Below are 144,179 nucleotides of genomic sequence, written 5' to 3' on the forward strand. Positions count from 1 at the left end.
CACGACAAATTAATTAAAAGTCTTCAATGCCAGCCTTATCCCGGGCCCACCGCCACGGGTCCCCCGTTTCCCGGTGCCCGGCGCGCCTTGGCCCATTACAGCGGGCCCCCCGCCCGCCACAGCGGCCGCCCCCGGGGGAGGGGGGACCCTGAAACTTCAAAAACTGTAAATAATAGTGATATTATTTCAAGTCCATTGTCCCAATAAATGTTGTGTTTTTCTATAAATAAAAAAAAAGAAAAAAAGTGTATTTATTCAAGTGTTTTTTCTCTATGCCTAGGTAAATGTTGTATTTTTTATTATAAATAAATTTAAAAAAAAGTGTATTTATTTGAGTGTTTTTTTTTTCTATGTGCCTATGTAAATGTTGTATTTTTTATCATAAATAAATTAAAAAGTGTATTTTATCATGTTTAATGTGCTTTCAATGTAATATTTTTTAAAAGTATTGTTAGCTGTTTATGCATACAATAAAAGAAAATATTATTCTTTATTCGTCTTCTTCTTATTATTATTATTCTTGAACGGTGTAGTAATAGGGAAATTATTTAGTCATTAGACAGCCATAGTCTACAGTTAGTTGTCTAGGTGAACTGTTGAAGGGAATATGTATCAATTTAAAACACCATTCAGATCGTTTCTGTGTGGACCGTCAATGTCAGGCAAAACAACACTCTTTAATAGAATAATTAAAAATTGTAATAAAATGGTTGCGGAAAAACCAAAAAAAATCTACTATTGCCATAGTATTTTGTAGCACTCATATGATAAAATACAATCAATTGCTGCCACCACCACCATGGGATTGGTGCAGTCACAATTCATACAGGGACTTGATGTTTTCACCATTTTTGAACCAATCTTTTGGTTGATTATTGACAATCTGTCTGATTCTATATTGAATAATGGTCCCAGGAAATGCTACTACTGTTCACTGTTTACTCTTATCAGTAAGAGATTTCTGTTACTCTAGTTCTAAACAATCTCTTTCATCAGAGCAAGTGTCTGTGAAAACTTGAATTTAACTGTACCGACTTTATCATCTACAGAGTTGTTCGTGATTCTAGCTCACTAGTATCTCTCAATAAACAAATGTACGCAGGGGCACCTAAATTTATGCTCTCAGCATACAATCAGGAAACTAATAAACCCTACGGCTATATCCTATTGGATCTTAATCAAAATACACACGAAGATTTACGTGTGGTCAAAGATATTTTTGAACAAGAAAATAAAGTATATCTCTCCGTGAATAACAGAAAGACATATTAGTTGCTATCCTGAGACTGAAGAAACTATATAAAAACACACATTTGTTTTCGGGTCTATGCACTTCAAAACCGCTGCTTAGAAAATTCATGCTCAAACACGGTATTGACAATGATTTCAATAATCTAATATCTGAAGTTTGTTTAAATTTGACTGAGGGTAATATTCAACTGCCAGAAGTATTTAAGCTAGAGGCACAGCAACATCGTTCCATTTTACATAAATGGGCCTCTAAAAAGATAGGAAATGATTTTAAAAAGACACGTCTTCTTCAGGTGGGTGGTAGCTTTTTCACATTTTTACTGCCAATAATGGCAGGACTTGTAAACTGTTTTCTCTAAAAAGAAAGATTGGCAAAACCCTATGAATTAACTCCAATAGAACTCGCTCTCTCACCCGTGGAACACTTTGAGAACAATCTGAGTAAATTCCTTGACAGTGAGAATATTGAGGATGATAAAAAGATGCTTTTACTTCAAGATGCACTTCGCCGAGTGGACAAACATAAGCCCTATCGTGTGAAGGCCACTGCTGCTATTGATCACAAAAAAGAATCATCTCCTCAGGATTCTGCTGGAACACAATTAAAGAAGGAAGAATTGGATTCAATTGTATTGAAAATTGGAAATCTAATGCCCCACTCATATCGTGAACAAAGTAAACGACTCCTAACCTATCTCATGGAAAGTGGTCAAGATCATATTCAACTTGAGAGCAATGGGAAAGGGATTATAATTCAGGGCAAGAGCTATAATCTACTTGATTTAATCTATGATATGGTTACAAATTGTAAAAGACTATTATCATTTGACGCTCATCTATACAACTTTCTAAATACATTAAACTTCCCCAAAAGTCTTATTAGCAATAGACAAATTCTAAAAGAATTAAATGAACATGCATCATTGTCAACACCACCACCACCATTAAAATATGAAGAAGAAGAAGATTTTAAATCAATTTTGGAATATAAAATCACACAGATAACAGCTAGAATAAATTAAAGTCGTAAAAAATAATTATCACCACCACCACCACCAACAATTCTCCTTAGAAGTGTCATCGAATGCTACGTCATGGGACATTACTCAAGATTGTTGTAGCAAGAAGTGTTACTCCGAAAAATATTTGTGTGGCTGGGAAAGGAAGTCCCCCCGCCAGCGTTTTTTCAACGGCCCGTGTTATAGAAATATGTTAACAAGACTATCGGAAAAATAAACAAACATACACTCTGAATAAAAGACAAAGGGTTCGAGCTAATCAATATCAAAAAACTAAAGCCTTTTACCCACTGTATATAATGCAAGCAGATCTCCTGACTCTAGATGAAGTTCAACGACGTCACAATACACCGTACAAGTACATTCTACTTGCAATCAGTGTTTTTAGTCACTATGCATATGCAATTCCATTGCAATCAAAGAGAGGTGCTGAAATTGATCAGGCCATTGAAAGTCTTTTAGAATTGGATTCATATAAAAAAATTCAAGCGGATCGCGGTGTTGAATTTGTCCATCTTCATGTTGTAAAAGTACTAGTGAATTATAATTCGTGGTTTTATCATCGCGATAGCCGTATGAAGGTTGTATTGACTTAACAATTGATAATAACTCTTTTACTTTTAATTTCAAGATATTGCACATTGAAAAATACGCTGACTTTTAGTCAAAAGATTGAAGAATTCATATTCATCTAATATTAGAAACATTGTCGATTAGTGTCCGATCCTACGCCAACCGAAGTTTATCATTTTGATCCTGATACAATTGACACCATTCTTAAACAGCATTGCAATGAAACGATTGTCAAGAATAAAAATAAATTCAATGTTAGTGATACGGTCCGAATTAATAGGACAACTAATGTTCTTTAAACGGAGGAATACTTGTGGTCCACAGAATTGTTTAAAGTGGCAAACAATATTAGACACTAAGCCAAGAATTTATCGTTTGTAAAATACCAAACATAAAGATATTTATGGTGGATCTTAATACTATGAATTGCAAACAATTAAAAGTAATATTTAAATCTATCAAATTGAAAAGATATTAAAGACACATAATCGCAGGGGTCGGAAACATTTACTTGTTCGGTGTCTAGGATATAACTCTGATTTTGATTTTTGGATCGGTGTTGTAGATATTGACAGTGCCCAATGATCTTTATGTAACTTTTATGTGCAACGTTTCTTATCCTCTCTACAAGGACTTGAATGCGACAAGTGATTTTTGGACAAAACTCTTCCCCGCCATCAAATTTGACGGTGTGTATGAAGTGGCTCTTGTCGAATGTATTCCCAAAAATACCTAAGATATACTGAGAAAGATTTGTAAATATAAAATAAAAATTAAACGCAATGATTAGTCAATCATTAGTGATTAACATGATGATTGGCTATTCGTTAACAATCAAGAAAAAATTTAAAAGATTAATTCATTTGAATATCTATATGTTCTATTGCCCTACGAAGAGATCACCAGTATGAATGATTTATGTTATTCTATTAATCAAAGAATTTCCACTCGTAAAAAAAGAGCTTTTCATTTCAACTATTCAAAGGAGGAGGGCAAGATCTACATTAGTTCACCAATTGCCAATGAAACGATTATTCTCAATGATAATTTAATCGATGTTCTTGGCTTTAATCTCAATATAATCAATGGTATAAATGGCGGAAACACTAATTTCATTTTCGCTGACTACCCGCCCGCCTTCTCTGCGAACCCTTTTACGTTTATCTATAATTCATTTGTGAAAATGTCTAGAGTCGTTGTTTTCAATTTCCTCCAACGCAGTACCATTTAATAACAGAAAAAGAATTAACCTGAACGCCATTACACTAAGTCCTCTGTCGGACGGCCCGTCATGAACTAAGTATCTTGATCTAAGTAATTTAAACAAAAGTGGCGCCCAGGTTAATTACATATAAATATAAAAGGTCTTAAAAGTGATTATCTGACAATTTCAATCTATTGTCGGCGACAGCACAATCACCTAAAATGAACAATAGAAGAATTCCATTTCTCTGCCCCGATATCGATTGCTATGCTGGTGCTTTGAGTCCAGGTCAAATAGGCAATGGATTGGACTACTTCAAGGGTCGTACTACAATGTCTGGCTACGGTCTTGGTAGCTGGTTTGCTAGGCTATTTCGTTCTGCATTACCCCTTGCCAGAAAATATCTTGTACCTGCTGCATCAAATTTTGCCGCCTCCACACTACAGGACTGGGGGTCGGGCAAGAATTTCAAGGAGAGTGTTAAGGAAAATATTAGATCTTCAGCAAGAGCCGTTGGTGAGCAACTAAAATCTTGACAAAATGGGGAGGGATTGAAAAGGATGCGTGCACGTCATTCACTCACCAGTCTCCACCCAGGCGGGAAGCAAAAGATATCAACAAGGATTTTGATGGAGAAAACAAGGAAGACCAATAAGCAGAAGAAGAAAGAGAATAATATTGGTAGATCAACGAAGGATATCTTCTCTTAAGATGACTTATCTCCCCGATAAGGAAGGATATCCATCAATCAGTTCCTCATTGAATCTATTCAATATTGAAAATGTTGATGTCAGTGTCAAGTATGGCTACTACGAACAATTTCACCCCCAACAACCCCTCTCGGAAAATATACACTTTCAAATATTTGCCAATGAAGACTATTTCATTGATTTGTCATCAACATTTATTGATTTAAATGTTGCGGTGAAGAAAAAGTCAGATAATACAACTCCAAATGGTGGTGATGGTCTCTCCTACGAAAGCTGTATTCTACACAACCTATTCAAACAAATTAATGTATTCATTAATGGGACATTTGTGAGCACTAGCAATAATTTATCAAACTATGCAAGCTACATACAATTTATGATGATGACACCAAAGGCGTACAAGGAGATGAGAGGACAATCATTTGGCTATGAATATTGAACAGATGTTGATACTGACGGTGAATTGACTACTGCAGTGACCCAAGAGTATCATCTAGTCGGAAAATTAAATCATGAGATATTCAATATTTCCCACTGGCTACCCCCCAATGTCAAGATTGACATAAAGTTACAGATGGCCCCATTGAATTTCATTTTGATAAAAACACTTCCTGCTGTACTCGATGCAGATTTCATTATTACATTGACAAGCCTTCATGTCCAAAAACAAGAGGTTATGAGCTCCGTTGCACTGGCAGTGGAAAAGCTAAGAGCCAATGTTAACAATATTTAACTTCTTGTCATCCATATGATCATCAATCAACATCAAATTTCAACTGACTCTCGTAGCTATACCAATTGATTATTTATCAATGGAAAAATTACATCAAAAGTAGTTTTGGCCTCTGTAAAGAGTGATATCGTGATTAAATCCTGGTCTAAATCCCCCAATGATTTAAATTTTTTCGATCTATATAGCCTTGTGTGCATAGTGAATAGTATCATAGTATACTCTATCTTTTGACAAAAAATCCTATAGAACTCTGTACGAGTTGACCATGCAATCCCTAGATCATGACTCTCAACTATTTGAAAATGGAATAACCAATTCAATGTTTTCAAAAAATCAACAAAATAAAAAACCAGTGGACTTACAATTATAACTCCATTTGTCTTCGCGATGGTGATGTAAGAACCATATTCTTTCGTTTTACCAGCATTTATGTCGCCTATGCTGTTCCTCCTCCCACAGAATTATAAACCTACGACGCTATCACTTTTGTAGCAAGAAAATAACATCACCGCCAGAATTCTATCTATTCATTCCCGGGTATATATTCTCCCACTGATTATATTTATAGTAATGACAATTGGAGTAAAGGTGGCATCTAGGTTGAGAGTCACGCACCTCTTCAAGACAGGAATTACAACCTTTAATCTGTACAGTCTATTTCCTATGTAATTAAAATGGGGTGATTAGTCTCAACTTTTAAGCTGAATCATCGCCATGCGTGCTAGTCCGACTTAAAAACTAACTGCCCACTTAGCACATATATAGCGAATAAGTATGGAACATTTTTTCATGTGTAGATGCCTTCACTGTTGTATCGAGACGGTGACCGCAACAACAAAAATTGTCTGGGGGAGAGAGAGGAGTAAATCATTTTTGAAAGCCGTCTGTCTTATGAAAAAAAAGTACCAAACTTCAAAACTGATGATGATAGTCGTTTCCACACGATCCCTTAGTCGTGTCGCTGTTAATATATCCGTGCATTGTGTACATACATGCTGGCCGCAACTCAGTCGTTCTTTGCAACACCTTACTGAGAGGGAATCGCTTTTAAATACATCGACAAGCATCCCCCGAAGCCCTATCTTCCTTTGTATAGACAGCTCTAGAAAATCGTCATCTAGAATAAAATGTTTTTCCATAAACAGTAGATTCCCCCATATTCGCTCTTTCTCAAGTCTATCCATTTTTTAGAGTCCTAACACTCTGACAAACAAATTCAGACTGACCATAATTTCTTGTACTCTAGAAAATATACGCTAGTCTACTACAGAAAGAAAAATACCTTTGATTTAGAAACAATTTTACTGAACATAATTACAATAATAATATTCACTGATGCATTTTTTTCTCATCATTATATTTCGATAGGACATCTAATGATGACCGAAGTTTATTTATATGGAGAATATTAACTTTTCCAGCAAAACATAGTTGCTCCTCCTGCTTAAACTTGCTTAATGATATCACGTATCCAGCATGCTTACTGTCCAATTCAAGGCATAGTCTACAGCCAGCGGTTATCTCCACGTCTACATTGGGTGCTCGTATATCGCACCTGCTGCTGCTGTCGTCTCCAACATTAATATCTAATAGTTTAAATGTACTACTCATTTTTTTCTCTACTATTATCCTCTCAAATAAACTCTTTGTATTCAATTCTCTTATTAATATGAACTTTAGTGAAAACCATTCCTTTTATGCAAACCCCAACCACAAATCAAGTTACCGTATATTGAATAACCACCGCTGCCTCTGGTTGGCTCATAAAAAATGCCCACGTCAAACAATAAATTCACTGTGCAATTCGTATCAAAAACAAAAACCTTTCCAACTTTTAGAATATTCACGTGTAAATACAGTGTCCCACGCAGGGGTTTTCCTTGCCCAATTCATGTGTAATTGCATGTAAGTTTCGTGGTGCCTATTGCCTCAGGTGTAAGTTTACATGTAAGTTTTCAATCAATAGTATGGATACTACTCAGGGTGTTGCTTTGAGGGGTCATGACGAATCAGAAACATCTGCAAACCGGGGTAATTTGGTTGAATTGATGGAGGAAATGTCTAAAGGCGACGAAAAGCTGAAGGCCAAGTTACAGCTTCGATATGGTCACTATTGCAGTCATCAGTACCAAAATGACGCAGTTACACTGATAGGAAATGCCAATTTTTTGCCAATCAAATTGAAATAGTTCCAATTTTCTCGAACTTTCGAAAGTGGAAAGAGTTATGTGTCATTATCAAGAGATTCTCGGTGTCGATGACCATGCCACAGAATCCCAGCTTTCTCTTGCAAAGCTGCAGCTGTCAAAAGGTGATATTTCAAAAATGGATCTTCTTCGAGCTATCGATATCTTATCCGACCTCCCAGTTGCCTATTCTGCAGTGCTAAAACTGATGAAGCTAGTTGCTACTTTCCCTGTGACCATTGCCAGTAATGAACGATTCTTCTCGGCATTAGGGCGTGTGAAAGACTATCTGCGATCGACGATGGGAAACGACAGACTCAGTGATCTCATGATAATGGCCGTTGAAAAAGAGGAGGTAAAGAAACTGGATTTGGATAGATTCGTCGACGATTTTGCCAAGTAGCGACCTCACCGCTACCCCCTGTTTTAGGTATGTTTGCTAAATGTTGTTCTTTTTTTTGCATCTTATTAAAAAAAATCGAAAAAAAATCCTTGCCCCCCCCCTAAATTTTCGTGAATTGGCGCCACTGGTCCTTACTGCAAGGTTACGTTTGCGCTCCGAAGTCTTGTTTCTGTTTTTTTATTCTCTAATATTTAAAACACGTGGAATGTTAGAAAAGACGCATTACTTCGCAAGGGGTAATTCTACTTATCTTAAGGAGCTCCTCGAGGATCTTAAACACATCAGTTTCAATAGAAGAAAGCTTACTGCAAAAGTTCTTTCTGCCGAATAACCTCCCTACCCATTTTAGCCTGAAGTATCCACTCCCACGTAAATTTAAGGACCTCAAAATGTGGCCTCTGTTTTTTTTTTCGTAAACTTAATCAACGCCAACGATTGCTTCTTAATCTTATAGAATCAAATAAATGAAATAAAAACTTTAAAATATACCCTAAAGGGGGTATGATGCAACCTGTATCATATTATGTTACAAGTAAGAGCACCAAATTATGTTAATACCTCGTGTGTGAACTGGGAACTCGTAGATATATTTTAGCTGAAAGGTAGGTCAAAGAATATGGGAAGCTTACAAGGGTGTAAATTGCACTAGTGTCGCAAAAAAATTAACTGCGCCATCTAAACCTTAGTAAACTTGTTTGACCTGAAACTGCATACTTGTTTTTTCACGTATTTTATAATACATAGAAGGGTAAAGAGAGGAGAATTTTGTCTCCATTAGGCCCGCAAGTTTAAAGTCTACTGGCCAAATATACTTGTAAAGATTTTTCCAAGCAAACCTAAGCTTAGTTTGTGCAGATTGAATTTTGAATTCAAATAATTCTTGAAAATAAAAAAAAAATCTCATTTTATTTATACAATATTTTTTAACATATCATAATTCTATTTTCCATTAAAATTTTCTACTTTTCAATGAGGTTGCCAGACTCTACACTGAAAGTGACGCTAGTAGTTTTACGTCCTTGACTTCCCGTGTTTAATCGCCAAATATGCAACGTAAACATTACAGTGTCACCTTTTGAAATCATGATTATTCAAGAATTGAATACAATCTTTGCCATAGACCACCTTCACGCTAGGTCCTGAGGCTTAAGCTAGAGATCTTTCTTGTTTATCACTTTTCAGGAATTCCCATAAATTTCCTATTGTCAGTATTTGTCTCTACTAGAAGGGTGAACTACAAGGTGCCCACTCCTTCAAACAAACTTATACTTAATGTAAAAAAAATCTAGCGTAGAAATTAAGCGCAGAAATGGAAACCTCTAAAATAAGAGGCTGAAGGTTTGGTTTTAGGGTCATAGCCCTCAAATAGAACTCGAAGTCCAATTTACAGATGTAGAAATATTCTCAAACTGTTAATTTTGCCTTGAGACTCTAGCTTGGTTATGCAGAACTCGTTCATTCCCAAGCAATTCATTAGCTACATATTATTAATCAGTTTTCTATCTTATATATTAAATCAAGTTATTTGTACTTCGCATAGAATGTAAGCAGATATCGTTTGCTGTGTTTGGCAGAAGTGTTTGGCAGATATCGTTTGCTTAAGAAGGGTGTTCGTATTTCCGGCCCCGAGATGGATTGCATGAACTGGATAGTTAATTTTTGGGCTAGGTTAAAATATGAAATCCTGTGTTAGCCCAGTGGATTGATCCCTGCAAGGCAGTGCGGGAGTTCGATCTCAGCAGCCGCAAGCCTAGGTAATAGACTTGCTATCCATTCCTGCAAAAAAGACCTGGCAACTGAAATGCTCACAATTGTCGACGTCCTACGCACCATCAACAGCTTTAGTGGATGAGACAACATTATTTGCTACATCATGTCACTGTATTTAATTTACTTTCTTAGGTATCCATTTAGCGCAGCATTTAATTTCACCGGCTTATTATCTACCTCTCTTCCTATTAATTTCCTCGGCAATTTTAAATAATTCACACGTTAGGTCAAAAGTAAATTAAATAAACACACTCTCTTTTCTATTAGCATTCTTTTTTGTTTTGCTTTTGTTTTTTTACTTTGGGACTTAAACTTTAGATTATAATTAAGTAAACTAAATTATGTCTACATTTTTTTTATATTTTCTAGTCCTACTGGTCATTGCTGTACTGCCAGTAGCGCTGATAATTTTTATTTACCATCGCGCAATAATAAAGCGCCCAAGATGCCTTTTAATTTATTTTCCTATTTTCTTGAATCAAGCCTCTCTCTATTGAAATGAAGGGCTAAATTTTCTCATAAGCTGAGTTTCTGCTATTTAAATTTGAATCAATGTATTATTGGACATATATATGTATTATTGGATAAAAAATATGTGGAATGTCAATCAGGCACGTAACTTAAATTTACTCCAGGAAGGAGGGGCACTAAATTTATAAAATCGCATTTTGTTTTATAAAGAACACTGCCTGTAAAATAAAATTTAAGACGTGAACTTTCAAATAAGCTGAGTTTCCTGGGTAGGCATTGATGAAGTTTTGAGTGACAATGAAACACCACAGCAGTAGGCTTATAAAGATTAATGTTAATAGATCAAGTTGCTTAAATTAGGAACTAATTGAGATGAAAAGGTAATGCTATGTGCCGAGAAAATCGACCAATTGACTTTCTTCACATACCTTGGAAGTACGATCTACAAGGTGTTTTCCACTTTGTATATTGTTTCAGACATAGATAGTATAGTTCAAATCAAAATGGCATAAAAGTATAATTATAATGGATTTTTTTTTGTTTATTATTATTTTTTGTTAGATTTCAATTAAATTTTAATTTAATTAAACACTAATATTTTCAATTCAGAGTTTCTTTTTTATGGACAAACAAAATATTTAGGTTATTGGAGAACTCCAATAGGATGACAAACCGAAACGATTGAAATATCAGGGAGAATGGACAATGACTGTTGTTTCCTGAATCATATATCCTTGGGACTTTCAAACCTTACGTTATTTGATTTTGAGATCATCGGGAAATTAAGCTTCAGCATCTAGATTATTATGATAAGAATCTTCATTTCACACGAGGTTCAGAAAAAGAGGTTTTATAGAGGTTTAGATTTTTTGTATTACTGATACACTTGATTTTACAGTTTACAGAACATCTAGACAAAACAAGAGATATTTAACTTCATTTCCAATCATTCTACACATTTTAAAAGAGGTTTTTTCATTTCCTTGGGGGGTCGTGTTCTAAATATCTGTTCAGAACCGTCCGCTTAAAAAGAGACATTCTACTTGGGAACAGCTAGTTATTCTGCGAAGTTTTTAATTCAAGAAGCTTTGAAATAAGAGGAAGACTAAGTTTTGGACACTACTATGAATACTACTACCCTGGCGGCCAAGAAAGCAAATAGCGCGAAAAATGTACTTCACATGATCTCTATTTTCCTGAACCTCTTGAGATCTGGATTGAATTAAGGCATTCGCTATAGATTTCGACGTATCAGTACTCATTATCTTAAATTCCGTCCATGCTGACATACAATGCCTATGTCTTTCAGAACCATCATGTTGTTCTAATAGAGCAGAACTCTCTTTCCGCTTGGAAAATCCTCACTCAATGAAAGCCTCTTTTCTAGCAGTTTCTCCAGCTCTTAGAGTCCCCATAGGAAAATGGCGGCAAGTAAAACAAAACACGGAATTCAAGTTTTTTGAGCATTCAATCCATTCATAAGTCTTATAGTAATATGCACTGAATTTCCTTCCGTTAGAAGTGGAAGCCGGATAACTCTCAAGAATAGGTTAAGCTGGTTTATCGTGACGCATCCTAGAGATATCTGAGAGAGTTTCTTGACTGCTACTGGAACTCGCATGGGGTTCAGCAATGCAAGCTGAACATTCATGGTAATCTCAGTATTGTATTGTTCCGTTATTTTACAAAATTCGGTCAAAGGTGGTGAAATTTGTCTAAATTAACCCGAGACTTTGGAAACTGACAGTATTGTCAGTCGCTTGCACTGAAGTTTCTTCAATTTACTTCCGAATATTCACCGAAAAAAAATGCAAAGTTTGTTGTCGCTCTTTACTCATAGTTAAACGAGTAGTAGACAAGGACTTCACTCAGACACGGCAAGAGAAGAATTGAAGAAACACGTAGAAACTCCCTTAGAAAATCGCTCCCATACTCCACGATGAAACTTTCCCGCTTAGAAACCCCATAAACCAATCACTTACATTTCCCGTTCACGACAGTCCCATACACTCCACTGGGACTAGTCATCCCATAAACTATTCAACAACGTCAAGAATCTGCTGACCAAAACCCCCTTGAAACCCTAGAACACATTTCCTTTCCCAGCTACTAAAAAAGGCAATATACAAAACTCATAGTTTACAACAAATTCTTCACAAGAACAATAACGAAACGGGTACTGACCAAATGAAGCTTAGTTTTGAATGAACCCTCCTCGGAAATAAAATAGTGTAGACGCGCTCGCTCTTAGACATTTCAAAACAAGATTATATAATTAGGGCACCAGTTTGTTGGTCGTATTTATTGGACCAGTTGCTGGTTTAATATAGCACATAGCTAAAATAGAAAATCGCTGTGAAATATAAATAAGACGGTAATTTTCAACGTGTAGGGGGGGGGGGCATGGCCCCCCCTGCCCCCCCTAATTGGCGCCCTTGGTAAGGACCAAGTTTGATGCATTGAGATAAAATTCAAATCAAGCCGCCGCAGTCTTCTAAAAATTTCAAATAATCTTTAAGAAGTTAAGTTATAGTAGGGATTTGACTTGTATAACACATAACTGCGGTAAAAGATTCATTTTCTTTTCAAACATACGAATGGTTGAGCCCTAATTCTTGTAAAGCGTTATTGTGGTTAGTAGTGTATATGGTTAGTAAAGTTATAATGGTAGTACTAAACTAATGTCCTAACTTATTACCTAAAATCATTTTATTTTTTCATCTTTCTCTTATGTAATATAATTAAAAAATAGAGAACTGAAATAAATCTATGTCTTTACACTTTTGCATCGAGAACAAGACAAATGAATTCTTCATAGTGAAGGGTAACCACGCCGTCAAGATCAGTGTCCTTTTTTCTAAATGCTGAAGTCAGGTTCTGGAGTATTATGTAGCACTGAATAAAATCATCAAAATAGATTGTCCCTTTGCCGTGGCGATCAAACTTTTTGTGCATTAGGCAAACTAGACTTTCCTGAAAAAAGTATTAAATGTTGATATAATAAGATTGTTTCTCTCAAATTATCATTTCTGAAATAATGAAAGTCCAATTCAAATTCATGCTCAGTTAGACAAAAGATCCCGGCGTAATTATCATCTACCAATCACTGCACTTTCGTTTACAAGATCTCGTCATTGGTATAAAGTCGTTATGGCTGGAAATTCATATCCAGCTAAACTCACGCGTGAACGGGACTTAACCTAAAGGCAAGAACTTTTAAAAGTAATTCTTTTTACTATTCCACATATAAACTAATTTAGTTGGGAGAGATGGGGAGAATTTAGAATTTACGTGAAAGAATAAGATAGAATGAAAGGAAAAAATCCATAAAAATCAATTAATTTTGTTCCTCTTTATATTTAATAGTCCAAATTCGTAAAAAAAAGAGTCTGAGCTTAATGAAGTCCATTGAAGACATATAGAAAGGCTTGATTACTTTTAAAACCATGGAAAATGATGGACTTCTAAATTACGTTGTTATTGCTATAAATATACCAATAATTGGGATAGTCGTCTTGTTTAATTTGAGAATGAACTGTTAATTTTATTGGTTTTTCTTCTTACATTTCAAGGTTGCTTTGAATAACGCACTTCGTCGTCTACCAAATGAAATAAAAACCTTGGAAGAACGCAATTCACTTTTCTCTGAAAATCATGAAGATGCAGCCTAACTTTGTCTTAGTAGGCAAATTCAAATGTCATAGGGGTTCAAATGGGCTTCAGATTAACGTTAACAAGACCTAAATGACGTGCTTCAATCTTCGGAAAAGAGACGTTGCTTACCATGACCCCTGGTACCAAGGGCGTCACTAGGGGGGGGGGGGGGTTTATGGGGGGGACACCCCCCAAAAGGTCCTCAGAAAGGACTTTTGTTGGGCAAAGCCCGAGAAAAGTCGCTATCTTTCGGCGAAAAGTGAAGCTTCAGGAAAGGATTTTGTCGGGCGAAGCCCGACGAAACTTAAACTTCATGTGCATGAAGTCGACAGAAACCTATTAGCCCCCCTATGAAATGACTAGTGAAGCGGAGCCCAACAAATCTTGGTATTTTGTCGGTCCAATGTAATGTCATAAAAGACTTTCATCGGGCGAAGTACGAAAAAATTTACTGCTTCATCTGTGCAAAGTCAACAGAAACCAATTGCCCCCTAGAAAACAACTTGTTGAGCAAAGCCCTACAAAACATGATATATAGTCGGTCCAATCTAATTTCATTAGACTTCCGTCGGGCGAAGGACTACGAAATTTACTACTTCATCGGCGTGAAGTCAACAAACACTTAATATTTTGTTGGTCTATTACTGTGTCATAAAAGCCTTCCGTCGGGCAAAGACGACGAAATTGACTGCGCCATCTTTGCGAAGTTGACAGAGACCAATTGGCCACCTAGAAAACGACTTGTCGGGTGGAGTTTTCCAAAACTTTATATTTTTTAACGCATCAGTTAGTCGAGGTAGTTTAGTGGTTCGAATGAGAAAAAACTTTATGGAAAATATTGTTTTTTTTTTTCAAAATATCGGAAACAGCCGACATATTTTGCTAATACATGAACTCATAGAATTGCAGGTACTCATAGTATGCTAAGCTTATTTACAACTAGACTTCTTTGGCTTGTTCTCAAAAGCCCTATGACCAATCATATAACCGAGGGTATGAAGAACTAAAACTGCAAGGGAAAGAAACAATTTCTTCTTCTATATTCGAAAACTTTGCTGCTTTGCAACATTATACTTATTTTAATATTTATTTAACAGAACAAAATAAAAAAAAAAAAGAAGGCAGAAACCTCAGTAACCTGGGTTGTACTGCTGCTTCAAAAGAAAATTCTTTAATACACACACACCTCGAAACAAATTCAAACCAAACCAGTTTGTCAAGAGTGAGGAAATTTTACAGGGAATCAAGTTTCTCAGTGATCTAGCAATTTTAATTTGAATTAGTGCGATTACGCTTAGAGCACTATTTTATTTGTTTAGATCATCAGTACATGAAAACGTTTGCAAAAAAAAAGGAAAAGATGCAGAATTAGAACAAAGTTTGTGTGTGAAGTTTGTTTCAAAGAAAGAAAGATGAAAGGTATGACGAATTTGACTGTGATTATCGAGCTATTCACATTTTAAAGCATCATAGTGAGAACTGAAAAACAAAACCGAAGCGAAGATTAGGCCAAAGATTGTGCAAAAAATCCCTATTTGATATTCAAAAGTGGTTACGGCCAGGAAATTCAAAGAAAAGTTTAGAAGGCCCTGTCACGAGCGAACTTCATGTCGAACAGCAAGATAGCTTTGTGCAATTATGTCAACAGAAAGCTTATTCTGTCTTCAGTGGTGATTTGTTTTAGTGCTTCCCAAAGTCTATGCAGAATCTTACTTCTAATGGGAAAATATGATCAACAAGCGTCTTTGTTAAAGGGTAGCAAATTTTAAAAAATTTGATTGAAACACTCAATAATTTGTAATTGATAAACGAGGAAATGATAATAAGATAAGAAATAATTAAAAAATTTATCCTTAATTTTTAATTATATATGATAAAAAGATGAGTTATCCTGAAGGGCGATGAACATGTCCTTTTAATATGCAAGCTTTTTTGTTTTTTTACCTAACTTAATTTTGTTTTCGTGCGTTAGAGGACAGTCCTGGCACGTGGTCTTTCGTACAGCATTGGAGTATTAGAGACGCGTGAGTTATAGATATATTGAATTATACTTATATATATATATATATATATATATATATATATATATATATATATATATATATATATATATATATATATATATATATATATATATATATATATATATATATATATATATATATATATATATATATATATATATATATATATATATATGTATATGTATATGTATATATACAAAATAGCGGTATTTCTATGCAGTGAATCTCTACACGTTTGTGCTTGCTCTCTTCTTTTGGGGTTCTTACCCTCTTTTCTTTCGAGGTATGCTTTAAAATGGAACTTAACTGAACTGAGCTAAGCTGTAGCAAATTGGCTGCAAGAAGCAAAGAAGAATATAGTTTTGAAATTGCCTTTTAACTTTAATAGGTTATGCTTAGGTTTCTTTATAAAAGTTTCTGAATTTGTTTCGAGCTTTTCAATTTTTTCGAATTTGTCAAATAAATACAGACAAAGAACTGTGGTGAAATCGAAGTAAAATTTCAGACATCACTTGAGGAAGTTCGTCCTGGTCTGTCCTTGACAAATATCGGAATCTGAATAGAAGACGATGCCGCTGAAAAAATTGAAGCTACTTATCCTCTCAGGTCTGACGCTGTGGAATTTGGTGAAAGAAAAAAAAACATTGAATGAAGTTCGCAGTTCAGAAATTGATCACGAAGAAGCGTTGGAATCAGCAATACCATCAATCTTGCATTATTGACTGTACCGAGGTAGCAAAAAAACTTAGACTTCAAGTTAAATTGGATTCCGTCACTAACGAATCAGACGCTGCAATACGAGCACTAGACACAGGGTGATAAATCAGCAAATATGGAACTAGGCTTATTAATCAGTCAGAGAAATTCATTTCTAAGAAAGTGTCAAGAATGGAAGGAGTTGATTCTGAAGCCAAAAATTTACAGCAAGCTGGAATCATAAGAGTCGAGCACAATCCCAGGCTCCAGAAAAAATTCAAACTCAGAAAAGCTGAAGCTTATCAAACTAGAACCATTTCAGCCAAAAATCAATTTTCCAAACGACGAGTCCATCCAATCCCAGAGTTCCAAACACCAGTTGCGGTTTGTTAAAAACTGGTACAATGAGTACCCGTACCTAGAGTATAGTGTCGAGAAAGATTTAGCCTACTGCTTTGCCTATTCGTTGTTTCCAACTAGACGCGGCCGTGAATACAGAAACAAAGAGGTGTCAAGGCTTAAATGTTCGTCACTCACTTCCAATCGAATGGTCACAAAGCTTCTGTAAGTTAATAAGGAGAAACTAATGAAATATATAGAGTCAGAAAAAGAAAGGGAAAGAGGCGTCTGTATGTATATATATATATATATATATATATATATATATATATATATATATATATATATATATATATATATATATATATATATATATATATATATATATATATATATATATATATATATATATATATATATATATATATATATATATATATATATATATATATATATATATATATATATATATATATATATATATATATATATATATATATATATATATATATATATATATATATATATATATATATATATATATATATATATATATATATATATATATATATATATATATATATATATATATATATATATATATATATATATATATATATATATATATATATATATATATATAAAAATATATATATATATATATATATATATGCTGCTAAATGTTACCACCACTCTAGGTAAACAAGTGCTGGCATTTCGTGGTGTAAGATTGCCCCTACTTATCAGGGCTAAAATTTGGTAGCGTTTTATAACTGAGGCGTTGGTAAGATCGGTACTCAGAATCCAGTGACAACTGATATTTATTATAAAATAGAACAAAAAAAAAGGAAAAACTTTGTAATTCTATAAGCCCTTCGAAATAGCTCTCTTCAGGGTTGGCTAATCTTGTTATGTGGATGTTTGTTCTTCTGGTCCATAGATGATCCACCGAAAAAGGGGATTACTCTTAATTGAATATATCTAGACATAAAGGACTTGAAATTCTTAGTTTGACAATATTATTCGCTTTTTTCCTAACCTATCTGTATAAAAATTGAGGCCACCTTTGTGTAAACAGTCGGTACGGGGTTAACGAAATGAAAGAATGACTAAAAAGGGAATAGGGTTCTCATCCGTATACACGTCAGAAGAATCCACAGGGGGGTAAGTAATGAGTAGAAAGCTATCTTATAGTCCCACGAGTACACCATATATGGGCATAGAGTCCCTAGGGAGAACACCTGTGCTGTCAGTCCGACGGGGCACCATATATGGGCATGGAATCCCCAGGGAGAACACGTTTCCGAGAAATTGGTGTTCGTCCAGGAGAATTGTTTCCGGGCGAAGTTTATTAATGTCTTTGGAGTTCGTCCAGGAGAATTGTTTCCGGGTGAAGTTTATTAATGTCTTTGGTGCTCGTCCAGGAGAGTTGTTTCCGGGTGAAGTTTATTATTGTCTGACGGATGATGTCAAGGTTCATTGATTTGTCACGAAAGGGGAATTAATTTGTTGTTTCTAAGGGGAATTATTGATCTACGAAAGGGGAATTAATTTGTTGTTTCTAAGGGGAATTATTGATTCACAAAAAGTGAATTAAATTGTTGTTTTTATGAGGAATGATTCAATAAAAAAAATGTAATTAATTTTTTGTTTCCAAGGGGAAGGTGAGGAAGAGATATGTTGATCTATAACTCTGGAGGGACAATGGATTTCTAAGAAATTTGTTTCGTAAACTAACCTAATCTCATGAACCGATGAAAGGACTCCATATATTGGCATAGAGTCCCTCGGGAGAAGATGATTTCTGATAAATTGACTGCGTAATTGAAGGGAGAAAGTCCTCTAGAAATTGATTACATAAACGCTAGAAACCTATAAGGGGCTTGTGACGGGAATCCATTAATGGGCATAGAATGACGTAATCGATTAGGACAAATGGATTTCTGAGAAATTGATTACATAATCGGTAGAACCCTATCAGGAGGTTGTGACTGGGGTCCATATATGGACATAGAAGGACGTAATCGACTAGGACAAATGGATTTCTGAGAAATTGATTACATAATCGGTAGAACCCTATCAGGAGGTCATGACGGGACTCCATATATGGTCATAGAATGACGTAATCGACTAGGAGAGTTGGAATATTTCAGTACTGGTTTGTCGTGGTATACCATGTCACAGTTACATTGTCTTGATTTTTCAAAGTTCATTTTCAATTTATTTCGTTGAAATGCAAGAGTTGGAACATTTCAGTAGTGTTTTGTCGTGGATTACCTTGTCACAGTTACATTCTCTTGATTTTTCAAAGTTCATTTTGAATTTCTTTTATTGAAATGCAAGAGTTGGAATATTTCAGTAGTGTTTCGTTATGGTTTACTTTGTCAGAATTACATTCTATTAGTTTTTCACAGTTAATATTTAAGTTTTTTTATTGAAATACAAGAGTCTGAATATTCTAGTAGTGTGTTGCTGAGGCTTACCATGTAGTAGGTACATTCTCTCGATTTTTCTCAGTTCATTTCGAAAATGTTTAGTTAAAATGCACGAGCGTGATTATTTCACTAGTGCCTTTTCGTTGTTTTACCATTTCACAGTTACATTCTATTGATTTTTAAAAGTTCGTTTTCGATTTCTTTCATTGAAATGCAAGAGTTGGAATATTTCAGTAGTCTTTTGTTGTGGTTTTCCTTGTCACAGTTAATTTATTTTTATTTTTAAAAGTTTATTCTGAATTTCTTTCAATGAAATGCTAGAGTTGGAAGATTTCTGTAGCGTTTTGTAGTGGATTACCATCTAAGAGTGATATTCTATTTATATTTTAAAGTTCATTTTGTATTTCGTTTATTGAATTGCATAACTTGGAATATTTTAGTAGTGTTTTGTCGTGTTTTACCTTGTCAAAGTTACATTCTCTTGATTTTTCAAAGTTTATTTAGAATTTCTTTCGTTGAAATGCAAGAGTTGGAATATATCACTAGTGTTTCGTCGTGGTTTACCTTGTCTCAGTTACATTCTCTTGATTTTTCAAATATTCATTTGAATTTCTTTCGTTGAAATGCAGGAGTTGGATTATTTCAGTAGTGTTTTGCTGTGCTTTACCATTTCAAAGTTACCTCCTCTTCATTCTTCGAATTCATTTTGTATTTCTTTCATTAAAATTTGAGAGTTGGAATATTTCAGTAGTGTTTTGTCGTTGTTTACCTTGTCAGAGTGACATTCTCATTACTTTTCAAAGTTCATTTCGAATTTCTTTCATTGAAATGCAAGAGTTGGAATATGTCAGTAGTGTTTTGTCGTGGTTTACCTTGTCACAGTTACATTCTCTGGATTTTTCAGTTCATTTGAATTTCGTTCATTGAAATGCAAGAGTTGGATTATTTCAGTAGTGTTTTGTCAGGGTTTACCTTGTCACAGTTACATTCTCTTAATTTTTCAAAGTTCATTTTGGATTTCTTTCGTTGAAATGCGAGAGTTGGAATATTTCAGTAGTGTTTTGTCGTGGTTTACCTTGTCACAGTTACATTCCCTTGATTTTTCAAAGTTCATTTTGAATTTCTTTCATGAAATGCAAGAGTTAGAATATTTCAGTAGTGTTTTCTCGTGGTTTACCTTGTCACATTTACATTCTCTTAATTTTCCAAAGTTCATTTTGGATTTCTTTCGTTGAAATGCAAGAGTTCGAATATTTCAGTAGTGTTTTGATGTGGTTTACCTTAGCACAGTTACATTCTCTTAATTTTTCAAAGTTCATTTTGGATTTCTTTCGTTGAAATGCAAGAGTTGGAATATTTCAGTAGTGTTTTGTTGTGGTTTACCTTTTCACAGTTACATTTTCTTGATTTTTCAAAGTTCATTTTGAATTTCTTTCACTGAAATGCAAGAGTTGGAATATGTCAGTAGTGTTTTGTCATGGTTTTCCATGTCTCAGTTACATTCTCTTGATTTTTCAAAGTTCATTTTGAATTTCTATCTGTGAAATGCAAGAGTTGGAATATTTCAGTAGTGTTTTGTTGTGGTTTACCTTTTCACAGTTACATTCTTTTAATTTTTCAAAGTTCATTTTGAATTTCTATCATTGAAATGCAAGAGCTGGAATATTTCAGTAGTGTTTTGTGATGGTTTTCCATGTCACAGTTACATTTTCTTGATTTTTCAAAGTTCATTTTGAATTTCTTTTGTTGAAATGCAAGAGTTGGAATATTTCAGTAGGTTTTTTGTCGCGGTTTACCTTATCAGAGTTACATTCTCTTAATTTTTCAAAATTCATTTTGAATTTTTTTCATTAAAATGCAAGAGTTGGAATATTTCAGTAGTGTCTTGTAGTGGTTTACCTTGTCAGAGTTACATTCTCTTGATTTTTAAAAGATCATTTTGGATTTCTTTCGTTGAAATGCGAGAGTTGGAATATTTCAGTAGTGTTTTGTTGTGGTTTACCTTGTCAGAGTTACATTCTCATGATTCTTTAAAGTTCATTTGGAATTTCTCTCGTTAAAATGCAAGAGTTGGGATATTTTAGTAGTGCGTTTTTAGGGTTTACCTTGACAGAGTTACATTCTCTTAATTTTTCAAAGTTCATTCTGAATTTCATTCTTTGAAAAGAAAGGGTTGGAATATTTCCGTAGTGGTTTGTTGTGGTTTACCTTGTCAAAGTTACATTTTCTCGATTTTTCAAAGTTCATTTTAAATTTCTTTCATTGAAATACAAGAGTTGAATTATTTCAGTAGTGTTTTGTCGTGGTTTACCATTTCACAGTTACATTCTATTGATTTTTAAAAGTTCGTTTTCGATTTCTTTCATTGAAATGCAAGAGTTGGAATATTTCAGTAGTGTTTTGTTATGGTTTACTTTGTCACAGTTACATTCTCTTGATTTTTTCAAAGTTCATTTTGAATTTCTTTCACTGAAATGCAACAGCTGGATTATTTCAGTAGTGCTTTGTTGGGGTTTACCTTGTCACAGTTACATTCTCTTGATTTTTTAAAGTTCATTTTGAATTTCTTTCGTTGAAATGCACATGTTGGATTATTTCAGTAGTGTTTTGTCGTCGTTTAACTTGTCACAGTTACATTCTCTTAATTTTTCAAAGTTTATTTAGAATTTCTTTCGTTGAAATGCAAGAGTTGGAATATGTCAGTAGTGTTTTGTCGTGGTTTACCTTGTCTCAGTTACATTCTCTTGATTTTTCAAATATTCATTTGAATTTCTTTCATTGAAATGCAAGAGTTGGATTATTTCAGTAGTGTTTTGTTGTGCTTTACCTTGTCACAGTTACATTCTCTTAATTATTCAAAGTTCATTTTGAATCTCTTTCGTTGAAATGCGAGAGCTGGAATATTTAACTTTGGTTTTGTCTTTGTTTAACTTCTTACAGTTACATTATATTGATTTTTAAAAGTTCATTTCGAATTTCTTTCATTGAAATGCAAGAGTTGGAATATGTTAATAGTGTTGTGTCGTGGTTTACCTTATCACAGTTACATTCTCTTGATTTTTCAAAGTTCATTTTAATTTCGTTAATTTAAATGCAAGAGTTGGATTATTTCCGTAGTGTTTTGTAAGGGTTTACCTTTTCACAGTTAAATTCTCTTAATTTTTCAAACTTCATTTTGTTTTTATTTCGTTGAAATGCTAGAGTTGGAGTATTTCAGTAGTGTTTTGTCGTGGTTTATCTTGTCACAGTTACATTCCCTTGATTTTTCAAAGTTCATTTTGAATTTCTTTCATTGAAATGCAAGAGTTGGAATATTTCAGTAGTGTTTTGTTGTGGTTTACCTTGTCACATTTACATTCTCTTAATTTTCCAAAGTTCATTTTGGATTTCTTTCGTTGAAATGCAAGAGTTCGAATATTTCAGTAGTGTTTTGATGTGGTTTACATTAGCACAGTTACATTCTCTTAATTTTTAATATTTCATTTTGAATTTCTATCGTTGAAATGCAAGAGTTGGAATATTTCAGTAGTGTTTTGTTGTGGTTTACCTTTTCACAGTTACATTTTCTTGATTTTTCAAAGTTCATTTTGAATTTCTTTCACTGAAATGCAAGAGTTGGAATATGTCAGTAGTGTTTTGTCATGGTTTTCCGTGTCTCAGTTACATTCTCTTGATTTTTCAAAGTTCATTTTGAATTTCTATCGTTGAAATGCAAGAGTTGGAATATTTCAGTAGTGTTTTGTTGTGGTTTACCTTTTCACAGTTACATTCTTTTAATTTTTCAAAGTTCATTTTGAATTTCTATCATTGAAATGCAAGAGCTGGAATATTTCAGTAGTGTTTTGTGATGGTTTTCCATGTCACAGTTACATTATCTTGATTTTTCAAAGTTCATTTTGAATTTCTTTCGTTGAAATGCGAGAGTTGGGATATTTCAGTAGTGTTTTGTTGTGGTTTACCTTATCAGAGTTACATTCTCTTAATTTTTCAAAGTTCATTTTGAATTTCTATCATTGAAATGCAAGAGTTGGAATATTTCAGTAGTGTCTTGTTGTGGTTTACCTTGTCACAGTTACCTTCTCTTAATTTTTCAAAAGTTCATTTTGGATTTCTTTCCTTGAAATGCGAGAGTTGGAATATTTCTATGGCGCTTTGTTGTGCTTGACCTTGCCAGAGTTACATTCTCTTGATTTTTCAAAGTTCATTTGGGATTTCTATCATTGAAATGCGAAAGTTGGATTATTTCAGTATTGCATGTCATCGTTTACCTTTTCACTGTTACATTTTATTAATTTTTAAAAGTTCATTTAGAATTTCTTTCATTAAAATGCAAGAGTTTGAATATTTCAGTACTGTTTTGTTGTGTTTTACCTTGTCAACGTTACATTCTCGTGATTATTCAACGTTCGTTTTGGTTTTTTTTCGTTGTAGTGCGAGAGTTGAAAAATTTCAGTAATTGTTTGTTGCGGATTTAATAGTTACAGTTACATTCCCTGGATGTTTCTATCTTAAGGTCGTTTTTCTATCTTTGAAATGTTATATTTGTTACATTTAAGTAGTGTATTGTTGTGGTTTAAATTGTCATATTTACATTCTCTTAATTTTTCAAAGTTCATTTTGGATTTCTTTCGATGAAATGCAAGAGTTGGAATATTTCAATAGTGTTTTGTCGTGGTTTACCTTGTCACAGTTGCATTTTCTTGATTTTTCAAAGTTCATTTTGAATTTCTTTCGTTGAAATGCGAGAGTTGGAATATTTCAGTAGTGTTTTGTTGTGGTTTACCTTGACACAGTTACATTCTCTTGATTTTTCAAAGTTCATTTTGAATTTCTTTCGTTGAAATGCAAGAGTTGGAATATTTCAGTAGCGTTTTGTTGTGGTTTACCTTGTCACAGTTACATTATCTTAATTTTTTAAATTGAATTTTGGATTTCTTTCATTGAAATGCAAGAGTTGGAAAGTTTCAGTAGTGTTTTGTTGTGGTTTACCTTGTCACCGTCTGCATTCTCTTAATTTTTTAAAGTTCATTTTTAATTTCTTTCGTTGAAATGCGAGAGTTGGAATATTTAAGTAGTGTTTTGATGTGGTTTACCTTGTCACAGTTACGTTCTCTTGATTTTTCAAAGTTCATTTTGGTTTTCTTTCGTTGAAATGCAAGAGTTGGAATATTTCAGTAGTGTTTTGTTGTGGTTTACCTTGTCACATTTACATTCTCTTAATTTTTCAAAGTTCATTTTGAATTTCTATAATTGAATTGGAATATTTCAGTAGTGTTTTGTCATGGTTTACCTAGTCACAGTTATATTCTCTTAATTTTTTAAAGTTCATTTTAGATTTCTTTCGATGAAATCCAAGAGTTGGAATATTTCAGTAGTGTTTTGTTAAGGTTGACCATGTCACAGTTACATTCTCGTGATTTTTATAAGTTCATTTTTGAATTTCTTTCGTTGAAATGCAGGAGTTGGAAAATTTCAGTAGTGTTTTGTTATGGTTTAGCTTGTCACAGTTACATTCTCTTGATTTTTAAAAGTTCATTTTGGATTTCGTTCGTTGAAATGCAAGAGTTGGAAGATTTCAGTAGTGGTTTGTCGTGATTTACCTTTTCACATTTACATTTTATTGATTATTCAAAGTTAATTTTGAATTTCTTTCATTGAAATGTAGGAGTTGGAATATTTCACTAGTGTTTTGTCATGGTTTACCCTGTCACAGTTACTTTCTCTTTATTTTTCAAAGTTTATTTTGAATTTCTTTCGTTGAAATGCAAGAGTTGGAATATTTCAGTAGTGTTTTGTTGTGGTTTAACTTGTCACATTTACATTCTCTTAATTTTTCAAAGTTCATTTTGAATTTCTATCATTGAAATTGGAATATTTCAGTAGTGTTTTGTCGTGGTTTACCTTGTCACAGTTACATTCACTTGATTTTTCAAATTTCATTTTGAATTTCTTTCGTTGAAATGCAAGAGTTGGAATATTTCAGTAGTGTTTTGTTGCAGTTTACCTTGTCACAGTTACATTCTCTTAATTTTTCAAATTCCATTTCTAATTTCTTTCATTGATATGCAAGAGTTGGGATATTTCAGTAGTGTTTTGGAGTGGTTTTCCTTGTCACACTTACATTCTCGTAATTTTTTAAAGTTCATTTTGGATTTCTCTCGATGAAATGCAAGAGTTGGAATATTTCAGTAGTATTTTGTTGTGGTTTACCTTGTCACAGTTATATTCTCATGATTTTTCAAAGTTCTTTTTAAATTTCTTTCTTATAAATTCATGAGTTAGAATATTTCACTATTGTTTTATCGTGGTTTACCAAATCAACGTCTACAATCTTTGGATTTTTAAAGTTCATTTTTAATTTCCCTTGGTAGAACTCATGAGTTGCTTTATTTCAATAGTGTGGCTTCTTGCTTTACCTTGTCAACCTTACATTCTCACTATTTTTCAACTTTTGTATCGGATTTCTTTCGGTAAATTGCATGAGTTGGAATATTTCATTAATTTTTTGTATTGGTTTACCTTGTCACAGTTACATTCTCTTAATTTTTCAAAGTTCATTTTGAATTTCTTTCGCTGAAATGCGAGAGTTGGAATATTTCAGTAGTGTTTTGTCATGGTTTACCTTGCCACAGTTACATTCTCTTGAGTTTTCAAAGTTTATTTTGAATTTCTTTCCTTGAAATGCAAGAATTGGATTATTTCAGAAGTGTTTTGTCGTGGTTTAGCTTGTCACAGTTACATTCTCTTGATTTTTCAAAGTTCATTTGAATTTCTTTCATTGAAATGCAAGAGTTGGATTATTTCAGTAGTGTTTTAATGTGGTATACATTGTCACAGTTACATTCTCTTAATTTTTTCAAAGTTCATTTTGGTTTTCTTTCATTGAAATGCGAGAGTTGGAATATTTCAGTATTGTTTTGTCGTGGTTTACCTTCTCACAGTCACATTCTCTTGATTTTTCAAAGTTCATTTTGAATTTCTTTCATTGACAAAAAAGAGGGGGCTTATTTCAGTTGTGTTTTGTCATGGTTTCCCATGTGAGAGATACATTCTATTGATTGTTCAAAGTTCTTTTTGAGTTTATTTCGTTGAAATGCGAGAGTTAGAATATTTCAGCAGTGTTTTGTTGTTGTTTACCTTAACACAGTTACATTCTCTTAACTTTTCAAAGTTCATTTTGAATTTCTTTCGTTGAAATGCAAGAGTTGGAACATTTCAGTAGTGTTTTGTTTTGGTTTACCTTTTCACAGTTACATTTTTTTGATTTTTCAAAGTTCATTTTGAATTTCTTTCGGTGAAATGCAAGAGTTGGAATATTTCAGTAGTGTTTTGTTGTGGTTTACCTTGTCACAGTTACATTCTCTTGATTTTTCAAAGTTCATTTTGAATTTCTTTCATTGAAATGCAAGAATTGGAATATTTCACTAGTGTTTTGTCATGGTTTACCATGTCACAGTTACATTCTCTTGATTTATCAAAGTTCAATTTGAATTTCTTTCGTTGAAATTCAAGAGTTGGAATATTTCAGTAGTGTTTTGTGGTGGTTTACCTTGTCACAGTTATATTCTCTTAATCTTTCAAAGATCATTTTGGATTTCTTTCGTTGAAATGCAAGAGCTGGAATATTTCACTAGTGTTTTGTCGTTGTTTACGTAGTCACAGTTACATTCTCTTGATTTTTCAAAGTTCATTTTGGTTTTTCTTTCGTTGAAATGCAAGAGTTGGAATATTTTAGTAGTGTTTTTTTGCGCTTTACATTGTCACTCTTACATTCTCTTTGAATGTCTCTTTTCAAAATTCATTTTGGATTTCTTTCATTTAAATGCAAGAGTCGGAATATTTCAGTAGTGTTTTGTTGTGGTTTAACTTGTCACAGTTAAATTCTCGTGATTTTTCAAAGTTCATTTTGAATTTCTTTATTAAGAGTGTTTTGAAATGTTTTACCTTGTCACAGTTATATTCTCTTAATTTTTCAAAGTTCATTTTGAATTTCTTTCGTTGAAATGCAAGAGTTGGAATATTTCAGTAGTGTTATATTGTGGTTTACCTTATCACAGTTACATTTTCTTGATTTTTAAAGTTCATTTTGAATTTATTTCGTTAAAATGCATGAGTTGGAATATTTCAGTAGTGTTTTGTTGTAGTTTACCTTGTCACAGTTACATTCTCTTGATTTTTCAAAGTTCATTTTGGTTTTTCTTTCGTTGAAATGCAAGAGTTGGAATATTTCAGTAGTGTTTTGTTGTGGTTTACCTTGTCACAGTTACATTCTCGTAATTTTTTAAAGTTCATAAATTATTTAAAGTACGTACGCGCGCGTACGTAGGCTGACCTAACCTAACTTAACATAACCTAACCTAACTTTATCTAGCCTAACCTAACCTAACCTAACAAAAATCAAGAAAATGTAACTGTGTCAAGGTAAAGCACTACAAAACACATTTCAACGAAAGAGATCTAAAATGAACTTTTGAAAATCATGAGAATGTATCCGTGACAAGGTAAACCATGACAAAACATTACTGAAATATTCCAACTCTTGCATTTCAACGAAAAGAAATTCAAAATGAAACTTTGAAAAATCAAGACATTGTAACTTTTATACTGTAAATCACGACAGAAAAATACATACATGAAGAAAACATTTCACTACCTCGATAGAAAATCAAAATATAATATGAAAAGTCTATGAATTGTATATTCTGCTACTTTAATCACGACAAATAGCTAGAGAAATATTCCAACTCTTGCCTTCCACCAATAGATAATCCAATCGAATATAGAAATATCAATAGAATGTAACTGTGAAAAGGTAAACCAAAACAAAACACTAATTAAGATTAATTTACATTAAGAGAATGTAACTGTGACAAGGTAAACCACAACAAAACACTACTGAAATATTCCAACTCTTGCATTTCACCTAAAGAAAAACAAAGTGAACTTTGAAAAATCAAGAGAATGTAACTGTTACAATGTCAACCACTAAAAAACACTACTGAAATTTTCCAATTCTTGCATTTCAATGAAAGAAATTCTATATTAACTTTGAAAAATCAAGAGAATTTAACTGTGACAAGGTAAACCACAACAAAACACTACTGAAATATTTCAACTCTTTCATTTCAATGAAAGAAAATCAAATAGAACTTTGAAAAATCAAGAAATTTGTAACTGTGACATGGTAAACCACGACAAAACACTATTGAAATATTCCAACTCTTGCATTTAATCGAAAGAAATTCAAAATGAACTTTGAAAAATCAAGAGAATGTAACTGTTAAATGTAATACCACGACAAAACACTACTGAAATATACTAACTCTTGCATTTCAATGATAGAAATTCAAAATGAACTTTGAAAAATTAAGAGAATGTAACTGTGACAAGGTAAACCGCAACAAAACACTACTGAAATATTCCAACTCTCGCATTTCAACGAAAGAAATTCCAAATGAACTTTGAAAAATCCAGAGAATGTAACTGTGACAAGCTAAACTACGACAAAACACTACTGAAATAATCCAAGTCTTGCATTTCAATGAAAGAAATTCGAAATGAACTTTGAAAAATCAAGAGAAAGTAACTGTGACAAGGTAAACCACGAGACACTACTGAAATATTCCAACTCTCGCATTTCAGCGAAAGAAATTCAAAATGAACTTTGAAAAATTAAGATAATGTAACTGTGACAAGGTAAAGCACAACAAAACACTACTGAAATAATCCAACTCTTGCATTTCAATTAAATAAATTCAAATGAACTTTGAAAAATCGAAAGAATGTAACTGAGACAAGGTAAACCACGACAAAACACTACTGACATCTTCTAACTCTTGCATTTCAATGAAAGAAATTCGAAATGAACTTTGAAAAATCAAGATAATGTAACTGTGACAAGGTAAACCACGACAAAACACTACTGAAATATTCCAACTCTTGCATTTCAAGGAAAGAAATTCAAAATGAACTTTGAAAAATCAAGAAAATTTAAATGCGACAATGTAAACCACGTCAAAACACTACTGAAATATTCCAACTCTTTCATTTCAACTAAATAAATTCAAAATGAACTTTTAAAAATCAAGAAAATGAAAGTGTGAAAGGGTAAACCACGAGAAAACACTCCTGAAATATTCCAACTCTTGCATTTCAACGAAAGAAATCGAAAATGAACTTTGCAAAATCAAGAGAATGTAACTGTGAAATGGTAAACCACGACAAACCCCTACTGATATATTCCAACTGTCCTAGTCGATTACGTCATTCTATGCCCATATAAGGACTCCCGTCATGACCTCCTGATAGTGTTCTACCGATTATGTAATCAATTTATCAGAAATCCAACTGTCCTAGTCGATTACGTCATTCTATGCCCATATATGGAGTCCCGTCATGACCTTCTGATAGGGTTCTACCGATTATGTAATCAATTTCTCAGAAATCCATTTGTCCTAGTTGATTACTTCATTCCATGTCCATATATGGACCCCCGTCACGACCTCCTGATAGGGTTCTACCGATTATGTAATCAATTTCTCAGAAATCCATTTGTCCTAATCGATTACGTCATTCTATGCCCATAAATGGATTCCCGTCACGAGCTCCTGATAGGGTTCTACCGATTATGTAATCAATTTCTCGGGAATTCTCTCCCTTCGATTACGCAATCAATTTTTCGGAAATCCTCTCCCCTCGAGGGATTCTATGCCCATATAGGGATTCATTTCTCGGAAATCTATTTTCCCTCTCGAGTCCTAGATCAATATATCTCTTCCCCACCTTCCCCTTAGAAACAACAAATTAATTGCCCTTTCTTGAATCAATAATTCACCTTAGAAACAACAAATTAATTCCCCCTTCGTGAATCAATAATTCCCCTTAGAAACAACAAATTAATTCCCCTTTCGTAGATCAATAATTCCCCTTAGAAACAACAAATTAATTCCCCTTTCGTGATAAATCAATCAACCTTTACATCATCCGTCAGACAATAATAAACTTCACCCGGAAACAATTCTCCTGGACGAGCACCAAAGACATTAATAAACTTCACCCGGAAACAATTCTCCTGGACGAACTCCAAAGACATTAATAAACTTCGCCCGGAAACAATTCTCCTGGACGAACACCAATTTCTCGGAAACGTGTTCTCCCTGGGGATTCCATGCCCATATATGGTGCCCCGTCGGACTGACAGCACAGGTGTTCTCCCTAGGGGCTCTATGCCCATATATGGTGTACTCGTGGGACTATAAGATAGCTTTCTACTGTAATGTTGTTGTCCGATAATTCCAATTTTCTGGGTGTATGATCTTTATAAACGCCAGGCTAAGTTACACGGAACACTAGGCTGAAAAAGTGAAGCACAAAAGACTCTCCTAAAGTCGACTTCTTGGTTACAGTTTCCACCCTCTTTAAACCTTCGGTTATTCGAAGCTTCTTCTACAAGTTTAAATTTCTGGGAATAAATTAATCTTAGCTTATTTTAACCTTTAAAATTCTGTATTTTGTCTAAATGGCTCAAGCCTTGGCTAAGTGAAATATACTAACTGAACTATAAACCCAAATCACCAAAATATAATAAATTTCTTGAGTCCTAAGGTATTTGCGCGCGTGTTTTTCTGTTGCTAATCTGTTTTAGTTAGATGTTCCATCCCATAATTAATAAACCCTTTATAAGTCTATTTACAACCCTCAAATGGGAATTTCTGCTCTGAATTCCATTTCAGTTTAAATATCTCAAATGTAAGTATTAAATCTATTAACTCAACTCAGCATAAGACCTGAGTTTAGCCCAGGCGACAGAAATCTCTTTGAAGCTTATTATCTTATTTCAGTGGTTCTCAAAGAAAATTTATGGAGGCGAGTAGTAGCTTTTTATCCTAGTTAAAAATAACTTCACTCTCTCATATTCCTTGGTTCCGAGGCAAAACTCCCTCGATTTGTCTCTCAACCGTACTTTTTATTCATTTTGCTGCTTGATCCGTTTAGCCACCTTCCCCTGCTCTTTTAGCCAATCAACAAATTTTTGTAAAAAATAGTTTTTTTTCAGTATTTCAAGGCCTTGCGTTCCTATTTGTTTTATACCAAACTGGTCTAAATTAGGTCTTCAAATATTTATCACGAATTCAAAAGTCGTTCGATACTTGGAACAAAGAAACGTCACTACAAGATTTATGACTAGTTACGCAAGGCGAATTTATTTTCAAATTCAAGCTAATTTGAAATTGTCGCTTTGTTTCAGTAGGGAGCCAGATACTACTCGTGACAGTACATAATTTATTCATGGATTATTGATCCACGAAGGGGGACTAGATTTCTGAGAAATTGATTTGCACAATCGGAGGGGAATTCTATCATGAGGGGATTTCATTTTTAAATATGGCTTCTCAGGTCTTTAGGTCTGAGAGATAAATTAATATTCTATTTTTAAATATGGCTTCTCAGGTCTTTAGGTCTGAGAGATAAATTAATATTCTTTCGAAGCAATAATAGTGTAAGTAGGAACACCTTAGATACTTTTTCAGAAATTCAAGACAGATTATATATATTTTACGCGGGAAATGGTTTCCTGGGAATTTCAAATGTGACAGCGCAGGAATGCCAAAACAAAGGAACGCGCAGAAATTACTTTTAAGGTATTATTTGGGCGAAACAAATTAATCGGCATTTTAGGAATTTTTTGGGCGAAACAGTTTGAGACATTTTAGAAGATGATTTGGGGTGAAACTCTGTGGTCGTTATAATACAAAAGTGCCATTTGAAAAGTGTTGTGAGGTCCCCTACCCCAACCCCAAAGGGCCCCCTACCCCCGAGCCCCCAAAGGGTCCCCTCCCCCAGGGACCCCTCCCCTGGGCCCCCAAAGAGCCCCCTCCCCCAGGCCCCCAAAGGGCCCCCCAGGATCTCAAAGAGCCGCCTCCCCGGGCCCCCCTCCCCCAGGCCCCCAAAGAGCCCCCTCCCCGGGCCTCTCCACCCCATCTTTTTAATACTATTTTTTGCACACTTGAGACACAGAAGGGCCCCCCTCCACCCAACTTTTTGGCTCCCCCCGATTATATCTTTTCAGAGCAAGCTCTTTACGAAATGTCGCTCCTAAACCAGTTTTACAAATTGAAGTACTCATCCTTATAACCAACAACTTTACAATATGGCTTTTTGAATACCCCAACACCAAGCAATACTTTTCAAAGGCTTTATTATATTTTTCAGAACAAGTTCCTTTCTTAATATCCCTCTTAAACCTATTTTACAACTTGAAGTACTCATCCTTTTCATCCCACATACAAACAGAGAAAGACAGCCACTTTAGAAATACTAACCAACAATGAAAGACAGATAAGACATTCAAACCAAAAAAGACATACACTTCAGACAAACAAACAGACAAAGACAGACGCTTTAGACAAACAAACAAACAAAGGCAGACACTTCAGAAATACAAACCAACAAAGACAAACACTTCAGACATACAAACAGAGAAAGACAGGCACTTTAGACATACAAACCAACAAAAGACAGACACTTCACACATACAAACCAACAAAGACAAACACTGAAGACATATTGAATATATTTTACGCGGGAAATGGTTTCCTTGGAATTTCAAATGTGACAGCGCAGGGAGGCCAAAACAAAGGAGCACGCAAAAATTACTTTTAGGGGATTATTTGGGCGAAACAAATTAATCGGCATTTTAGGAATTTTTTGGGCGAAACAGTTTGAGACATTTTAGAAGATGATTTGGGGTGAAACTCTGTGGTCGTTATAATACACAAGTTTCATTTGAACAGTGTTGTAAGGTCCCCTACCCCAACCCCAAAGGGCCCCCTATCCCCAGGCCCCCAAAGAGCCCCCTCCCCCTGGGCCCCCAAAGAGCCCCCGGGCCCCCAAAGGGCGCCCTCCCCCCGGGCTCCCAAAGAGCCCCCCTCCCCCGGGCCCCCCCCATCTTTTTAATACTTTTTTTGTGCACTTGAGACACAGAAGGGCCCCCCTTCCCCCCCCCCCCCCAACTTTTTGGCTCCCCTCGAATATTTATTTTCAGAACAAGTTCTTTACGTAATGTCCCTTCTAAACCAATTTTACAACTTGAAGTACTCACTTGAAGTTACACTATTATGGCTTCGAAAGAATATTAATATTTATCTCTCAGACCTAAAGACCTGAGAAGCCATATTTAAAAATAGAATATCAATTTATCTCTCAGACCTAAAGACCTGAGAAGCCATACTTAAAAATGAAATCCCCTCATGATAGGATTCCCCTCCGATTATGCAAATCAATTTCTCAGAAATCCTATCCCCTCTTGTCCCATTCGATTATGCAAATCAATTTCTCAGAAATCTAGTCCCCCTTTGTGGATCAATAACCCATGAATAAATTATATACTGTCAAGAGTAGTACCTGGCTCCCTACTTATTTCTGATCTATCAGAGAAAGGGTATATCAAGTTTTACTAAAATTGAGTTACCAAATTACACAAAATTAAGGCCTCCTTACAATGAGAAGAATCATGACGGGAAATTCACGTTGAGGTAGCTAGTCTTCATTCGAGACACAACATCGAAATGGACCATTGAATGAAAAACCAGATGAATTGGAATGTTACCAGTTATCTGTCGGGTAATAGGCAAAATGAATTGACTGCGACTGTTCTAACAGAGCTAGTTCAAAAATCATAGCAGAAGTTAATGAAGCTGACTTCTTTGGCATCTTCGAAGACGTAACACCCCCTGCCAGCCATGAAGTGTTGAGCTGTAGGTTTACGGTACACTGATGGAGAGGGAGCCGCTAAAGAGCGTTTACTCGTCATTGTAGATTCTGAGTCAAAGAAAGGAGCCGATATAGCAGAAGAAATTCTACGAGTTTTGTGAAAGGCTCGTATCAATGTAGAAAAACTGACATTTCAATGCTACGATTTTGCAAGTAACATGTGTGGGCCCGTCGAAGGAACACAAGCTCTCATTTCCAAGAAGTTAGGAAGAAATATTCAATACCTCAGGTGCCTAGCCCACAGAGGGAGCATTGCCGTTGTTTTTGCAGGGATTTGCAATAGCGCTGGAAGTATCATTGAGCTTGCCGAGTTGTTCGCTCTAGCGAATTAGAACAGACGAGGGTTGCCTTTAGTTTACACAGCATTCACTTTTGCATAAACTATTTCAGTGACATTAGCTGACGGTGAACGAATATTTGGCAAGATGAAAATCGTCAAGAACAGATTGAGGTTACGTATGGGAAACGATCGACTTGACCATGCTTATGATGTCAGAAAAAGACCTGCTGGAAAAATTTGGCCTCAACCTACTTATAAAAAAGTGAAAAGTTGTAAAACCACGCAGCCTTAAAGTTTAGCTTATTTTCTTTGTGTTGATTTTGCTTTTATACCTGAGTTTTTCTCTACATTATTATATGACAATATTCCGTTACTAATAAACATTATTTAACACCTCAAAAACGAAATAACAAATATCGGTTGCCGTCGGCACCTGCCCAAATTCGTTGGCACAATTGGGACCCCCCCCCCCCAAAGTTAAAAGGCTAGTGACGCCCCTTCCTTGTACCCTACCACTTCGACTGCAGTTATCCTTGGTGTGATACTCAGCGACGGTTATTTATTTAGCCCACATGTTACGATCCTTGTAAGAAAGGGCAAGCGTGTACTGTGATCCTTGATCACACTGTGTCTATTGGGTTTTTCTGCAAAGCAATTACTGCTCGAGTACACGTGAAATGTACGCCCTTTGCTTGAATACGCATGCCCAGTTTGGGGCCCACAAGTGCATAACATCCAATACCTCAACGACGACATTGAAACAGTGCAAAAAAGAGCTTTAAAAATCATCCTAGGAACCAAGTATGTCATTTACGAATCCGTTCTCATAACTGTTGAAATCCCAACCTTTAAAGATTGCAGGCACCATCCAATGTGTAAGTTTAGACACTTAGTGTGATTGAGTGATAAACACCGTTCCCCACTGCCCCCTGCTTAAAAGCTTAAAAGGTGCTTAAAAGCACCTTGAATCTTTTAATGCGACACAAACTTTTCGAAGTTGAATCCTATACAGTGGTGGTTCTGGCTTCTCTTGCGCCTAGGTGAAAATCATAATTAGTGCCCCCCCCCTCCTATCTCCCAAAGATTTTCAGGCTAAATTTTAACAAAATTTTAATTTATTAAAACAATTTATCGTTTATTTAAATCTGACTTTTCTTACTTTATATAGGAAAAGATATGGGGACAATGAAAATTTCAAATTCAATTTGCTTATGCTTAGCGCTAACTGTATCCTCTACTTTATTGTAATAAAAATACAAATCAAAAAGCATTATAAATGTGAGATTTTTTACTTGAAATTTTGCGTCCCTAAAATTTCTGCGAACCGGGCAATTGCACCCTCTGTCCCCCACTAAAACCACATCTGATCCTACGTTACTGCATAAAAGCAGGAGCTTTACTAGCCAAAACGTTTTGTCTTTTTTTTTGGGGGGGGGGGGGGTAAATTTTATCGACTTATCGCTCATTTTTACTGACTTATTTTATTTCATCAATAATTAAATGATATCGGTTTATTTCATACGGTATAAACAGGATAAAAATTGTTTCCTATATTGGGGGTAGAGCTATATGGTAGTATATGGTGGTAACAGAGCTGCTTCTCTACTACTAATTAATCACCTATTACGCCACTTTGAACAAGGTCGAATATTAAGCGTTGGCTTATTCATATAAAGCGTTGGGGCTAAGCTTCTCGTGATTTTTTCTGATACTTTTTTCTTTTTTTTTTTTTTTCTATTTTTTTTTGTTTTTTTTTGCAGTGACCAGATTCAGCTTTATCATTTAATACAATGTCATCAACATGTTCTATTAGCTACCTACAAAAATAAAAAAAATGGCATCAAAGCGTATCCACAATGTATTCATGCTCTTGGACCTTGATACCAATCTTGTAATTGAGAGATTTCTTTGCTTTAGGATCGATTCAACTCTCTCAAGTGCTCAATTATAAGCAGGAGTGAATCTACAGCATTTGCATTGGGGGGGCGGGGGGGCAAGAGGGGTCAGGATCCGGATATTCAAGTAGCATGGTCTATATAATGGATTTTTCTCCACATTATTGGAGGAGCAATTGCCCCCCCCCCTTGCCCCTCCCAAACGACGCCCCTGCTTATAAGCTATAGTTTGCTTCATACCTCCAGTAAATAAGTCATCCAATACCTGCTGTTTATCAAATATTTTTCGAACTATGTCACTGTTGATGAAAGCATCTTCAACAGCAAGGTCTTAATCAATTTTCCATCTACTAAGTATAGCTTATTTGCCTTTCCAGTTTGGCTAGTATGTGTGCCTAAACAGATTATTGAACAGTAGAAATACTGCTGACATTATCACAAATTTAGGCCATCATTTTCATATATTTTTAGAGTATATCGGCAGTTTCTTTCTCTTTTTTTTTATTCAACAAGCTCTTAGTTAAAAGCCTCACTTATATTATGACATTACAGCCAACAAACATGAGAGTATCACAAATATTTCTTCGTGCGCACAGTCCGGAATACTTTCTGTGGCAATCGAAAATGCATCCCAGCTGATTAGAGAGGTGATAATCACTCCCTTGGCCTTGTGAAACGTTTAAGCTCAAAGAATTTAATATTTTTTTATTTTCCCGTGTTTTTTTTTCATTGTTCTTTGTTGTAATCAGTAAATCAAACGTAGAATATGACAGGCAAAAAGTGTTAAATTTGGTGAAAGTTTCCTTCACTGTCATCGGTCGCACCACGAAGGTGTATTTTTTGTTTATCCCGTGTTTTTAAAATGTTCACTAGGACCTTACCCCTTGTTAGTTCTGAATTGCTTCCCTTTCTAGGTCCCTTTTCAAGGGTTTGGTATATTTTTAAATATTTTCGTAGAATCATGCTCAAGTTTGCTGTTATCCGCTATGTCCGTAACAATGGCACTTTAAAAATGTCCATTCAACTTGCAATGCTTCTCAGCCCCCCGACTCACCAACTTGTTCTTATGATACAATTGACTTCTGTATCTTTTACCTTCTCGTGTTTTACAACAGAAGGGATGAACATGCTTGCAAATTAGCAGAGTAATTCCTTGCTTTCTAAGGGGGGCGAGGGGGGAGGTTTCCTTTTTGTATGCGTGCCTAATTAATACTTAGATCAAATCTATAAAAATTTGGCATTACCCGGCTTTTTCCCGTTCGGTGTTGACGTTTTTAAGATGTATCATGTTAGTGCCAGCAAGAGCAACTCACTACACACGCATGAATTTATTTCAGGGCAGTGATGTTTTCAGGTATGGGGAGATTCGCAAAAAAAAAAACACAAAAAATAGATATTTTAAGCCCAATTTGAGAAATTATAGGAACAATTTTGACATTCGCAATCATTTTGCTAGTCCGAGTGGAATTGTATAGACAGCCTTAACACTTGTTAATGAGGACTAAACGACATGAAACGTATATCTTATCTTTCTTTTGGCTGGAATGGACCCTAATTTAACGTTACAAGGAATTGATGCAGCAAACAGATTAACACAACCTACTTGATCGCTAAAATCCATTTCAGCTTGGGTTTATTTTGATGGAAAGTGGCATTGTGACACTAACGGTAGTGCTTATCGCGAATGCCAGCCCCTTTATTTTCACTAAAAGGGTCCTCAATTTTGAGGCTTCTAAGGAGTAAGTTTGTTCTTTTGTATTTCAAATCCATCATCAAACTGCCTTCATATTACACTTGTCGGCAGTCTCGCAGACAGTACCGACTAGTAGTTGCTACCGAATACTACGGAATCCCCAGTCATGTCTGACAAACAAAACCGATGTAATTATTGAACAGCACAAAGGTAACGATGGATTTTCTATAATTATTATCATCTATTTCCACTGATCCTATCGCTATTTATTATATTAGTCTTTTACCTAATTTAAAAATTGAGTCGGTAAAATCGCTGCATTTAAAGACTAAGGACAATGTTTTGGCAAGTTGAGATCATTTTTCTTTCACCGTGTTATCTATTTCATTTTTATTCTGCTTATTTATATAATTGAAATAGTGGGAAGATGTACTGGCCGCAGCAGGATACCGTGAAGACTGGAGACTCTTTGTCGATGCCCTAAGTGCCTCCGGAAGCAGTTGCCCCCCCTCCAATAATGTGGAGAAAAAATATTATACATCCCATGCCCTTTGACTATCCAGATATGGACCCTTCTTGCCCCACCCCCAATTAAAAATGCTGGATATTCGCTCCTGTCTGGAAGCGCAGGAGGATTTAAAATCTAAGGTAAGGTGTTCGTTACACATAAAAATTCACAGAATATAAAACCAGAAGTGGTATCTAAGCTGGCCATTTTCCATTTTTGTAAAAGAAAAAAAACTTTTTTTCGAACTTCGTAAAGAATGTTAGCAATTTATTTTTCTAAGCACGTTAGTTACCTGAAGACGGTATCCAGACATTGTCAGAGCTTGTCTGAACTCATTGACGTCTATCGTACCAGAATTGTCCCTGTCAAAGTTTTTAAAACAGTTCTGCCAGTCTGTTATGAACTTCCACAAGCTACAAAATTCTTCAAAATTGATGGTTCCTGGAAATAAATGAATAAATATAAGAGTTTCCCTATTAGTGTAATTATTTATCCTTGGAATATGCTTAGTTCCATTCTTTTGATTTTAAAAATTAACATTAGCCAATAATTTTGAACTTCATGAAAATAAAACAAAATGACTCTCGAGATTTCGCTTCAAAAAAGAAAAAGAAAACGCTTAGACAACATTTATTGCAATAAATATCTATCTATCTGTCTATCATGGGGAGATTTATATTATTTTGTATGCTCCGTCATACCATGCCAGCTTTGTCTAACGGTTAAATTGCAGGCTTCGAATACACATATAAGGCACCCAATCCAAATCTGCCATGTTCAAAATACTTCAAGTCATACAATTTTATCTGGAAGATTTTTAAAGCAGTGAGGTAGGAAGCAAGAATTTCCGTACCGTACTGCTTCCGATTCACGGCAGTTAACGTGACCTTAAAATCGAGCCCAAAATATAAGATGGCAAAATTCTGAAATAAAATTCTATCTTAAATAAAATTCTAAAACATTTATTTGAATAGAAAGTGATACACGAAGACGGAAGCAAAACATAAATTTTCGACTAGTAATTACAGAAATTCCTATGTTGATGTGATTTCTCAGAGCACAACAGAAAAAACGTCACAAAAAGTTCGGACCTAAGAAAGCATACACAGACAGCAAATAAGAAGGAAAAAGCTGTTCTTTGGTATTTAAATATTTTGCACAATAACCATTAAAATGACACAAATTTTAACAAATAACAAAATAGTGGTCATTCCTTACTAGTCAGGGACCAATCAATCAATCGGGGTTTATTTTAAAAAGAAAATGAAATAAAATAACATAAAAGACACTGCTCTGTCACACATTGGACGTTGAGACCCATAAATATAAATATTCATCACTATCATGCAGAACGACTCTCAAGAAATTCTAAACCTAACAGGCTTTAACGAGCTAAAGAAGGTTTGAGGAATTTATCAGGGGCAGAATTGATTGCTGAAAACGAAAATAGGCGGGCGCAACGAAAATTCTGTGTGCCACCTAATTTGGAGATATCACCTAATTTGCATAATCGACGACGTCATCAGCTATATTTTCTGTTTTTCGACCTAGATGAGAAGTTTGAACTTAGAATGTGAAACAGAACGAGGTACCGAGAGAGAGAGAGAGGAAAAAAAAACGATGAACACAATCAGATCTAGCTTCCTAACTGCACATTAGTAAACATACCTAAGTGGTGACACCAGAAACCAACTTTCCTGTACTTGCATTAGATTTATTTTCAAAGGGGGAGGAACAGAGCAATTAGGGCTGCACAGGAAGGTGACAACACCTTTCCAACTCCATTCCGTTAGTGGCGTCAAAACAGAAGCCACTTGGAATAAATTAAAGTGCACAGATATTAAATTCTAGCCTTGACAGAAGTACGTCCAAAATAAAAAAATTAGCTGCAGAAAAAGGGCTTTTGATGAAAAAAAAAGAATCTAAAGAAAATGACTACAAATTATGTATATGTTATACTTCTTCGGGCGAATTATCACGCTTTCCGGCACAAGCACACAAAACATCAAAAAATCGAGGAAGGCATTAACAGTTCTTGGTACACATTTTGTACACTCACAAAAGAATTGGGAATATCCAGACGGAAGCGCTAGAAACAACAGGAAAAACATCTTGTCCAGAAACTTGGACAGAAACTCAAGGGGCTTTTCAGACATGATCTTGCAATGAATGGGGCATTCCAGATTGCAAGCTGATAGTAAAAACGCTTACAATATTTGACAAACGCCCCCTCTGTAGGAGGCGACGCTTTCAGCTCCTTCTTACGAGGGTACAACTGTACTCGTAAATCAGTAAGGGAAAACTTATTAGGATCCCTTCCATAAGGGCTGATTATCAGCTTTCTTGACACATCTTGAAAGCAGAAAATACTGGCTTCCGTGAAAGTTTCATATCTCAACTTCTGCATTACACACTGAAACTCTATGTACAGACCGCTCTTCTTGGCGGACGCAAAGAATGTTCGTTTTCTTTTGGAAAAACAGTAACTCGTTGTGTCACACCCCGAAATGCAGTTAATGAACGCCAGGTAGTTCAACATTTGCTTCTCCGTTCTCTGGAACAAAAGACCAATGGGGACATAATAATTTGGAATTTTCACGAGGAGTTGAGGCACAACATTCTCCCCAGGAAAAAATATTAAGAAGACGAGGGAATTGGTCCTCTAGTATCACAACTACATCAGTATCATTAACACAAACAGTCACTCTTTCAAAGCCGTTTCGGAAGCAAAAGGCAACGTGCAGAACCATTCTGGTGTTTATATTATGTGTGCTACACAGAAATTCCTCGAAACTGATCGAATCAACATCATGACTTAAACATACAGCTCTCATCCTGTCTTCAAATCCTCCAAACAGCCGTACACGCAAGGTGTCGGTAGTACTTAAGCTGCTTATATGGTCAAATCCATTTGATTCCCATGTTTCATAAATTGTTTTCACCAAATTTGCTTTGCTCTTCGTATTTGCAACAATCTTTGTCCAGTTTCCGATTTTTGCGCTCATCGAGAAGGAGTAGACTGTCGAGCATCGGTCACGTAACTGGTGACACCCACTGCAGTCCTTCAGAGAGATATACTACCACCATTTGGATCAGTGTGACCAAACAGTCTTTCATACCTGTAACCCATGATATGAATTTCACTTGCTGTTTCAGGTATCCCTTTCAACACGGCTTTAAGCAACCGCATGGCATGGGTTTCGACTGGTTCATGTTCAGCTGGTGGCTTTTGGCAAGCCAGTGGTATGAAGTCGATAACAAAGGCTTCATACCCATATAAGCAACGTTCCTCTTCGAATTCCTCTTCGTCGACCAAATTTTCACTCCTAGATTAATAATTAGGAGGTACCCGAGTCATCAAACCATGGGCGTATGGATCATCTTCTCTAGGGGGAGGCAGCCGATTCTGTGATGAAGGGCGGGGGGCTGAAGTTATATTGGCAATTCACAAAAGCTTACATTGCCAGCAAGCTCTATCATACCTATGAAATCTTTATTAATAAGTAGTGACCAAAAATCATCAATCATCAATAAGCTTCAGCATCAATCAATCTTCATGGATTACAGCTAAATCTTTCAAAGACATTATGGATAATTGCTTCTTGTTTGACTATTATTCTGTCATTCCAGCTGAATATTTCCAGCTTTTTCAACCATCTACCTTTTATCAGTTGCTTTTTTTAGCCATCTACCTTTTTTCAACTGCTTTTTCAGCCATATTTAGTGTAAATTTGAATTTCTAGGGGGACATCTACCCCCTCTGTTCCCCCTTCCGTACGCCCATGCATAAAACCCCTTTAGTTCTCAGTTCTATAGATTATGACCAAACATTTGATTCAGCCAATAGAAGAGCTTTAACGAAGGTCCTTGCATGGCATACCAGATAAATACACTAAAGTGATTAGTACTATGCAAGTAACACTACTGTGGTCAAGGTAAGAAATAAGGTTAGTAGCTGATTTGACATTGAATTAGGAGTTAAGCAGGGTTGTTTTCTTTCCCTGTTTTATATGGATTTTAATAGACTTTATCCAAAAGAGTACAGCAAAGGCTATGGGAGAGCACGGAATAAAATGAGGAAATAAAACTATCCTAGATTTAGATTATGCTGAGAAATTTACCGTCTTAGACGAAAATGATGGCAAAATAAATGAAGGTTTTAAGGTTTTGAGAGTTCAGGGTACAAGAAGAGGTTTGAAAGTTAAAGTTAAGAAGACTAAGTCGCTAAGACTGGGAATAAGTGAAGGCAACGAGGTTATGTTAGTAAGCGAGAAAATCGATCAAATGACCAGCTTCAGTTAACTAAATAGTATTATTAGTAAAGACAGTGGGTGCAGTGAAAATGTTAAAAGTTGAATAGCCAAGGCCCAGGATTTTTGGTGCCACAGTGAGTTGTTAGAAGTAGTAGTAAAAATAATCTCCAAAATTACTAAAGACTTTTTTTTAAATTTTAAATGGGTTGAACAGTCACTACTTGTGTGGCAAATGCCAGTTAGACACCCCAAATCTTTAAAGTTTGAACTACAAACAAGACACCCAAAATCGTAAACCTAATAAAATCCAAATATTTTGAGCCCTCTCAAGTATTTCAAACAAAAACAGCACAGTAGCTTCTACCATAACTTGGTGATTGTACTGTGGCTTCTACCTTAAAGCAGTCTCTTGAGCTAATTTCCTTCAAACTTATGGCACAAGTACCATGTTTCATGATTTCATCTGTATATACCCCCCCCCCCAAAAAAAAACAACAACCTATATTCAGTCATGAGAAAGTAAACAAAAATAAATACTAAGCAAAGAGCTAGTTTAGACCGAAATAAACAGTATATAGTAATCATCAGAGCTGTATTGGTTGGCGACGTCTGCGAAATCATTTGATATTTTTCTTTTTTTTTTTAATTATCCATAGTCATTATCCAGAGGTTACTTTTTGAAGAAAACGTAAAAACCAGTAAAAAAAAGTTATATATATATATATATATATATATATATATATATATATATATATATATATATATATATATATATATATATATATATATATATATATATATATATATATACATATATACGACTTGGAAGGCTGGAATAGCAGAGAAATTTTTTTAATTTTTTATCGGAAGAATAAGCATTTTTCCAACGTGTCTACAAAACGACATGATAATATTCATGGCTGAAACATGAAGATTATCATTTATACTCCCTCCTGGTTAATGTTTTTAACATTTCTATCTTACCATTATTGTCTCTATCAAACATTCCTATCATAAGTCTAATAGTTTCCGGGTTAAATGGGGACATAGAGCCATTTAAAAGAGCAGCTCCAAGCTCATTAGCTGTGATGCTCCCACTTCTGTCCTTATCCACATTTTGGAAGAGGCCAGCCAGATATTCCCGCGATGGTAGGTTTGCTTGCATTATTCCAGCTATGAAATAAGTAACACTTCTGACGGTTAGACTTTTGACAATTAGAAATTAAACTGGCTATTTAAGATCAACAACAGACAGTATGACATAGCACACTCATGTTCAACTGATAAGATTATTGCTTATCTTAACTCCAACGCGTCATCCAAATAATAGTTACTCATTCTATCTGGTTTTGTTTGTTTTCTGGGTTTCTTCCTTTTTATTCTATGAATTGCTTCGCATGAGTAATCTCATTAAGGCTATTCTACTTGCGTTTTATTTTGGTATTTAGAAAGGTCTTTTTTTAGTATTTCTTATTAATAAAATGCTCAACAGTTTTAGAAAAAATTAAACAAAACAGCTTTAGAAAAAATGTTTTTTTTTACTTAATCGTCAAGTTTCCATCTAAGTTTTTTTTTCAGCAGAGTTTCTACCGCGGTTGTCGCTTGCAGATCTTGTATGTTAATAATGAAAACTCTCCTCCCTCCAAAAAAGGACCAATTTTAGGATTTTTCTTCTTGTCTTGAGTGTGAACCAAAATATGGATAGTTTTCATGAGTGCGTCAATTTAAATATTTAATGATGAATTATCAATTCATAATGAACACGACGCAATTCGGACGTAACTGTGTAAAAAAAAAAAAGGTTTTTTTTAGGATAACTTTCCAAAAACAAGTTTGGTATGGATGGAAGGAGTTTCCATTGGAAATCCTCATAAAACCTATTACCCCTGAAAAAAAGAGAAACAAACGAAAAAAAAAAATAAACGCTCGAGTTTTCCCAAATCAATTTTTTATTAAGTATGATGAATTATATATATTTGGGAAATATTTTTTTAACATTAATTTTTGAAGATATTAGGAATTACTTAGTCGTAGGCTACAATCAGTTTCTAGTCGAATTTACGGAGTACAAAATATTAGAAATGCAGCTGCACAAACAGGAGCAAAAATCCTGAGTAGTCACTATTGCCGCAATAGCACACTATTATACGTAACCATACAAACAAATGATAATATGCTATTAAAAAAGATTCTAATTCTAGCCTTTATCGTAGATCACAGGTTGGGCGCACAGCTCAGTTCCCGAGGCCTTGGCATAGAGGCATAAAAGTTTTTAAAACGAGGTAAATAATATACGCTGCATGAAACAGAATCACGCTTAAAGAAAAAACTATCACCACTCGATTCATCTTATTATCTTTAATACGCTAATATGAACGAGTTCGAAACATGAAAGATGTGTTGATGTTCATAATTTCGAAACTGATAAGATGTACTGAGTCAGTCTCACAGCAATCTATCTACCAGCACAAGCAGGGATTTCTACCAGAAAGCCGGACCTTAGGGCCTGACTGCCTTGAAGTCCTAAATTTTTCCAATTTCTAAGCATTTCTCCAGATTATCAAAGATTTTTATTTTTACCAATCCCTTCCCCGTAAAACTCCTGTGTACGTGCCTATGCGCAAGAGCTGCTGATAGACATGCGCTCGTACCTTTGAATATCGGAATAGTATAGACTAGAAAAAGGTAAAAGAATAAACAAATTTATTCCTCAGCTAAATCTTGAAAAAAATCAGAAATATTTCTCATATTCGACGAAGGCAATTGATAATCTTGACGGTTTTTCCTGTTAGATTTCTTCTTATTTCTATTTGACTTCTCTCCCATTGAAACATCTATTTCTTCAAAGTAAGAAATGTTCCAGAATTTCACTTGTCTATTATGAGACACAGAAGCAAGGTAGTGACCACACGTAGAGATATCGAGACGTTCAACAGGGTAAGATATGTGTCTATCCGACGCATCTTGATGACTCCCGATAACTCCAATAAAACGATGTGGAAATAGATGTAAAGCTCTAGAAAAAAAATTAAAAAAAGTTATAATAGCTAATAGAAAATCTTTAATAGAAAAGTCATATTCCCCTTAAAATTATTCTGAAAAATTAAATAGGTCTGTTAGATGACCTTACTAAAATGCTAACTGTATTATATTCAACTAATTTGGCTTTTATTTAGACATGTATTTTATACTTAGTACTAAGAGCAGAGGCAACAACAATTGTAAGGCCTAAGGGTGTCGGAGTATTGTTTCCAGAAGAGAAGACTGGAGGAGATTTCGCCTACTCCCCAGCGTCCATGCAGGTATGAATGGGCATATTCTTTAAACAAACTGATTGAAATTAAGTGTCAATCTCTATTTGCAATGCTTGCAATAAATATCGAATACATTTTACCTCCAACATCTTCATCCTCGTAGATTTTAATCTTTTTTTTATTCTCCCTCCAATTTGGAAAAAATATTAAAAAGTATTGTTATTAGAAAAACCGATACTTCACTTTCTTTTTTACCAAAGAAGCAGAATATGACTTTGAACTCCAATCGATCTATCACATCCTCTACTATGATATTAACATGATTTGCATACGCAAATCAAACATTACAAGTTGCAAGACATTGTCATTCCGTGGTTTTTATACACCAACAATACTAGCAATATCTAAGACTAGAAATGACAATTACAGAGCAGTTTAGTCGAATTCTTCCACCTTTCCATAATTTTGACCTACTTTTATATCGTTATTAATATTCCACTAACTGGAGAAACTATTCACTGGGCTTAGTTTTGCCTCCTTTATTCTTAAACAAGACAAAGAATATTTTTAGTATTATTAGAATTACCATGAAAAGTGCCCTGCAATCCAACTTAACACAGTATTTGCATTAATAACTATAGCCCCCAGGGGCGAATTTCCAGCAATTTTATTGGGGGGAGGGGGGCAAGAGGGGTTCATATCTGGATAATCGAAGGACATGGGATATATAATATTTTTGTCTTCACATTATTGGGGGGCAAATGCCCCCCCTTGCCATCCCCAAACGACGCCCCTGATAGCCCCCATCCCCAAAAACACAAAACAAAGAACAATATTTTACGAGAGTTTAATACAGAGAAGGAAGGACTGCGAGACCACTTAGTAGCCTTAACCCCAGCGACGCAATGAACAAATTACAAATTCTAAGGATCGCCACTTAAATTTTACAAGAGGGGTTTTAAATTATCCCATTGAATCTTCTCTATCCCAAAGCACTCAAATTAAAATTTTCATCTTCTTCCTTTTAAGTTCCAGGTTAATTTCTCACACGAAAGCAGTTTGCAATCTGGCTCAGTTGCCGACAGTAGAGATTAACATAATTCATTTGTAGATGATTTCTGATGGATCATTCTTTTGCATTATAATTTGTTCATGGGCCATTTTTTCTCTAGAAAGAGTGATAAGGCCACATCAAGGCTCTTGGTCAACACGGATTAAGGAATGACAGCTTTGTTTCCTTTAGTGAAATTGAACCATTGTCTGGACAGGCAATGATCTGGGGTCACAAGTGAATAAAATGAATAACAAAATACGAACTATCGGCTGAAACCTTAAGAGCTTCCCTCATAAGCAATAATAATACAGCTGTTATTCAAACCTTGAAAAGCAAAGACATCAACTCTGGCTTTAATCCAACAAGAGAGCAGAAAAATGAAGTAAAACAGGATACTTATGAATGTCTTAAGCTGGATTCAGAAAGCCTGTTAACAAATCTTTAGATGATCCTACTAAGAGACTCCAGAAACTCGAGTTCTCAGTTTCAAACTCGGAATCAAGCCTTAATATGGTGAAAATTATGCCTATATTACCAGCTTATACCAGCACACTAAACTCAACAGCCACCTGGAACAAAACGAGGGTAAGATTCAAATAATTGCGTTTAGTGTCCCTAAGACTGATGAACCGAACGTTCAAGAGTCACTCTCTTTCATTATGTGAAAAAAAAAAAAAAAAAAAAAAAAAAAAAAAAAAGTGTTGTTGTTATAAATGCTGGATTTATATCGGTTAGATAGCGACATACTGCAAACTATTGCGGACTTCGAAAGCAGAGAATTCAACAGATTACGCTGAAAAAATAAGAGGGACTTGAATTCTGATTTGTAAATCACTTTAGACCACAGGGCTTTTCCCCAAAAGTCTGGGTTTTATTGTACTTTTAGTTCTGACAACTTTTTTACGTAATTCAGTCTACTGTTAAGGCTGCTCTTGGTCAATTTTCTTTACTCGTTACCTGGAATGCTTTGCTTATCCTTACTAGGCTTATTGTCATGAAACTCTTTTCGTTTTTTTTTCTTCTTTTCTTTCTTTACTGCCTTATATTTTCAACTAATTTATTCTTTATAATTTATTGTTAAATATCCTATGCCTTTACTTCAGTTACAGTGTATATTTTTTTTTATATCTATACCATTTTTCCCTCAGCTTTTTTACATACACTTTTTAATCTGTTTCTTCTCACCTTTCAACATTATTACTATTATTTTCAGTATTTTATATCATTTATTTGTTTCTGTTTCTTCAAATAGATTTTGTTCAACTCTTTCCCATGTTTTGTTTCGGGCATTATCATTTTTCTTGTTCTGCACGTCGGTATTTGTTAGTATGCTATATGCATACCACTCAACAGCCTGATTTCAATTAGCCGAGGGCTGTCGTGTGATACACATGAGAAAATCAAGACGTGTGATTTGGCAACATTTAGAGCAAGACAGTTAGCATTAAACCATATCAACACTCTTTCAAGAGGAACTTTTAAATGTAAATATATCTCTGACTCTGTTCTACCATAAGTATCGAGGGTGCTGTCGTCAGTAAAAACAACAAGAGCAGCCAAAAAAGGTAAAAGCCAAACAGTTCTGGAAGGAGGTTCTATTTTTCTCTATATTCAAGAGGTTCGAAATATTTAACATTTTATAAGGGCTTCCACTTATTTTTCGAAGTTACCTCCCAGTGCCAAATACGGGTGAATGGGCACCCATTAAAAGTCAAGTTTTTCTTTATTTGCCCCCCCCCCCCCCGCTCCCAGTAAGTTGTGTAGAGAATAGAAAAGAAGTTTTTTGTTCAGAAATTCATTTTTATGCAATAACAAAGAGGAACGGACAATAAAGATCAAACGAAATAATACAAAACGAAAGAAACGTTTGAAATATCAGTGGAGGGAAAACTTTAAACACTTTAGTCAGAACATTAAAAGGATCCAAAACACAAACACAGCACTTGAATCCTATAATCAACACCTGTGATATTATTACCTTATAGCACCATCTTCACATGCTGTCGCAACAATATTCTCAGTTATAGGAATTAAAGCATTGATTGCATCAGGATGATCTCCAAAGGTATCACTATGATATCCATATTCATCTCTATTGAAAATAGATATCATTCCATTTCCACTTCCGGCTAGAACTTTGGATCCTTCGCGGACGAAAGCAACACTATTCATCTCCGATTCATATACTTCTGACTAAAGGAAAACATAGTAAGTACTGATTTCAAACGAAATATTGAAGAGGCATAACCTAAATACCGGGGCGGATCCAGGATTTTTTTTAGGGGGGGGCACAAAATAGGTTGATCCGAAAAAAAATTTTTAGGGGGGGGGGGCGCAAAATATGTTGATCCGATAAACTTGCGTTAGGAGCAAGTTTAATTAACGCAAACTTGAGTTAATTAAGTGAATTACACTACTTTGGACTACGCTAGGGGGTATCCCCCTCGCCCCCCTGGATCCGCCACTGCCTAAATATAAAGGGTTATAATGATATCACATTGCTGATTAACTCAGTTAGGTATAGTCGTTAATATTTATAAAATTTAGCCATTAGTAATTATTATTATACTGTCATTCTGAGCCCAAAAGACGTTCCTCAATTTATATCTTTTCCAATGCTGGAAGCAAACGGAAGTAAATCCAAAAATACAAAACCTGTAAACAATTCAGAAACTATGCAATATTACTACAAAAGCAGGTCTAAAAAATTGTTCATGGTTATTAGCCTTAAGTAAGTAGCAATCTTTATCACTAGCAATATAACCTCTAAATAAAAGAGGTCTGGAAACAATATGTAAATCGGAAGAATGTACTTTTATGCTGATTGTAAGCGCATAAAAAACGTTAGCGTAAGAACATATACACGAGAAGGAGAAAAACCCCTGAAAAGGGGTGGGACCTTAATAAAAGATACACCATCAAATTGAACATTTCTGAAAACTCTAGATCGGTGGATTCGATCCGTAATTTTCAAAAACATAAAATTTCATGAGATCAGGTATATATTTGTTGTTTTCACACAAGGAGATTTAAAGAATTTTGATACTCGGCAAATAAACGAATGGTTGTTTCTTCATATTAGAGTCTTGGCAGATACAGTGATGATAGCCCTAGTGTTGAAACTGTCCCTCAAAAACCAATTTTATAGTTAGGCTTCCCAGGCACATACGCTGTAATTTTCTCGAGTAAGATGTAAAAAACACGAACTATTAGAAAAATGTAGGAATTCTAAGAAATGTAATTTATTTAGAATTACAAATAATTCTAAATAAATTACAAATAAATGGCTTCAATTGAATAGAAGAACTAATAGTAATTAGTGAAAATACTAGTAAAACAGTAATCGTTCTTTTTTTTAAAGTAAAACTCTTGGTTTTTCTATACCGGTAAGGAATCACATTTTTGTACCACTAACTGTTTGAAATATGATCAGTCTAAAGGCAGCATGATCAGTCTGGTGTCCGGCGTTAAAAACACCAACTTTTAGAAAAATGTAGGAATTTGTACGTTTCAGGGGAGAGGCTATTTGGAGGAAGGTTAACTTCTTACCTCCAGGATATGAAATAGAAGAGGAGGACTTTGGAATGCTTGGAAATTTTTTTTTAAGGGGGTGGGGGAAGAGGATGAGGGTGTGATGATATTTCAGATAGAGAACCTCTTTTATAAAAACCCAAAAATGGAAAAGTATTGTGGAAAATATGAGAAACTAAAAGAAAAAGATATCGAGTTTTCAGACGGGGGTACAGAAATAGGATAACAAGGGGTTAACAACGGGGGTAACAAGAGATAATACTTAAATAGCTCCTTACATCTGCTACCAAGGTACTGAAAACTCCAAGACGTGAGACAGGGCGGAGATACAAAATTTTGATACTGATATTTTGGATGAATAAGCTAATAAATGAGATACTGATGTAGTATTAAACTTTCGTTCTGTGATTTAGATTATCCTTCTATACAGTATTATTTTCAACTGCAGAAGCTGCTGCCGAAATTTAGATTCGAATGGAAACTAATCGTTATTTCCACAATATCACAAGTAGTTATATACATACAGTGATTAATTTTTTTCTTTCATCGATTCTTCAAATTCCCTATACATTTTTACCAAAACAAACAGATGTCAGCTGTTCCATGAAATATGTTTTTAGTTTATTTACATTTAGTCTTTTTGCTTCAGGGAGAGGGGGTTGAAAATGTCTCCATGCTGCTTAACAATAAAATTGTGATCATCAGGGAATTAATTTGCTATGTGGCATGGGGGCAACTGCCCCCTACCGACCTCAGTTTGCCCCCCCAAGCTGAAATTTAGTTTCTGCAAAAAAATCTTGTTAAGACTAAGATGAGCCTGCATAATTCAAGTATCCAGAGAAACAGGTCAGTTTTCTTTAGTATATCTTTGCCTTTATGGTAATATTTGCATTATTTTTCAGTTTTCACTGCTATTTTCACTTGATTTGGGAAAATCTGCTCAAACTTTGCCCCCCCCCCCAGGATTTTCACAAAGTTATGCCACTGGTGTTCATGTCTCTTAAAGATTGTACTGTATGGAATACAAATAAATTAATTAATTAGTATACCTGTATTTTCATTTTTCGTTGCCGAAGGTTGAATGCAGTCAAAGTTCCTTCACCAGATGTGGCCAAAAGTGTACGCTCATCTTCATCAACAACAATACATGTGACAAACTCGTCCATATCTTTCCATTCACAGACAGCTTTAAATGACTTCTCTCGCACGTCCCACACTACAAGATTATTAGTTCATTATCAACCAGGTTTTGATTTCATTTTTAAGCTATGTTTAATCAAAATATCAGCAAATACAGGACACACTGATCGGCAAAATAAATCTGAATCCTCTAAATACCAAATACATGTTCGCTGCAACCCTGTCGGTGCAAGAATGATCACCATGACCATTATTGTTATGTATCCCAAGGGTAGATGAGTTGACTTGATATAGAAAGATTTCCAGTGGTGGGATCCACCAGTATTTTGAAGACTAGTTATTCAAACTTGAAACTTTACACTCAAGATATTTCACTAAAAAGAAAGAATTAAAAACAGAGCGATAACAAGATAGGAGATTCAAAAATGAAATGAAAATTAATAAGGGATCCAGTAAACATTTCTTAAATGTTCAGTTCCTTTTAATAAGTATTTTATAGTTTTTAGATTGCATCTCAATATAAAGGTGATATAATACTTCCAGACACATTCCAAGGTTAGAATTTCTTTGCAACTCAACGTCCGTTCAAATTAATCCCCTTGTAACGTAATCCCACAACATACACATTTAAGAAATCCATTTGACAATTCAAGATCCAAGAATCCTTTACGTGTTAATACGGTCCACGGGGGAGCCAATATATAAAACCCCTTCAGTATTAACCACCGATATTGGCCCAATTTGATCCAAATAGGCTATTCAACCATAGCAAATGGCAGTAGTTTATTGAGCCCTTACTTGCTAGGCCAAAAAAATTAAACCAAATATTTCAATGGCCCGTTTTCAAGATTAATCAATGATCCCTTAATCCCCCTGGTAAAAAGACACCAATAAAAAAAAACTTTCAGGGGAGGAGAGTTCCGAAAACAAATTCAGGTCGCAATTTCCATAAATTTTACATGGATTTCTTTGGACAATCCTTATTCTTAGAGGATGCCAATTTCCTCCCATCTTTCTGCAGATAGACGGATCTAAATAATCTTTTAATTTACGTTCGAAATATTTACACAATCACAAGGGATCCGATACACCCTCAGTACCCATTTTTCACATTAAATGGATTGAAACTGATTGGCTATCTTAAAATTTTGTTTGGTATGACTATTTATATTGGCAAGAGCTATTTTGGCCCTACAGTAATTTGAATGAATTGTCGTTTTGGCGGCACAAAATAGAAGGAATTGGTACTTTACTGTGATGCAATCTCTTCTCTTACTTAAAAAAGCATAAGAAATTTAAAGGTATATTCAAATGAGCCCTCTCCCAATATTCTGTGACCACTAGTTCGATATGATCATTCCTGGTGAAAAGAAACATAGAAAGAAAAAAACATGCCTTCTTGACCTCCTTTTTCGGACTACGCGCAAAATTCCATATTTTTGTGAATAGGACTTGAAACTCCTCTATTTGGTTCTCTGACATGCTGAATTTGATGGTATGATTTTCATCAAAATAAAAATTTCCTCATGGTTCAACAGAAAGCAATTATTTTACAGATTAAGATAGGACTCATTGATTAGGATAAGAGAAAAGACAAGTTAATATTTTATTCTCAAAAATTAATCACTAGCAAACACTGCCGAATGCGGACTTGTTGAAAAAAGAGTTCATGTAATATGTCTGATTTAGTCTCGTTGTAGTCCCTCATGAAACCATCCGATTTGGCCCTGCCATAAATTACCTAGGCCTTTTGTCTGGTTTGAGCATTAGGTTTATGAAAACCCTTGTTATTTCAGCACTGAAAGAAAAGCTGAATGAATCGTAAAAACTACTAGCTTGAGTAAAAGGCCAGTTTCATAACATAGCCACGGGTAGATTGCACATTTCTTTTCCCCAAACTTTTCTTCTTCTTTGTCCTACTTTGGAGTTATTTCATGCACTCCGAACGCAAACCAATTCAATCAGTGTTGCCTTGTTTCAGCAAGCATTTTCTCCAACTGCCGAAAAAGAACTGGAGCTTATCAAGGAGGCACACTTGTGCCTCTATAAAGAGGCGACCCACCACAATGTTAAGCGATTTCAGGTCCTAGAGGTCGCAGAGAGACGGCGGTAATTGCATTTTGTAGCCCAAGCTCAAACTAAGAAACTTGCAAAATTTCATCCTCCTCCGACTTTATCTTCATGGGGTAAACTGGGCCGGAAGTTTGGACCCTCCCACCACAGCCCCCCGTTAACGTTGTCCGATTGGGCTGAAATTTAGAGGTTAAGCTTTCCTAGGGCCCGGGAGCTTATCCTCGAAATTTCAGCTCAATCCGATCACTCCTTCCCTGTTTTCAAAAAACCAAATATAGCCACTTAAATTTCATCTCTTTTTTTTTTTGTTAGCCACGCCTACAGGCCACAGTTGGCCCCGGATCCGGTTGAATGAGGACTCATTCGAAGCAGAATTCGACCTGTTAGGGCCGTTTGATATTTTCAGACCGAAAAAATTATCCCCCGAATTTACATTTACGAAAAACCTCGTTTTCCTATATTAGCCCATGTTAATTTTTCCCTCCACAACCCCCCTTTAACGTTGTCTGATCGGGCTGAAATTTAGAGGATAAGCTTTCCTGGGGCCTGGGAGCTTATCGTCGAAATTTCAGCTCAATCTGATCACTCCTTCCCTGTTTTCCAAAAACCACATCTCAAGATTTTTGGGAATTTGCTTGCGTCGAAAATACCTTCTATTTGCTAAATAACAATTACTATTGTGTTTGTATAGTCCAGCGGCTAAGACTTCAGGCTTTCAAGCGGAAAACTCGGGTTCGATTCACCACCAGAGCAACTTTTTTATATACTTTGAAAAGAAACTCAGTTTCTTTTTTAAATTATTTGAAAAAAATTACGTTTTCTAAAGAGTTAAAGAGGCTGAGTTACAAGGTCGACCCTTAAAACGTACAGGGATTAGGAGGCACAGTTGGGGGGCTGTTAAAGAGGCTGAGTCACAAGTTCGAACCTTAAAACGTACAGGGATTAGGAGGCACCCTGTACGACGTGATTTGAGTATTCAGGAATTAAAAGCCTTAACACAAGAATGTTCAAGAGCGGGGGTTTGGGGGGCGGAAGCCCCCAACTTTAACTCCTGACACGATCAGCTAACAGTTAGTCAAGCAATAATAAGTAATAAACTGTACAAAAACGTGCAGAAATTATTTGAAAAAAACTACGTTTTCTAAAGAGTTAAAGAGGCTGAGTTACAAGGTCGAACCTTAAAACGTACAGGGATTAGGAGGCACAGTTGGGGGCTACCACCCCAAACCCCCCGCTTTCGCAGCCTTTAAATATAAAAAAATTTCTTTAAACTGAAAGTAAGGAGCGACATTAAAACTTAAAAGAACAGAAATTATTCCGTATATGAAAGAGGCTGTGCCCTCCTCAACGCCTCGCTCTTTACGCTAAAGTTTTTATTGTTTAAAAAAGAGTTGTGAGAAAGTCAAACTTTAGCGTAAAGAGCGAGGCGTTGAGGAGGGCACAGCCTCTTTCATATACGGAATAATTTCTGTTCTTTTTAAGTTTTAATGTCGCTCCTTACTTTCAGTTTAAAGAAATTTTTTTTATATTTAAAGGCTGCGAAAGCGGGGGTTTGGGGGTGGTAGCCCCCCAACTGTGCCTCCTAATCCCTGTACGTTTTAAGGTTCGACCTTGTAACTCAGCCTCTTTAACTCTTTAGAAAACGTAGTTTTTTTCAAATAATTTCCAAATAAGACAACGTATTTACATAAGACTTTAATCAGAGCCATTCTGTTTTATGGAGCAGTGGTAAGGGTCAATTTGACTCAGATAAAAAGCTATGTTCCGGTACCCCTTTAATAAGGGTACAAAAGCTAGCGTTCCGAATAATAACGCCAGCATACTATGGAACGGCTACGACAGCCATGGGGCTAATACTAGGACTTCTACTACTAGAAAATTTTTTAGAGGAAGAAGCGCTGAAAAGTACTGTTAGGCTGTAAACTAGTGGTCAATGGACAAACAAGCAGCAGATGCGAAAATGAGAAAAATAAGAGCCGTGTCGACATCTGTAACTCAATGATGCTCAACTGCATGGAGCTGTAAATTCCTAAGGACCATATCATGCCATACTTAAACCTGAGAGGCAGTCCCAAACTGCCAAAAGGGATAGGAACAAAATAGAACAGGAGATAGATCTGCTCCACAGCAGGAGTGAAAATAATTTGCTTTATCGATGGTTCGCGTTTTGATGTAAAATCAGGAACTGGAAAATCAATATATCAGAATACATTTAATCTGGATAAATAGATTCAAATTCATTTAATTCAAAAACAAGACATAGCTCTCGTGGGCAAAGCCCAAATGTGATGTCTCTTAGTCATAACTAGCAAAATAAAGTTGTCTGAGAAAACTTCGTCGGGACAAATAAACTAAAGGATGAAAACACTTGAGATTGAGAATAAAATTGTCTGATAAAACTTCGTCAGGATAAAATAAACTAAAGAATAAACACACTAGAGATAATTATAATATTTCAAAAAGCTTGGCAGAAAGCTTCTACTGTGGCTCATGGTGTTACAGTGGACTGGGGTCAGTTTCGGAACCTTCTCAGCCACTTCCCTGGGGGGACGAGATCTTATAGGGACAAGAGGTGGGGGAAGGAATGATTTGTAAGTGGGAAGTTGGGGGAGGGAGGAGCCAAATCTTTGGTATATTTTTCTCGGCGGGAAGAAATGGATTCAAGTTTAAATTCTTTGAGGTAAAAGGAGTAAGGTAGAGGAGAACCGCCATAATTGATTTGCAGAGATCTCTTCTGAACTCGTTCAATTTTATCAGTTTCATCCTGGGTAAGGGCAAAGAGCCAAACCGAACAAACGCATTCAACTAAGGGCCGGATGAAAGTGCAAAATTTTAGTTTCAGCTTGTCCTTAGGAACTCGAAATTTTTTCAGTGTTTTTAGCATTTGGATTGCACCGTTAGTTTTTTTTACAATTGTTTTTGTATTCTTCCGCCACGAGAGGTCAGAAGAAATCACCACACCAAGTAAAGTTATTTTATGACTTGTTAGCTCGGAAGCGATAGGAGGTTCTAAAGATGGTTTAGTATTCCGAAAAAAAGAAAATGTGGCCGAGCATTTGTCTTTACTCACGACCATGTTTAGTTCAGGTAACTTGGTCGATGAAACCAGCAGCATTGCTCTTCGAATCCTCAGATACGACTTCCATTAAGGAAAAGTCGTCAACTTATTTCCATCTGCCCTCCAGCTCAGCAGCAATTTCATTTATCATGAAAAGGAAGTCCAGCGGCCCGATCACAGTTCCTTGTGGAATTCCACAAAAAAAAAACTGGCAGAGAAGTGGAAAATTGGTCTTTATACTTTACAGTTTGCTCTCTATTTTTTAAGAAGCTCTTGATGATTTTAATAATAAAGCTGGGTATATTTTTTCCGCCATTTTTTCTAAAAGGATTTTGAGTCCAACAAGGTCAAATGCTTTTCTGAAATCAATTGCGATTAAATTTATCCATTTTCCAGGTTCATCCAGGTGTTTTAAAATAAAATAAATTAAATTAACGAGGTAATGAATTGTCGAACACTTAGGGCTACTACCAGATTGCTTTCGATCAGTTACTTCCAAAAGATATTTTGTCAGCCACGCGGCAACAAAGCTTTCGTATATTCTTCTAAAAACTGACGTAAGTGTGATCGGCCGGACACCAGAGAAATCATTAACTGCTCCTGTCTTTGGAATGGGGGTGATAAACCCTTTCTTCCATTTCTTTGGAGAATATCATGTTTTTGTTATATTATTGAAAATTACCTGAAGGGGAAATGATAATTCTTTAGCAAATGCTTTAATGAGAGCAACTGGAATGTCAAAAGGGGGAATGGAAGTTCGTTTTGACGACGAGAGTTTACGGATCATAATTGCTCACGAAATATCAACAATTAAATTATCATCTGCAGGAGTAATTAAATTTACCGGAGGATCCTCAGGTGGAAGAGGGGGGTAAGATTGCACAATTGAAGCAAAATGGCCATTTAAATCATTCGCAGTTTTCTCTAGAAGCTCCTCCTTCATGAAGTCAACTGGTTGAGAACTTTTACCTGTCATACTTTTTACTTTACTGAAGAACTGCGAAGGCTTGGACTTCAAAAGATGGTCAACTTCATTTTCATAGTAATTTGCTTGTGCCTCTTTGATTTTCCATTTTATTTGGTTTGCCAACTGTTTTGCTTGGTTCTCTGGACCTTTTCGTATAAGGTGCAATTTATGTTTTATCAGTCGCTTTATTTTTGAATTTAAATATGGTTTATCGCTAGAACAGAATTTAGTCTTAATTTCGGGAAAGCACTGGAGAAATTTTTAATTTACCTTATTATTGAATTCTTCCTAATTGGGAATCCAAGTCTTTAGCTGAAGAGACCGCGACCCAGTTTTCTCCCGTTATCCAGTCACTGAATTGCAGCAGATCATGGTCAGTGATCGGCCTTGAAGTAACTTCGGTTACTGAATATTTAATTTTTACTTTTTCCAAGGGGTTCCACTGTAGCATATAATGATATCTACAACCAAGTGGTGCTAGTTTACTTGGATTCTAGTAATATTCCGAAAGATTTGTCAGGATTACATCCAGAGAAGTACTACCCTTTGTTGTTGGGAAATCGACTAGAGTTTTAGGGTTAAGTGACCTGGCCAGCGATTTGCTATCCAGTTCGTTAGCATCTCCTAGCATTACTACTACAAAATATGGGTGAGTTCTCTGGACGTAATCTGTCGATTCCAGCAGCTTCTCCCAAAAAGTCTTTCTAGCCGCAGCGGGATGACCAGGTGAATAATAGAAAACGCACACTGCTACGGCAGAGAGCGGCCTAGGGAGTCGCGTAGGTTGGGCTTTGACCAAATCAATTTCATCATTATCTTCAAGAAAAGGTATCTTCGTGCACGAGGGTCATAATTCCTCCTACTTTTTTCCCAAGAGGATGGTCATCAGGCCGAAGTTTAATAAAAGAAGAAAAGTTAGAACCCTCAATAAATTAAGATCTTGTCGGTGGACCTCGGAAACACAGATAACGGAAGAGCCAAGCATTTGAGCCGTGGTCTGAAGTTCAGTAAATTTCTCTAGATTTAAACTTTCGGCGTTGCTGTACAGGAAGGAAGGAAATACGTAACGTTTGCCGTGAAACTCCCGGGAAAAAAGTTTGTTTTGGAATTTCTTGCCCTCTATCGCGACTGGAGCAGCAACAGGATTATTTAAACTGAAGTCACCAACATTTTTTCCTTCTGCAGGGAAAGGGGTAAAGGGGAGGGGGAATAGAATAGGGACGGGGCTGGTTGTTGATTGGCTGTTGATGAAAAGGGATAGGTGGAGGAGGCGGAGGGAGGGGGTCGAAGAGGCTTCTGAGATGTGTCATAGGAGGGCTGGTGTACTGAAAATGGGTGCTGGATTCCCCAGGAAGGTGGGCCTGTGTTTGAACCCAAGAGTGTCCCCTCTTTTCTACACCCCAAGAGGGTTTGTTTTGGATTTTCTGCTGTTCGCGTCGTCGAAGGTGGGCGTTTTTTTGATGAGCTTGGGTAAGTACGGTTAAAATACGCTAGTCTACAATTTTCATCTAAGCATCTAAAAAGAGGGCACATCTCTATATGATCAAGGACACATTCAATTCTACTACATCACTTAGAAAGGAAATTATAACATAGATGTAGGAATCGGCAGTGAATACCAAATTTACATGCTCCTTTTTCGAAAAATTTTCAGGGTGAGGTCGAACTGTATTTTGTTTACCGGAAATGATTAGTAATCATCTGGGAATATTTGCTGCGGTATTTGAGGCTGGTAATCACAATAAAACAGGCAGCTAGAACACTGATTCAAAAACAAGGCACAGGTAGAAACATGTGCATTTCACCTGACAACCAAGCATGCCTTAAGGCTCTTCAGAACATAAACAGTTGACTAAGAAGTAAACTGGAATTTTATGAAGCACTGGACAGTCTAGTATCCAAAGAAACCTGAATACCCTGATGTGGGTCTCCAGACACTCTGAGATTGAAGGTAATGAGACGGCAGATGAAGCAGCCAAGGATGGACCGCCATAATTGATTTGCAGTGATCTCTTCTGAACTCGTTCAATTTTATCGGTTTCATCCTGGGTAAGGGCAAAGTGCCAAACCGAACAAACGCATTCAACTAAGGGCCGGATGAAAGTGCAAAATATTAGTTTCAGCTTGTCCTTAGGAACTCGAAATTTTTTCAGTGTTTTTAGCATTTGGATTGCACCGTTATTTTTTTTTACAATTGTTTTTGTATTCTTCCGCCACGAGAGGTCAGAAGAAATCACCACACCAAGTAAAGTTATTTTATGACTTGTTAGCTCGGAAGCGATAAGAGGTTCGAAAGATGGTTTAGTATTCCGAAAAAAAAAGAAAATGTGACCGAGCATTTGTCTTTATTCACGACCATGTTTAGTTCAGCCGCCTCTGAGGTAACTTGGTCGATGAAACCAGCAGCATTGCTCTTCGAATCCTCAGATACGACTTCCATTAAGGAAAAGTCGTCAACTTATTTCCATCTGCCCTCCAGCTCAGCAGCAATTTCATTTATCATGAAAAGGAAGTCCAGCGGCCCGATCACAGTTCCTTGTGGAATTCCACAAAAAAACTGGCAGAGAAGTGGAAAATTGGTCTTTATACTTATACTATACAGTTTGCTCTCTTTTTGTTAAGAAGCTCTTAATGATTTTAATAATAAAGCTGGGTATATTTTTTCCGCCATTTTTTCTAAAAAGATTTTGTGTCCAACAAGGTCAAATACTTTTCTGAAATCAATTGCAATTAAATTTATCCATTTTCCAGGTTCATCCAGGTGTTTTAAAATAAAATCAATTAAATTAACGAGGTAATGAACTGTCGAACACTTAGGGATGCTACCAAATTGCTTTCGATCAGTTACTTTCAAAAGATATTTTGTCAGCCACGCGGCAACAAAGCTTTCGTATATTCTTCTAAAAACTGACGTAAGTGTGATCGGCCGGACACCAGAGAAATCATTAACTGCTCCTGTCTTTGGAATGGGGGTGATAAACCCTTTCTTCCATTTCTTTGGAGAATATCCTGTTTTTGTTATATTATGAAAATTACTTGAAGGGGAAATGATAATTCTTTAGCAAATGCTTTAATGGGAGCAACTGGAATGTCAGAAACCTGAATACCCTCTGAGACACTCTGAGATTGAAGGTAATGAGACGGCAGATGAAGCAGCCAAGGATGGAATATCGCTGACTGAACTTGGACTAGAACCTTTTATCCCCGTTTCTAAGAGCTACTTGAAACCAGCAGTAAAGAAGTGGCGCATTGCAAGATATTTCCGAATTGGCATAATAAGGTTGCATACAAATAAACGAAAGAATACTGCCAAAGTTTAATTTTGTAACAAGGAGACATCTAGTAGAGAAATGTCCAGCTAGGAGTAAGAACCGGATGGAGATTTAGCATGCATTGAATGCTCATCTGTAGGATATATTGAGGAAGAAATAGTTCGACCGCTGGCAAACTACAAGAGAAGAGTGGGGGGGGGGGTCAAATTTGCCAAGGCACCCCAGCCAATCATCAGTTTTCTGGGGGGGGGGGGGTAATGGGCCTCTGAGGCCTGAACGTCCGACCCAGAGTATATGGGTCTGCCTCACCATAAGATTAAAAGCAAGCCCTTATTTTACAAGAAAGTAGTGAGTTTTATATATATTTTTTTTTTTTAATAGACAAGCTAGTGAATATATTTCGTAAATATTATTTAATTTTCTTTGCTGTATTCCTCTTAGTGCATCCGATTTTTTATAAAGGACAGAAATAAGTCCTTATTATTATAACAATTCTACGCATGTCGACAATATCATTATAAGGAGATGTCTATGGTTTGGACCTTTTCCCCCCGATGTTTCACTTTCTATTTATAAAAGAGCCCAAATGTCTTAATTATCCAAGCAAAAAGTGCACTTACGTTTTATAAAGCCATCATCATCGCCAGAGGCAAACATGTTTTCATTTATAGACTTTATGCAATAAATAGATGACCTAAAAACAAGAAAAAATTTAATTTGAGTTAAGTTTCTGCCAAGCTCTTCAACTACGATATTGAATAAATAATACAAACGAAAAGTTTATAAGGAAACCAAACCAAATTTAATCTTCTACTGTAAAAAAAATGTTGCCACAAGTAGCTTACTCATATAATTTTCTTGGAACTTAAGAGATATTAAACTTTAAAATATCAATTGGCCTTCTCATAGAACAGCACTGGTATGTTTTACTTTACCATATTGAATTCATCATAAGCAAGACAGACTACTTGCCCTTTTCCGAAATAATACTTTTAATTCATCATAGAAATAAGAAAACCAAATCACATCGAGGCGATGTTAATAAATAATTAAAATGAATAATGAAGAGTTTATTTTAAATATACACATTTTATGTTTAAGACAATAATTATTCTAAATTCCTAAACGAAAAAAAGGAAAACAAAGTTTAATACTACAACCATGCAACATCAAAATGATGAATTCCCATTCAGAACACGATCTCGGTTGTATCAGTAGCTGTATCCTAGTAAAGAGAAAACTACGGTAAATGAAAATAAAAACAAGTTTTTAATGAGATTGTCTGATGAAAAGGAATTACGATTGCAAGCTGATTAAGAGATTATAACAGTAGAACGCTTAACAGTAGTACGCAGTAGAACGCTTGGTACGGTTAACAGTAGAAAGTGGTTACAAAAACAAATTGCCCAGATTTTTGAAAGAGCTCGAAACCCCTCGTTAATAGAGAATGTCAAAATTAAAAGTGGACCATTAACTAACCGGACCTAACCGTAAAAAACATTAACTACACCAGAGATTATCAGCCCCTGACTTTAAAACCCAAGAAAATCGTACTTTAGCTTGGGTGGCACTAATGTGTCCCCCTTTTTTCTCATTTTTTTTTTCTCTGGCGTAACAATAAGGAAAAATGCAAGCCTCACAGCCATCCAGCTTCCAAATCAAATAGTTGAAAGAACAGGTCTCATTCTTAATTTGGTTTTTTCTTTGACGATCTTTCTTCTTTCTAAGAATTTTCCTTGGGCCCCTACAAGCTGACTTTTAGGGTCTCAAACGTTTTTCCATTTTTTTTCTCTCTTTTTTCCTCGTCCATTTTTATTAATTTGTAGTACTGTATAAATGATTGACATATCTATTGATTAATAGGTCAATAATAAACTTGAGGTCTGTATACAGCTATAAGAGAAAAGTTGACCATGACTAAACAAAGCCTTCTACACCTACCACGACCAAACCACGACATCTACGGCGTTGTTTCCAATTTCATAAAGCCATTTCAACCAAATCGATATCAACTACCCATGTAGATTTTGGTTGAATTCGCTAATTTCATTTAGATCGAGCCATTTGTAGTAATGATCCTTTCCATACTTTCGTTTTTGGACTCCACCTTTGAACTCGTATTTTCTTTACAGTTTTTAGAATAGGAGAATTACAGTCCAACTTCAAATTTTCATGACACCCATGAATAAGGTCAGCCTACTATGGAGAGGGTAGGAGGAATATCTCACTAATTGTAAAAACAAATATCATAAAGAATACAAACTTTGACTTTTCCACAGAAACATTACACAATGTATCCTAAGACAGACTGTTCTGGGTTTAAAATTGGGATGACATACTCATAAAAAAATGAAAAGTTTAAAATGTCAACAAAAATAAAACAAGGAGTGAGGGGAAGAAAGAAGGAAAAAGAGACATGATTTGGAACTAAATAAAACAAATTGGAACTTTATGGGAGGGGTAAAGAATGGGAGGAGTAAGTGCTGCAGTGAGTTTTTAGTAGTAGTACTAGCACTAGTAGTAGTAGTAGCAGTAGTATTAGTAGTAGCAATAGTAAGCTGTAGTATAATAATCAGTGGGTTCAAGGGTCAATACCTTCGTCATGTTTAAGATAATTTCTGTTCATTCTAAGAGTCTATTTTTGTTTTCAAAAGAAAAAGCCTTTTTCTGTTCATTTTTTTTAAATTTACTAGATATATAAATGTTTTATTTATTGACAATGGACCCTGAACGATTTGAGCTGTCACCCCCAAAACCCCCACTTTTGACGCTAAGTCATTCAACTTTTTATTAAAACACGTCAGGAATTACAGAGATCTTTTAGCTGTACTTATTCTGAATAACAGAATATACTATAATATTTTTAAAGGCTTAGATAAATAAAACATTTCTAATTAACAATTCGATACATTCTAAAACGCTTTCGAGAGAGCTAAAGTTTTTTATAGCACAGAAAGTACGGGGTTGAGAGAGGCAGCAGTCTCCTCATATTTAAGATTTTTTTTCAATCAAAGTTTCAATGTTGCTTTTTTACTTCCACTTAATACTTGGTACTTGTGCCTCCTCAAACTAGATTCACTTGTCCATCATTCTGTTTCCATATTGAAAACGGTCCTCTAGAAATTCAAACGGAAAGTATTAAAACACATAAATAAAAAATATGGGGGAGAGATTGAGGTGGAATCTCATTCGGGTTTACTATAATTCGTCTTTGTTTTTAAAGTTTAAGATAGTTACTAAATATAACACTAAAATAACTAGTTTTCTTTTTTTTGGTTCGGTTGAGTGAAGTTTTCCCCCTCCCCACAAATTTGTAATCTTTTTTCCAAGTTATTTACAACACACCGCGCGGCAGTATTTTTGTGGCAACAGAATATTTAACAGTAACTTTTCAATAGTTTTAGTTCCGATTAGCTACTTCAGATTTTTTCGATAACATTTTGGCTACTCGCGATCCAAAATTATTGTTTTTTTTTACAGCGTGGCCGAAGCACTTTCTTGAGGCGTATATCATTTTTGTTACTCAGTAAACCGTTTCGTTAATTAGAATTCACGTTTGGAAACTTGTCCCCAGCCTTCATTTCTAGAGTTAACCTTTTTGGATAACACTAAGGAGGAAAGTATTTTTCCCGAAAAAACGTTTATCTTGGCACATATTTCTTTCTTTAGTGCCATATTTTGGGACACTCATCATCCAAGCCTTAAACACCCAAGTTTCAACCTTAAACGGATCCAATAGCTTATCACGCCTTTCTAAGCAGCAGAAAACCATGAACATTTGCTATTCCACTCTCTACGCCTCCTCTACAACTTCCATCCTTAGTTATAACCCTGCTCAATATGAAAACTTTGTCAACTTCTTCGACCCCTCATCATCCAGCTTTACGGAGCTCACGGGAATGTTTTCTATTCTAAAATACTTTATTTCATTTGCATTTATCTCAAGTCAGAGCTTTGCACTCCTGTTATTAAGACTACCATCAACAAAGTTAAGTGCACTGATAGACTCCGCTGTCCCCGAGTAACTGAGGTTGTCTGTATAATCGATACTGGATAATACTTTACTTTTGCATGGTAATCTACCGCATTAATTTCTTTTCGCCTCTAAAACGGTACAAAATTCGTCAGATTGATCCAAATGAAAATGACAGGATCCTGTCTCACAATAGGCTTTACTCGAAACGATCAGTGCACTTTGTTATTGCTAAAAATAGAAGACATTTAAATAGTTTTCTGACAACGGGATATTTTAAACGTAACTTTTCAATAATTTGAATCCCAATTGGCTACGTCGGAATTTTTCGATAGCATTTTGGCCACGTTCGATCCAAACTTTTTTTTTTGGCATGGCATGGCCGGAGCACTTTCTTTTGGTACAATCTTTTTTGTTGCTTGGCAAACACCCATCAAAATCACCCCAACGAAAAATATAAGGATAGAACCTTGTCTCACACCGGGTTTTACTCGAAACGACCAGTGCACTTCGTTATTGCGTAAAATAGATATCATTAAATAGTTGTTTGACAACGGCATTTAAATGGACAATCACTTTTGCATCAGAGAACCAAAATAAATGGGAATATTTAAAATGAATAAATGACTTACTCATGAGCTTCTTTTAGAATAGCCTTTGGCTTTGCGGTTGAGGAATCCACCAGAACAATCTTTTGTCCTCTGCAAGCTGAAATAAGGTAATTGCCTTCATCACTGAATTCAACACACCTCACAGATTTTTTCCCATGATTTTTCAGAGCATATAATAGCTGGTTTTCTTCATTTGAATATTTGTATCTGAAAATATAAACATTGAGCTAATAATAAAACTTGTTCAGAAGCCGAAATGATAAAGTCTACAAGACTAGTATTGTGGCTGTTACAAGTGTGGGTCACTCCTCCTATGTTGACTGTGAGGATGTGATTCAGTAATGTGACGTGTTTTAATGTAAACTCAGTCAAATTGGACTCCAAATATTGTTTATTATGTAAGAACCAAAAACAAATTTCCGTTATTTAGGGAATATTCTTAGAACCGTAATAATATACATGTGATTTATTTTAGATTTTATTTTGAATTTGAGGTGTATATGCGATTTTTTTTCCAAGCCCAAGGGTTTGTACTTGAAATCCTTTGTCCGTGAGGACAGGGGTTCGAGTCCCGGTGCAGCTCGTTATTTGGTTTGTGACAGGGGTCAGTGGCGTGACTCTGTAAACTCCACCAGAGTCGACCCAGCTCTAAATGGGTACCTGGACAAAGCTGGGGAAGGTAAAAGAGAAGGGTGTGCGAAAGCACAGGATGCCTGACCCCCAGCCCCCCACTGCACTCTCTGTCTGAAGGTTCACGAAACAGAGATCAGCATCGCGGGTAGGGACTGTAAGGTCCAGTGCCGTATTCTTTACCTTTTTTTGATACTAGAACCTAGATAAATGTAAAGATCGGACAAATTTTGCTTGAATCCACACTGAATTTTGAACCCAATTTCTTCTGACGTGAAGTCATAATATCTTTCGTAAGATAAAATCCAGTGAACTTCGAAACGATTTCTAAAATATGGGAAGAAATGGGACTATGGGTCATTGAAATTCAAAGATATCAATGTGAGTTTGTATAGATGGAGAACTAAAGTGGGCTAGTGGCCCTTAGAACAACCCCCTCTTTCCACGCCCAGTTTTTGAAGAAGGGTAGGCATGCTGCACCTTGTTAGAAATAGAATCACGCAAAATTTTCCGATCTATACTATTGGATACGCAAAGTGAGCCTCCGGCTCCTCAAATATGTCACTTCAAAGCCAGGGCAAATCTTTCGAAGAAAGGTAGTTACACTGCACCTTGTTTCAACCAGAATCATGCAACAATTTTCAATTCATTTGAGAGATCAAAGGCCCCTCCAACATCCCTCCTCCATGTTGATATGTGCCTGTCTTCTTTCTTCCTTTTTCTTAATCATTGTTTAGTAGATTTGTTCTTTGTGTTTCATTTGCGCTTCATATGTATTATTTTAAGACAAGGTATCGGCTTCCCACAGTTTTGTTTTAACAAATAAAATACTGCTTGTTTATATTCTATGTGGTAGTATTGTATTTTGTATTCTTATATACTGCATATAAGCAGAGGTATATTGTAGATTGTAGGCATAATGTATTGTATCTTCATTCAGAGTCTTAAGAAAAGTCAAAGTGAGGGATATAGTTGCATAATAAATATAATCTTTTTATTTTCAGAAACTAAATTTGAGAGTTGAACCGTATCAAGGTTCTAGAAAATTCTTCCTGATTTCAATACCAATCCTTGAATATCGATCTTTTTATTCCAAATGATTGTCTCATTAATTGTAATTTATCACGTAGATAATTTCGGAGACCCCACAGCCTTTCCATGACGATAAAATAAAAGTTCAAAATAGGGATAAAATCCTTTTTAATAGACAGTGTATAGAAAATTCACAAAAAATACCAGACATTTCGGTCACATTTACAGTAACCGTCATCAGTAGTAATCAGTAGTAGTAAAAAAGTTTTATTACTGATGACGGTCACTGTATAATTATGTGACCGAAATATCTGGTATTTTTTGTGAATTTTCTATACACTGTCTATTAAAAAGGATTTTATCCCTATTTTGAACTTTTATTTTATTGTAATTTATACTTTTAAAGTCTCAGAATCTTGCTGCAAATCGTTGGTAAATTCTCAGAAGAGCTTTCTGAAGCACCATCATTTTCATTGGTAATCGATATGTCTTGGCCGCCATTTATGAATCTGATGATACATGAAAATACACATGACATGGTATAAATTAGGTTATCAAGTGATAATATAAAAGTTAGAGAAATGACTAAGAATAATTATTTAGAGGAAAGGCACTGTTCCAAGGGCACCGGAAGGGGGGGGGGGGTCAGTGCACCCCTGGAAATTTGGGACTATAAAGTAAGTATAAGGAACCAAAGGAAAGAGAGCAGAATAGGGAAAAACTGTGGAAAAATGTGTGCTGCCCCATTGTTGGCTGCCTGCCAATAGATTTTGACCCATAATAAGGAAAATATAAGTTCTAATTTGTGAGCGAGTAGCCCCTAACCAGTTTCCACAAACATATTTTTATATGATTTGGTCGGAGCAAAAAAAAAAAAAAAAAAAAAAAATTCTTCATAGTAATGAATGGTGTAAGTAAATAAAGATCCTTGTAAAGTATATCAGTCTGACTATTGATATAATTCAGTAAAGGAATCAGCTTTTTGTGGTGATTCTAAATATGTATTTGTTTATTAGTAATTAGTGCAGTTACTAGAACATAAGAAAGTTCGCATAATTATAGAAAACACAAGGAAAACAACTTAATAAGGGACAATTTCTGCAAAAATATGCCATCAACTTTTGCTTGCATTTCAAGAGTACCCATGAGCTGATATACGAAGCCGCTATAATCAAAAATATTTTCCCTTAACGTAATGTTAATAATATATTTATTTTCCCCCTGAACAGAGAAGTTTTTTGTATTTTATTATCAATTTTTTTTTGTTTCTAAGAGTGATTGTATTTATAAATTTTTAACTTTGAAAAAGATTTAATTTTTCACAGTTATTAAGTATAGAGGTGTCAAATATACTGGCTTCTGTGAATTCAAAATTTGATTAAAAATATTGAATTAAAATTTTTTATTTGATTTTCTTAATCTTAGTTTTAGTTTTTTACTTGGAACAAACTACTTTGATAATGCGTTATTTTTTATAAACACCGAGTCTAAAGGCAGTATATATGTTGGTGTTTGATAACCAAGTTCAAAACTGTTGATATTGTTAAAAAATATCCGTCCAACGCTTCGACACTGCTCAATAGAACTTAATGCTGGGAGTTTATATCCTAGTTTTTGTAAGTAGGCTATTGTTTTGTGTGTTTTTTGTAGCTACTTACTTTTTTCACTTTTAAATACTTTTACTTTATTTGACATACTTTTTCCATTGCCTTTATGAAATTGTTTGTCTCAAAGCTTCATTAAAATAAAGCAAATAAAACAAGTTTTTTCAACTGAAAGTAAGGAGCAACATCAAAACTTAAAACGAACAGAAATTACTACATATATAAGGGGGGTTCCCCCACCTCAAAAACTCGCTCTTCAAGCTACAGTTTTTCGTCACTTAAAAAAAAGTAACTTATTGTTATAATTAAACAACCCTTGTGTTTTAGGAATCGTTGTAAAAGAATTGGGACACAATTTGAGCTTTAGCGCAATGCGTAATAATTTATGTTCGTTTTAAGTTTTAATATTACTCCTTACTTTCACTTGAAAAAACTTTTTTTTATTTCTGATCGTTCTTTAAATAACGCCAGGATACCTGGCTCCAGCTTCACGGACAAATCCCCTTCTCTATAGAAATATCCTCTGGACAGTTCAATCCTAGCGAAGATTTGCCCCGGACAATTACTTTTAACATGTCCACGCGTAAAATTAAATCGGTAAAGAGAAAGCAAAACATATAAAAGAAATTTCGTATATGACTTCTCGCAAATTCATCCAGGGTAAAATTTCTCTGAAAATGTCACCCCCTGGAAACCATCCTCTCCATCGAAAATCCTCCCAGCAGAAAATTTGTTCTCCCCTCCCCATCCAAAAAATGTACGGATACTTCCCAATAACAGATAAAACAAAGGATGGTTTTTATAACTTAAAAACCTTCCCCCAGGGGCTGTAGAGGGCCATTATATCTCCAAAGAGATAGTTATTCGGCCTTACCACTATGCTGTCGAAAAAAGCTATCTCAAAATTTTTGATCGGACGATTTTGAGAAAAAAGTGAAGTGGGGAGGGGCCTAGTTGCCCTGAAAATTTTGGTCACTTGAAAAGGGCACAATAACTTTTCATTTCCATTAGAATAAGCCCTATCCCGACGTTCTAGGTCCACTGGGTCGATACGATCAAACCTGGGGGGAAAAAACAACAAATAAGCACGCATCCGTGATTTTTCTTCTGGTAAAAAATTACAAAATTCCTAATTTTTGAAGATATGAGCTTGAAACATCTAGAGAAGGGTTCTTTGATACCCTGAATCTATGGTGTGATTTTAATTCAAAATTTTATAACTTCAAGGGGGCCTATTCCCCTTTTTTCGAAAATCCGACAAATTTTCTCAGGCTCGTAGCTTTTGATGGGTAAGATTAAACTTAATGAAACTAACATATCAATTAGCTTCTCAGTATTTTAAATTGATTGCAAATTCGTCCACTTCGGGGTTATATCATAGTTTGGTGCCCTAAACCACTTGAACTGTCACCCAACCACCATTGCTATTTAGGTTTCTGCCCCCCTGGAAAATTTTCTGCTGGCGCCCTTGCACTATTCTAACTAGAATTCGAACATATCGGGATATAAAAGAATCTAAGGAAGTAAAGAGCAAACTTTGTCGATTGAAAGCGATGTCGATTGAAATTCTATCAAAAAGAGTTCTGTTAACAATACATAAATCAACACTCTTATTTTTTGATGATTCTAATTACGTATAATTGAATTATTTAAAACTTGTTTATTAAAAATTACTAGGATCAGAAATGTGTATAATTCTAGAAAAAGAAAGACAGATAATTTTGTGTTTTTTTTCAATTCATGGACACGCGTTTAAACATATTTGTATTTTCTTCCCCTGAAGTAATATCAAAAAAGTGGTCGTAGAATATAGAAAGATGGCTTATTCAAACGATATTTTAGCGTTATAGTGGATTTTCTGAGCAGCAAGAGATGGCATTACAAAAAAGTTCCGATTTCTGCTCTTTTCTGCCGCAAAACAACAGTAGAAGGGCCTTATTGACTCCGATCCCTCACCCCTGCTGCCACCTACAACATTTTTTTTTATTCAAGGATTATCGATCGAGTCTAATGGGGGTCAAGGTCAATCGATCTGTTGTTGTTTGGCCACGTGCGAATGACACGAGGGGTGATTTACATAATCGATGGGGGAATTATTTATTCAAGGATTATCGATCGTGTCTTATGGGTGGGTGTGTCATTGTATATCGATCTGTTTTTGTTTGTACACGTGTGTCGGAAACGTGTTAATATTTCCATTCTCGCTTTTGGAATTATTGATAAAATGATTATCGATCGAGTCTAATGTGTGTGTGTCAAGGTAAATCGATCTGTTGTTGTTTGTACTTGTGCGAATGACAAGAGGATCGATTTACATAATAGATGGGGGGCTTATTGATTAACGAGCGTGGGGATGACGGGACATAATTTATTCAAGGATTATCGATCGAGTCTAATGTGGGTGTTTCAAGGTCAATCGATATGGTGTTGTTGTTGTTTGGTCACGTGCGAATAACATGAGTGGTGATTTACATAATCGATGGGGGACTTATTGATTCACAAGCATAGCACCTGTGAACTTGATTTAGATAATCGCTAGGGGATATTATTGATTCACGAAGGGGAGAATTAAGAAACATTAAGGCTTCTTTAATCTTAGGTCTGAGGAAGGGGGAATTAAGAAACAAACATGGCTTCATTGTTGTTTGGTTAGCTTAACCTGAGAATTAGCACTTGTGAACTTGATTTACATAATCGCTAGGGGAAATTATTGATTCACGAAGGGGAGAATTAAGAAACATTAAGGCTTCTTTAATCTTAGGTCTGAGGGATAAACATTCTTAAGGACAGAGAGAAAAATTAATATTCTATTTTTAAATAGGGCTTCATTGATCTTTAGTGTCAGGAATCATAATTGACATCACATGATATCTTGGACTTATGCGGGAGTCTAAAGAGATAGAAATTCTATTTTTAAATACGGCTTCACGGAGCTTTAAGTCAGAGAGATAAATTGATATTCTAACGAAACCCTAATAGTTTAGCTAGGAAAATTTATGAGATGAAGAGATTAACTTAGGACAGGGTTTCCTAGAAATTTGAAATGTGTTAGTATAGAGATGACAAACACCAGGAACACGCTGAAATTACGTTTATTGATTATTTGGGTAAAACCGTTTTATCTATTTTATGGGATTATTTTGGCAAACCAGTTTGAGACATTTGAAAGAAGATTTTAAGAAAGGTTTTAGAAGAGAATTTGAGGGTGAAACTCTGTGGTCGTTATAATACACAAGTTCCATTTGAACAGTGTTGTGAGGTCCTCTGCCCCAACCCCACAGGGTTCCAATCCCCCCCCCCAGCCCCAAAGGAAGCCCCCCGGTACGCAAAGGTTCCCCCAGCGCCCCAAGAGCCCCCCCCCCCGAAACGCCCTCCTCAGACCCTCAAAGGCCCTCCTCTGGTCCTCAAAGGGCCCCCCGCCCCCCCAACGGCCCCCCGGACCACAGAGGCCCTCCCCCGGTCCTCAATGGTCCCCCGGGCTCCCAAAGAGCCACCGGTGCCCCCAAAGGCCCACCCAGACCCCCAAAGGCCATCCCCGGGCCCCCAAAAGGACCATCGAGCTCCCAAAGGACCAACGGGGTCCCAAAGGCCCTACACCGGCCCCAATGGTCTCCCAAGGTCCCATAGAGCCCCAGCCCCCCAAACGCCCGCCACAGACCCCCAAAGGACACCCCCGGGCCCCCCCAAAGGCCCATCGAGCTCCCAAAGGACCAACGGGTCCCAAAGGCCCTCCACCGGTCCCCAAATGTCCTCCAGGCACCCAAAGGCCCTCCCTGTGCCACAAAGGCCCCCCGAGCTCCCAAAGGACCCCCGGCGCCCCCAAAGGCCCACCCAGACCCCCAAAGGACACCCCCGGGCCCCCCACAGGCCCATCGCGCTCCCACAGGACCACCAGACCCCCAAAGGCCATCCCCCGGCCCCAAAAAGTCCCTCCGGACCCCCAAAGGCCCACCCAGTGCCCCAACGGCCCACCGGTCCCCAAATGTCTCTCCAGACCCCCAAAGACCCGCCCTGTGCCCCCCCCCCCCGGGCACCCGTCTTTCGTTGATGTGTGTTGTCTGAAACCTATGATTTGGGATGTGTAGTTTGCTACTTCAGGCTTTTCTGAGCTAAGGTTTCATAGTATTTCATAGGTGATTTTTGTCTGAAACTAATAGTTCGGGATGAGTAGTTTGCTATTTTGACTTTTCTGAGCTAGGTTTCTTAGTCTTTCGTTGGTGTATGTTGACTGAAACCGATGATTTGGGATATGTAGTTTGCTACTTTTGACTTTTCTGGGCTGGATTTCTTAGTCTTTCATAGGTGTGTGTTGTCTGAAACCTAGGATTTGGGAATGGATGGATTGCTACTTTTGACTTTTCTGAGCTTGATTTCTTAGCCTTTCATAGGTGTTTGTTGTCTGAAACCTATAGTTTGGGATGACTAGTTTGCTATTTTTAACTTTTCTTAGCTATGTTTCTTAGCCATTCATAGGTGAGTGTTGTCTGAAACCTATGATATGGGATATGTAATTTGCTATTTCCGACTTTTCATAACCGGATTTCTTAGTCTTTCGTAGGTGTGTGGTGTCTGATACCTATGATGTAGGATGTGTGGGTTGCTATTTTCTGACATTTCTGAGCTGGATTTCTTAGCCATTCGTAGGTGTGTGTTGACTGAAACCTATGATTTGGGATGGTTAATTTTCTATTTTTGACTTTTCTGAGCTGGATTTCTTATCCATTCGTAGGTGTGTGGTGTCTGAAAACTATGATTTGGGAGATGTAGCTTGCTTTTTGGACTTTTCATAGCTAGGATTCTTAGTCACTCATAGGTGTTTGTTGTCTGAAACTTCGAGTTTGGGATGACTAGTTTGCTTTTTCAGTCTTTTCTGAGCTAAGCTTTCTTAGTATTTCTTAGGTGAATGATGTCTGAAACAAATAGTTTGGGATATGTAAATTACTATGTCGGGGTTTTCTGAGTTGGATTTCTTAGTCTTTCATAGGCGTGTGGTGTCTGAAACCTATGATTTGGGATGTGTAATTTGCTAGTTTAGACTTTTCTGAGCTAGCTTTCTTAGACTTACATAGGTATGTGTTGTCTGAAAATTATGATTTGGGATGTGTTTTTTGATTTTTAAGTCTTTTCTGAGCTATGGTTTCCTAGTATTTCGTAGGTGAATGTTGTCTGAAACCAATAGTTTGGGATGAGTAGTTTGCTTTTTTGAATTTTCTGAACTAGGTTTCTTAGTCTTTCGTTGGTGTGTGTTGACTGAAACCTATGATTTGGAATATGTAGTTCGCTATTGTTGTCTTTTATGAGCTTAATTTCTTAGTCTTTCATAGGTGTGTGTTGTCTGAAAAATTTTATGTGTGATTTTGTTATTTCTACTTTTTAAATTTAATATAAGGATTTATTAGCCTTTCATAGGTGTGTGTTGTCTGAAACCTATATTTTGGGATGAATAGTTTGCTATTTTTGACTTTTCTGAGCTATGTTTCTTAGACGTTCATAGGTGTGTGTTGTCTGAAACCTATGATTTGGGATATGTAATTTGATATTTTTGACCTTTCATAACCGGATTTGTTAGACTTTCATAGGTGTGTGGTGTCTGAAACCTATGATTTGGGGTGAGTGGGTTGCTATTGTTTGACTTTTCTGAGCAGGATTTCTTAGCCATTCGTAGGTGTGTGTTGACTGAAACCTATGATTTGGGATGGTTAATTTGCTATTTTTGACTTTTCTGAGCTATATTTCTTAGCCTTTCATAGGTGTGTCCTTTCAGAAAATAATGATTTGGGAGATATAGTTTGCTTTTTGGACTTTTCAGAGCTAGGATTCTTAGTCACTCATAGGTGTTTGTTGTCTGAAACTTTGAGTTTGGGATGAGTACTTGGCTATTTCAGACTTTTCTAACCTAAGGTTTCGTAGTATTTCGTAGGTGAATGCTGTCTGAAACTTATGATTTGGGATATGTAAATTACTATTTTGGGCTTTTCTGAGTTGGATTTCTTTGTCTTTCATAGGTGTGTGTTGTCTGAAACCTATGATTTGGGATGGGTGGATTGCTACTTTTGACTTTTCTGAGCTGAATTTCTTAGCCTTTCATAGGTGTTTGTAGTCTGAAACCTATAGTTTGGGATGACTAGTTTGCTATTTTTTACTTTTCTGAGCTAGGTTTCTTAGCCGTTCATAGGTGAATGTTGTCTGAAACCTATGATTTGGGATATGTAAATTACTATTTCGGGCTTTTCTAAGCTAGATTTCTTAGTCTTTTGTTGGTGTTTGTCGTCTGAAACATATGATTTGGGATGGATGGATTGCTAGTTTTGACTTTTCTGAGCTGGATTTCTTAGTCTTTCTTTGGTGTTTGTTGTCTGAAACATATGATTTGGGATGACTAGTTTGCTTTTTTGGACTTTTCTGAGCTAGATTTCTTAGCCTTTCATAGGTTTGTTATGTAAGAAAACTAAGATTTTGGTTATATAGTTTGCTATTTTTTACTTTTCTTGTCTGGATTTATTAGCCTTTCATAGGTGTGTGTTGACTGAAACCTATGATTGAGAAGAGTGGTTTGCTATTTTTTTCTTTTCTGAGCTATTTTTCTTCACACAAAAACTTACACACACACACACACACACACACACAAAAACTTACACACACACACACTTCAAAACTTACACACAAAAAAGCATAGACACACAAAAACTTACACACACACACACACACACAAAAACTAACACACACACTCAAAAACTAACACCCACACGCAAAAACTAACATCCAAAAAAAAAATTACATTTACACAAAAAATTACACACACACTCAAAATCACACACCAACGAAAACACTTACACACACACAAAAACAAACACACTCACACAATCACAAATATTAACACACAAACACACAGAAACAAACAAACACACACAAAAAAAAAAACAAAAAAAAAACATGCAAACGAAAAAAAAAATTAACAAAAAAAATAAAAATAAAACAAAATATTAAACACACACAAAATCTAACACGCACACACAAAAACTTACACACACACACGAAAACAAACACACACACATGAAAACTTACACACACACACACACAAAAACTTACACACCCACACATTAAAACTTACACACACACACACACTAAAACTTACACACACACATTCAAAATATTACACTCACACAAAAACTTACACACACACACACACAAAATCTTACACATGAACACTAAAACTTACATGCACTCAAAAAATTACATGCACACAAAAACTTACACACACACACACAAACACAAAAACACACAAACCCACAAAAACAACCACACAAAAAAAAAAACCACAACACAAAACACTCAACATCACAAACAAAAACACGAACAAATACCAACTCACGAAAAAACATACACACACACAAACACATACACACACACACACACAAAAAAAAACATACACAATAAAATGAAAAATTAAAAGCACACAAAAAATAACATGCACACAAAAACTTACACACCAACAAAACAACAAAAACACAAACAAACACACACAAAAACACACCTCCAGTATCTCCAAACTCAAAAAAACACATACACAAACAAAAACACACAACAATCACAAAAAAACAAAAAAGAAAAAATAAATAAACACTAAACAAATAGCAACAGAAAAAAAAATTACACACAAACACACACAAAAAAAACAAAAACTAGAACAAAAAAAACCCAAACACCCACAAGCATACACAAATAAACACACATACGCAAAAAAAAATACAAACACACACACACACACACACACACACACAAAACTAAAAAAAAAACCCAAGAACAAACACACACACCCGAACACAAATACGCACGACAACAAAAAAACACATACAAACACAAACCCTAACAAAAACAAACACACAATACATAACACCAACCCAAAAACAACAAACAGAAAACACCAACACACAAAACAAAAACTAAAAAACAAAAACACCAACACAAACACAAATACAAACACACACAAAAAAACTAACACCAACACTCGAAATATTAAATACACAAATACTTACACATACACACAAAAACTGACACACACAATCAAAAACTTACATGAACACAAAAACTTACATGCACACAAAAACTTACACACACACACAAACTTAAACAAACGCACAAAAACTTACACACACACACACACACACAAAAAAATAAAAAAACACAAAAAAATAAAAACACACACACACACACAAAAAACACAACACAAACACACACACAAAAAAACACAAACAAACACACACACACACACACACACTCTGACACATTCACAATAAAACTTACAAGCACACACACAAATACACACAAACACACACCTCAAAACTTACACACACACAATCTTAGACACAAACACTAACACACACACACACACAAAAACAAACACACACACTCACAAACTAAAATTCACACAAAAACTAACATGCACACACAAACTTACACACACACAAACTTACACACACTCACAAAAAATTACACACTCGCACAAAACATAACACACAAACACACTAAAACTTACTCACACACACGAAAACTAACACACACACATGCCAAAACTGACACACACACAAAAAATTACACATTTAAAATCTCATAGTTACATTATTTTAATTTTTCCAATATCATTTTGAATTTCTGTCGTGAAATGCAAAAGTTGGAATATATCAGGAGTGACTTGTTTTGCTTTGCCATCTCACAGTTACATTCTCTTGATTTTTTGAAGTTCATTTTGAATTTCTGTCATGAAATGCAAGAGTTGGAAAATTGTGGTCTTAGTCCACCAGCCCGAATGGCGGAAATCCACTAGCTCAGTATTGGGGTCACAGTCCACCAGCCTGAACGGTGGAAATTCACTAGATCAGAATTGGGGTCATAGTCCACCAGCCTGAATGGTGGAAATCCACTAGCTCAATATTGGGGTCTCAGCCCACCAGTCTGAATGATGGAAATTCACTGTTTAAGTTAGGTTAGGTTAAATTATCATGCGCTCGCATTATAAGTTAACCTAAACTTTTCCGGCGAGTAGGGTTAGGTTAGACTAGATTAAGTTAGGTTAGGTTAAGTTAGGCTAGGTTAACCCATGTAAGAGTCACGTAGGTTTGCTTAGGTTTGGAGAGCGACAGGATAAAATTTAGGTTATTGATGAGTTTAGTTTAGGGTGTTTAAGTTGATGTTAGGTTAGTCCGGAGAGTATTGTTTGGTTAGACTATAGTAATTTATGTTAGGTTTTTTTTGTGTAGGTTAGCTCATGCAAGCTTCACTTAGGTTATCTTAGGATTGGTGAGAGACATGCACTAAGTTAGGTGTATGATTAGGTTAGGTTAGGTTAGATTAAATTAGGTTAGGTTAAGTTAGGTTAGGCTAGGTTAGCCTACGTACGTGCGCGTAACTTTTTGCCTGTCTCTCACCAAACCTAAGCTAACCTATGTGAAGCGTACATGGGCTAACCTAACTTAACTTAACCTAACTTAATCGATTCTAACCTAACCAGAATCGCCGGTAAAGTTTAGGTTAAATTGTCCTGATATCTAATGATAATTTAAACTAACCTAACTTAAAAAGTGAATTTCCAACATTAAGAATAGCGGGCTGAGAGCCCCAATAGTGAGCAAGTGAATTTCCACCGTTCAGGCTGGTGGACTATGACCCTAATTCTGAGCTAGTGACTTTCCATCATTCAGGCTGGTGGACTGTGACCCCAATACTGAGCTAGTGGATTTCCACCATTCGGGCTGGTGGACTAAGACCCCAATTTTCCAACTCTTGCATTTCATGATAGAAATTCAAAATGAACTTCGAAAAATCAAGAGAATGTAACTGTGAGAAGGCAAAGCACAACAAGTCACTACTGAAATATTCCAACTCTTGCATTTCACGACAGAAATTCAAAATGAAATTTGAAAAATTAAGACATTGTAACTGTGATATGGTAAGTGTGTAAGTTTTTGTGTGTGTGTAAGTTTTGGCGTGTGTGTGTGTAAGTTTTCGTGTGTGTGCGTAAGTTTTCGTGTGTCTGCGTAAGTTTTCGTGTGTGTGTGCGTAAGTTTTCGTGTGTGTGTGTGTAAGTTTTTGTGTGTGTAAGTTTTTGTGTGAATGTCAGTTTTTGTGTGCTTGTAAGTTTTTGCGTGTGTGTGTAAGTTTTTGTGTGTGTGTGTGTGTAAGTTTTTGTGTGTGTATGAGTGTGTGTGTGTTAGTTTTTAAGTGTGTGTGTGTGTGTGAGTTTTTGTGTGCATTTAAGTTTTATTGTGAATGTGTATTTGTGTGTGTGTGTGTGTTTTTGTTTGTTTTTTTGTTGGTGTGTTTGTGTTTTTGTGTGTGTTTTTTTTATTTTTTGTGTGTGTGTAAGTGTTTGTGTGTGTGTGTTAGTTAGTTTGCGTGTGTGTAAGTTTTTGTGTGTGTGTAATTTTTTGTGTGTATTTATTTTTTTGTGTTAATGTTAGTTTTTGATTGTGTGTTTAAGTTTTTTTGTGTATGTTTAAGTTTTTGTTGGTCTTATCTTTTTTGTGTGTGTGTTATTTTTTGTTTGTTTGTTTTTAATTTTTTTTTTGTGTTTATTTTTTTTTTTTAGTTTTTTTTTTTTTTTTTTTTGTGTGCTTTTTTTGTGTGTTTTTTTTGTTTTGGTTTTTTTTTTTGTTTGTTAGTGAGTTTTTTTTTTTTTTGTTTCGTTTGTGTGTGTTTGTTCTCTTGTGTTGTGTTTTTTTGTGTGTTTGTGTGTTTGTTTTTGTGTTTTTGTTAGTTTTTTTGTGTGTTTTTGTTTATGTTTGTTAGCGTGTTTGTTTGTTTTTTTTTTTTTGTCTTTTTTAAGTTTTTTTTGTTTGTGGGTGTGTGTGTTTGTTTGTTTGTGTGTGCTTTTTTTTGAGTGTGTATTTTTTAGTGCGTGTGTGTGTGTGTGTGTGAGTTTTTTTGTTTGTGGATTTGTTTATTGTTTTTTGGTGTGTGTGATGTTGTGTGTTTTTGTATGTGTAAGTGTTTTTGTTAATTTTAGTGTTTGTGTGCTTTTTTGTTTTTGTTTGCTTGTGTAAGTTTTTTTTTGTGTGTCTGTGTGGTTAAGTTTTTGTGTGTGTGTAAGTTTTGGTGTTTGTGTGTAAGTTTTAGTGTGTGTGTGGTGTGTGTGTGATGTGTGTGTGTGTTGTGTGTGTCTTTTTTGTTGTGTGTGTGTGTGTGTGTGTGTGTGTGTGTTTGTGTGTTTTTGTGTGTTTGTGTTTGTGTGTTTTTGTGTGTTTGTGTGTGTGTGAGTGTGTGTATGTAAGTTTGTGTGTGCATGTTAGTTTTTGTGTGCATGTAAGTTTTCGTGTGCATGTGTAAGTTTTTGTGTGTGTGTGTGTGTGTAAGTTTTTGTGTGCGTGTAAGTTTTGGATTGTGTGTGTGTAAGTTTTAGTGTGTGTGTGTGTGTAAGTTTTGTTGTGTGGGTGGGTAAGTTTTTGTGTGTGTGTGTGTGTAAGTTTTAGTGTGTGTGTGTTAGTTTTCGTGTGTGTGTAGCAGTTTTTGTGTGTGAGTGTCAGTTTGTGTGTGTGTGTAAGTTTTTGTGTGAATGTAAGATTTTTTGTTCATTTTAGTTTTAGTGTGCATGTGTTATTTTTTTGTGTTTATTTGTGTGTGTGTGTGTGTGTGTGTGTGCATAGGTTTTAGTGTGTGTGTGTTAGTTTGTGTGTGTGTGTGTAAGTTTCTGTGTGTGTGTGTGTAAGTTTTAGTGTGTGTGTAAGTTTTTGTGTACATGTAATTTTTTGTGTGCTTGTTATTTTTTGCGTGTGGGTGTAAATTTTTGCGTGTGGGTGTAAGTTTTTGTGTGTGTGTGTGTGTGTGTTAGTTGTTTTGTGTATCATATATTGTGTGTGTGTGTTTTGAAGTGTGTGTGTGTGTCAGTTTTCGTGTGTGTGTGTGTGTGTGTGTGTGTAATTTTTTGTGTGAAGAAAACTAGCTCAGAAAAGACAAAAATAGCAAACCACTCATCTCAATCATAGGTTTCAGTCAACACACACCTATGAAAGGCTAATAAATCCAGCCCAGAAAAGTCAAAAATAGCAAACTACATAACTCAAATCATAGGTTTCTGAAAGGACACACCTATGAAAGGCTAAGAAATCAAGCTCAGAAAAGTCAAAAAAAGCAAACTAGTCATCCCAATTCATATGTTACAGACAACAAACACCAACGAAAGACTAAGAAATCTAGCCCAGAAAAGTCAAAAGTAGCAATCAATCCATCCCAAATCATATTTTTCAGACGACACACACCGATGAAAGACTAAGAAATCTAGCTTAGAAAAGCCCGAAATAGTAATTTACACATCCCAAATCATAGGTTTCAGACAACATTCACCTATGAACGGCTAAGAAACCTAGCTCAGAAAAGTCAAAAATAGCAAACTAGTCGTCCCAACTATAGGTTTTAGACAACAAACACCTATGAAAGGCTAAGAAATTCAGCTCAGAAAAGTCAAAATTAGCAATACAGCCATCACAACTCATAGGTTTAAGACAACACCCACCTATGAATGACTTCGAAATCCAAATCAGATAATTCCGAAATAGTAATTTGTATATTCCCAAATCATAAGTTTCAGACAGCATTCACCTACGAAATACAAAGAAACCTTAGGTTAGAAAAGTCTGAAATAGCCAAGTACTCATCCCAAACTCGAAGTTTCAGACAACAAACACCTATGAGTGACTATGAATCCTAGCTCTGAAAAGTCCAAAAAGCAAACTATATCTCCCAAATCATAATTTTCTGAAAGGACACACCTATGAAAGGCTAAGAAATCTAGCTCAGAAAAGTCAAAAATAGAAAATTAACCATCCCAAATCATAGGTTTCAGTCAACACACACCTACGAATGGCTAAGGAATCCTGCTCAGAAAAGTCAAACAATAGCAACACACTCACCCCAAATCATAGGTTTCTGACACCACACACCTATGAAAGACTAAGAAATCCGGTTATGAAAGGTCAAAAATAGCAAATTACATATCCCAAATCATAGCTTTCAGACAACACTCACCTATGAACGGCTAAGAAACCTAGATCAGAAAAGTCAAACATAGCAAACTAGACATCCCAAACTATAGTTTTCAGACAACAAACACCTATTAAAGTCTAAGAAATCCAGCTCAGAAAATTCAAAAGTAGCAAACAAACCATACAAAATCATAGGTTTCAGACAACACACACCTATGAAAGACTAAGAAATCCAGCTCAGAAAAGTCAAAAATATCAAACTACATATCCCAAATCATAGGTTTCAGTCAACACACACCAACGAAAGACTAAGAAACCTAGCTCATAAAAGTCAAAATAGCAAACTACTCATCCCAAACTTTTGGTTTCAGACAACATTCACCTACGAAATACTAGAAAACCTTAGCTCAGAAAAGCCTGAAATAGCAAACTACACATCCCAAATCATAATGTTCTGACAACACATACCTATGAAAGTCTAAGAAACCTAGCTCAGAAAAGTCGAAAATAGCAAATTACACATCCCAAATCATAGGTTTCAGACACCACACGCCTATGAAAGCCTAAGAAATCCAACTCTGAAAACCCCGAAATAGTAATTTACGTATCCCAAACTATAGGTTTCAGACAGCATTCACCTACGAAATACTAAGAAACCTTAGCTCAGAAAAGTCTGAAATAGCCAACTACTCATCCCAAACCCGAAGTTTCAGACAACAAACACCTATGAGTGACTAAGAATCTTAGCTCTGAAAAGTCCAAAAAGCAAACTACACCTCCCAAATCATAGGTTTCAGTCAACACACACCTACGAATGGCTAAGAAATCCAGCTCAGAAAAGTCAAAAATAGCAAATTAACCATCCCAAATCATAGGTTTCAGTCAACACACACCTACGAATGGCTAAGAAATCCAGCTCAGAAATGTCAGAAAATAGCAAACCACACATCCCAAATCAGAGGTTTCAGACACCACACACCTACGAAAGACTATGAAATCTGGTTATGAAAAGTCGGAAATAACAAATTACATATCCTAAATCCTAGGTTTCAGACAGCACTCACCTATGGACAGCTAAGAAACCTAGCTTAGGCAAGCAAAAAACAGAAAACTAGACATCCCAAACGATAGGTTTCAGACAACAAACACCTATGAAAGGCTAAGAAATCCAGCTCAGAAAAGTCAAAAGTAGCAATCCACCCATCCCAAATCCTAGGTTTCAGACAACACACACCTATGAAAGACTAAGAAATCCAGCTCAGAAAAGTCAAAAATAGCAAACTACATATCCCAAATCATCGGTTTCAGTCAACATACACCAACGAAAGACTAAGAAACCTAGCTCAGAAAAGTCAAAAATAGCAAACTACACATCCCAAACTATTGGTTTCAGACACAATTCACCTAGGAAATACTATGAAACCTTAGCTCAGAAAAGCCTGAATTAGCAAACTACACATCCCAAATCATAGGTTTCAGACAACACACATCAACGAAAGACGGGTGCACGGGGGGGGGCACAGGGAGGGTCTTTGGGGGTCCGGAGAGACTTTTGGGGACGGGGGGGCCTGGGGGGCACTGGGAGGGCCTTGGGGGGGCCGGAGGGACATTGGGGGGCCGGGGGAGGGCCTTTGGGGGTCCGTTGGTCCTTTGGGAGCTCGATGGGCCTTTGGGGGGCCCGGGGGTGTCCTTTGGGGGTCTGGGTGGGCCGTTGGGGGCCCCGGTGGTCCAGTGGGAGCGTGGGGGGCCTTTGGGGCACAGGGAGGGCCTTTGGGTGCCTGGAGGACATTTGGGGACCGGTGGAGGGCCTTTGGGACCCGTTGGTCCGTTGGGAGCTCCATGGGCCTTTGGGGGGGCCCGGGGCTGTCCTTTGAGGGTCTGAGGAGGGCGTTTGGGGGGCTGGGGCTCTATGGGACCTTTGGGAGACCATTGGGGCCGGTGTAGGGCCTTTGGGACCCCGTTGGTCCTTTGGGAGCTCGATGGTCCTTTGGGGGGCCCGGGGATGGCCTTTGGGGGTCTGGGTGGGCCTTTGGGGGCACCGGTGGCTCTTTGGGAGCCCGGGGGACCATTGAGGACCGGGGGGAGGGCCTCTGTGGTCCGGGGGGCCCTTTGGGGGTCCGGGGGCCCTTTGAGGACCAGAGGAGGGCCTTTGAGGGTCTGAGGAGGGCGTTTCGGGGGCTGGGGCTCTTTGAGAGCTTGGGGGACCTTTGAGTACCGGAGGGCTTCCTTTGGGGTGGGGGGGGGGGATGGGAACCCTTTGGGGTTGGGGTAGAGGACCTCACAACACTGTTCAAATGGAACTTGTGTATTATAACGAACACAGAGTTTCACCCTCAAATTCTCTTCTAAAACCTTTCTTAAAATCTTCTTTCAAATGGCTCAAACTGTTATGCCAAAATAATCCCATAAAATAGATAAAACGGTTTTACCCAAATAATCAATAAACTTAATTTCAGCGTGTTCCTGGTGTTTGGCATATCTATACTAACGCATTTCAAATTTCTAGGAAACCGTGTCCTACGTTAATCTCTTCATCTCATAAATTTTCCTAGCTAAACTATTAGGGTTTCGTTAGAATATCAATTTATCTCTCTGACTTAAAGCTCCGTGAAGCCGTATTTAAAAATAGAATTTCTATCTCTTTAGACTCCCGCATAATTCCAAGATAACATGTGATGTCCATTATGATTCCTGACACTAAAGATCAATGAAGCCCTATTTAAAAATAGAATATAAATTTTTCTCTCTGTCCTAAAGAATGTTTATCCCTCAGACCTAAGATTAAAGAAGCCTTAATGTTTCTTAATTCTCCCCTTCGTGAATCAATAATTTCCCCTAGCGATTATGTAAATCAAGTTCACAGTTGCTATTTCTCAGGTTAAGCTAACCAAACAACAATGAAGCCATGTTTGTTTCTTAATTCCCCCTTCCTCAGACCTTAGATTAAAGAAGCCTTAATGTTTCCTAATTCTCCCCTTCGTGAATCAATAATTTCCCCTAGCGATTATCTAAATCAAGTTCACAGGTGCTATGCTCGTGAATCAATAATTCCCCCATCGTTTATGTAAAACACCCCTCATGTCATTCGCACGTGACCAAACAACAACAACAACAGATCGATTGACCTTGACACACCCACATTAGACTCGATCGATAATCCTTGAATAAATTATGTCCCGTCATCCCCACGCTCGTGAATCAATAATTCCCCCATCGATTATGTAAATCACCCCTCGTGCCATTCGCACGTGGCCAAACAACAACAGATCGATTGAACTAGACACCCACACACATTCGAATCGATCTAGAAGCCTTGAATAAATTATGTCCCCCATCGATTATGTAAATCATCCCTCGTGCCATTCGCACGTGGCCATACAACAACAGAACTATTGACCTTGACACACCCACAATAGACTCGATCGATAATCCTTTAATAAATTATGTCCCCCATCGATTATGTAAATCACCCCTCCTGCCATTCGCACGTGGCCAAACAACAACAGATCGATTGACCTTGACCCCCATTAGACTCGATCGATAATCCTTGAATAAATTATGTAAAAAATGTTGTAGGTGGCAGCAGGGGTGAGGGATCGGAGTCAATAAGGCCCTTCTACTAACAACCATTGTCGCGCAAAATAAGAGCAAAATGCAATCAAACGCTAATACTAACGGTTTAAATTGGTTTAGAACTTAAAAGACACTTTTTGAATCGCCTGAACTGGTGGTGGCATGCCCTGACGTGGTGGTGATGGCACGTTCAGGCACAACCCGATCTGGTACCCGGTGGCACATTCTCCCTAAACATATATGGTATAAGCCCATACAAAATGCACGGTCATTATACCTAGTACTAAAGTTTATAGAATATTTCAGTCATGCATCAACTACAAGGGACAAACTATGAGGAAAAAACACAGTGGCCTCCTTGTCGGAAGAGTTACTAAAGCCCTAAAAAGTGTTCTATTTCACATTTCTCGTAAGCTAACTTCATGCTTTTCACAACGTTACTAGCGCGAAGAGCAAGGAATTACGGAGGGGACAGCCCCACTCATATACAGAATAATTTCTGCGTTTTAAGTTTTATTGTTTTAAGTTCAGTATTCATTCAGGCTTTGAACTGGAAGGTCACAAACAAGTTTTAACTTTGAGCTTAATGAGGTTGCACAAAAAGTTCAGCAAGTGATTGTTAAACAATTCAAATAGGATTTTGTTTCGAGGATATTAATTGGTGAAAAAACATATGCAATAAAGAGAGATTCACATGATTTATTGTTCATTTCTGTTTGTTCAGCTTGAAACATTACTAAGGACAGTTTGGCTGACTTTTGCTATCCAGTTGCTATCAGGTGAACATCTAAAGCAAATTAAATATATAACGGAAACAAGGATTATAAGTTGACGGAATTTAAATTATATTGTGAAAGTTATTGGAATTTATTTGAACTTGACATTTCACATGTGCAGAATTCCAGCTGTTAACATATTGATTGCAACCATGCGTTTGATTGATTAAGCCCTTGCTTGGGGTGCCTAGTGTTAATGACAAGTGGATTTACGGTTTTCTAAGTGGCCCTTCCGATTGGTTTTTTTCTATTTGAAATTTGGATTATTTGGAGCAGTTTTTATGAAGAGGGGTGAAAGCCGTGCCCAAATTAACGGTGGCTTAGCAAATTGCACGTAATGGACCCATGTGAATAAAAAAAATTGTCCTTAATGAAGTAAGCAGTTAATTAAATTTAAATTTGTTGTCTGGAAATAATCATGGGACGTAAAAGAAAGTAACCTCGTAATATTGGTGATGATACAGAAAACACTCGGAGGGGAGAAGGGGAATATGATCTCAACGTTACTGCTAGTAGCACTGATTCTACAAATAAATTCACGATTTCAGCAGTTGTGGAGAGTCTAAATACTGTAATAAGTTTGGTAAAAGAAAATGGAAAAAAGCTAGTTCTTTAGAAAATAGGATTAAGGGAATTGAAGATAAAGTGGCAAATTTGGAGATATCACATGCGGGATTTGCAAGGCAGCTGACTGAAAATGATGAGCGAGTGAGGCAGCTTGACCAAGTCAAAGAATCTCTTAAGAATCAAGTAAAAATAATTTATGATGATTGTGTACCTCATAGTAAAGAGTCAGATAATTTGAGCATGAGAGTGGCCAGGCTGGAGTTTGATAAACTGGGAAAGAATATTATTTTTTGGAATGTCTCTTGTGAATCTGAAAAAAATACGAAGGATATCTTCAAAAGTATTCTTACGGAAGGACTAGAAATGGCTCCAGTCCCACCATTCAAGGTAACCCAAGTGAGTGAGCAACAGAAATTTATTCGTGTTGAAGTATCTGATAAAAAATCGAAAATTGATATTTTGAAAAATGCCAAGAAATTAAAAGGTAAAACAGTGTCGTCGTTCCGTGATATTTACCTCAGTGATGATGTCCCAGCTGAAGTTCGCAAAGCAAGAAATGATTTGTTGATTAAAAGGGTAAAATTACGCAAATTAGGAATAGACGCTTGGATCTAGAAAACTTTTCCGCCTGTGTTACTTTTCAATCGCCCCAACGGAACACGTGCTAAATACTCACCAGACGATTTGATTCCTGAACTTGATTATGCACCGAATAATCAATCATTTCGTAACCAACATAGCGGCAATTAGTGAAGCTTAAGAGAAAAAATAATTGTTCGAATTCATGTTCCCATTGATTAAGAAGTAGCTGGTGATTAATTGGTGATAAAAATAAATTTTGGCGGGAAATTGAAGGAGTTCATGGTTGATGGTTCATATAGTTCATACTTGATTGTTTGTAGCGTAGAAGAAATGTAAATATGGGAAGGCACCCAATATGCAGGGCGTACCCTGTTGAGTTATTGTTGTTGTTGTTGTTGTTTTTTTTTTTTTTTTTTTTTTAATATTTCTTTCTTCTTTTTATGGTGTTGTTATTTTTTTATCTCATTATTATTATTGGTGTTATTATTGTTATTGGGCAGCATGTAATAAATTTATATTTAGAGTGTATTGAATTGTGTCCCCTGTGGAGTCGTACTCAAATTTGTCTATTTGGTTTTGATGTTGGATGAAAGATTGGAGTCTCCTCCAGGACAAATTAACGTATTGGGGCTGGAAAATAAGAAGGTAAATTTTGAAAGTAGGTATAATGAAATTTTTGACGGAAGTGGTGGGCCTGGTGGTTATTATAGGTTGGAGTTTGAAGATTCTAAATATTTATTCGTAAACCAAAGGCAGATGGCATGTAGTAATTTTTCGAACAGATTTAATGTGTTCCATTTGAATTGCCAAGAGTTGAATTCAAGTTTAGATTTTATAAATGAAATTTCCAGTTTATCTCTTTTTCAGGTAATTGGACTGACTGAAACTTGGTTAAATGATTATAATTCGGAACTTTTACATATTTCAGGTTATAATCTTTACAAGAAAAATCGTCAACTTCGCCGACACGGGTGACTGGCAGCGTATATACGTTCTGATATACGGGCAAGTGTCCGAGAGGATATTTTAATATATAAAGAAATGGTTTTTGAGTCTTTTATTTTGCAGTTAGAGCTGTCTGTACGTTGTGGTTATGTTCTGGTTGTATATAGGCCACCGTCAGGATCTCTTATTGAGTTTTATGAATTACTTGAAAAACAATTAGAAAAGATCCCACATCAAAGTCCTATTTTTATAATTTAAGATTTTAACATTTATCTATTGGATAATGGATCAATTACAGACCGATTTTTAAATTTGATAATTTCAAGTGGATGAATCCATGCTATTTATATTATTACTCGTTTTATAAGGACGTCATCGAAATGTCTGTATAACATATTTTCAAATTATATGTTGGGTAGTCCAAGTGTTCTTATAAGTGATACTTCTGATGATTTTGGTGTATTTGCAAGTTACTCGGTATGCGTTGATAATAAAAATTCCACAAAGAAGAGGTCTCAAGCTGAGGATGTTACTCAATAAAGATGCACTTCTGAAATGTAGAAATGAGCTAGCCAATAAGGATTGGAATACAGAGTTTTCAGTCTCTGCAGATATCGACTCTAAGTTCAGAGTCTTTTACCAAATAATTAAGCAATCCCTGGAAAATGCTCTAAGAATATTAACAACAATGGAAGAAAACCTTCGAAGAAGCCTTGGATTACTCCAAGTTTATTGAGATTGATAAATAACAAGAAAAATTTGTATGCGAAAAGGGTATGTCATCCCTGCAATGTAAATGAGCAAATTTATAAGAGTTATTGTAATGCCCTAAACAGACTCCTGCAAAGAGCTAGACAAGATTATTATAAAATAGAATTTGAAAAAGCATCTGGAAGTCCATTGAAAACATGGAATGTGATAAAAAGCACTTTGGGACAATCATCTGGAAATTTCCCTCAGGAAATATACCGTAAAGATGGAACCAGCCTTACAAATCAAGAGGAAATTCGTGAAGAATCTACTAACCATTTTTCGACAGTTGGATGGAGAGTGAAAGAGTCGATTATAAGCAAACCAGGCGACCAGGCTTTTCAAAATTAACTTCATAAGGAGATGGAAATATCTTTAAATATAATACCAGTTAAAGAATATGAAGTTCGAAACATTGTTTATTGTATTAAAGGTACCGCTTCTGGCTCTGATATTGTTTCAATTAGAGTAATAAAAATACTTTGGGATGTGATTGCTCAAACTTTTGTTTCATTAATTAATCAGTGTCTAAAAGAGGGAATGTTTCCGAGTTGTTTTAAATCAGCGAAAGTAATACCAATACATAAAGGAGGGAATACTGGTGATGTTGAAAATTATAGACCAATTTCGATTTTACCCATTATGTCTAGGATACTAGAAAAATGCTTTTCGGTCAGAATTTATCAATATCTGGAAAACCAGAGAATATTTACTCCTACACAATTTGGATTCCATCAAGAACGTACTACTAAGCAAGCAAATGTATATTTGACTAGCATTATTAATATGGCGCTGGATAATGGGTATAAAGTGGCAACTGTATTTATAGATATTGTAAAGGCTTTTGATACGGTCAGTCATGATATTCTGTTAATGAAGTGTGAAATTTATGGGATTAGGGGTTCAGCTCTTTCGTTTTTACGTTCTTTTTTGTCTTGTAGAAAACAATATTTTCAAATTGGTAATATGAGTTCTGATAAAAATTGTGTTGAGTGTGGAGTTTCATAGGGTTCGGTACTTGGGCCCTTATTATATAAAGTTTTTGTGAATGATCTTCCACAGTCTGTAAGTAGACTGGAAAAAAGAATGAGTGAGATCGTCAAAAAGGATAGCGCGGCTACAGTGCCTATGTTTGCTGATGATACTTCTTTAGTGGTGATCGCAAAGTCAGAGAGATTGCTGCTAGAGAGTGTACGAGAATTGCTAAATGAAGTTTCAAGATGGCTGAGAGTGAATCAGCTAAAGGTGAACCCCTCTAAGAGTAATTTTCTTATACTTTTGAGGACATCGAATTGTTATCCATGGATACAGTATATAGCATATGAAGATGGTATGATTGCTCGGCAAAAGGCAGTGAAGTATCTGGGCATTATTATAGATGAGACTCTCAGTTTTTAATCCTATACTGAAACTTTATTCTAAATTCTCTCACGTAATTTGGGGATGATTCGTAAACTTAAATATATGTTTCAAACAAGTATACTTATGCTTATCTATTGTTAATTAATCCACCCCTATATTTTGTATTGTTCTTCTGTATACATGGGTACATTTTCTTCAATTATTAATCCTGTGCAAATTATCCAAAACAAGTCTATTAGAGTATTATCAGGAAAATCAGGAAGAGAATCGGTTCGAGAAGTATATAGGGGTTTTAGGATACTGCCAGCGGCGGGTCTTCATCATTTTTATATATTAGTATTTATGTATAGATACAATATAAAACAACTGCCAGAGTGCTTTAATGGTTGGTTTTACAGCCGATGGAATATACATAACCAGAATACTAGGGGTAAAAATGATTATTATACTCCACCTATAGTATCTGCCAGGTCAACGTTTTCTTTTGTTATAAAGGGTATAAATTTATGGAATAATTTGGATAATCATATGAAGAAACTAGAATAATTTAGTGGTTTTAAAGCAAAATTGAAAGAAAATTATTAATTATGCATGAATTCTAGTTTTTTTTTGTTTTGGAGGTAACTTGATTTGATTTAATTTAAATTAGGTTGTAATTGCTTGTTGGTTTTTGAGTGCGACCCCACAACAGGAATATTGTATAGAGTTGCTGTCCCTGTACTATTATTATTATTCTTTATTTATTTTTTTCTTTCTTTTCTTTTCTCTCTTTTTATCTTTCTTTCTTATTATAGTGTATTTGAATGATGTTACATGTATGTAATATTTTTTTTTTTTTACCTGTTTCACCCCACGTCAACCGTTAGGTTTTGGGTGAATCATATTGATCTTTGTATTTAAACTTTTTGTTAATTAAATATATCACTATCACTATCACTATTGTTGTTTCTAGCTTCCACATAAAAAAAACTTGTTTTGTTTTTGTTTAATTGTAGTATAACATTGCTCTTGAGCTACAGCCTTCCTGTCTATGGCAGTGAGCTGAAAAGAAAATCAAACCCAAGATTATAACACAAGGAGTTTACTAGGCAACTTAGAGCCCTATAAGTCCGAGTGTTTTGTAATAAAAATAAAGTTAAAACAGCTTAGAACAAGAAGAGGGGCTTAGGGGGCATGACTCAATATATTTACGATAATTCTATCTGTTGAAAGTCTTAACGCTGGCTTTTACTTTCATTAGGAATAACAGATTTGTTTTTCTAATTCAATCTGATTAAAAACCAAAATTTGCCCTATTGTTCAAACTATTTTTTGTAATATTAGAAGTGAAAATCTTGATACAAATTAGCCTATATCAATAATTTTTAAAAGGAGATTTAATGTCCAGATCTACTTTCCTCGGGACAAAACTATCGACATGTGATAGGAAGCATTCACAGCCAAGCTTACTGAAGAGACCGGAAAATGATCTGGCATTATAGGTATGCCATTCTTACAGTTACTTCATTGTTACAGATATATATACAAAGTCAAAATCTGAGGGGGTGAGTATATCTGGACATTTATGCACCAAGTCAATAATATTCACTCTAACCTGACGTATGGCACAAGCGATCCAAATAGTTTTTCCTTTGTTTTCTGAATTCCATTGTACTCTCCCTTATTTATTAAAAAAAAAACATTGTGCCTGCATTGCTCTTTGCTTAGGCAGCGCTATTGCGCTGCCAATGATCCTTACATTAAAACAGATCCATCCATATCTCCAACAGCTATCGCTTCTTTATACGGGTGGAAAGAAATTGCGGAAGCTTCGGTCTCAAGAGTAATTGGTCTGGGATATCTGCGGGCCTTGGGCTCTGCGGCTTTTCTTATGGCAGTTACTACTTCGTCCTCGTCTGAATCCGATTTATTTTCTTCTTCTGGATTATCGAATTCTTGAGAAATTGAAAGACTAAAGTTACAAACTGTTCAAACAGCAATCCAACTTAAAAAAAAAACTACGTTGAAATAAACGCTTTAACCTGGATCAATAACACCACTTTTTCAGGCAAAAAGTTTAATGTCTTATTCGCGGGATCCCCCCTATTCTTCTCTCGGAAAATCCTCTCTGTATAAAATTCAACCCCTCCCCGACAATCCTCTCCTGGATAATTCACCCCACGTGTAAAATTGAGCAGCCTATAGGAAATTAAGACAAATAAAATAATGAAGACAATTAGGGATAGAATATTTTACCTATATTCCAAAATGCACGTAGAATCTATGGTGTAGAATCAAACAGTTCGTGGTAAAGAACTGTAAGTAAGAGGCGACTCGAGGCGGTAACTAAACATCAAAAAAGGAATTTTGATAACAATTAATAAATACATGTACATTTGTATATGTCGTCGTAATACATTTCAATACATTTGTCGTCGTATCGAACGAGTCCTAAAAGATCGAATAGAGAGTTCATTCGAACGGGAATTAAAAGTTCTAGATCCTTTTTAAAGTAACCAAAAAGACGGAGTCGTGAGAAAGCGGCGTTTTCTGCAATTTGTACAATTCTGCCAAACTACGACTTTGCCCCATGAAGGACCAAGTTGCAATTGATTTAAAATTATGGAACAGCCAATCGATTCAAAAGCATAAACAAACTATATTTCGAGCTTCCCAGTTGTAGAGGAAGTAATGCCATACGTTTGCGCATTCGTTCCTGAAAAGTCACGAAGTCCATAAATGTAAAGGTACTTCAGAGTGGAAAACCTTCTGAAGCACACCTAGTGGACAATACTCAATAATTTTTGTGAATAGGGCTTTATGAATTTTTGAAAACTTTCTTTGCTTAAAAAATTCCTTGCATATTTGGAATAAGGAGCTCTGTCAGTTTTTAATTTGTTTGGTTCTGACTTAGAGTTCAACTCCTCGTTTTTAAATTAGAAAAAAAAGCCCCTCAAAGGTACAGACGTGAAAACCTTCTGATATACGACTAGTGGACACATTCTCTATCGCAAGATACTGCACTGTTATCATATACTATAGTTGTTGGTAGGGGCATAACGTACAGGGTAGGGGGGAGACCCTCCTCTAAGATTTTTAGCCAGATGGATGAAAAGTTTGAGTTGGCGATATAGTGGCGCGAAGCGCAATGATTTTAATGGATATTTTTTTTATTAGAGCTAATGGGCTGATGGTAATATAAAACATAAAATTAATGAAAGATCAAATTCAGTTGGCAAAGAACAAAAAATGAAGCAATTTTTTAATAGCAGCATCACTCACATCAGTGGGTAAAAATTACCATCTAGTGGGTAAAATCCATTACCCCCCTCCCCCAAAAAATATTTTGGCTAATAACGCTCCTAGTCAGTACCAGACCAAGTCCACGGGAAGTAACTACTTGTACTTTTTAGTCCCAGTCTGTTATCTCTGTGCACTTCCGTCATAGGGCCACTCTTCTACAGTTGCCACTATTTTCACATTTTCAAATTAATCTCTTTAACTTTTATCTTACCCCGCTATGATAAATCAACACAAAAAAAGAAAAGAAAAAACAAAATTAAAACAACTGAAGATGTAGAAATAGATACTATAAGATGTTCTACACCATACATTCTGCCTATATTTTGAAATATAGGTAGAATATTACAAGTCATAAAAGACAGAACCAGATTATGAAAACTGTGAAAGTAAAAATACAGAATTTATTGAGAAGCCATCCTGTTATGAATATCTATCTATAAGTTTTTTAACACTTTTTTATGCGCACTCAAAAATAACCAAACTAATCAAGATAAAAACATGAAAATGTATGCAGAATAGTTTTGGCACCATCAGAATGGAAATAAGCTATAAAAAACGAAAAACATAAGATGACATGACATGACAGCCTGAAATATGACAAAATAATGGCAAATGTGTGAGAGCTGAAGGCCTGAGCTGTCATCCATAGCAAGCAAAGCAAACTAAGGTAGGCTACACGAGACTATATTTGTGAGGCTGTATAGTCCACTCATTAAGAAAGTGTACTGATAGACCCTTGAAACTTGGGAAGATTATGTTAGAGCCAAGCATATGTATAAAATGTTCATACAACTGCGTGGGGCAAACTGGATAACTCCCAAGCAGTATATATACATGACAAACACTTGCAAATTGTAAACACTTTGAAATTTCTATGGAACTTTGTCTTAAAGGCTTCCTTTCGTACTGTTACTACTAACAACTCACCAAATCACCTGAGGCCAACACAGCTACGCATGCTCCTTCTCCATCCCAATCTATTCAAAGCCTCCTTCTTAACACTATCCTAGAAAGTTCTCATTTCCATTAAATCTTTCTTTACATCTTCCCACCCAGACCGCAGTCAACCTACTTTCTGTTTAGCCCTAGACAATTGGCCAAAAAGGCAATCTGTCATCCTTCATCTCCAGAACAAGTCTTAGCCATTTCAACCTTGCTCTTATTATAGCCCTTAATCCTAGAAAAGGGGTATAGAAGCTTAGTGTCTGCTCTGACGAGTTCCCTTTCAGTATTCTATGAGCATTGGTTCAAACTTGTCACCCCCTGAAAACAATACCTTTATATAGCAGGCTGAGACTCCCAAAACAGCAGTGACATTGTAATACTCTACAAAAAATAAAAAAGATTTAATTACCATAAATCTTGTTAGAATTCCTATTATTGGGCATGTCTAACCACAAATAGAAACTTGGAATAGCATATATGTTCTGTCAAAAGATTGCTAGAATTGTTCTAGGAATCTGCATTATTTCCAAGATTCCAATCCCAATTCTAATGTTTGAAAAATATTTTTTGAGGATAGGCATGAACGAAGGGGGATTTGAGGTCAAATACTCACAAGATTTCACAATTTACTCCTTCATTTTTAATATAGCTTGCTTGTTTTTTTCCTCAAACAATAACAAATAATCAAAAAAGCTATTTACCATGTGGCTCTGCTGTGTTTCCATCTTTTTCTTCACCAGAAGAATCTGATGTATCCTCCCAGTCACTATCTTCACTGACTTCACTACCAACTTCGTCATCAACATGTTTTTCAATACTCTTTATGTCATTTGCTTCCACCTCTTCAGTCTTTTCACTACTTTCCTCAACAACTTCCTGAACAAACAACTCTTCATCAGAGTCATTTAAATCTGAATTGACAATGGAATCAGATACAGCTCCACTTTCATCATGAATATTGCTTTTCAAAACAGTCAATGCAGATTTACCATTGTTTTTTGTTCCACCTTGTTCTTCATTTTTTGGCTTCTTTAATATAGATATCAATCCACTGGAAGATGTACCATTTGTTTCCTTTTTTTCATTTTTGGTGCTTTTCTTGGAGCCTAAATATACCTTTTTGCTGGTAACTGGTATATTTGGTTTCTTCCTTTTGCCCATTTTAAATTTCCCTGGAATATAAAATTAGATAAATAAATTAAAAGCCTTGGACGATATCAAAACATCAGCAAGATTAAAATATAGTCTTATACAGCAAGCATAAAATATAGTCTTATATAGCATATTAAAATATAGTAAAATATAGCAAGATAAAATATAAACAAATTGGTTGAGAAGAAACAGCCACACACACCTCTGTTCTTCCATACTTGCACAGATTGACTCCCACTTTTGATCAAGAATTTAACATTTGAGTACAGTTGTTTAACCTTGATACTACAATCATACTTGGCTTACTTGGGGAAAGTAGAAAATCAGATCTGTCAAAAATCCAAAATTATGGAACAGGATCCTTGTTCAATATTCAGTCTAATAAAAACTTCTAAAAGTTGGTAATGAAAGCTACACTTGAATGTGAGCTTTGATGGCCCTTAAAAATATCCACTTTAACAAAATTATGACGAATTTCAATTGTCTCTTTAAACCCCTCTTCCAAAACATGTTGCTTCTAGTTTGACAACAACCCTTTATCTACCTTCTCAATAATTTGCTTCTGGCGAAAGTTTAAGACTGAACACATATATACAACACCCATTTTACAAGGGAAAAAACTTACTTAGCTGTAGTTAAGATTAAATCCAATAATTGTTGCCCTTATAATTTTTTATTTTTTTTTTATTTTACAGTTCAAAGTCAAAGTCCTGTTTTTGATTCTGTTAAAATTCAGCAATCCAAACTAAATGGTTGGACATTAAACTCATAACCAATGCTCAATTCTGAAGGAGTAATAGTCACTAGGGACTCTCTGATTCAACCTCCATACAAGCATCATTTTTTCCACATAATTATTTTTAGGTACTTATCATGTTTTGATTTGGGACAGTCATTCTACAATCTTAATGATTTTTCATGATTAAGTTGAATCTCCATGGTTTCAACCCAATGCTATTTTCCTACTTAAACAATGCCCTATATGACCCCCAGGAATGACCAATTTTTAGCAATAAATTCTACATTTGTACTCCTAAATGTGAGAAAAAAATGACTGGAGTATTTTTTACAAAAATTACCATTGGTAATCAAATGAAAAATAGCCTGTCACGCCGACTCTTAATTTCTAAAAATCACTATTCAAAGATGCAAAAAGTAAATGAAGATATGCATGGCACATAGTTTGAAACATCTCAGGAGTTAATTTCTTCAAAAATTCCCGGTTATACAGCCATAAATGTTCCAAGGGGGGGTTAATAGTTGTTGAATGTATTTGTAAAAAAAAGACATTAACTTTTATATTATTTGAGAAACTGTTCTGTTTCTCTCCTGTTTTTTTCTTGACTATACCCTAGATTTGTTTTGAAGACCCTTCTCTACATTTTTTTTTCCCAACAAATTTACACACAAGTGAGAAATAGGTCAGTAAGAGTATTTTAGTTTAAGCATCAATTGGACACTATACAGAAAAGGTTTTTGTAAACCTGTAGGCAAATTATTTTAAATGAGAGTAAAGAGTGCAGCAAAGGTTCATGGGTATTAATATGGAACCCCAGCTATTTTTCATAAGGAATAGCTTTGTATTGGTTCATTGAGGCCTCCAGAGTTTGTATAAAGAGACACATAATTAGAATATGAGGAGGAATATGGTGTCTGCCAGATCCCCCCCTCTTCCCAAAACAAAGAACATATCCCCCTTAAAATTTCCTACAGACAGTTCACTTCCAGAAAATCACCCAGAAAATTCCATTCTACAGACAATTATACCCTGGAAAATTCCCCCCACCTGAAAATTCAGTTGCCAAAGGGAAAGAAAGACAAATAAAAGAATGAAGAAAACAAGTGATTCTAGAATGTTTTGCTTATATTCCAAAATGTATGGTGTAGAATATACTATAGTATTTGTTTTCATGTTTTTAATTATTTTAATTCTTTTTTTTGTATTTTTGGGGGCTGGTGGTTGCAACATTATAGCAAGGTAAGATAAAGGATAAAGAGAATGCTTTGCTTGCTTATTTGGAATCAAGAGTTCTGTCTATCTTAAATTTTATTGGTTTTGACTTGGAGATTGACCATGATATTCAAATTTAATTTAAAAAAGAAGACATGCCCCTTAAAGGTACTTCATATGGGAAAACCTTCCAGTATATGCCTAGCGGACAAGTTCTTGATTGCAAGGGATGAACTGGTGTTATATACTATAGATATCAATGCCAGACATTGCTTCCAATTTAGGGACCCCCCCCCCAACCCCTAAAATGGGGTTTTTAAGACCTTCTAGGGGATAATCCAATATTTTTTGTGAACAGTATTTGATCTTTTTTTTTAACTTTCTCTACTTAGATATTGCCTGCTTATTTGTCTGGGGGAGGGAGGTCAGGGGGAATATTCTGTGGGGAGGGAGGATCAGCATAGAACTGACTAGTATAATTCTCTGGAAAAAGCATATAAGGTTTCAAAAGGTTATAAATCCATCGAAAATGCAGTTATAGAAGATAAACATGAATTCTTTACTGACTACCACATTTTGGCCAAAGACCAACCAGGCAAGATTAGGAATACTGTAAAGTCTGGCAAGACATAAAATAATGTCAGGGCTTTAGAAAGGGGTCATTAGTAGATGATACCAAGTTGGAGAAAGACTTTAGGGTGCAGAGGCCACATATCAAAACAGCACCCATTGTCAAAGACATTCAAAATGGTAAAGGCTGTTTTCAGTCAGAAGGTATAGAAAAAGGGACTCAAATGGAGCCTGTTGTCCTGGAAAGAGTACAAACAAAAGTCAGTATCTTGGAGCCTCTCTTTACAGTTTTTTACCTAATGGTACACTCATTGAGATAAAATTGTGCACACTGCTCCTAATGGGTATATTATTAGATGCATAGCTACTATAAAAGGATCAGTAAAAACTTTTCTATACTTCCTTTTGGTGTTGATCTTTCTTTAAAAAAAAAACAGCCATAAGTATTGTTCTCGGATTCAGTGGTGTGACTCTGTAAGCTCAGCCAGAGTCAATCCAGCTTTAAATGGATACCTCAAGAAATCTGGGGAAGGTAAACAGGAAGGGTGTACAAAAGCACAGGATGGTTGGCCCCCAACCCCCATTGCACTTCCTGGCTGAAGGGCCAAGAAAGAGAGATCAGCACCACTGGTAGGGACTGTAAGGTCCAATGCCATATTTTTTACCCGTTTTTTAAAATAGTAATCAGTACTAAATGTCATTTAATTGTATACCATAACAAGAATGACTGGGAAGTTATTATTATTCCTAGATCAAGCAAATTTTGGTCAACATTTCTAACTTTGAATGGTTTTGGAATGAGGGTCGTCTATCAGAAATCACCTACTCCTACCTTATTAAAGATTGCCCCTGCATGAATTTTCTGGCATTGTTCTGCAACAGGTTCCAATGACACCTATTGAAAGCAACAGTAAGTTGTGTCTAAGGGCCCAAACCTAGTTCAGGTCCTTTTTTTTACCTGGTGAGTTTGACCTGAACACAAAAGTTGTTTCTACTTCTGGTAACAATGAAACAGAAAGGATTTGTTGATCTATATAAGAGTCTGGGTATAAGTCTTTCATGAACCCCTAAATATGCTAAAAGGAATGCTTCAAATTGTTTTCAAAGATATTTTAATGTATAGTCAAGTTTCCTTGGTTTTTAATTCTTTTTAACTTTATCTTTATTTATTTAATTTGAAAATATAAATAAATCAAAATCTATTAATCTGCATAAAAATGTGAAAGTCTAAGCCACTCCATCCTGCTTTCATTAGAATTGTTATATACATTTTATCTGTTTTTTTTTTTTTTGAAGTGGCTGTTTTTATATGACAATAAATGCTGTAATAAGGAAAGTAAAAATTGTCAGAAATTTCTTACCTTTGACAATATAATAGAGAATTGCAAACAAAATTATATATCAGCAGTGTGAAAAATGAAGATTGACTGTTGTTTACTTCTCTTATATGTATTTTATGTTTGAAAGTAATAACAAATTTTATTTATGAACTATGTCAGTATTTATTTTAGCTATATCAATAGGAATTACCTTTTATTCAGAATATCAACAGGTTGGTTCAATTCAGTTTTTACTGGAAGACTATATTTTTTTTTCTATTCAAAGTTGCCCTTGTTTCAGCTAATTACCTATGACTGCCAGAGTTGAACTTGAAAAGAAGAACAGTCCACTTGACCTAGGGACTTGTGCGTGTAAGTTTGAAACTAATCAGATACAAAACATACTCCTCCCTCCCAATTCAGTGCCCAGAAAAAAATGCTCCTCCCAAGAAAAGTGAGATCATTAGTTGACTCAAGAAAAATCTTTGAAAGTTCTAAGCTGAATGAAGAGCCAAAACCAAGCCTGTCAGTCATTATTTAAAATGTAACCTATTTGTAAACAATGGGCATTTAGCATAATTTAGGGCCTGGGGCTGCATGGGTAATGTGTTCTGTGGGTGAATATTACTTAAGCCCCTAAACTATTTGAGAAGAATGACCATCCAAAATTTTGACCCAAGGACTATGGAGGTGTCAAATGAGAAGTGTTACCCTCTAATTACTTTATGTCCTTAAACAGGATATGAGAGCTTTCAATTTTTAATTGAATAAGTCCTCTAAGATATAATACATATGGGGAAATAAAGATCAAGCATTCTAAGTTCAATGCCTTTTTTAAAATAAAGTTTTGTTTGATTCTTTTTAGAATCGTATCAAAGATACTAAAAAACAAATTTTTTATTGCATTATATAAATGCTGATAAATACAAGTTCAAATAGGAATAAAATCCTTTTAATAGACAGTGATAAATTTCGCAAAAAAACTTGATATTTTGATCACATATGCAGTGTTCATCAGTAGTTATACTAATGCATATATGACCAAAATATTTAGTTTTTTTGTGAAATTTATTCCTATTTGAACTTTTGTTTATCATCATGGAAAGGCAATGTGGTCTCTGAAATTATCTATATAAATGCTAATATAAATGTTATGTGACAATCCAAAAGTGTTTTGCAATATGTTTTGGAAAAAAACAATTTTAGGTCCACTTATTTAAACTGAATAAGCTTTGTTGTTAGGCCTAACCAGTCCCTTTTCATTTTACTTTTTTGCAAAGATGACATTTAAAAGATTTCTCCTTTTTAAAGTGTATCAGTCCCATTGGCATTTCCCATTTTTTCATTCCCAGAAATAATCAGATATCAAAGCTTTTGATGCCAAAATAGTTTTTGCTGTAATTTGGATCCCTAACAGGTGTCATTTTACTAACTTCTACTGGTTACAGAAAAAGAGAAAAAAAATGGATTGTTTTTCAGTTTTTTTTCTGTTCTTCTGTAAAATTCATGTTGTGTAATATACTGCCTTTTGAATCACAGCAGCTGATTAGTCCCATCCTATTATCATAGCTGAAAATTTTGAAGAGGGATCATTTTGCAGAGCACCATAAAATTGCATAAAAATTATCTGAAAAAATTATCTCTTACACATTACACCCTTGGGTCTATTTAATTTTATTTTCGTATAGCCTAGTCTAATATAATACATCTTCAAGATTACATTTGTCATAGCTTCTAATGCCCTATAAGTGCCTTTAGGCTTAAACTAAAATGTGACAGCAATGTATCTCCAAGCATTGGTTGTAAAAAAAATTCTCAGACAGCTTTAGAATTTGTGCAGCAAAAGTTAGGACATACAATCTAAAAGGAGAGGTAAAATACATTCTACAAGTGTAAAATACAAAGGTGAAAATATGGTTGGGTCCAAGCCAAACTCTGGGTGCAATGTTTGAAATGCTTACAAGACTTAGATTTCAACTAAGTGTAACATGTTCACTAGCCTATTTGTAAAATCTATTCTTATAATTTTTCTTTTATTTCAGATAAAAATTTATTTTAGATTAGATTTATTTTAGATTTTAGCATAAGATTGATAATTAGCAGGCAGAGGAATCATCACCACTTTCACTACTAATCTCACTAAATGAGGAAACATATAGGCCTAGGGTAAGATCCCAGTAGTTAGACAGTTAATCCACTTGTTAACAGCTAAATCACTGTATAACCTCTATCATACTACCTAGAAATTGGATTGTTTCACCATTGAATGAGTCAAAATCTTTTTAAGAAGTAGGCTATGTGGTTTGCTTGAATATTTTAACTGTACACAACACTCACAATTTCAAATATACTGATATACAACAGTGGAGACTAGGGTTGTCCACACATTTAAAGCTTGAGCCTAATCTTAGAAAATGCTGTGTAATCTTTGACATATGATCTTAGTGGTCCTACCAATGCTGGCTAGAGATATAATTTTCAATTTTAGACTCGCCTCAAATCGAACTTAATTCAGGATAAACAATTTCTTTTAGACAATAAAATTAATATTTCAATGATTTTGAAATTCGATAGAATATAGGTCTTTTAAAATGACTAAACTAAATATTTCAAAAACCAACGTGATTAAAGTTTAAATATGCTCCAACAAAACTGAAGTAGTCAACATTGCCAACTAAAATTAAGAGCTTTTGTACGAGAAATCTACCCGAGACCTGAAAAGAAAAAGATGAAATTCCGTCCTGTGGATATAAAAATTTCATTGAAAGTACTTGAAAACACTTTTTATAAAAGATTCTACAAGATTTTACCAAAGTATCGGACACAAATACTCGATATTAGAAATCAGGGTCACTCTTGTAACAAATTCTCAAAAGACTTATTTTTCCAGTTTAGTCTTTCCTCTGAAACTTTTATTTAACGCATAACCTACTTGCTTCAGGCCTTTTACTACAACTTTTGTGTGAGTATGATTCAGCCATTCAAAAATAAAAATAGGTACGACAAATTTGGAAGGTTATCCCAGCTTAAAAAAACACAAAAAGAATTTATCTTCGTGCGTAATCTATCAAAATATGATTTGAAACAACTTTAAAAAGTGGATGATAATGGAAGGAAACACGACAATTATAAGCAGCGCAATTGCACTGTCTAAGCAAAAAGCGGAGTGTGCTCAATGTGGTATTTATTTCTTCTTTTTTTCACCAAGACAATTTTTAAAGAACAAGATGTCATAGAAAGTTAGGGAAAGGGGGGGGCGGGTTATTTGATTGGGAATTAAAAGTTCTAGTGCTCTTTTTAAGGTTCGAAAGTGATTGGAGGGCAAAAAAAGTCCCAAACACCCATTGTCCCCCCCTCCCAAAGACATCCAATAATTTTTTTTAGATAGCTATTTTATTCAGTGTGATTGAAGGCCCAATAATTATGCCTTTGGAGCAGTCTCCCCTGTAGCCTAGGTTGGGTAGATAAAGGTTGCTGTTCTGCTCCTAGAGAGGATTGTGGGTATCTGGGGTGCACCACATGCACCTTCTCCGTCCCTAGCTCTTCAGGGAGAAATCCAGATGCGTGGACTCACCGTGGCAGAAGGGTGGCAACGGCCCTATCAACCTAACCTTTGCGGACGCCGGCTAACATGCACAAGGAGTGCCGTCGGATTAGGGACCCGTCAGTATATTCCCACGAGACGATGGAAATGGCAGAAAGAATTTTAAAAAACAACTATGGCTATGGCATTCCCGGCAAGCGATGCGTCAGAAGCTACGGCGACCCCGACGAAAAGTGAACTAGCCGACCACCTGTTAAACATCGACAATCGCTCAGTCTGGGGTTCTGGAACGTATGTTCATTGAAATGCCCTGCGACCCAAACCTTCATTGCAGGCAAATGCGAAAGATATTGCAAAAACATTATGTGTGTATCCGAAACCCGGCTAAATGGAAATTTGGAAGACGAGCCTGTCTCCGCCCCTGGTGGAAAATCCGAATTCCACTTTTTCAACTTTGTACCTAGTGATGGTTCTGGTAACGTGTGGGTAGGTCTCCTCCTGGGTACTAAGGCTGCAAAATCTCTAGTTGAATGGCAGCCCATCTCATCTTGTTCAGCAAAGGCCCGTCTCCAAGGTCACCTGATAAACACTATTGTCATCTCAGCCTATGCACTAGCCAGAGCCACGGATGAGAGTACTGTTGACGAGTTCTACAATGCTCTGACACAGTCATTTATAACAGTCCCGAACCGTGATCTACTCATTCTAGGAGTTGATATTAACGCCCAGGCTGGAAACTGCGAGACAGACCGCGAAAGAGCCGTTGGAAGATTTGGATGAGGTGACAGGGGCGAGTGTGGAAGGAGGCTCGTAGAATTTGCCCAGCAGAATACTTGTATTGGTAAATACGTTGTTCCAACACAAACCATCCCAGAGGATCACCTGGCACTCTTGAAATGGAAGAGCCCATTCCCAGGTGGATTACTTGCTAATATCCTCCCGATGGCGAAGCTCTATACAGAACTATAGAGCCTACCGTGTGGCCGACATAGGAGCCAGGAATGGCCCCGATCATATGCTGCTAAAAGCTTCCCAGACCATAAAGCTCGCCTCCAGGAAACAAACACAACCTCCTCTGAGATACGATGTAGCACGTCTTCATGATACAGCAGTCGTAGAAGAGTTCCGCTTGGGATTATCTATCCGTTTTGACATCTTGTCCGCGGACGACGATAACGAACCAACCACCTAAACATAGAAGACGAGTGGAGGAAGATCAGAGACACCATAACAGACGCCTCTAAAAAAGTCCTTGGCGGGCTAAATCAGAAGCGGAAGAAGTGGATCGTACAAGACATCATCAAGCTATTGACCAGAAACAACAGACCGGAAATACCAAATCCACAGTATTCAAAATACTGAGAAAAGAATGCCATATATCCGCCCACCGTGACAGACAGCGCTATTGAGACCACGTGGCAGAAGATATGCAGAAGGTTGCTAGTCATTAAGATACCAGAAAGCTTTACCAGCTACTGAAAGAAGCAACTGGGAAAAGTAAAAAGATCTCAACTGGAGTGAGTGGCGAAGATGGCACGCTTCTGTCAAGAAAAGATGACATAATCGCAAGATGGCACTTTCGCTTCCAGAAGCTGCAGAACCCCAGTCGCAACACCCATTCCACTCGTACGCCCCCAATAATAAAGCCACTGCACTCCAGCCAAGCAACCCTATCCTTTACTCAGTACCACTGAGTCAACAAACCCCATACCGCAACGTAAATGTTCACCCTCCATCAATACAAGAGATCAAAGAGGCAATTAAGAACCTGAGGAATCGCAAGGCGCCAGGCACAGATTCTATCCCGGCAGAAGTCTACAAAGCCGCTCCTATTCTCGCTGAGAAACTACAGAAGCTCTTTTGCCAAATCTAGTCTCAGGAACGTTTTTCCCAGGAATGGCAAGACTCAGTTATACTGCTTGTCTTCAAGAAAGGCGACCGCACTGAATGCAAAAATTACAGAGATATATCACTTATGAGCATTGCGGCAAAGATCTTTGCAATGATTCTGCTTAACCGATTCCGCAAAGTCCACAACGAAAGAACCCCGCCCAACCAATCTGGTTTTCGAGCCGGTAAGAGCTGTATTGACCAACCCTTCACCTTGAGACATATTTTTGAACATAGAGCCAAGCATCAACAAATCACTGTCGCTGTCTTCATTGACTTTATTACGGTCTTCGATTCAGTCATCCAGGGAGGAATTTGGAAGGCAATGGAAGAGGACTGTGTCCCACCTAAGATCATACGACTCATTCAGGCTTACTATCAACACACACGAGCCTGCATCAAGATGAACAGAGAACTTTCTTCGCTATTAGCTATTGACTTCGGTGTGAGGCAAGGGTGTGTACTCTCTCCCGAACTATTCAATTTTGTTGTCGATTGGGTAATGAAAAGAGCAATGCTAAACTTCGAAGGAGTCGAGGTTAGACCTGATTTCAGTATCATCGACCTGGATTATGCCAATGATGTTGCTATTCTTGGCAAATCCGTTAGCGAAGCCCTGAAAATGCTTCTGAAAGTCTCTGAAGTTGCTGCCCCAGTGGGGCTCAAGATTAATATTTACAAGACTAAAGCTATGTCTAATGCCCCGGATATAAACTCTACCCCTATAACCCTTAACCATAGGTAGATTGAAGTTGTTAATAAATTCAAGAATCTCGGATCATAGGTTAACATTAACGGTGGATGTAGCGAAGAAATCCAATGCCGCATTGCATCAGCTTCCGCTGTCTTTGCACAGCTGTGGAAGCCACTATGGAAAAGGAAGGAAATCCACCGGAAAAAAAAAATTCTTATTTACGCTGCCCTTGTCTGATCAGTCTTGCTGTACGGCTGTGAGATGTGGCCCTTAAAAGTCACCGAGGCACACGCCCTCAACACTTTTGAACACAGATGCCCGAGGAACATATTGGGGTTATGACTCAGCAACCGAATTCCAAATGCGATCATCCGCCAACGATGTGACCAGTAGTATGACATCACATCTATCATTCGACGCCACCGCCTGTCCTGGTTTGGCCATGTTTGCCAAAGACCAGCCGAGACTCTCACAAATCAAAGCATACGATCCAAACCAGCACCTGATTGGAGGAAACGACACGGAGGAAAAGCCTAAACTTGGCTTAACACAGTCAAATCTGACCTCGAGCCAATTGGCGGTTTCCGGAGACATGGTCGCAGATGGGACCCTTCATGGCTTGGAATTATCGCCCTATTAACCTGAGACCGTAACCTGTGGAATTCAAAAGTCTGCCAGATCCTGTCGCCAGGGAGAGCTACATTTTCCCATTGCTTATGGATAGTAGTTGTTATTGGGATACGGGATCATATTTGACCCTTCGTGCCTAAAGAAGCTAAGAGTATTAAGTTGAAGCTTTCAGGGGATATTAAGGGGAGTGTTGAACTAAATCAAAACACACTGTTTGCATGCAGATTGTCGAAATAGCGTAACCCAGAAACGGCTTAGGGTATTAAGTTGGAACTTTCGGGGAATGATGAGGGGGCTGATCAATTGACCAAAAGTCAATGTGTACACACTACTGCTACTACTATTACTACAACTACTACTTCTTAAGATTGTTAAAGGGGCAAAACAGCAACACCTTACGACCGGCTTACAGTATTAAGATGAAACTTTCAGGACATGATGAGGGGGATGTTTAACTGACCAAAGGCAATACATACATGCTACTACTGCTACTGCAACTGTTACCACTATTGCCATGACACCTAATACTAAGCCTAAGGGTATTAAGGTGAAAATTTCAAGGAGTAGTGAAGGAGAACTTTACTAAATCAAAACATACTATGTACATGCAAATTGTCAAAAGGGCGTATCAGCAATACCTATGGAACGGCTTTGAGCATTAGGTTGAAACTTACAGGCCATGTTGTGGGAGATGTTGAACATGCCAAAAGCCACTATGTGTTTGCAACCATTACTACTTTTGCTGCTTCTTCTACTGCTACTACTACTGCTACAACTGTTGAAGGGATTTTCAACCGATTCAAAACACATTATGCGTATGCAAGTTGTCGAAAGGACGTATCAGCAGTGTCCCAGGAACGATTTAGGGTACTAAGTTGAAACTTTCAGGGTATGTTGAAAAAAAATCAAAAGGCACTATGTGTGTACCGCTACCACTACTGCTAATAATGCAACAACAATGACTACTACTACTAATACTGCTGAGGGTAAGGGTATTAAGTTGAAACGTCAGGGAATGTCTAGGGGGCTGTTGAACTAAATCAAAACACACTATGTGCGTTTAGGTTGTCAAAAGTTTTCATCAGCAATATCTCAAGAGCGTCTTAGAGTATTAAGCTGATAGTATAGCTAATCTAAATTAGTTTTAGGGATAACCTGAAACAAAATGCAACAGCTTTGATTTTGGTATAATTCGAACCAGAAAAAAATTATGCACAACATATAAGAAACCGGCCAAAATCGATCGAGGCGAAATTGACGTTTTTTCGTCTTTTCTTCTAAAAGAACGACTTTATAAAATTAATTAACTTACACTTTTGAAAAGTCGGTGATAGGAGAATTAGGTACATAGATCACGAATATGCACTCAATTCTGTGTTTTAACGATCTCTAAGCTTTCTGATCCCTTCTCCCAAACACGTGAGATAAAGCGGGCATTAATATACGAGATATAACACAAGATACTGCTTGATATTACATAAGATATTACGAGATATTACTCGTATTTTGGATATTACACAAGGTCAGATCCACGAAGAGAAAATATACACTTTCTACGCTGGAATGCTAGGAAAAAGTCGTGTCCTATTATCTTGAATGTTTGCGCCCCCCTATCACGCCCACCCAATCAAATAGACGAATTTGCACACATCCCAAAATTGTATGGCAGCTGGAAGAATTCGAATCATCCATATAAGTCAAATGATTCTGTTCTTTCGACAATATATTCTGATCTTCGTCATCCAGAATTCGAGGAAGATAAGATTTCAAGCTTAGATGTTCTTTGACTTACGTCGTGGCATCTCCAGCAACCTAGATCAAGTTGGAATAAAACCATGAAATCAGTCATGGTTGGAGACCATCCCGGTAACGCCAACATTTTCTTTCTTTCTATGATCAATATTCCTTCAAGTGGCGAAAATTGAATACTTTCTAGACTGACATTCATTGCCCATCAGGGCAAACGGTACGGATTTAGTCCGGTCATAACCTTTGACCCGCCATTGGGGTGGAAGTCCAAGACGATTATTGCTGTAGAAGGACCTGGAAGTAGCGTTGCAAAAGTAGTGGTTAAACTAGGATGATTCCACACCCTCATAATTTTGTCGGTGCCATTAGATCTTTGATGGATGGATCTTAAATCTTTGAATTGATGTTTGCTTCCGATACAGTTCCTCATCTCCTAAGTGGTAAGGCTATTTCTCAAGCACTACGAGCCCATATCATTATAGATGCAGTCATTCACTCGATTCTAATTAAGGAACTTGTAGACGAGAATTCAGATCCAAAATTTGAATTGACTACAGAACTTGCATACCGACAAAGCAGTGGATGTCGGAAAGAAGATTCTGGACGGAATGGTAGCAAAATCTCTGAAGGAGCTTTCGTTTAAACGAAACGATCAAACAGTCCTTATGACGGTGAGGCAAAAACATGGGGGAGAAATCCACCGTTTCGGACCTTCATTGCTATTTCAGCGTCTTGTAACCATATCCAACCGACTGAATACGGACGAAGAATCTTCATTTAAATATGAAATTTGTTCCTATCCTGCCTCGCTTTTTGACGATTCTGGCACGCTCCAATAGCCAAATAAACCAAAGCTAGCAAAAGCCATCAAGCAACTTTAAGAAATCGATAATACTTGAGAAAAACATAGTCTGAATTGCACCTACAGCGCTTTGCTTCACAGGATTTTCAGGGCAAAAAAAAACATATTCAGAGATCTTAGACCGATACTGGAACTAAGCGTCGACCAAATATTCAGACGCCATTTTTGTCTTTGATGGCTACGACATTGCTGCTTCGACAAAAGATATGACTCATCTTAAGTGAAACCGTATCACTGAACGGGAAGTACTTTTTTGCCTTGAGACTGATCACCAAAAAAGGGGAAGTTATTTCGTGCACAAAGAATAAAGCCCATTTTGTCAATGTGCTTACCGATTAGTTACGAGGCAAAGTCCGAGAACCATCCAAGCCAAAGCTGATGCTGACTTGCTTATTGTGCTTACAGCGGTTGAGTGTACGAAGACTTAGGACACTGTAGTTATCGGTGACGATACCGACTTGTTGGTGTTGTTACTTCATCATTGTATTCCTGAGTACTACAAGAACTATCTGCCCAGTGAGCCTAAGCCAACCACTTCAGGTGCAACTAGGGAAATCGTAGCTACTGTCAAGAAAATTGGGACTGAAACCAGCAAACTGCTTCCTTGTGTTTCCACAATTCTTTGCTGCGACACAACTTGCCTTCTGCATGGACTTGCCAAAGGGATTAAGTTTAAGCGGCCGACGAAAAGTTTAGGGAAAATGCTTCAACATTCGCTAGAATTAATGCTTCGAAAGAAGATTTTAAGGCGGCAGGAGAGGCTGCCATTTCTATATTGTGCTGTAGAAAATATACTCACAATCTTGACAGTTTTTCAGCAGAAACCAAGACTTTCAGCAGAAAAGTAACAACGTCTACAACTTTCGTGCACCCCAAGATCACCTCCTACTTCAGCAGCAGCAGCAGCAGCAAAATTTCACTGTTTTCGAACTTATCTTCAAGTACAAGATTTGATCGGGCTTCAGAGCCCTACCCTTGATCCTGAGAATGGGTGATGGAGATTTTAGAACGGCATGCTGTATCCTATTCTCACGGATCCTCCAGAGGCACCAAAGAAAATTCTCACAGTTGCGAATTACTGTTGTAAGGGATTCTGTGATAGTGACTGGTGCAACTGTCATGGAAATTGCATCGAATGCGACAGTGCAAATCTTGCAAAGGAACTAGTTTCTCTAATACCTAAGTCCAAATCGAAGATGAAGAATACATATGATTAATTAAAGAAATGTGATGAATAAAAGTGATATAAAGAGCTTAGAAATGACCAAAAGCGTTGTAAAAGACCTAAAGTGCTTATGAGCCATCTAAAGCGTTTATAAGTAATATAAAATGTTTATATGTGGCCTAAAGTGCTTTAAAAGACCTAAAATGCTAATGAGCGATCTTAAGCGTTTATAAGAGATATAAAGGGCTTATGAGTAACATAAAACCGAAAGTGCTTAAAAGCGATCTAAATCGTTTATTAGTGACATAAAGGGCTTAGAAGTAATTTCAAGCACTATAAAAGATCTGAAGTACTTATGAGCAGTCTAAAGCTTTTATAAGTTTCATAATGGGTTTAGAAGTGACCTGAAGCGTTATAAAAAAAAATTTACAGTGCTTATGAGCTATCTAAAGTGTTAAACGCTTATAAACGCTTTAGACCACTCTTAAGCTCTTAGATTTTATATAACGCATTAGGTGATTTTTAATCCGTTTATATTACTCATAAGTACTTTAGATCACTCATTAACACTTTAGGTCTTTTATTTTTCTTTGGGTCACTTCTAAACCTTTTGTATCATTCATAAGCGCTAAACCCTTCTACACCCTTTATATAACCCATAAATGCTTTAGATCGCTCATAACATCTTTAGGTATTTCATAACGCTTTAGGTCACTTTTAATCAATTTATATCAGTCATAAACGCCTTAGGTCACTCATAAGTACTGTTGCCCTTTTATAACGCTTTAGGTCGCTTCTAAAGCCTTCATATCACTTATAAATACTTTAGGTCCCTCATAAGCACTTGATGTCTTTTATATCGCTTTAGGTCACTTCTAAACCCTTCATTTTACTTGCAAACGCTTTAGATCGTTACTATGCACTCTAGGTCTTGTATAATGCTTTCGGTCACTTCTAAACCGTTTAAGATTGCTCATAAGCACTTAATTTTTTAACGCTTTAGCTCTCTTTTAAGCCCTTTATATCACTTATAAACGCTTTAGATGTTCATAAGAACTTTAGGGGTCTTATTGCGCTTTAGATCACTTCTAAACCCTTCATATATCTTATAAACACTTTAGATCGCTCATATGCGCTTTATGTATTTTATAACGCTTTCTATCACTTATATACGCTTTAAATCCCTCATAAGCACTTTGTGTCTTTTATATCGCTTTAAGTCACTTCTAAACCCTTCATCTTACTTGCAAGCACTTTATATTACTTATAAACGCTTTAGCTCAGTCATAAGAACTTCAGGTCTTTTATAACCGTCTAGGACACTTCTAAACCCTTTATATTACTTATAAACGCTTTAGAGCGCTCAAGAGTAATTGAGGTCTTATATAACGCTTTAGGTCAATTCTATTCCCTTTACATCACTTGAACGATTTTGATCACTCATAAGCACTTTAGATCTTTTATAATTCTTTAGCTCACTTACAAACCGTTTCTATCACTCATAAACGCTTTAGATCGCTATTAAAACACTATTATGTCGCTTATAAACGTTTTAAATCACTTATAAGTACTTTAGGTCTTTTTGAATTCTTTAGGTGATACCCTTTATTCACTCATTCACGCTTTAGATCGCTCATAAGAAGCTTCAGTTTTTATAATGCTTTATGTCACTTCTAGACCCTTTAAATAACTCATGAATGCTTTGATCGCTCATAAGCACTTTAGATCTTTTATTTAGGTTACTACAAAATTCTTTATATATCTCATAAACGATTTAGTTCGGTCATAAGAAATTTAGGTCTGTCATGACACTTTAGGTCACTTCTGATCCCTTTATATCACTTATAAGTGACGTAAATCACTCATAAACAGTATAGCTCTTTTATAACGCTTTAGGTCACTTATAAACTCTTCGTATCACTTGTGAACGCTTTAGATCACTCATAAGCGCTTTAGGTCTTTTATAACACTTTATATCCCCTATTAACGCTTTAGATCGCTGATAAGTATTTTATGTCTTTTATAACGCTTTAGATTACTTCTAGACACTTTATTTTACTTGTAAACGCTTTAGTTCACTCATAAGCACTCTAGGTCTTTCATAACGCTTTAGGTCTTTTCTATACCCTTTATGTCACTTTTATGGGCTTTAGATTGCTCATAAGCACTCTAGGTCTTTTATAGCATTTTAGGTCACTTCTAAACACTTTATACTATTTATAAACGCTTTAGGTCGTTCATAAAAACGTCAGGTCTTTTATAACGCTTTCGCTCACTTCCAAACTATTTACATCATTTATAAACGATTTAGACCGCACATAAGCATTCTAAGTCTCTTATAAAACTTTGGGTTATTTTCAAACCCTTTTTATCATTTATAGACGATTTAGATCACTCATAAGCACTTCAGGTTGTTTAAATTTAACTTTAAATAATAAAAAGGGTTTAGAAGTGACCTAAAATGCTATAAAAGACCTAGAGTGCTTCTGAGCAATCTAAAGCGCATAAAAATTGCATAAAGGATATAGAAAGGACCTAAAGTGTTGAAAAAGTGTTGATGATGCGCAGAAAAAGCCACTATATCTCTTAAACGTATACGTCGGGGTATCACGAAGCATTGGTTCAGTAATCCAAGCCTAGTTGATGCTTGGAGAAAATCCAAATTTTGGTACCATTTGTGGCCCCAGTGTGACCATCCTCGCTCTGGCTGGGTTTGTGACATTCGTCTTTCTACCAAAAAAAAAGTTTGCAAGGGAACTATCTATCCACAAGAACCAGATAGTTGAAGAGACATCCCAGCAAGCTCCTCTGTCCCAACCTTCTTTCTCGAGAAATGTGTCAAGAGATCCTCCTAGCGCCCGCCTATTTTTTTTTTTTTTAAGAAGAAGAAGATTTTATTTGAATAAATCAACATAACAAAAAAACATATACCCCCAACAGAGAGCAAAGCTCGTAAAATTGGGTATTAATAATAAAACAAAAAAAAAACCAAAAAAACAAAACAAAAAAACATTTCCTCATCATAACAAAAGAGAGAAAGAAAAAAAACCTGGTTAAAGAAAAAAACAAAAAACATAACAAACATAAAGAAAACAAACGCTGGACAAGTGGGGCATGGAAGGCTATCCCAACATGGGTAACAAATATAAACAAAAATAATAATGATAATAATAAAAAAATTTCTATTCCACCATCACAGGTCAATACATAATTTTAATATTTTCTTCCTTAGAACTGATATTTGCCGAAATGACTCAATTTTAATTCTATCTTTCAGCCTATATTTATTTGAAATAAATGGTATTTGGTATCTAATTGAAAATCTAGATCTTTCACAATTAACAAAGGGAATTCGATATGTTCCAGAACACCTAAGAGCCGAAGGAGGGGGCAGAATCAACAGAGATTTTTCACAAAAATAACTACTAGGATCTTGTATTTTAAAATGCCATATTGATATATTAAGTTCTCTTATATGTTTCAGATCTAATAAATTCAAGAAAAGAAATAATGTTTCAGTTTCCGATGCATCTCTAAGTTTTGATGGACGATGTAAAAAATTTCCAAGTATTCTCACTGCTTTATTTTGAAGGATCTGTAGGGGTTTTATATGAGTCCAAAAAGTATTTAAATAAATAATTGTGAAATAATTTAAATAATGAGAAATCAAAGAATGATAAATTATTTTAAAATTGAAAATGGAAAAACATGTTGCAAACGATACATAGACCCAATATTTTGCGAAAGTTTCACCCTTAAATGATCAATATGAGTTTGAAATGACAAAAGGGGATCAATAAAAACTCCTAAATAACGATATGATTGAACCCTACGTATTTTATGCTCACCAACTTGAAGCTCCTGACATGAAATTTTTTTAGTAGCACGTTTTGAATGACCAAAAACCATAAATTCAGTCTTCTTAAAATTCGGTACTAAATAATTAGATACAAACCATCGATTAACTGAACTAACAGTGTTAAACAGATTTTGAATGAATTTAGACGAATCCTTCGCTTTAACAGAAACAGCTGGGTCATCTGCAAATAAAATTGCAAGACCATTATTTCCCTGAAAACATCGTGGGAGATCATTAATATACCTCAAAAATAAAAACGGACCTAATACCGATCCTTGTGGGACACCAATATCTTCAAGATCATTTAAACTAGACAAATGTCCATCAACATCTACCATGATTTTACGTCCATAAAGGTATGATCTTATTATTTCTAGTCCTTTCCCTCTTATACCGGAATTTTCCATTTTATCAAAAAGAATTTCATGGTTTAAAGTGTCAAATGCTTTTTTAACACCATAAAAAACAGTAGATACATGATAATTACTATCTAAGCAGTCATTTATTTCTAATACAAGAGCTGCAACTGCTTGTTCCGTCGAATGGCCTGCCCTAAATCCAAACTGATATTTGGTAAAAAAATTTATTTTATCTAGATAATTAGTAATCCTTCCTTTAAAAATTTTTTCCAATACTTTAGACAACGGTGATAAAATTGCAATAGGACGATAATTATTTGTATCAGATTTATCTCCTTTTTTATGCAATGGTATTACACGCGCAATTTTCCATCTTTTAGGAAATGTACCTGAGAAAATACATAAATTTAAAATATGAAGCAATGGTTCAAAAATTTCACCTGCAATATTTTTTAGCAAATTAGTTGAAAGTTCATCATATCCCAATGAATTACCATTTTTTAAATTCTTAATGACCTATTGAAATTCTGCAAAAGTAACCGGGGCCATAAATATGCTCGTATCTTCAGTGGGCGGTAGATATTTTTTATGCGACCTTGGGGAAGAAAGGTCAACTTCTCCTGAAACAACAGATGATCCAATACTAGCAAAATATTCACTAAACTTCTTAGCAACAGCTTGTGGTCCTCTAAATCCTTTACCATTAATATCAAATAACACTTCAGGGTGTAACAACTTTTTATTTCTTCCAATTTTATCTTTAATCAAACTCCAAGTTTTTCTAGGGGAATCTGAATTTCGAAAAGAATTTTCATAATAAAGTCTATCACTTACTCTAATGATCCTTACCAGCATGTTCTTATAATTTTTAAAACGCGTGATATTTATTTCCGTGGGATATTTTATTCTAATTTTATATAAACGATTTTTCTCATTAATAGATCTCAAAAGTGATTCATTTATCCAAGGTTTTTTTGGGGTAAGTTTCTTTCCTCTCGGGCTTTTATATGGGCAAAAGAGATCAAGATTTTCATTCATAATATAATAAAATTTATCTAATGATTGGTTCGGATCCTTTTCATCAATTACAGGACTCCAATCAACATCACCAAGCCCTTCTTTTAACCTTAACACATTTTTATGTGAAAAATTTCTACGCTTGGTTTGATTTTTTTTATTATGCGGAAAATTTATAAGAAAATCAGACATAATTATACAGTGGTCAGATGAATCATCAGGAATAATAAATGTATTAACAGCACTATAAGGTGAAAAAATATTATCAATAAGTGAAAATGATGTATCAGCTATTCTAGAGGGCACAAAACATACGGGGTTTAGTCCATAAGATAGTGGGCCCTCCAAAAACTTCAAAATATTTCTATCTATTATATTCTGATCTGCAGATAGGAGTTTCATTAAATCAATATTAAAATCACCGATAAGTAAATAAGGAGTATTAAAACTAGCTAATTTATCCAACATACTTTCAAAATGATTTTTAAATTCTATCTGGCTGGATGACGGAGTACGGTAAATAACTGCAATTAAAAGCTTCCGATTATTTGGAAAAGAGCATTCCACTACACAAGATTCAAAAATCATTTCAATATTCATTGGCAAAAAATCAATCCTTATACGTGCTGGTATGCAATTTTTAATCAAAACACCTAGACACCCTTGTTTTTGTCTTTTCCGACCGATGTGAAAAAATTTGTAATCTTTTACATGTATATTTTAAATTTAATAATAATCTAAAAAATTTTAACATAGGCATAATATATATGTATATGAATACGACAAAAAAGTTTCAATCACATCCTGCGCAGTCCTCCAACCCCGGCAATTCCACAACGACATCCAACTTGTATTTACATTTTTTCTTACCAGCTCATTCATAAATATATATTGATTTTTTGGGATATCAAAATTACTAGAAGTATCTTCATCATCACCAGCTACAATAGTTTGAAAAATTGACTGAAATGAATGAGAATTCCGCTCAAATTCTTTTAACCTTGATGATGGAATTTCACGATTATCTCTATCCATTATCAAATATTAACCCCATATTAAGAGAAACCACACCATGCCCCAAACGACCAGCAAACCATAATAAAAAATAACAATTAAAAAAACAAAACAAAAAAAGAGTAATCTCCATTCCAAGTCGTTTTCCCTCAGTACGACTAATCTGCGCAACTTTTAATTTAGAAACATAAATATCTTCATCAAAACCAAAAAACACTACTACTGTGTCCAGGCCGAGTGTAACTGAAAGCCAAAACCAATCCATAAGAGCTCTACTCACACCCCGGTACGCTCCGCACCGCGCTATACATTATACACTATTAATACATTTCATCATTTTGTTTTTTTTACATTATTCCATCCACAACCTCTTTTTTAAAAAAAGATGATAAGAAAACACGAGACAACATTACTTTATACCAATATGCTATCACAAAAAAAAACAAAGAAGTAAAAGCACAACAAAATAATAACTCAAAATCATGTTAGACTAAAATAATTAATATAAATATGACAACCCACTTAGCATTGCATAGGCATGACTCGAGGATTTATTGGCACTGACAATTCAGGAATCACGTCATTCACGGAGAAAGAAACACGCAGGCCATTTGACCGAACAAAACAAAGGAGAGGTGGAACCAATTTTGTTACCCATGCTTGAATACCACAATCAGCAAGCTTTGATCTTTTTTCAATCAGCCGTTTTCTAATATCTCTCACTGCCGTTGGAGCATCATCACTAAGATAAATATCTTTATGACCGCAAACAGTCTTTCCTTTAAGTTTTTTACTCTGTTTCAGAATCGTTTTTTTTTGTTGTTTAGACCGAACAGTAACTTTAAAAAATCTAAGCTCTTTTTTTAATTATGTAAAAGCAAAATCTGGGGTCTCGTTTACACCTAGTCCTTCTTCACAAACAGTTTTGAAAATCGCTTTAGCTTCCTCTTTATTATCGCAAGGTACATTCCAAACCACTATATTTTTCTCATACATTCTATACTCGCAATGCATTAACCGATTTTTCAACTGATTATTTTCTTCACGGAGAAACACTGACTCAGCTGTAACAACACTAATCTGTGATTTTACATTTATTATTTCATTCTCAGTAGCCGCCACATGGGTCTGGATCGTCAAAAATTGCTGCGATTGGCCAGATAGAGCTTCCTCAAGCGATTTGACCCGGGTTTCCAGAGATTTAAACTGGTCCGTGATACCGTCAAGCTTTTTTCCATTGTCTTTCACTATAGTTAGAATTTCAGAAAAGCTGCGAGCCAGCGTTGAAATTGACAAAGTTTCTCCCTCCTTAGGTGAAGATGACGAATAATAATTTTGATCCTCTTCGAATGAGACTTCTTTACGGTTTCTTTTATTTCGCCCCATGAATAAGCAGCAATTAAAAAAATGGACAAATAGTCTTACCTCAGCCGGCAACGATTGTTTATCCACGATGTTGCTAGCGTGCAGTGCTTTTATCCGTTTGGCACGGCAAACACCTTTTCCAACGTCGGTAATCAAAGGCTCTGTTTATAATGACTCAAATCCAATCCTCTTTTACTCCATGCAATTCTTCAGTTCAAAGCAATAATCACACACCAAAAAATTTTCTTTCATCAATTCAAAACATTAATCTCACAAGCTATTTCACTCCTCAGCCAAAACTACCGCAGGCACGGAGCGCCTAAGGTGTTACTCGTTCGGGGAATGAATCATGCCTATCTGCTCAAGTTATTCCTGACTCCGAGTAGAATTCATACTTCTTTGCTGAATTTTCTCCGCCAGATGCCGCCCTACAGTCCAAATATGAAGATAAGCTTGATAAACTTCTGTCTAGTTGTCTAACCGACAGTTTTGTTGTTCGGTTGAATCTGTACTGCGAGAAATCCAACGCCTAAAACGTAAAAAATCTTCTGGCATCGATAAAGTGAGCGCTCTTCACATTCTGCATGGAAGCGAGCTGCTGTTACACCATATTGCTCTTTTGATGAGGATGATTGTTACCCAAGGAGTTGTACCTTCTTCTTTCTCAATTGGAGATCTCACTCCAATTCCAAGGAAAGATAAATTCCTCACCTAGGGCTTGTCTTTCCACCCTGTAACGGTGGCTACTACCTTCTGTAAGCTTTTCGAACTTCTGTTCATTGACCATCTGAATCCGAAATGATATGTTCCACCTTACCAATTTGGATTCCAACCACCTATCGGTTGTGCCCACGCTTTGTCAGATGTCGCGAACGCACTGATCGATGCTGCTGCATCAGGTGAAACTCTCGTGTTAGCCGGGCACGATGTTCGTAAAGTGTTCGATTCTCTCATTCCCGCCGCTATGCTACTCCATGCAGCAAAACGAGGAGTGAACCCATAGAGACATGTATTCTTGTCTTAAAGTTCGCCTAATACTTCGCCCATTAGCTAAAGCTGACGGCTCTCAAGTCTTCACTCCAACCCCTGATATTTTTTTCAACGTCGAAAAAGGTATCCGTCGAGGTGCTGTTTCTTCTCCTTCGCCCTTCAATAATGGAGTTCTTGATTGAGAGTTAGCTGTTCCTACATCTTTCATCTTTGCCAGTCTTGATTTATCTGTCGTATGTTATGCAGACGAACTTCTGAACTTGAGCCGCACTATCCAGCGCATTAGCGAGATATTCGAAACGCTACAATCTGAGTATGCAAAACTAGGTCTTCAGTTCAATGCTGAAAAGTCCAAAGTTGCATTCTTCAACTGGAAGCAAGCGTCGTCTGGGTTTATATTCCTCTCGAAAATAGTAGGATTAAGCTAGTAGATCATATCACCTACCTCGGTCTTCCCATTGGTTCGTCAGTAATGCACACGCGACAACTATTAATTGCTTACATTGAACGTAGAGTTGGGTTATCATATGCTTCTTTTGTAACGAATAAGTTACGCTTCAACCACCGTCTTCTTTCGAAACTTTTCAACTCTGTCACTCTACCACATTATCTGTACATATCGCCGTTACGGAAAATGCTCACAAAATCTGACAAGTCAAAAATTAGTTCAATCTTCTTCCGGTTCGCGAGATATTTTTTACGTTTTCCCCCTTGGATCCCCAACTCTTATCTAATTAGAAAATTCAGCATTGTTGACCCCATTATAGCTGTGGAAAAGCGAATCGTGCTTATAGTTCCCGTTTAACGAAGTTGAACCATCCTTGGTCGTCGGCACTGGCCCAGTAGTTAAGATGTATTTGTTGTGTTTTTTCGCGCTTAGTGTAATTGTTGTAATTTTCAAACTGATTGATGATTTAGTCTCTTTTCGTACGTGTCCAATTTAAGTGACGCTGGTTATCCTTAATCTTGATGTCAATTTTTCTCTGATAATATATTGCGTATATTACTAACAAATTAACTGTTTATTAATTATCCATTCTTTTAAGCATATTGTTTCAAGTAGAGATGTAAAAAATCCGTCATTGAATAATTTCCTTGTTTCTGATATTTATGTATATCGGAGCAAATGAATAATTTGTTGAGAGTGATCTGGCTTCAAGACCAGCGGGCGAAACTGTCATTTAATTGTTTTACCGTTTCTTGTCATACTTACACTATTTGGTATGATTATCTGCTGTATATTTTTGATTCACTGATAGTTATTTGGGTTATTTTTTTAACGATTGCAGCTTGATGCAATGATGCTCATATTACTTGTTTGTTCAGTATTTGGGAGTAAAAAAAGAAAAAACATGCCACGTACCTGCAGTGCAGTGTATAATTGAGTTTTTCTTTCTTGTCTTTATAATTTGTTCTAAGAGCTGATTTAGATCTTAGCTCCAACGTTCGTCACCGACGACGTTTATTATCACTGCTATGTTTATGTTTATTTCTTTTCTTTTTTCGTTTATTGCTCTGTCTTTTCCTTTGTTGTATGACGGGTTTTATAATACTACTACTACTAACAAATCACCGCAGCACCAAGCCGCCTGAGGCCAACATAGCTACGCACGCTCCTCCTCCATCCCAATCTATTCAAAGCCTTCCTTTTTACACCCGCCCACGAAGTTCCCAGCTCCTTTAAATCTTTCTTTATGACGTCCTCCCATCCCAGACGGGGACGACCTGCTTTCCGTTTAGCCCTAGATGGTTGGCCGAGATGAACAATCTTCGGCAATCTGTCATCCTTCATCCGCACAACGTGCCCTAACCACCTCAACCTTTCTTTCATTATAGCCCTAGAGAGCGGTATTGAACCACATTTTTCGTATAGCCTATTGTTTGAAATACGGTCAGTCAGCCGGGTACCCAGAACAATCCTTAAGCAATTTCTCTGGAAAACATCTAGCAAATCTTCTTCCGTTTTTCGGAGCGCCCACGCTTCAGAACCATACTTGACCACTGTCATCACTGTAGCTTCCAATATTCTAATCTCGGTTTGCAGACTTTTCTTCCTAATCTTCCAGACTTTTTTAAACTGTGAAAAAACACCCTGAGCCTTGGCTATTCTACATTTAACATCTTCACTGCTCTCACCATCTTTACTAATAATACTACCAAGGTAATTGAAGCTGCCCAACTGATCAATCTTTTAATTACCTAACATCACCTTTTAATCTTCACTTATTCATATCCTTAGTGACTTAGTCTTCCTAACATTAATTTTCAAACCAACAATAATGATAATATATGGTTGTTATGGAAGGGATGATCGTACAAACTTCAGAGAGGGCTCATTTGATTGAAAATTGAAAGTTCTAGCACAGTTTTTAAGAGTCTACAGAGATCAGAGGACAACTAGCCCCCCCCCACACCTCTTTTCCCTGAAATGCATCCAATACAAATTATGAGATAGCCATTTTGTTAAAAATAGTTCAAAGTTCAAATAAAAAACTCTGGTGTCAATACAACCCCCCAGGGCCCGAGGGCAGGCGTTGTAAGTTATGCCCGTAAAGCACATATGGTTCTTTTCTGGAAAGGATGCTCGTATAAACTTCAGAGAGGACTCATTTGATTGGAAACTGAAAGTTCTAGTTCACTTTTTAAGAATCGAAGGAGATCCGAGGGCAACAAGCCCCCCCAGCCCTTTTTCCTCAAACCCATCATATACAATTTTGAGTAGCTATTTTTTTTTTAATAGTTCAAATATCAGATAAAAAATCCGGGGTCGACACAACCCCCCAGAGCCCGGGAGCAAGTGCTTTAAGTTATGTACTGGAGGCGTATGAGGTTTTTATGAAAAGGGTGGTAGTATAAACTTCAGAGATGACTCGTTTAATTGGAAATTGAAAGTTCTAGTTACCTTTTTAAGTCATCAGAAATGATCGGAGGGTACGCCTCCGATCATTTTCCCTCAAATACATCCCCCACGCCTTTTCCCTCAAATACCTCTGATAAAACTTTTGAGATAGCCATTTTGTTCAAAATATTCCAAAATTCAAATTACTATAAATTATGGGTTAAGAAATACTTTTTAAGAATTGAAAATGATCAAAAATTAACAAGCCCCCCCCCCCTTGTGTCTATTTCTCCAAATGTATCTTATCAAAATTTTGAAATAGCCATTTTGTTCAAAATAGTCCAAAATTCCAATTACGTAACTTAGGGGTTGAGAAATCCTCCCTAGCCCCCGTGGCAAGAATTGTAACTTATGTAAGTTGCCCGTTATTAGAATACAAGTTCTGTGGAAGGGGTGGGCGTATTAACTTTGGAGGGAGCTCATTTGATCAGAAATTAACACTTCTAGTTTTTTAAGAGTAAAAAGCTATCAATGGCCAACTAGCCCACGCCCCACTTTCCCAAAGGGCATCTGGTCTAAAATTGGAGATAACCATTTTGTTCAAAATAGTTCAAAGGCCAAATAACTATGCTTGCAGGGTTGATCCCCCCTAGCCCCGGGGAAACGGCTCTGACTTACGGAACTTAATTATTTTCACTTTGACACTTTGTTTACTTTAATACTTGGATTTAGTGATTTACGGTGCAAGGGCTGTAAGTTGTGCAAGTTGCTTATTGTTACTTTGATATCTTGTTAGCTTTGATTCTTTCTGTACTTTGATATTGTTACTTTGATACTAGTTTTGATATTTTGATGAAAGTTTGACGTTGAAAAAAAAATCATTTTTAAATATGAAGTTTTTTAAAAACTTGAAACTTTTTTGCAATCAGAAAATGAACAAAAATTAATTAACAAAAATCTCCGAAAGTTTTTTCCCCATTTCATTCCGAAAGAATTATGATTTTGTACTTCTAATGAACGGTGTCTTCACTGCAAACAAGAGTATAGCTACTTCCCGTTTCCCAAATGGTAAAAGTACCATTCTCTTACTTAAATAACCAATCCGGCCTGGGTGAAACCAAATCTTCAGGTGGTGAGCTTTTAGAAATTAATATCATTATATATCCAATATTCAGTTTAATTTATTAGTTCTTTATTTTGGAATAAAAAAAATTTAAAATAGGGAATTTTGAAAAACTTGAAACTTTGTAAATAAAAAACGAACAGGAATTAATTAAAAAAAAACTTTCCGAAAAAGATGTTTTCTAAAGAAAAGTAAAGACCATATGAAACTTAAGATCAGAAGAAATAGAAACCTACAATAACTCAAACTCGAAACATCCAGAAATTAAATAAAGATTCATAGAAAAAAACATACAACAGGTACTAATATAAACGAATAAATATATCTCAAAACGAGTAAAGCTTAAGTTGAATATGCAAATCAAGCTTAAAACGAACAAATATATTTTGCTATTGAAAACATAGATGAAACCCAAAACGAACAAAAATTAAATAAAAATTATAGAAAACAAAAACAATAGTTACTAATAAAAAAACAAACAAAGAGAAAAATCTCGGTGAAAAAAAAACCAACAAACGATACTGCGGCCAGTGGAGAGAAAAGAAACTAAAAATGTAAAACAACGCAGATGTTTCGCCTGAATCCAAACAAGGCATCTTCAGCACGAAAGAAACACAAAAGGGACCAGATAAAAAAAACAACCAAGTTAAAACTAAAAAACTAATAAAAGCACCACCAAAAAGAAAAAAAATTATACGATTGGCGCAAACTGATCCACGTAGGGAAAAGATGCTATTATAGAGTTACTTCAATGAGAACACAAGAGTAACTTAAGATACAGAACACCAGAGATACATGCGAAATATCCGCGTTGTTTTGCATTTTTCGTTTCTTTTCTCTCCACTGGCCGCAGTCCCGTTTGTTGTTTTTTTTTTTGCACTGAGATTTTTCTCTTTGTTTTTTTTTTTTTTTGTCATGGCTGGCCAGTTCGGCTTAAGAACTTTCAATAGTTACTAATATAAATGATTAAATAAATTTTAAAATGAATGAAACTTAAATTGAATATGCAAATACAGCTTGAAACGAACAAAAATCTCTGCGAAGAAGAGTTTGGAGTTTGCCTCTTCCTTCCGCTGTATAATTCTAAAAGCCAGTTCATCATTGGCGCTTTACTGAAAACGAATTATATTACAAATATTTTATTTTGTACTTATTAAAACATTGAAAATAAACACAAAATTACAGTAAAATCAAATTTTGAAGTGATGAGCTTTCAGCAATTAACATCATTATATATCAAATATTTAGTTTAATTTTAGTATTTCTTTCTAAGACTGTTCAAGACAAATATAGCTTCACTACAAACAAAAGTTTGGATACTGTCCCCTTCCCTAACAGTAAAAGTCTAAAGCCTACTGCGTCATTGGTGCTTCACTGAAAACGAATTATATTACAGATATTTTCTTTTCCAGTTATTGCAGCATTGAAAATGAAAATAAAATTACAGTGAAATAAAAACTTGAACTAATGATCTTTCAAAAATTAATAGCATTATATATCAAATATTCAGTTTTATTTTTTGCGCTTTTCAAGACTGTTCAAGATACATTTAGTTTTCAGTAAAGCGCCAAATTCTACTGAACAAGCTATTGCTGCACTAATTTTAGTGATTAATGATTCACTAAATGATGATAATCATTTGTCTACTCTTTTCTATGATATAAAAAAGGCATTTGATACGCTAAACCACGAAATTTTGCTGAAGAAAATTAATAGCACAGGTATTAGAGGTAAAGGCCTAGATCTAATAAAATCTTACCTGCATGGTCGAAAAATTCAGGTAGAAATAAATGGGCACCTGTCAAGCCATATTGCTATTGATTATATTGGAGTCTCTCAGGGATCAGGACCATTACTATTTTTTATTTATGTAAATGACCTTCCAAAGTGTTTACCCCAGGATAGTAGCTTACCATTAATTTTTGCAGATGATAGGGCGGTGACAGCAATGAAATCTTTGGATGGATGGTTTGCACGTAACTACCTAGCTCCGAATTTTTCTAAAACTGAATTCATGGTTTTTGGGCGGTCACAGCGGACAGTAAATAAAATTACCATAGAAGAGTTAATTGTAAATCAAAGTAGGGTAAAAAGAGTAAATTCATTTCGTTACCTTTGGATTATTCTCGATGAGCTTTTATCCTTCCGTAAGCATTCTGATTATTTGAGATAAAAACTTGCCAATAACTTAGGTTGTCTTCATAGATTGAAACATGTGTTTCCGTTTTCCAGCCTTAAAATTTTATACCATTCTCTAATTGAATCATATGTAAATAATTGCCCTGTAATCTATCTCAACATATTTAAGGTCTATCTGCAACCTCTTCAGATAATTCAAAATAAGATAATTAGAATTCTGGGTACTTTTGTTCATCGCCCAATGAGGCTTCAAAATCTCTCGGAAACCCAAACTTTATATGTTTTTCTCAATATACTTAATCTTAAACAACTGAAAGACCTCCATACAGCAATGTGGCATTACGATGTTCAATCTTCAACAAATTATTTCCATGACTTGGGTATAATTGAGACTCCCATTTCTCCTGCCCACCACCTCCGCTCCAAGAAGTATCGTCTTCCTCCAATTAAATCAGAAAGAGCTAGATTCTCAATTAGATACCAGATTCCTGATATTATAAATAAACTTAAAGTAGTCGAAATGTTCCCAAGCTTCAAGAGCCGATTTTCTTTGAAAAAACATATTTCAAAAATGTTTCTTTGTCTGGATGTTGAGATTGATGAATAATAGATATTAGTATGGATTATGTTGTGGTGTTCTCGCGCTGGGGTGGCCTCCTCTGTTATCTCCTACCTTGTATGTTTCTTTTTTTTATTGATATCCTGTATTTGTTATTTCGGCGTTTTTTTATATTTGTTTATGGCCGACACATCGAGCCCTGCTCTCCGTCAACCAGTTTGGGAAATTTATTTGTCAGGTATTTTTGTCAATAAAAGATCTTGTCTTGTCTTGACACAGTGGGTTTTAGACTTTTACAGTGAACAAAAGGAGGCAAACCCCAAACTCTTCTTTGCAGAGATTTGTGTTCGTTTCAAGCTGGATTTGCATATTCAACTTAAGCTTTACTCGTTTTTAGATTTATTTATTCATTTATATTAGTACCTGTTGTATGTTTTTTCTATGAATGTTTATTTAATTTCTGTTCGTTTTGGGTTTCATTTATTCTTTAATAGTAATTTCTGGTCGTTTTGAGTTCGAGTTATTGTAGGTTTATATTTCTTCTGATCTTAAGTTTAATATGGCCTTTACTTTTCTTACTGTTTGATCCCAAGTACGTCTGAGAAGAGTTGCACTAAGTTATCCTAAACATTCGTAATAAACAGTAAAGTGGGTCTCTCCCTGATATAGTTCTGAGGACTGATTGGTCAGAGCTCAGCTTCTTGCGCAGTTTCGGAAATCAATTGTAATAATTAAAGGATCTATTGGAGAACTTATTCATAATAAGTAAAACCAGTCTTTGATTTGTTTTTTTTTGTTTTATTATTTTTTTTTCTGTAACCATGCATTAAGAATCGGAGCTTCTTCAAAATACAGACTGTATTAAGCAATTCTACTCATGAGACTATCATAGTTGTACATGATCCCATTATTTTTTCGTTTTTTTTTACCTTATCCCACAAAGATGCACTTTTTCTTTAAAGATATCCTTTCTTCCGTATAGCTTAAACAAAAAAGTACTCTGAATATTGTCTAGTATTTCATACAGACTCAGTAGTGTTATTTACAGTTTCCAGAGGTAAAGAATGAAATTTAACGATTATTTTGGTGTTCAGTGCTGTCGATGGCAAGGTTATTTTTTCTTTTTTTTAATCAGTGATTTTTTTTCTTCTACCTCCCTTACGGGAAAGTTTTGATTTTTAGGGAAGGTTTGTTAATTACGTGTTCTGTTAATAAAAATTTCCTTGTTAAAATGTATTTATAAAGTAATCATTACAAAACGAAAATAAATGAGGAAAAGCAAAACAGCTCAAATAATGAACCCAGCTAGTTTATTTTAACACGGTATTTATTTTCATGGTAATTTACTTAGAGCTCAGATAGATACTAATCATGAGTTTATAGATAGAAGGTGCTTCTTCTTCGAGAACGGGGAGCAGTAAATCCTGAAAAGATGAAAATATTTACAGATAGAAATAAGCACGTTTTCTTGTTTGACTCACTACGGCACGCAATTACGTTTAACTAAACACACTGTCTCGCAATACGAACACAAATTGGAGATTAAATACGTATTCTAGAAACTCCAATACGTGAGAGCATAATCCTTTTCTGCATCTATTATAAGGTGAATTACAATTGCAAATCACTAATTACGAGCTATACATTTACGTTATTACGAGCTTGTTGAAATCAAAAGAAGTTCTAGCTAACATTAAAATTTGCGCGAACTGGTTGTTCTTAAATTTCCAGGGATATACACGCTAAACACGAAAAAAAAAAAATGCATATAGAAAATGAATGAGAAAGTTCAAGGATATGTTCTTCCAATGGAGAAAATTGTACGTAGAAGTGAAGGAAGAAATTTAAAGTGCGTATCCGATCTAGGTGGCATAGAGTTGAGATCCCAGTGAAATACGCGATTTTGTGACAAGCCTACATCTATAACTTGTACAAAAAGGACTAGATACTTCCAGCACCAGATTCATTAGTTGCAAATCTATTAATCTACTGAGCCGGAATTATGATATTACTTAGAGATTTTCTTAGAAAACGATTGGAACTAGCTAAAAAAAACGGACGTGTTCCTATTTTTGGGTACTTTAGACGCGTTTTTTAATTTAAAAACAAACGCAAAGCAAATCCAAAAATATATTGGTCGGTAGACGAGAGAAGCTGAATCTCAGCCATTGAATAATGCCAAAACTGTCACCAAACCCTGGAACATTAACACGTAGGACTGCAGAAAAGTAAAATATCAGAACATGCGCAGGGAAGATAAAGCTTAACACGGAGAAAAAAAGCCCTATTCCAAAGACCCATATATTTACAAAAAATTTTTTTTTGAAACTTGGATCTTTTAAAGTCAGTAGACATCAAAGTTCTACTGACTTTCATTTAACGTTAATCTGATAAAATCACACACTAACAAGTCAAGAATGGCGTTGGTGTGTTAGGATTAATATAAGCAACTTATAATTGTAGAAACTGGCGCTACTGTCTTCAAAAGAAGCACCGACACCGTCCAGTGTTTGGCGTTTTTTTTTTTAGCATTTTATAAGCTTAATAACAATGTTATTTTTTCAGAAACCGAGATCAGACAATTATTATTACACTACATCTGCCAATTAAACTAATTTAACCTCATTATTAACACACTACAAAATGCCAAAAAATACAAAAAAGAGGCGTTGGTGGTTTTCATTGGTCGATACTGGCACCAGTTTCTACTCTTGTGAGTTTCCCACACTCTTTGGTCCGATCTTTTAAACAGTTATTAGTGCCAATATACGGTACGACCGGATAATAATTCCACGGCAGTCGTTCTGCATGGTGGTACATTCGCCTTTACTTTTATTTGGCGTACTAATTTTATTTTATTCAGCGTATTTTTTTTAATTATAGCACAGCTCATGCCCATCACCGAATAAATGAACATTCGAGAAGCTGGTAGGGCTAATAGAACTCTTTAATTTTAAAGGTTATTGTATAAGAAAACTTTACCGACTCCTAAAGTTTTACATAAACAGGGATAATCTCCAAGCATTCATGATTAATATAAAAAAAAACTCAAAAAATTGTTTTGTCGACAGGCACTAAATAATTTCTTTTAGGAACAAGTTCCCTTAGAGTTTCTAGTCTCTAGGCATTGCTTTTTGATAAATAAACACAATCATTATTAAACAAACTGCTGCAAAGATTGCCCTATAATACATTTTACAATCTTCTTCATTGTCAAGGACACCAAGAAAATGTCCAAAAACAGGGATTATTTTTTTCAATCAGATGTCTGGAGCATCAAATTCAAACTGGCAATGAATCTTCTTTTTGAATTTTTTCTGCAGCTTGTTTTAAGGACTTGGCCAATTTGGCCTCTGAACGGTTTATGCAATAATGGTAAAACATATTTTTTAAAATCAAATATGGATAGTAAACTAGTCTGAAAATTTTACAAACATTCATCATCCACACACGAACTTGACCTATAAACAGACAACATTTTTATTTAATAAGATCCTCTGTTGAAATTACTTTTAAAATATACAAACTTATTTTAAGGCTTTTAAAAACGATTGAAGGAACTAAGCTTACCGGTGAATCATCAATCTTCAGACAAGATTCTTTGAAACTCAAGTTGTGTTTCGTGGCATATGCTGCAATAACAGGGAAAAGACATATCCTCTTTGTTAGATTTCTGGGAGTCTGTGAATAGGAAAACTTGAAATTAAACTAAGCAGATAGGTTGGACAAGTTCTCGAGATACATTAAATACATTAAAACTATACCCTTATAGTAGTTTTGTCAGCACTCTGCAAGAGAAAAAGAGAAAAGCAGGACATAGTAGTACGGCCAAGAAATAAAAAAAACTTATGCTACTGCTACTTGCCTAAGGTATAGAAAATGTTCGTCATGTTCCAACCCACCAAAATGTAACTTTTTCGTAATATTTTACAAAAAATATCTTGGTCAGGGCCCAGCACACTTGTTCTGCTCCGACAGTAGGAATATCCATATATAGTTAAAATCCGAGTTAGTTTGATAACAATGTCACATTTCTTTCCTCGAGAAGGATTCCTTCGAGACAGAGATTATTAACAAACAAAGAACAATTCGTACTATTAAACCAACCTTCAGTTACAGTTCTACAGGAAAAATGGGCAGGGACTAATAAGGTTGCACCTGCACAGGGTGTGGTTAGCCCTAACCTCATCACGAAGCGCTTTAACTAATCGTTGACTTTGATGCCATTTGGCCAATTGAATTTCAAAAGAAAAATGTAAATAAAAACATATTTTAGATTCAGGAAGATTTTGATAAACAACTACAAGAAGTTCTTCTTCCAGAGAAAAACTAAAACTAATATCTTAACTCAGATACAAGATCTCTATTAGACTAAGTAGCAGAGGTAAAATATTCGATTGAAAACTGAGATTGTGCGGCGACCATTGAGTGGAAGGGACGCGTCAATATCAACACAAAATTTTTAAGTCTCGACATCAATCAAGGAAAACATTCTTTGGACGCATTAAACAGAGGAACAATTGATCTTGGACTAGGTCCAATAAAAGGTTTTGAATTAGCTTGAAATTCAATTTTCACTTGAAGCCCGACACAAATACCAAACGCTTTTTTTTGTCTTCTTTCACTTAGCATTCCTCGATCAAATTCCTTTCAATGCTTTCAAGTTCATACAATTCAAATTCTGCTCCCAAATGAAAGTTTTCTTACTGCTAAAATTTTAGGGATCTGAACAATCTGTGAAAATGGGTTTTGTTTTCCAGGACTCAGTTGGCTTTTGCTAATAAAATTGGCTCCAATTTCTTGGACAAATATTTCCAGCCCCTATTTCCAGTTGAAAAAAACTGGAAAATAATTTGTGGACATTAATCTGTAATTCAGTATTTAGTGGTTTAAAATAGATAAGTGTATTTAAGATAAAGATGAAATAATTCTACTTCTGGATTTTTAAGACATGGATAAGGATTAAGTGCATCTGTATCCTTTTCTTCTAGAAGGGACTTTTAGCCTTTTCAAGCTTATCACTGATTTTCACGACGGCCCAAGAGACAATCAGGTTTTGGACTGGACCTGTGGTCTTAGTTCGTTGACACTAAACACGTTTAGCAGTTGGAGAATGATTGATACGGATGAATGATTGGAGAATGAATGATTGATACCTTATAGACACGAGATAACATTCCCATCCTATTTCTTATCTAATGATTTAAGATGGCTAATTCTTAGTTCTCAACAGCCACAACTAGATTATACATGCTCTTAAGACTTTAGTTACGGAGATCTGTTTAAGCAAGCCTCTATAAATGACTGATACGCTCAAAAGCTTTGTTGTCAAAGTATTCACCGTAAGGAAAATACTGGTCTGGAGGGGTATCTTTCTTATTCGAACTTGAAGATTTCAAAACATTTTTTGTTAAATTTTGGATTTAATATTAATACTCTTTCTTTTTGTAAGTTCTCTCTTATTGAACCATCAGCGACAGTGACGTTCCTAATTCAATTTCCTTTCTAATAGTCGGACTTTGTAAGGCAAAGTTCGGCTTAGAATGTAAAAACTTTCTCAACAGCTTTTATTTCCAAAGCGGTAGACAGTTTTTGCGGCGAATATGATACAGACTCTCCTTGTCAAACTTGCAATTCAGAACTGGACTTTAGGCATAACCCTTTGAAAATTTTCTGGACTGTTTGGCCAAGCGTGGATGGTTCGTCGATGAGTATCGCAGAGGGACTTCAAAATTGGCTTTGAACGTGTCTTAAATAAAATATTTTAGATGCCTATCACCAGCTGACATTCGGCAATTTCAAAGTAAATAAGGTTGGGTAAATTATCAAGAATTAAAAAATTCTGCAACAAAGAGTTTCTACAGAAATCTAGTCAAACCGAGCAGAATTTTTATTCTATCTTAAAGCTATTGAGTGGCAAAATTACAAAGAGATTTAAGCAATTTAATCAAGCTTACAATTACAAGCATAAAATTTTATTACAAGCACAAAATTTGAAGATAGTGGCAAATAATTTTAAAAATGAAACTGTTTTGAATACACAACAAGTACTCGTGTTGGCGGCATTCACGACCAACCTGTTGAGTGGGAATTCAGTTTATGCTAAACCGATCATGGAAAATCAAGAGTCAATTTAAACACTAGTGGATTTTTACATGATGAGCAACTTACATAAGAAAATTTACATTGGTTCAGAAAAGGAGAAACCCCACCAGAACCTAGAATGGGATTTCACTAAAAGTTCTACCAGTAAAACCAACTTGTTGGAAAAACGACAAGATTCACTTTCGCTCTTCTCTCACCTTCTGGTCATTTAGTTTGATTCAGTTCGTACTATCTTAATTTTGTTTCACCCGAAAACACACCTCAGCTAGTTCGCAGATCCCAAATTTCAGCCCTAATTTTACACGAAATACATTTTTCTTACTACTCGGAGGTGTGGCTACTATTAAAAGAGAAGCAAAAAAATAAAGAACAAAATATCATGTGACAGGTATATTTTTACTAAAGCTGTTTTAGTGGCTTATATTAGGCGGAAACCTCAGTTGGAACGAGGCTGAAGGACCATAATCATTCCCAACACAATTCTGGCGGAAGGAGATAGCCCCACATAAAAAGATTTAAGCGGGTTATTGCATTTATGGAACACACTTTTAGCACATTTTAATCAAGTTAAGCTTAACCATCCGAGTTTCGAAAGAAACCATCGACTACTCCCATAATTGTTTCTAATAGAGTAGCAACACAAAACCATTTTTATGCTAGTGTGAGAAACAGAAGCGGGAAATAACGATGAGCAATGTTAAAAATTAATTTGTTGCGTATGTGGTGGAATAAATAAAACAAAACAATATGGCTCTAGCCGTGACCAGAGAGGCTCGCGACTTATAGATTTCACTCTGAAAAAAAAATTGATGAATTTATTTCATTCTTCTTTTACGTTTAACTACTTTTCCCTTGACCCTTAGAATTTAACATGTAGTCACAAAAATAATTAATAGCAATTATAAACATACTTTTAGAGCTCCATTGGTCAGTCTTTGGTACTTTTGGAAAAATCTTTCTGACAAAAAATAACTTAAACAGATAAAGAGGGAGAAATTTAAAATATTAATAAAAAATAAAGCATCTTTACATTCTTTTACAATAGCTACACAACACTTAGAACAACCATACACATAGGAACACAACAAGAGATGCAAAGGTACAAGAGTAATAAATAGGCACTGCGTATACAAAACTATTAGTGTCTACGAAAGAGAAAGAGAAAAAAAAACAAAAAAAAACATCCAGCTTTAAGACATGTTTGAAAATTGACAACTACGGTCAAACTGTTTAACTTAATAATTTTCAAAACGCGAGGAGAGTGTAATATTTTATGGACCTCATTATCAATAGTTTCATTTAGACAAAACATAATACAAAGCTGTGGACGCAGTGTCTATGACAGCCCTACAACAACTAACATGTCTTCACAGCACAAAGCCGCCTGAGCATATATATATATATACAGATATATATATATATATATATATATATATATATATATATATATATATATATATATATATATATATATATATATATATATATATATATATATATATATATATATATATATATATATATATATATATATATATATATATATATATATATATATATATATATATATATATATATATATATATATATATATATATATATATATATATATTATTACCTTAGGAAGGAAGAGCCCTTTAAGTACTGATTGAATTTCTCTCAAAGATTCTTGGAATGACGCATCTGAGGACTCGGATAACACCGCAAAATACCTAAAGGATAAAAGAAAGAAAAAGCAACATCTTTTATTGGTAACTTGTGTTCACAAATGCTCGTATGCACAAGCCATAGGGGGTGGTTAATCGGTGGAAGCAGGCCAAGAACATATAAAAAGTTTGTTTAAAGCTGTCATTCTTCTAAATTACTTGCCAAGGAGGAGGTTTTTTTTTTTAGAGCAATATTCTGGGATTCTTATTCCCGTTCTCCCTTCCAATACAATTTGTTTTTTTACAATACTTGCTAAAGACTCCAGTTAGAGAAATGTGTGCAGCTGAACAAATAAAACTATATATACAAGCATTATTTCTTTTTCATTCAAAGACTTTGAGCAAAAAAATCAAATCTCGTACAAATCTTGAATTAAATACTGTGATCAGTGCTCATAATCTGTCCTAAAGAGCGGTCATACTCTGAACGGCTTTGCTATCTCAATCCTATGAAGATTGGGAGGGTGAACGACGCGGAAAACAGTCAAAACTTTACAAGAAATGTTTCATACGGCCTTCCGAATACAGTGCCAATCAAGGAAGGGTCATGGGTCATGACCTCCGTAAAAGGAATCCTTGTTTCTAATTTAACTTACTGTCCTTTCTTTTTTTTTAGCTTTTAAGCAGAAAGTTAAATTTCTAACTGAGATTGTAGATATGACACCCAAACCCTTTATGCTCCGCGTTACGTGAGATCTCACACGACTACAAAACATTTTGCTGGCCAGCTCCTGGCTCTTGGTTTCAAATAAAACTTTACTATGTGCTTTCCTGTTTAATTCATTCTAGTTTATGGTTAATTGCCCGTCATTCGATCAGGGAATAAATTTTTTTCTTCACAACTTATATCAATAACTGCAATTGATCATGCTGTAATGCTCAGCTAAGAAAAAAAGATTACTCCTTGAGAAAAAAATCTTTAACAGTAATATGCGGGGACATGGTTCACACAGCTCTATGGGGAAGGACTCAAAATTATATAGGTGGCCCATTCTTCACAGATAAATTTTAGTGGAAAAGGTAGGCACGCCACAGCTTGCTAAAACTGAAATCTTGCAGGAAATTGACGTAAGGATGTCTGATGGTACAAATTCCACCCATGATCCCCATAACCCTTATACTCCAGGTGTCCCTGGGCAGCCCCTTATACCCTTAATGACATTGCACTAACGTTTCGTCATAGCTATTTTGCTTACCCCATGGACAAGAACCCTGAATTATGCAAATTGCATAAGTTCACGGTTAGCATTTAGCATTAAAATTGAGAATTTTGCACCTCGTTTGAACCAGAATCATGGAAGAATTTTCAATCTGGGAGTGTGGCTTTCCAGTCTGAGTGTTGATCAGAATGATTCAAGCCTAAAAAGTCAATTTTCTGTCAAGCAAGGACTTGGCATCAGGAAGTAATTTGGCGAAATAAGCGTTAGTACATGACCAAATGCTGGCTTTTCGTTCTGCCTGAAACTTAGAAGGCAGGAAACTAACAGCCGAGACAAAAAGGTCTATTGTGCTTGAGCGGTTTATAATCAGGTCGCACCAAAATGAGCTACAAGACTTGGAACATTTTAAATCAGTCTAGACCAAAAGCATCAACCGAACTTGTGCTACCTTCAATCAGCTCAGAGTAAAAGAAGTTACAGAGATTGGATTATTTTAGATGAGCCTACACCAAAAAGACACCCTCCCCCCATTGCACTTCCTGGCTGAAAGGCCATGAAACGGAGATCAGCTACCACCAATAGGGACTGTAAAGTCCAATTGCCATATTCTTTAACTTATACCAAAAGAGGTAACTGGAGACATTTTCCACGTAATACCTTAAATTAGGCCTCCTTTTCCCAAACCACACTGCCTTTCTATGCGTCGTATATATGGGGAGATGAGACCAATCATGTATACAACCATAAATTCAACATTTGTTTTACAATTGGAAGACAGAGAAGACTTTGCCACCTTCATTGGAAATGTATTTTACATTTAGGCAGTATTAAAAAAGAAAATTTACATCTTAAGACTTTGAATGAACTCTGTTATTGAACTGTCTCAGAAAAATCTAGGGAATGAACTGGAAGTTATTATTTTGTTTTGTATAAATACGTGAGTTTTAATTTTAATGGACTTACCCTATGTAAACGTTTATTTGTTTGAGTAACTGCATTTGGAGCATTTTCAATCAGCTCAGATCCAAAGGAGTGATCTCACAGAAAATACTTTCAATTCATATACTTTGAGCGAAGGAGACTTTAATGCAAAATTAATGTTCCCAAAAGTGCGCAAATATACAAAAATTTGTTTTTTGTCCACTCGACTTGACACTTAAGAAGCATGTACCCCTAGTCGAGAGGATGTCCAAACATACAAAATTTCAAGGTTAAAACGGTTAAAGTCCATGAAATCAGCGGCTATCATATGGGAAACCGTTTGATAGAAAATCACAATGGAGTGAGGTAGGGTTAATTTTAAAAGCACTGCCTTTTCTGGTTTCTCAGCTCCATGGCGTCAAAGTTAAAGAACAATTTTAATTTCTGGAACAATCCCGTTTTTCTCAAATTTGACTTGACTGTTGAGTTTATTTTCTATTCGTTCAGATTTTATTTATTTATTCAGAGTAACTTCTGTTTGTCTTAGGTTAGACTTATTATATGCTTTGTTTTTGCTCATTTTAATTTTGGATATCGCTCTTTACTTTTCTTTGAAAACAGTTTTTACATCGATAGCACTAAGATATACAGGTGTTAGCTCAAGAGTTTTATTGTGCCTCTATTACAACATTTTAGACAAAATTCGCGAATGCAATCAGCATTACTGTCACATAAAATGTTTTGTCGCTTCTTTGTAAAATTCTTCACAAATAGAGCAGTTTTATACACTAAATTATTGTCAGATATTTTCCAGCCTCCATGATTCTTACGTGAAGATCAGTTTTATTTCGTCGAAATTTCAATGTTAAAACAGTTAAAGTCCATGAAATAGGCGGCTATCATATGGGATACCGTTTGATAGAAAATCACAATGGAGTGAGGTAGGTGAAATTTTGAAAGCACTGCCTTTTCTGGTTTCTCAGCTCCATGGCGTCAAAGTTAAAGAACAATTTTAATTTCTGGAACAATCCGTTTTTCTCAAATTTGACTTGACTGTTGAGTTTATTTTCTATTCGTTCAGATTTTATTTATTTATTCAGAGTAACTTCTGTTCGTCTTAGGTTAGACTTATCATGTGCTTTATTTTTGCTCATTTTAATTTTAGATATCGCTCTTTACTTTTCTTTGAAAACAGTTTCAATACAAAAGATGAGTACACAAAGACTGTGAGTGATATAAATTTTTATCACATTTCCTTATTCAGAATATATAGCTCTAGTACAACCTAAAAGGAATTTGCTGTGAAGAGATTCATTTCAAATATTTTAGTTCCCCAGTTCTATTAGTCTCGAGCCAGCAAAAAAGGTGTTACTTCTACATCACCCTGAATGTTTAGTTTAGTTATTGTATATATGTTATTGTTTTTCTATAACTTTATATATATATTACTTATCTATTTATACATATTTTTATTATTTATATATTTCCTAATTCAGAGTATATAGCTCTAGTAGAACCCAAATGGAATTTATTGTAACGGAATTTAAATGAAACTACATCACCCTGAATTTTTAGTTTAGTTATTGTATATATGTTATTGTTTTTCTATAACTTTATATATATTGTTTAAATATTTTTATAAATTCTTATTATTTATATATTTCCTAATTCAGCGTATATAGCTCTAGTATAGCCCAAATAGAATATACTGTAAAGAGATTCATTTCAAATATTTTAGTTCCCCAGTTAGATCAGTCTCGAGTCAGCAAAAAAGGCGTTACTTCTACATCACCCTAAATTTTTAGTTTAGTTATTGTATATATTTTATTGTTTTCTATAACTTTATACATATTGTTTAACTATTTTTATATATTGATATTATTAATATATATCCTATTTCAGTGTATATAACTCTAGTAGAACCCAAATGGAATTTACTGTAAAGAGATTCATTTCAAATAGTTTAGTTCCCCAGTTCGATCAGTCTCGAGTCAGCAAAAAAGGCGTAACTTCTACATCACCCTGAATTTTTATTTTAGTTATTGTATATATTTGATTGTTTTTCTATAACTTTATATATATTGTTATAATTTATATATTTTATTTTAAATATTTTATAAAAATTATATATTATACAAATTATAAACTATATAGTATGTAAAATAAAGTCCAGATCTATGGTCAACAGCCTCTGCAAAAACCGACTGACGGAGATACTGGTGACTGAGATGAGTTTTACTTACAGTTACAGGAGCGAATAAACAGGATCCCATGTAGAAATATGGTGTTTTTATTAGGAGGTTTTAGCACCCAGGTCGGTAGAGATAAGAGACAGATGGTATACAAGCCTAGGTAAATTTGGTGTAGGAAAGGAAAACAGTAATGGCTACAGACTGCTGCAATTTTGTAGGTATAACAATCTCTTTATAACCAATACAGTGTTTGGTCATAAAATAGCCCACAAGTTAACCTGGTATCCACGTGATAGTAAGACAGCGAATCTTATTGATTGTGTTATTGTAAACCGAAGACTGGCAGGACCAATACAAGATACTAGGGTGTGTAGGAGTGCTGTTATTGATGTTAAAAGTGAAGATCCTAGCGATCGTAGTCGCAGAAAAAGATATAGAGGAAAATGAAAAAGTTTGTGATACCTTGGATGTGAAGGAAGAATTGTCTTGTGAGGAAGAATTAGCGTAAGTTCTAAAAGGATTAAAAAATAATAAGGCCCAGGTTTTGATGCTGTGGTAAAAGAGTTTCTTAACTATGGTGGCTCTGAGGTTAGAAATAAGTTACTGAAGATTATGAATATGATTTTTGGAAAAGGGGAAGTACCTAACAATTTTAGGGAAACCCTAATTAAACCACTGTATAAGAAAGGTGATAAGAGCAAGTGTGGTAATTAACGAGGCATTAACCTGGTCTCTGTAGGTAGCAAATTACTTAGTAATATAATACTATTTAGACTGAGAGATGCTGTAGACAAAGTGATAAGAGAAGAACAGTGCGATTTTAGAAGGGTTAGAAGATGTGTCGACCAAATTTTCACTCATAGGTTAATAATTGGGAAGTGCTTAAGTTATCAAATACCTTTGGTTCTCAGTTTTATAGATTATGAGCAAGCATTAAATTCTGTTGATACAAGAGATTTAGCAAAGGTCTTATCCTTGTATGGTATACCAGATAAATACATTAAAGTGATTAGTGTTAAGTACGAGAATAACACTGCTGCGGTTAAGGTAGGAAATGAGGTTTGCAGCTGGTTTCATATTAGATCAGGAGTTAAGCAGCGTTGTGTTCCATCCCCCTTTATATGAATCATTTTGATGGACTTTGTCTTAAGGAGCACAGGAAAGGCAATGGGAGAACACGTAATCAAAAGGGGAGGAAAACCTTTCGTGGACTGAGATTATGCTGATGATTTAAGTATCCTAGATGAAAGTGTGAGCAAAATGAATGAACTTTAAGAGGTTTTGCGGGTTCAGGGTGCTAAAATAGGTTTAAACATTAATATTAAGGAGACTAAGTCACTAAGGCTAGGAATAAGTGAAGATGAAAAGGTTACGTTGGGTAACAAAAAGATTGATGAGGTGGACAGCTTTACTTACTTTGGTAGTATTATTAGTAAAGACGGTGGGTTGTTAAAAAAGCAGTGAAGATGTTAAAAGTAGAATAGCCAAGGATCGGATTGTTTTTTTTTACAGTGGAAAAAAGTTTGGAAGAATAGGATGATAAGTCTGCAAACCAAGATTAGAATATTGGAAGCTACAGTGGTGGCAGCGGTCAAATATGGTTCTGAAGCATGGGCGCTGCGAAAAGCGGATGAAGATTAGCTAGATGTTTTCCAGAGAAATTGCCTACGGATTATTCTGGGTAACAGGCTGACCGTCAGTATTCCAAACATCAGACTGTACAAAAAATGCTGTTCTATCCCGCTTTTAAGGGCTATAATGAGAGAAAGGTTGAGATGGCTTGGGTACGTTCTGCGGAAGAATGATGACAGATTGCCAAAAATTGAATTTTTTGGCCAACCGTCAAGGGCTAAACGGAAAGAAGATCGTCCGCGAAGGGGTGGAAAGATGTCATAAAGAAAGATTTAAGGGAAATGGGAACTTCCTGGGAGGGTATAAAGAAGGAGGCTTTGAATAGACCGGGATAGAGGAGGAGCGTGCGTAGCTGTGTTGGCTTCAGGCGGCTTGGTGCTACAATGAGTTGTTAGTAATAGTAGCTTGATTGCGTTGGTTCTTATTTGTTTCTCCATCCATGCTATACAGGGGTAAAGTAGAAAATTCTCATGGAGAATGCCATTGATAGGTTTACGTAAAAGCAGACTCATTCCAAAGAATCTAAAAAAAAAGCTAAAAAAGAAGATAAACAAAAGTATTCTTACCCATTTAAAAGTTTACACAAACTACAAAACAAATCTGTATGGCAAGAGGAAGCAATTGCAGAAATGAGAGCGACTGGAACAGTAGAAAAACAGTCCAAATTTGTTGACGTTTCACAGTCAAAGATCTAAAAGTAAATAAAACCAAGACCTATCAATGCCTTAAAACAACAGTTTCTTTTTACTCAACTGTCATTTGTGAGAGCTGGGTTTGAACCACTTCCCCTCAAACCGTTGCACTTACAGCCACGCCTGTAGACCCTTACCGCCTTTTCCTAAAACCTTGAAGGCCATGGTTCCACATTTTGACTCTTTTTGGCTCTCCAATAATTTCGATAAACACCTCCGCACATGCTGCTTCTTAGACTAAAGCCAAATGAGGGGATGTAGTAATTGAGTGATTATATTTGAAAAGCAGAAAGAGAAAGTAAGAGAAAACGAGGAAGATATATAATTTAACTTTTTTATTTCATTTTATTATAGATAACGATATATATGATATAATGTTATTTCATTTTATTATGTATAATATACTTTCGCCATTAAGACTTCTTGCCAGCCTGGTTCAAGTAGACAATCATCCGTAGTTATCAAAAGAGCAATTCCAATATCAAGTAGTCCTGACATAACTAAAACTTATGCTTGCCAAGTATTTTCAGAAAGGTCCAATGAAACTTCTTTGCAATCATAGGCAGCGCAATAGCACTGCCTAAGTAAAGAGGGATGTGGGCACAATGCATTTTTTTTTTTTTTTTTTGGTTTGTTTTAAACCAGGGCACTTCGTATCGAAGGAGTTGTCGTAGAAACTTCAAAAAGGGCTCTTTCGACTGGAAATTGAAAGGGCTAGTGCTCTTTTTAATACTCGAAAGTGATTGGAGGGCAACTAACCCTCTCCCACGCCCATCATTTCCCCAAACGCATCGAATCAAAATTTTGAGATAGCCATTTTGTTCAACGTAGTTGAAAGGTCCGGAAATTATGTCTCTGAGGATGAACCCCCCCCCCCCACCGCCCTCAGGGCAAGGGTTGTAAGTTACTGCCAGGGGGAATATAAGGTTTATATAGAAAGGGTGATCGTATAAACTTTGGAGGGGGTTCGTTGGATCGGTAATCAGGAGTTCTAGTGCCCTTTTAAAGATTCAGTCATCGGAGGGTTGATACGCCCCCCCCCCACTCCTTGTATTTTCCCGAAATACATCAGAGAGAATTTTTTAGATGACCATTTTTTGTCGTAAAAGCTTCGGAAAAGGCTCATTCGATTAGAAATTGAAAGGGCTAGTACCCTTTTTAATAGTCAAAAGTGATTGAAGGGCAACAAGCACCCCCCACCCATCAATTCCCAAAACAATCTAATCAAAATTATGAGATAGCCACTTTGTTCAACGTAGTTGAAAGGTCTGGAAATTATGTGTTTGAGGATGACAACACCTCCCCCACAGTTCTCAGCGCAAGGGTTACTGCCAGGGGGAATATAAGGTTTATATAGAAAGGGTGATTGTATAAACTTTGGAGGGGGTTCGTTGGATCGGTAATCAGAAGTTCTAGTGCCCTTTTGAAGATTCAGAGTCATCGGAGGGTTGATGCTCCCCCCTCACTCCTTGTATTTTCCCGAAATGCATCTGAGAGAATTTTTTAGACGGCAATTTTTTGTCGTAAAAACTTCGGAAAAGGCTCATTCGGTTAGAAATTGAAAGGGCTAGTACCCTTTTTAATAGTCAAAAGTGATTGAAGGGCAACAAGCAGCCCCCATCCATCAATTCCCAAAACAATCTAATCAAAATTATGAGATAGCCACTTTGTTCAACGTAGTTGAAAGGTCTGGAAATTATGTCTTTGAGGATGACAACCCCCCCTTCACCACCAAACACAGTCCTCAGCGCAAGGGTTGTAAGTTATGCCCCGAGGGCATATGAGGTTTTTATGGAAAGGGTGGTCGCAAAAACTCCGGAATGGGCTCATTTGATTGGAAATCAGATGTTCTAGTGCCCTTGTTATAAGTCAAAGTGATCGGAGTGGAGTCACCCTCCCTCCGTTGTATTTTCCACAATTGCATCCGATAGAAATTTTGAGATAGCCATTTGTTCAAAAATAGTCCAAAGACCATAGAATAAGGGCTTTGGGGTTGACAGAATCCCCCAAAGTCAGGGGGTAAGGGTTGTAAGTTAAGCCCCATGGGCATATAAGGTTTTTATTGAAGGGGTGATCGTGTGAACTTTAGAAGAGGCTCATTTGATTGGAAATGTATAGGTCTAGTTCCCTTTTAAGAGTCAAACATGACGGAGAGCGACTAGCCCCCCCCCCCTCTCCCTGACATCCTCTTTTCCCAAAATACTTTCAATCGAAATTGTGAGATGGTCATTTCGCTACCAATAGTACAAAGATCATATAACAGCATCTTTAGAGTGCGCATCATCCCCCAGAGCTCATGGTTCAGTGTTGTAAGTTATACCCCGGGGCATACAAGGTTTTTATGTAACGGGCGGTCGTATAATCTTTGGATCGGACGGAGCTCATTTGATTGGAAGTTGGAAGTTTTAGTGCCCTTTGTAAGAGTCAAAAATGAATGAAGGGCAATCAGCCCCCCCCCCCCCAGCCAATTGTTCCCCAAAACATAACCGATCAAAATTTTAAGAGATCTATTTAGTTCAGCGTTGTTGAAAGGTCCAGTAATTATGTCTTTGGGGTTGTCAACTTCCCCACAGTCCTCAGGACAAGGGCTATAAGCTAGGTAATTCGTTCATTGTTTATACACAGTATATATTATTGAGGAAGGTATGCTTATATGAACTTTAATTTCCAAAAAGACGAAGGGCATTCAGGTGAGCCTTTCAGAGAATGTTGAGGAGAGTGTTGAACTAAATCAAAAGACTTTATGTGTATAAGGATTGCCAAAAGGGTTCAACACAGAAATAACTGAGTATATTAATTTGGAAAATTCAGGAAATGATAAGGGATATGATCAAAAAGGCAATATTTGCATTCTACCAATACTACAACTACCCCACTACTACAACCAGACTACACCATTTACAGTATTGAGGGAAAATTCGAACTAAATCAAAAGACGATATGTGCATGCAAATTGTCAAAATCGCGTACCTCAAGAATTGATTGGGTATTAAGTTGGAACTTTCAGAGAATGCTTAAAGGGACGATCATCTCACCAAAAGGCAATATGTGCACGCTATTGCTAATACTACTGTTACTGCTACATTTAGAACTACTAATACTATTACTACTATTGATGCTACTTGTAAGGCTAAAAGCATTGAGATGAAAATTCCAAGAAGTATATGAACATACAGGTTATCAAAAGGACATATCAGCAATGTCTTGGCAATGGCTAATTGTATTAAGTTGAAACGGCAAGGAATGGATGAAAGGGATGTTCTACTGACCAAAAGGCAATATATGAATACTACTGCTGCTAGTAGTACTACCAGTATTCAATACTATTACTGCTAATATCAATACCACTACTGTGACTGCTATTACAACTATGCCTAAGGGTATGAAGGTAAAATTTTCAAGGGATTTTGAGGGGGAAGGTAAAATGAATCACAACATGCCGTCTGTATACAGATTGTCTAAAGGGTGTAACAACAATATCTTAGGGACAGTTTGGTGTATGAAGTTGAAACTAACAGGGCTTGTTGTGGGGGATTTTGAACTAACCAACAGAAGATATTTGCATCCTAATGCTACTGCTTTTACTCATACTACTGTTACTATTACTACTTCTAATTACTGCCACTAAATCTTAAGCTACTACAATTAATTCTACTGCTGCTACTACTACTATTGCTATTAAAACTAAGGATATTAAGGAGAAAAATTTGGGATATATTGAAACTGTATGGAAATAATTCAAACAATACTATGCCCACAGAGGTTGTCGAGCACACGCATCAGAAATGCTTCAGAAGCAGTTGATGGTATTAAGCTGAAACTTTAAGCGTGTGTTGAAGGGGATGTTGAAGAAACCATGGGTGCTATGCGTATATTGCTACTAATGCTGCTACAACTATTTTTAATGCGCAAGCTAAGGGTATTAAGGTGAGGAATATCAAGGAATATTTAGAAGGATGTTGAACTAAATTAAAACAAACTATGATCATGTGGACTTTCAAAGAGGTGACAAAGCAATATCTGAAGAATAACTTATATTACTAAGTTAGACCTTTAAGGGTAGGGGAATTTTGAACTAGCCAGAAGGCAGTAAGTGTATACTTTAAATAATACCACTACAGTTACTGTAACTAACAACGCTAAGGGTACTAAGGCGT

General features: G+C 35.8%; 4 protein-coding genes across 4 annotated transcripts in view; 1 reads left to right on the forward strand and 3 right to left on the reverse strand.

Annotated features, from left to right (window-relative positions):
* Positions 1–13,042: 13,042 nt before the first annotated feature.
* On the reverse strand, positions 13,043–44,109 carry LOC148953110 (programmed cell death protein 6-like). The gene is made up of 3 exons (XM_089087534.1): positions 43,854–44,109; positions 38,909–39,057; positions 13,043–13,293 (listed from the first exon to the last, which is right to left on the reverse strand). The coding sequence occupies exons 1-3, from the start codon at positions 44,032–44,034 to the stop codon at positions 13,096–13,098; spliced, it is 528 nt and encodes a 175-aa protein (XP_088943660.1). The 5' UTR covers positions 44,035–44,109; the 3' UTR covers positions 13,043–13,095.
* A 1,446-nt stretch (positions 44,110–45,555) lies between these two features.
* Positions 45,556–102,288, reverse strand: LOC148953111 (WD repeat-containing protein 55 homolog). Its single transcript, XM_089088302.1, has 8 exons — positions 102,271–102,288; positions 95,526–95,996; positions 92,336–92,531; positions 65,824–66,009; positions 61,839–61,912; positions 51,758–51,924; positions 49,156–49,370; positions 45,556–45,885 (listed from the first exon to the last, which is right to left on the reverse strand). The coding sequence occupies exons 2-8, from the start codon at positions 95,983–95,985 to the stop codon at positions 45,573–45,575; spliced, it is 1,611 nt and encodes a 536-aa protein (XP_088944428.1). The 5' UTR covers positions 95,986–95,996; positions 102,271–102,288; the 3' UTR covers positions 45,556–45,572.
* A 1,435-nt stretch (positions 102,289–103,723) lies between these two features.
* Positions 103,724–104,140, forward strand: LOC148953112 (uncharacterized). The gene has a single exon (XM_089087870.1). The coding sequence runs from the start codon at positions 103,724–103,726 to the stop codon at positions 104,138–104,140; it is 417 nt and encodes a 138-aa protein (XP_088943996.1).
* Positions 104,141–126,839: 22,699 nt separating this feature from the next.
* Positions 126,840–144,179, reverse strand: part of LOC148953113 (uncharacterized) — a 66,063-nt gene continuing 48,723 nt past the window's right edge. Inside the window, exons 10-13 of the mRNA XM_089087871.1 lie at positions 139,897–140,021; positions 133,338–133,431; positions 129,185–129,295; positions 126,840–127,038 (exon numbers count right to left, since the gene is read on the reverse strand). Of these exons, the coding sequence (XP_088943997.1) occupies positions 126,958–127,038; positions 129,185–129,295; positions 133,338–133,431; positions 139,897–140,021 (411 nt within the window). The 3' untranslated portion in view covers positions 126,840–126,957. The remainder of the gene's footprint in view (positions 127,039–129,184; positions 129,296–133,337; positions 133,432–139,896; positions 140,022–144,179) is intronic.

The sequence above is a fragment of the Artemia sp. Qi Xiang Cuo genome, chromosome 4, assembly GCF_049724085.1.
Source record: "Artemia sp. Qi Xiang Cuo chromosome 4, ASM4972408v1, whole genome shotgun sequence".
Classification (NCBI taxonomy): Eukaryota; Metazoa; Arthropoda; class Branchiopoda; order Anostraca; family Artemiidae; genus Artemia; species Artemia sp. Qi Xiang Cuo.

Coding starts and splice junctions, on each gene's coding strand:
- LOC148953110 (XM_089087534.1), bottom strand. CDS start 44,034: ATGCAAGCAAACCTACCATCGCGGGAATATCTGGCTGGCCTCTTCCAA. Junction 39,058..43,853: donor GTTTGATAGAGACAATAATG/GTAAGATAGAAA, acceptor ATTTATTTCCAG/GAACCATCAATTTTGAAGAA. Junction 13,294..38,908: donor TGTCTGGATACCGTCTTCAG/GTAACTAACGTG, acceptor TACTTTTTTCAG/GAAAGTCTAGTTTGCCTAAT.
- LOC148953111 (XM_089088302.1), bottom strand. CDS start 95,985: ATGGGCAAAAGGAAGAAACCAAATATACCAGTTACCAGCAAAAAGGTA. Junction 51,925..61,838: donor TGATGATGGCTTTATAAAAC/GTAAGTGCACTT, acceptor ATAATCTTGTAG/TGTGGGACGTGCGAGAGAAG. Junction 45,886..49,155: donor TGTGAAGATGGTGCTATAAG/GTAATAATATCA, acceptor TTTTTTTTCTAG/AGCTTTACATCTATTTCCAC.
- LOC148953112 (XM_089087870.1), top strand. CDS start 103,724: ATGTGTGTATCCGAAACCCGGCTAAATGGAAATTTGGAAGACGAGCCT.